We start from the raw sequence: 144,179 nt of genomic DNA on the forward strand, positions 1-144,179 counted from the left end.
ACTTACATGCTCTTCTGCCTTGTTGCATAGTCCACATTTACTATCTACTGGTTGTTATAAGATGTTCTACTGGTGATATCTACTATTGAGTGCTTGGTCCTGAATTGCTATGAATAAGCTTTCAGCCTCTCCCTTAAAACCACAACTGCAAAGCCATTTCATAGATGCCTGCTTATCAACAGATGGTCTTTTGAAGTCTCAAAAGAATGGTCCATGCAATGGTTTGCTCTTCAGTTGCTCTAATTTGTCTTTTGTGATGTTGTTTTTCTGTTTCATTTTGACTTTCCAAGCTTTGGTCTTTTTCCTCAGGTATTTCTCTTTTATCTTCTGTGTTTCTGTTTGTGGAGACCATTTAGTATTGCCGGCATCATTATCTCTGACTAATCATGTAAACTTATCCCTTCCTTGCATGTTTTAGTTTCTAAGGCCAACGATGGATGAATCAAGAGCAGCCTCAAATTCAATATATCCACATTCACCATCTTGTCTCTATAAAGTCTTTCAACGTCAGCTTTTGGGTGATAATTGACTTTAATGGTCAAGAGCTTTCTTGTTTTTCTATCCATCTTCTCAATATCTGTTCTCAACCAGTCTACAATTCCAAAACATATCATTATGACTGGGATAGCTAAGATGTTGATAGTTGTGACCTTCTTCTTACAGCTTAATTCTGTCTTCAGAATCTGACAATCTCGACAATAGTACTCTTTTGCAATCTTCTTTGTTAGGGCGTTATCAATCCCATCACTGTCTTCTGCACCCAAGTACTTATATGTCTCTGTCTTATCCATATTTCTAATAACTGTTTGGCTGTTCATCAGGATATTTTAACTTTTGACTAGCTTACCACATTTCAAGATGCATGTGTCACTTTTGTCTAAGTCAAAATCCATTTTAATCTTATAACTAACCCCTTTGACAATGGTGAGACTTTGTTTAAGCTAAGTCTCATCCTTCACAAACAGTTTCAAATCATCAATGAAAAACAAGTTATTGAGTTCAAATCCAGTCCCTTGTCTATTTAGCATATTTCTTAATCGTGTCAATGCTAAACAGAACAAGAAGGGGGACAATAATATTATTATCCATCCATCCATTATCCAACCCGCTATATCCTAACTAAAGGGTCTGCTGGAGCCAATCCCAGCCAACACAGGGCGCAAGGCAGGAAACAGACCCCGGACAGGGCACCAGCCTACCGCAGTGCGCACACACACACACACCAAGCACACACTAGGGACAATTTAGAATCGCCAATGCACCTAACCTGCATGTCTTTGGACTGTTGGAGGAAATCGGAGCACCTGGAGGAAACCCAAACAGACATGGAGAGAACATGTAGACTCCATGCAGGGAGGACTTGGGAAGCAAACCCCGGGTCTCCTAACTGCGAGGCAGCAGCGCTACCACTGTACCACCGCGCCGCCCGATATTATTATTATTATTATTATTATTATTATTATTATTATAGGGTTGTACAAAGAACAGATTTTAATAAAAAATTGAAGTACTTTGTGATTTTCAATAATTCTTTATATAAGGTGCTTGTCCAGAGTTGGTGCTTGCAGTGTGTACACTAGGTCTGGGACAGAATTTTGGAAACTTCTTACACTATAGCAGGCAAGAAACTCTACTTTCACACCAAAACCCAAATGAATATGGTATAATAGGAGGTGCTTTTTATGGTAGCCTTCCACTAATAGGAGAAAAATGAATACCTACAGCTTCACTGGGCCTAACTAAACAGATCTTAAACCCCAGTCTGTTGGGCAGGTTGGCTTTTTCACTTGCCCAATAAAGTATTATTTCAAAGGAGTCCCTTCCACACTGTCCACCTCCATCTTTCTTTCAAATCTCTTGCATCTCTTTCCCTCACCAGTTAATTGTTTTCCGTCTCACCTCCCAGCTATGCACATAATGAGCTTCTGGGATGGAATCATCTTTAATCCTCCTCTCAGGTCACGCCACCCAAGTTCTGGAATTATTTCCTGGATGAGGATAAGGCTTGGATTTTTACATGGATAGCCTGGAGTACTCCTTCTAATTTATCCCAGTTTCTTGCACTCCTGAGCCCTCATTTGCCATAAGTTGTGTCTTAGGAAGCTTCCCAGTGATTTACAATCTGAGGTGTAGCCCAGTCCTGTAGAATTTCACTTCTGGAACTACTTGATCTTAGTACCATTCTTAATAGAGGATCAGGCAGGCCTTGCAATTGCTAGTCCAGTTCAGGGTAATCAGGGTAATAATGTTAACTTGGCACTATTGAGCACAACGCTGAAACCATCTCTGAATTAACCACCAGCTTTTCTCAGATATTACTCCCCTTGTAAGACTTTCTTCATAATAATTCACCTTACAATGATTACATTTTATTAATTTGTAAGTGCTGTGTAGTACATTTTGGCTGACATTTTTATGCTGAAATTTTACCTTTCAACAATCTTTAGAGTGAAAAGGCAAAATTAACACATTAAAAGTATTGTTTGTTACATACTGTAATTGGCTGACCTGTGTAGTGATCATAATAGTACCGCTTGAGAAGAAACTGATGTGATCCAACATCCAGATCACAAAAAAATCCATTCTTTAGCCATAATAGCCTCACTGGTCATTAGGGAAATCCAAGACTCTAATTACACTTTTAATTGTTCTTAGTGTGTTTTTGCTGGGGACATAAGTGTTAATAAAGGAGCAATAATGTGAGCCATTGATTTCCTAGTGGCCTGCAGGTCATCCATTCAAAAAATAAATTAATATACACAAAGAATGATGGCTAAGAATTCCTTTGGTGAACTTTGAGAACAATTTGCCATTTAAATCTTGATGATTTGGCTCCAGTAAAATGAACACAGTACAGAATTTCCAACTGCTGTGCTGTAGCCTTTCATTTGTTATCTGGAATTACAATGTAAAACCAAAGTAAATTTAATTTCTGGGTTAAAGTTTGAGTTATTGTGAAGTCTGCATATTCTCTTTGCATTGGAAACTCTAAATTGGTCCTTTGTGAGTATATCCAGAGATTGACTTGCATCATTCCCAGGACTCGCTTCTGCCTTGTAATTAATAAATGATCTCCTTCTCTGTGACCCAGAATTCAGCAAGTGGTTATAGAAAATAAATATTGTTAGAACATTAGAAAGATTTTGATTAGAACAGGATATTCAGCCCAACAAAGCTCCCCAATGCTATCCACCTAATTCCTCCAAAATAACATAAAATTGAGTTTTGAATTTCCCTATAGTCCTAATCTCTACCACACTACTTGGAAGCTGATTCCATGTGTCTATAGTAAATAATATAATATAATATAATATAATATAATATAATATAATATAATATAATATAATATAAATATTTATGAAGAAACCCCCCTAATGTTTTGTGCAAAATTTACCCTTTCTTTTTGTTCTGTTCTTTTTCAACTTACTTTAAAAGTAATAGCCTGGATCCACTGTATTCCTTTTGTCATTTTAAACATTTTAGTCATGTCACCTCTTAATCTCAGTTTATTACAAAAGGTTCAGCGTCTTTAATCTTTTTTAACTCAAACCCTGTAGCCTAGTCGCTCTTCTCTCCACTTTTTCGATCACTGTCTTTTTTTCGTCTCGACACCAAAATTGTACATAATACTGCAGATGCAGCCTCACTAGTGTATTATAACATTTAAACATAACCTCCTTGGACTTGTACTCCACAGTACATAACCTAACATTCTGTAAGCATTCTTAATGGCTTCTGAAAACTCTCTGAACAGACAATAGTGACAAGTCCACTATGACTCCTAAATCCTTCTCGTAAAGTGTACTTTTGATTTTCAGACCTCCCATTGTTTATTCAAACCTAACATTTTTCCTTCCTACATGTAATACTTTACATTTACTTACATTACATTTCATCTGCCACAAATCTGCCCAAGCCTGTATGCTGTCCAAGCCCCTCTACAACGATCTTTGATTATCTACCAATCTACCTAGCTTGCATTTGCAAACTTCAAAATCTTGTTGTATATATTTCTTTTGAGATCATTTATGTACATTATAAACACTACTTTCAAACCTCATGCAATTCTGATAAGGTTCCTTAACCACACCATAGCCCTCAGTTTCCAGTGTTTAAGCCAATTCTGCACCCTTTTGTAATTTGAAGTTCAGCCTCTCATATAGTACCTTATCAAATGCTTTCTGAAGTCTTGTCTATTCAATAAAACTCCTGTTTTTGTGATATGCTGCTCAATCTTCTCTTTAATAGCTCCTTTCATTAATTTATGTGTTACACACACTAAGTTTACAGGCTTATAGTTTCCTGGATCTGTCCCTATCACCCCTTTAAATATGATGGGATATTATTTGTTATTTTCAAATAATCATTTAACACTAGAATCCCCAAACCCTATGAAAAAACCTGTAATCCCAGGCCATGTTAAATTCCTTCACACCTCTCCATTAGTGTCTTTTGTTTTGCAAATGTGTCAATAGGCACAAGCAGCAAGCAGCTTGCTGTCCCACCCCGTATAAAGCCATGTATTTTACAGGACAATTTTTACATGAAGGTTCAGTGGGTGGTGCTGTCACCTTTCAGGTCTTTGGTTTGAATCCCATACCTAGTCAATGTGGAGTTTCCACATTCTTCTCATATCTGTATTTTATTTTCCGGATTTTCTCCTACATCCTTAGATACATTTAAGTAACTCAAACTGCCTCTGTGTGAGTATATACATGAGTGAGCCCTATGATGAACTGGGGTCATATCCAGTGCTGTTTCCTGCCTTGTGCCTAGTGCTGCTCCTCACATCTTTAATTAGATTAATTAATTTGGAGAATATTATTATATGTCAAATTAAAATAAAATTAATTAACTAACATGCAAATTGAAAGACAGCTTGCAGCTATTTATAGATAATTTATTATTATTACATCTTAAATCACAGAATTACAAAATGCAGAGTGCAGTATACAATTACTTAATTATTTACTGTACCACATTCAATGGTGCCACATAATAACGAACCTTTTTCATTTCCTGTGTGCACACATTTCATTATAGGGCCCATAATTAAAAACGTTACTGCTCAAGTTGTGCATTTTTAGGAATTCACTAAATTCAGATGCAGATGTACAGACAAGTGGCATGACTTATTGAACTTGCTGGTTTATTTAAAAAAAAATTAGAAAATTTTCTAGCACTACCAAAGTGAATATATAGACATACTGTATGTGAAATTAAACTTGTAAACTAGTCCTGTTTTATGTTATTATAATGGAATTGTTAAATCTCCTGGATTTAGCGCAAAAAGATCTTTGATCTGCTTTAAACAGAACTGTGCTTTCTTCAATTATATTAAAAGCATATTGTGCAATTGTCCGTTTTGTATACAGCATCTTTTTTCCAGTGAATACCATCCCCAGGACTTTACAGGTTCAAGCACAGTGTACAATAGCTCAAGTTTTTTTTAATTTGTAGCAACAATGAGGATTGCAATGGCTGCCTTGGGGTTACAAAAATGTGCCCAGTGAAATTGCATGAACAACAACAAAAACATTTTTCATTTCTATAGCATCCTTTCATACAAAGGATGTAGCTCAAAGTGCATTACAAGAAAAAAAATTAAGAATACATAAGAAAAGGACTTAGCATATACCTAAAACTATGCTATATACCCAAACCTAAAATTGAATAAATCAACACACATTTACATGACACACATCTGCTGTATAAGTAACACATAAAGCTTAGTCCTTATTTACAGATATGTTTTAAGTCTTTAATGAGAAGTCTGATTCTATGTTCAGATGGCCAGAGAAACTCTAGGGATACAAAGCTGGAGAAAAAAAAACAAATCTGCAGAAATTCCAAGAGCAAAAGACCACCCAGCCCTCGGTTGGCATTCTACCTGATATAAATGTGTGTAACTTGTTCCTTATTGTTTTTTAAGCTTCATCTTAGAAGATTTGATGCAGTGGGTCTCAATGATAGTTGGGGTGTCCGCTTTCATTCGAGGATCACAAGCAGCAGCACTGTATTTAGATTAGGTATTGGTGGAACAGGAAACCGGGACAAGAAAACAAAGAAAATTAGAAATTAATAATAATGGACAATTCATGCAGCATATGATATGTCTATGAATATATATACTATTAAATGTAGAATTACAATAATGCTTTGTCAAAGCCAAGCAAAGGGTTTCTAAAATTTTTAATGGTATTAGCCTGGGGTACCTCTATTTGTAAAGTATTCCAGATTTTTGGTACCTAACAGCAAAAGGCAACCTCATCACATCTTTTATGCTTAGTTCCTGGAATAATAAGCAAACCATTGTTAGAAGACATGGGAATGTAAAGGGACAGGCCAGATTGTTTAGAACTTTACAGCATTGAAGCACTGCAGCATCCCAAACCCCAGACAGAACCTAACAGACACAAGTCCTGAATTTAAATAAAATGTGTTATTACTACTGATTACCTTTACAAAGGCTTCTTAATATGGTTTACACAAGCACAATACAACAAAAAAACTTCCCTCTTCTTTTCCTTTCCTCCACTCTTCCCAAACAAGCATCATCCACTTCCACCCGACTCCCTCTCACCTGGATGAGGCAGAGTGGCTTCTTTTATCTGAGACCCGGGAGTACTCTTGGTGCCAGGCCATGGCCCATAGGAAGCACTTCCAGCCCCACAAAGTAGGTATCATGGATTATGCCAGCACCCATGGAAACCAAGAGGACTGCCCCCATGGGACTACAGCTCCCAGCATACCTTCTGGGTGTCTGTACTGGTAGCCTTGCCCAGGGATACTGCCAACTAAAGTGGCAGGGGAGCATGTAGCTCTGGCCGGGTTGCCTCCTCATGTTCTTCCATCACACTGTCCTCCCTGCTGGGTATTGTTCCTCAGTCCAAATTCCACACAGGTGACACCCTGACACTCTTCCTGTCCACTTGTGCCTTTGGCCTTCCAGCCAGGTAAGGGAAGGGAGTCCAACCTGCATGCCACCCATTACAATGTATTTACGATTAATAGTATTTTAAAATCAATTCTAAAGGTAAATAATGTAACAGTAGGGAAATGGGTGAGATGTGTTTTCTTTTTCTGGTCAAGATTCTTGCAGCTGCATTCTGATTTAACTGCAACCGATCTGGGAAATCTGGGAAACAAAAGTATGAATTAATTTCTCAGCATCTTACAATTTTATATAAGGCTAACTTGTGCAATTTTCCTTAAATGTAGAAATGCATTCCTAGTAATATGTGTGAGGTCAGAGTCCATTACTACATGTACTGTAAATTCTTTACTTCCCCTTGATGTTTATTGCCAAGGGATCAAGGCCTTGGTTATTTCCATTATTGCCAAAAACTAAAATTTCTCTTTTTTTTTGCTAAGCTTGAGAAAGGTACTACTAATCCAATCAGAAATAAAAAGACATTGGTTGAGACAGCCCAGAGCATCAGGGTCATCAGGTGCTATAGAAAAGCATGAAGACACTTACCCTCTCATATTTTCTGCCAGGTATGCTTTTGTGTTTTCTCTCCATTCATGTATAATGTTTCTCCCTGCATTACATATTTTGTTTTCCACATTTTCTTTTTATTTCACTTGTGTTATTTTTCAAAATATAATATCTTTTCTACAATTGAAACAACATTGTCGAGGTTAAAATCACAATTAACGAGAGCCTTTTACAGTATATCATAATTGAAATTACTGTGTTTGTGTACTGCTTAGGAAAAAATTATCAATACATATTGTTTTAATATCTTTAATATAAAGCAACTGTAAGTTTGAAAATTTTTGATTTCATACATAAGAAGAAACTTTGGGTCAGAGTAAGTCATCACAGCTCATCAAGTTTCACTCAACCAAAGAAACGCTGTGAACCTCAAAAGGTTTCTGTTCACTACACAGCTAAGCAACAGGTCACATGGCTTTTTATTTGTCAATTATTTAAATTGGAGCCCAGGTTTACTGTACAGTGAAATTCTTACCTGCATGTCTTTTACAGACAAGTGTCAATAGTATTAAACAAACAACAGAAAACAACACAATACCAGAGTTAATATAAGAAACACACATCAGGAATGCTCCTGCACTTGTCAGTGTGTGTGGCAGTTGAGTAGCCTTATGACCCGAAGATAAAAACTGTCCCTGAATCCCTTAGTGTAACTGCTAATGGTACTCTACTCTTTGTCAGAAAAGAAGAATGAGAAAAGGGCCAGAGCAGGATTTCTTCAGTAATATTGTTTGCCTTTATCGGGCAGCATGGATGTCTTGAGCAGAAGGGAGCTGTGTCAGTAATATGATGAGCTAACTTCTCTTTCTTCTGTAGGGCTAGCTGTCCTGAACTGATCAAGTGCAGTTTGAGGCTCTGCTGCATCCATGCAGAAGCCAGTGAACTTAGATGGAGACTCTGTGCTTAATGAATATGTCTGAGGGAAAATGTGTTTTATCCACTTCTGGCCAATGGTGATGCCGACTCCAAGAATTTTTAAAATTGCTAAAACAAGTGTCAGAGTGAAAATAAATATTGGCAGTTGTTTTATGTTTAGGTGGGACAGTAGTTAGTATTGCTTCCAAACAGTTTCAAACTCTTGGTTTAACTCCCAGCTTGGTCATGATGTGAATTTTGCACAGTTTATTTTATACCAATGTGTGTTTTATCTTCTTTGGTTCCCTTTCTTCACATATTTAAAGATGCAATGTCAGTTGATGACACAAACTCAATGTGTGAGCATTCTCTGTGTTTGGTTACTATTATCCATTATTTGGAAGTAATGTTAATCCTATATCTATATATATAAAAGTCAATGTGTGTATGTATGTATGTTCCAGCATCACATCCGAATGGCTGTAGCAATTTTCATTAAACTTGGTACACATGTTTCTCATTGGTCGAATAAAAATGCTGTAAGGTGAAATCAGCCCTAACCCACCCCCTACTGGGCAGTGTGGGGGGTTGTCTTGCGGTCTTGTTTGCTTGTTAACATCCAGTTGACACTCGGAATGACAACCAGAGGGCAAACTGAAGGTGACTGCCAACAGTCTTTATGTTTAAGCAGCACCGCACCCCTGTTGCTTTTGAAATTAAATAGAGTTGGCTGGTTCTGAGCGTCAACTAGATGATAACATACATACAAGACCGCCAGACAAGCACATTAGTGAGTCTTCATTGTTTGTTAATTTATTTTTATTTTTAAAGTTGTTTTTTTATTTAATTATACTTTTCTCAAACAAAAAAAAACACTTTATTTTCCTCCCGGACATGCTAGTACAATTAAAAAAAATACGTTTAACATAAGTAATTAAATAGTACAAAAGCTAACATGCAATAAATAAGAAAGTTAAAGTACAGTAGCACATGTGTAGGGCTGATTCCCAACTGAGGCTACTGGGATGGGCTCTGGGCCTCCACATCAGCCCTTTCCCTCTATAAATTTTTGTAATCCCTTCTCTCAAAGCCTTCAGTAATTTTCCTTTCCTGATTGTCTTCATTATTTCATCCCCTGTGTCAGGCGTATCCCTTCCGTCTTTCTTCCAGTCAAAGATTCAGTCTATCAGCTCTAATTTTACTTTCTCTAATTCTATTATACTTCTTGCAGAACAGAGAGCTAATATTACTGCAGCATTATACGCAAATTACTGCAACTTAAGCAGAATATTTCCAAACCGGGATGCCATATAAAAAGATTTAAATGTTGGACTTTGAGTAGATGATCCATAAAGATTTAGATTTTTTTACAGTTAAATCCCAAAGGATCTTTTCATTTCTGTTGGACTACAGTAATAGATATATTAGGCTATTTCTAGAATATACAACCAACTTTCAAATTATTTGATAAAATATTGTGGTGGAACGGTTGTGAAACCTGAGTTCAAGGAAGACATTTTGGAACAACAACTGGGTTGTGCTGTTTAATTCTTTTACTCCAAAAATAAAATAACAAGCAATAGCAATACAAACTGAAAACACAGACAGTTGCCTCTTCTCTTTTAACAGAACGTTGCTCGTCAGAGCTTTTCTTTTTTGTCTGTGGAGCTTCATCTTTGCAGTTAGCTCAGGTTCAAGTCAGACACCTTCTTCTGGGGATGTGCAGCTTTATAGGAACTCACTCAGAATGGATGGGGGTCACTTACTCTCAGTGGCCATTTTTTTGGAACTGTTGAGTAGAAACAGGAATCACAAATAGTGACCAGTGCTCCCTTCTCACTTTAGGCTGTGTGGCAGACAATCAGGGACCTTGCCTCACTGGGATACCTGGAGCAGGGAAGGACCGGGAGAGGAGCAATATCTCCTCTGGGCGCAAGAGGGCAGCCCCCCTGGATTTCATCAGGGGCCACGGATACAGAGCTGGGGAGCTCAACCCTGTGAGGACCTGTGGCCACCACCAGGGGTGGCCACCAAGGACAGCATTTCCGCCACACTAGGGAGTGCTACTGGAAGACCATCACTGAGCATGTGGAGCACATCTGGGGCATAATAAAAGGGGCCATCTCACTCCATTCAGGGAGCCGGAGTTGGGAAGAGGAAGACGGAGCTTGCGAAAAAGGAGTGGAGGCAGCTGAAGAGTAGTGAAAAGGACTGGATTTGTGGATTGTGCTCAATATTGTGTGTGGTGTATATAATAAACGGTGCGTGTTTTTGTACATCAGGAATCCATGTCTGTCTGTGCCGAGGCTGATCTCTTACAGGTGATACTACATACCTCAGGAATTCCTGGAAGGCAACCCCCCAGACACACATGTGTGATGACATCAAATTTAATCTTAAAAAACTTGGAAACAAAATAATTTATAGATAGTGGCAGTAGCTTCAAACATTTAAGAAATGTGCTTATGGACAAAACAATCACTGATGAATTGAGTCCACCATCATTTCTTGACTTGACCATCATGACTTATGGAAAAAGAAAAGAGCAATAAGCAGGACCAACTATCTAAACAAAAACTTTAATTATTCTGAAAATGATTTAATTTACAAAAAGGAATGAGAGTAGTAGAGAATGGGGTGTAACTGTATAAAAATAAACAGAATATCATCAAGAGTTCAAGACCAATTGGGTACTCTATGTAATAAAGGTGATCAAATTAGTTGGAGAATGAATAAAGAAATAGGATGTCTATGGTCTTTGTAAGTGTCAGTCTCAAACATTTTCTCCATTATGGAGTTTGTTACACGATGCAAGCACTGTTCTAATGTAATTCAGACCAGGATACTGGATTAACCCTATAAGATGTAAGATATAATTTATTTTAAAAACAGCCAACATGTTCAAAAATCACTTCTTCTTCATTCAAAAAGAATTATGACTAAATATTAAATGCCATTCAAATACATAAATAGGAATTAAAGTCTAAATAAAGCTGTGAATATCATACCTATTATGTATGAAAAGCTCAGGTTAAATCTAGATATAAATGGAGGATAATGGCTTGTTTGTATGATTGGAATAATAAACAACCAAAAACAATTAAAAAAATATTACAATGAAGTGTAGGTTAGTTCTCTACTTGGTCTTTCTACATAGGCTAATATAATTGCAAATAATCTAGGACCATTAACTCCATATATTAGGTCTCATATTATGTGTGATTTTTGTTACTGAACTTAAATTTGATAAACAGATAAATGTTGTGGGAAAGACCTGTTTTTTTCAACTTAGGGTTATTACTAAATTCATGCTTTTTTCTCCTCACGCCTACACTACTACAGTTTTCTTTATGCTGGTGTCTGTTGATCACCTTCGCCCCACTAGTTGGTTCTAAATGTGCCAACAAATTTGTTAACTATCACCAAAAAATTAGATCATATCGCATCTGTGTTGGCTTCCCTGCCTTGGCTTCCAGTAGAGTATAAGGGAAATTTTAAGATTTTAAAATTCATGTTTAAGTGACTGTATGGGTGTACTCCTTCATATATTACTGAGCGTCTTACTCCATATTCACCATCCAGGGCTCTCAGGTCCTCAGATCAGTTATTATTATATGTTCTGCGGACACGACGGAAGCTTATATGGTGACTGTGCTCTTGCAGCTGTAGCCCCGCAGCTTTGGAATGTTCTGCCTTATGATATAAGAGCTGCTGCTTCAATTAATAGTTTTAAATCACAAATAAAACCATATTTGTATTCACTGGCATTTGACTCATAGTAAGGGGCTTTGTTAAAGTTTGTTGAGATTTTTATATATTAATATTGTGTATAGTTATTTATTTATTTGTTTGTTCGTTTGTTTGTATTTATATTTATTAGCTTTTAGCTTCTGGGAACTGTATTTTTAGTGGGTATTGGGTTTTTGCTGTAGAGCACTTGCTCAAATTGTAGCTATACAAATAAAGCTGACTTGACTTCACTTTACACCGCCAGGTTTATTGGCCAACTTTTAGACAGAACATTGGGAGACCGAATATGACAACTACCACTAGGGGTCTCCCCAAGAATGACTGCAGGAATAATTGCCACCTATTAGGGATCAAACTGCCTCCCTTCCAATCCTGGAGCAATGCTAGAGGAAATTTGTAATAATAACAATTAGTTGAAAAGTCTATACCGCCTGCGTCGGAGTTTCCGCATTGCTGGAGGCTACTAAAGCTACATTCAAACTATAGTTAAATGAGACTCAATTATGAATTTTGGCTCGTGTCTAATTTTTTTGTTTGTTAAAATTAATTTTGCAAGTGATTCAAATTTGATGTGACTGTTATCGATATCTATCCTGAAGCTGCAAAATCAAAAAAAATTCATTGGGCAGAAGCAACCTAATAGGCAACCAAGAATACCAGCAACATGCTGACAGCTGACGTTCTGACTTGTTTGCAGTACCGGACATCTGCAAATTGTTTATCTCAGAATGGCAACTGCTCAAAGATACTTTAAGTAGGATCATTATTGTCATCATTGTCACATTTGTATATAGAATTTTGACAACACAAGAGATTAGCCAGAAATGGTGGGAACAAGATATGGAGGGGTTTAATTCAAAGCAGCAGTTTGACAATTTCAGAATTATGTTGATTACGGCACTCTCTGACTGCAATACATGTTTGAAATTGCAGAAAACGTCTGGCAATTGGGCTGCATTGGAAGGCTTTCTTTTTTTCCTTTGATTTTATCTTTTATTTCTTTTGCACTTCACATTTCCTTGAAAAGATCAAACCTGTGTAACACGAATAAACAAAAAAAAACTGTCCTATAATATAATAGCCCCTTTTTAATCCCACCAGTCTAAATGGTAGTTTATAGTAATAGTGACAGCATAATTATAAACATATCATGCAACATCATAAATTGTATATATTGATATACTGTAAATTAGATTAGACTCTATGAAATAATCACAAAATTCAATGAAATCAAAGTATAATGATTATCCTTAAACATTTACCTGTGATTACTGTTTACTGATTCTCACCAACATATGCAAACAATTTAATGCGACAAATACGCGAGTTTAGCAGCACCAGCAAAAAATCGGGGGGCACACTGTGTTCAAGTTGGACCGTGATGTCAGAGTCTCTGTTTACTATCAACATTTGACAGCAGGCCCCTTGGAGATCCTACAGGATCGATGTGCATGCTTCGATGTTTGATGAATGGTTCAATGTGGTGAGGCAAATCATCAAACTTAAATGCTCGCATACAAAGGTATTGTGGCGCTTCTCTTTGTCTATTTCTCGCATCGGCCATACATTCCCCATTGTAATGATGCAATACATTTTAAAGGTCTGACATGCCACCTTATCTGCTGTCTTTTTTTTTTTTTTGTACCTTTGCAACAACATCAGAATGTTGCACACACAGTGAAGAAAATCTGTTTCATAACTAAAGTGTGTCACGCACGTGAAGGATCAAAAGAAGGTAATTCCATGCTAAGCCAAGGGGAAACGGGGTGCAGTAAACCTCTCTCTTTTTTTCTTACAGACCAAACATGGGGAATTCTGCCTGGACCAGATGATGTCACTTCCTGTTCCGGCCCCAATGATGCCACTTCCTGTTCTGGCCCCAGTGATGTCATTTCCAGTTCCGGGCCCGGTAACGTCACTTCCGCCAACCTGCCTTAAAATCCAGACGATTTCCAATCGTAAACTCAGTTCTGTTTTGGACTCAACCTGTACACACTGTACTACCAATTTTCACTTCTTTGCAGCCTTATTCAAGTATGCGGGTGGCTGCCCCTAATCTTTTCCTGTGTCAAGGCATTTCCTTTCAAAAGTGGTAATTTCAACTTTAAACTTGTAGTTTATTTTGTCATTAAACTAGAATGTCATAAACATCATCTTAAAACCGACAAAGTAGTTAATTGCTATAGCTTCAGGGGCTTCCTACTGCACAGAAAACAATGGCAGGCAACAATTGCCACAAAGAACACATTAAATTTATGATATTCCATCTCTCTGCACATTTTAAATCCTTAGATTTATACTTGATATCAGTTTCATGATGAAATGTGTTAAAGCATGTATGTTACATTTTACAGATAAATGGTTAACCTCAATGAAATAATTAATACTGTTAATAATTACACATGTGGGGGTGGCACGGTAGCAGAGAGGTAGCGCTGCTGCCTTGCAGGAAGTCATGTCCCTGGAGTTTGCATGTTTTTCTGGTGGGTTTCCACAGTGTGCTCTAGTTTCATTCCAAGGATATGCAAGTTTGGGGATTTGGTGATGCTAAAATGATGCTAGTGTATATGTGTGCTTGTATTCACTTTGCGATTAGCTGATGCCCTGTCCTGGGATTGTTTCAACCTCACATCTGATGCTTGCTGGAATGGACGCATCCCTGGATTGATGGATGTAATCATTAAATATCTGTCCTTTTCAGATATATTGTGGCAAGGTGTCCTGGGAATTTAGTGCAAGTTTTGGGCAATTCACAACACCGTTAAGCTAAACATTGTTTTCTCACCGCGATGATATCTCGCACTGCCACCCAGTGGAATCCTCCAGATTTACATAAAGTACGCACACAAGTATAAATACTGTGTGAAGTGTAAAAAGAAAGAAGAGAAAAGGTGGCACTAAGACAGCAATGTCTATTTAACTCATTTTAAACAGGTGTAAAGAAAGATGACAGACTCACAAAAACTCATGGATGCACTCTGACTGTTCAGAACAAGGTAGTTGCCGTATTAGACTGCACAGACCCAACAATAAGCTTAATTCAGTAGTTTATTCTTTATTGTCGTACAAAGCAAACCATGCTGCAGTACAAAGCAATCAATATCTTACAGTCCAGTAAACAATTGTTTTGTACAATAAGACATACGTTCTTCTTTAGATGAACTATCAACACACAATGCAATAGGCTCTGGCCCAAAGAAACCCTGAGCTCGATAAGCCAGTATGGAAAATGAATGAATGATTTAATGCTAGCAAAGTAGATCATTAGTGTTGTTTAGCATCAGCCCTCATCCATTTGTGAGTTTATGAGACTGCTCAGGTAATTTGTTTGCATGCTCTACTTCACCACATCTGCCTTCTAATTGACTCACATGATTGGTCTGGTAGTTTGTCTGTGTGTGTGTGTGCATCAGTTTTTTTTTCTTTCATTATGATTTCCCTGTACTCCATGTTTTAAGTGGTGCTGGGTTTAGCTTACTTCCTCACATGTTTAAAATGGCTCTTTAAATACATAAAGCACTTAGCTCAGCTTGTGCTCCCTATTCCCTCTATCTTTTTTACAAAGCTCTCTTTAATTATACCATATAGTGCTTGTTGTTGGAGTCTCTTTGTTTTAGGTTACCACTTGCTTCATTTGTCTCTTTTGTTATATGTGTATTATGTGGCCTGCCTGTGTGAAAAGACCAAAGGAGGAGCAAACAGTGAGTGATTAATCGAAAACCAAAGTGGCAGTTTGATGTCATGAATTGAAAAGTACATCCGGGAAAGCTGGCTTCAGAAGTGAAATGCATCTGAAAGTGAATTTTTTGCTTTTCTCCAAAACATTACATATACACACACGAAATGTTGGGACTGGAAAGGTGTACATTTGACATAGAACATTACAGTACAGTGTGCTGTGCCCTGTGTAGTGAATGTTTAATTTTCTTTTGTTTATCATGTATTTATTGTTTCAATGATGGTTAAAATTTCAGACCAACAACTGAAATTTATATATGAAACAAATTAGCTTGAAAAGTTTGGTAAGTGAAGAATCGAACTGAACTGAAGAAGGGAGCCAAGGAGGGATGACTGATAACGCCACTGCTTGGTTGCTGTGTCTGTGTATATTGAAGTTGGGGCTCCTGTTTCAATAAATACCCTATTTTGAAATGAAAAACAGCTGATTTTCCTGAAGCCCTTGGACTCAGCCTCATCTTTTGGGTAAAAGACAGTGACTCACACGTCACAAACGTCTTCAGAGTTCCCATAGGTCCTTTGATGGTCTCCCTCACTAGTGCATTTAGATTAGATTAGATAAACTTTATTAATCCCATGGGGAAATTCAGATGCATACAGCAGCAGAAATATATATATAAAAAAAAATAAAGACTCACAGGACAGATAATACAGCCAATTAATGATCAATAAATAAAAATACACTTAATGAGTACAGTCGTCCCTCGCCAATTCGCACTTCAACTTTCACGGCATTTACTCTATCGTGGTTTTTTCAAATATATTCATTAAAAAGTTGATCGAGACAGTGAAAATGATACAGCGCGTGGTCAGTTGTCTGAGTTAATTATACACCCCTGTATTACAATTAAAATTAAAATTACTGTACGTATGGACTGTAGGCTTATATATTGGAGCACCCCCACAAATCCTTCAACGCCAGGTGCAACAGCTCAACCACTCCTTGTGTGAGGAAAATAACTTTTTTTCAAAAAATCGGGTGTGGTGAAACCAAGCCAATCAGAGTGTACTGTTCACTGATTGGCTATCCTATCCTCTTCCTATCCTGGCCACTGATTGACTCAGCCTCATGCAAGTTTGTTTTTCTCATACACGCTTCTACATCGCTATGCATCGGAAGCATCTTTGCTCTTGTAAGTGTTTGCGATTTCTGAGAACTGTTATCTAAGCCCCACGATGGCTCCTAAACGTGTTGCTTCTTCTAACCCTTCTGACGATGAAACTAAGCACCGGAGGAAGATGCTTACCATCCAGGAGAAGGTGAAACTCTAGGTTAGTGGTTGTGTGTAAGAACTGTGTGGGTGTGTAATTAAATGTACAATAATAATAATTTGTAACATCTAATATGTTTTATTTTCTCTTATTTTGTCTAATATATTGGGTAATATGAGTGTAATGGTGACTAAAGGGTGTTATTTCATGTCTAGAGGGCTCTAATAATGTTAAAAAATGTATTTAGAAGGTCGTAAACAGGTTTTCTATGCTCTAACCGCAAAAATATTCGATTTATAAATAAAGAATCCTACTTCGAGGAAATTAATTTATCGCAGTCGAGTCTGGAACTGATTAACCGCAATAAACAAGGGCCGACTGTACATGAGGTGGAGATACTAAATTGCCTAATAGCAGTGGGCATAAAATACCCACAAATGTGCTTCTTAGCACATCAGGGTGGAATGAGCCTATAGCTAAAAGTGCTCCAAGATAGTTCCTCCTCGAGGTGCTTTTTCATGATGGCATCCCATTTTGCCACCATCCGATTTTTCACAAGAGTTTCCAGTATGTCCAGGGTTTGCTCTGCAATGAAGCAGACTTTCCAGAACAGTTTGTTCAGGCATTGTGCTTCTTTTGAGCTCAAGTTGGGCAATGCAGCATAGAACACCACAATGGCCATAATAGACTTGTAGAACATTTCCAACAACTTGCTGCACACATCAAAAGACCAGAAACTCCTTAGCTCTGGCACTTCTTGAACAGCACCACTGTGTTGTCAGACCAGTCCAAGTACTTGTAGCTCTGCACCACTTCCACAATCTCCAGACTCCATTGAACTAATTATGTGACATTATAAATCAATTGAATAAACCAGTGATGATTTAGGTGGGTCTTATTAAAGGAGCTGAATGCTTATGTTATCAGTTTTAATCCCTGTCCCTGATAACTGTCTTATCACATGACCTTTGGGGGTCAGAGCACAGGTTCAGCCATTGTACAGTGCCCCAGAGAAATTTTCAGGTTAAGGGCCTTGCTCAAGTAGCATCCCTTCTGGCATTAACAGGATTTGAACCAGTAACCTTCAAGATACAAGCACAGAGCCAAACATTTTATGTTTTATATTTGTGGTTAACTCAGACCACTTCTCACTGATCTATTTTTACTCTGACATTAAGGAGTCTTTTTCTGCTGATTATTATTGTCAAAAAAAGAAAATTAAATCCACAGTGATTCAATGTTGTATGACAGTAAAATGTGAAAACTTCCAAGGGGGTAAATAGCTCTTAAAGGCACTGTATAAGTCTACTTCAGAACAGGAGCAAGTCTGTTGGAATCATTTCTTTACTTTACTACTTTAAAAATATGTATAGAATGTTTAAGATGCTGTCCATATCCTGCAGTATGAGATATACTGACATGAGGGTTTGGCCTACACATGGCTTAAGGCAGCCCACTGTCTTGTATAATTTTAGGTCACCTATTCCGAGTGTCTTACCGTAGTCTTATATACAAGAACAGCTCAAGTGGAAAAGCTTTTACATTGCAGCCCAAGTCACTCAGTTCCTTTTATTGTCAGTTATATTATACTCCTGGCAAATTGCAAATATATTGCCTGGCTTTTGTCCCCAATCACGCTATTATTTTGCAACTAACTATTGCACCAGTGGCTTTGTTGGTTTTTAGAGGCACCAATTTTCCACTGAATGGGACATTGATTTTGAATGGCATTGATTTCTTTTGCAGGTTCATAGGAGTGATGTGAAATTAACAATGGTATCATTTACATGACACTGATGTGTTTCAGTGAATAGGATGTTATGAGCAGCATCTAGCTGCTATAATTCATAACTACATGCCATTTATCCTCTTCTTTTTGGTTATTGATTAGCCCAACCACCAGAAAAACCTCAATATATACTGTGAAGGAGTGAAAAAGGTATTTAGAAAATAAATAAATAAACCAAAAGACAGATAAATAATCAAATAAAGCTTACCAGAAGCAATGTCTTTTTAAGTAAAGTTGAGGCTTACAGTAAAAGACTAATTTTAATTTTCTGAGAGCGCTTCTATCTTTTAATCGTTGTCCAAAAGAAAATGACAGCTTTCACATCTTGTAATTAAGACCCCTTCCCACGCTCACCTAGAGAAGAGTGAGAAAATTTCTGAATCTGTATGAATTTAGCACACTTGATGACATCCTGTACTATAAATACAACTTGAGAAAGTAAAGACATTCAAGGTTATGATAGCCCTTAATCACCAAAGAAGGTTCTTAGTACGGATGCCACCTTGACATTCATAACGACATCAGCAGTGCTGCGCAGCATGAGACGTCCCCATGTACATAATCCTTCATAATCACTGTGAAATGCAACTCTACATGCAAAAAGGCAAGCTTACCATTTGTTACTTCTAACGTGACATAAGTGCACATTTGACCTGACAAAGGGTGACTCCTTCATCATCATTTTTTATTATAATACATCAGATGGAAGGTGCAGATGTGTCAAGCCTGTCATAACAAAAGCAAAGACAAAATACGTTATGCATGTTCCTGCGTGTAATGTCACTTTTTGCTGTAATTAAGAAGGATTATGTGGGAGTTTGAGCATTTTAGGTTTCATGAAGGTGACATGTGTGATGCACATTCAAATTGAGTGCCCCTTAGAATGCTGAAGCAGCCTCTTGCTACCTCTTGCTTTCCTGGATGACCTGAACTTTTTTATTCCGCTTGTTCAATAGACTGCCTGTGGTGAGAAAAAAGTAGTGTGGCTACTGAATTTGCATCTGCCATCTCCAGTGTTTTATTTTGAAAACTTAGGAAAGGTTATCACTGAGGGTGTTATGTGCACAAATGTCCTGCCCTCTTCACCAATCGACATGCCCACACAGTTCACCTTCTTAACAATACATTTATGCCCAATAGTTTCATAACTGTGGTCTTAATACTGATTTTAATTATCATAAAAATGAATCATGTAGGCTAGAAAAACATTTTGAGCTGACTACATTGACTAAAAGTATCTTTTATTTATATTTTAATATGACATTCCTGTGAATTGTTAAAAAAAATGTACATGTATGGATTGCTACACAATAAGCCAGAACATTATGTAAATGTTTTCTGAAAGAATGCAATTATATATGTTTCTGTTGCACCCCAACCCAACTGAAAGAAAAGCTAATTCATCTTTTTGTGTTTGTATCTTATATAAAAATGTCTACGTGTGGAACTATGTGTGTGTGTGTCAATCCAGCAGAAAGTGTAAAGCTGCAGCATGAAGCTCAAAGAAAGTGACTGTGTCTCCAAAGTGAAACCGCAGAGAAAAGAGAGAAACTTGCTTAGCCACTAATACACAAGCGTGACGACTACATCGGCAAAACGGTATCCCTTTTACTTTTCCTCCTGCTGCTAATATACAAGCGAGCCAAGCATGTCAGCAAAACGAAACCTCCGAAGAAAGAGATACTTGCTTAGCCGCTAATACACAAGTGATGCGAGCACGTTGGCAAAACAAAACCCTCCTTGGAAAGCGATGCCCAGAGTAGTTCCTTTCAATTACCTGACATCTCATTTCAGTTTTTTTTCTGATGATTTCAATAGTTTCTACAACCCTGGGCTTTTTACAGCACTGACTTACACAGCTAGTATATATATATATATAAAAACCAAAATTGGTACATTACTATCCTGAACCATTATTATTATTATGATTATTAATTAGGCCTTCATTTTTAAAGGAATCAAGTTCTGCTTACAGCCCCAATTTGGCTAGAGGTGGCACTGCACTTACCCCAGATGAGCAGTGTCAGACAGAAATGGTGGCAAGACTGTCTGGGCTAAGGATCGTAGCAGCATATGTACAGCAATCAAAGAGGGAGAGTCTTCAACCTGAGATCAGGGACCGGGGACACTGGTGGCAACATTAGTTCAGGAACGAAGACAGCTAAAAGACTGGTGCATCTGCAGCTCCACTCACGGAGGTGTACCAGCCCACCTGTAATGGAGAGATCACCTCACAGAAGTGCAGTGTTAAACACCTCAGCAGTGCCGGCTGACGGCAATGTTCAGAAACCCTGTTGATGTGCTCTTGTTACCAGCTGCATGGCTGCAGCGGAACAGAAGATCACCCCACCATTTCAAAGAGTTTGTAATGAAATGCTTTACCTGCTTATTCCAGTGAATGGGATGACCAAGATATGACAAAAAACCCTTCGCTTTAATGGCAGTTTGAACAATGAAGGCCGAGTTTGGCAGAATAATGGCATGGAGGGTGTGTGTTTTCAGGTCAATGAATAATGTTGAAATAACCTTAATCACTTACTGAATGTTTGCCAGGAATTTGTCAGAATTATGTGCATACTCTGAATCTGCACAGTAGGGGAATGAAGCAACAATGGAGGTATTTAGATAAAGGCTGTCAAATAAAAGGAAAATTGAATTGGCGTTTTGAAAAGCAGGCTTCCATTTGAGGTTCCAAGTTATGGTAAAGAAGAGCATAGGCAAAGACCATTTCATTTTGCTTCCACCACATAAAATAATGCATCTTTATACTAATTATGAATAGCACAACATGGGTTAAGCTTAACTAAGGCAATAATTTTAGAGACATTTCCCTTCAGCTTCAGGGGAAAAGATCCACTCAAAAGGTAACAAAACAGAGTCTAATAAGAACAAAAAACCACTCAAACTAATTGATTTTAAACCTCTGCAATGATGGGAAATGTTTAGCATACTAGCCTGTGATAATATCTCACAAAAATATTTCTCTCCATCTCTGTCTCTCATTTTGTCTCTTTGCTAGGTTCTCTAACCCACCTATTTTAACCTATCATGTGCCAAATAGGTGCCTCCTTCACCCTATCACCCCCCTTGCTAGCAAGGGAAACTCCTCCATGACCTCTTCTTTGTGATCATTAATCTGTGTCAAGATCTGACAACAATTTAATTATAATAATAATAATTCTTTGCATTTATATAGTGCTTTTCTCACTACTCAAAGAGCTCAGCAATTGCAGGTTAAGGCCTTGCTCAAGGGCCCAACAGAGCAGAGTCCCTTTTGGCATTTACGGGATTCAAACCTTCCGATTGCCAATGCAGATCCCTAGCTTCAGAGCCATACACAATTTATCGTGTAGGACAGTAGGGTTTTAGTTCCTGCTCTTAAGTGACTTCCATTTTAAAAAGAAAATTTTGATAAATATAACTTTGTCTCTGTTCTGCTTCACCTTCTACCCAGACTAATCCTGAAAACCCTTTTTATGGCTTCTTCAAAACAAGGTGCAGGGAAGCCAGTGTGTACCCTGATTAGGTGTGCTATACTTTGTTAGTGAATCAGAATTGTGGATGGCAAAGCTGTGGCTGGAAGTCTCCTAATTTGCAAGAATAGGGCTGATAAAGAGGCTATTAAGCACACCATGAGGTGCATACGTATAGTCTATCAGACCTATGGTGTTAGTTTGGGCACATCTGTAGGACTTCAAAAGTAAAATGTTGACCTTCCCATGGATGCATGGTGGTGCTGAACTTCTGAAATTGATCAATTCTACACCTGGGCACATGCTGTAAGCTAAGGTATGCTGGCTGTAATATGGATCTCTAGTTTTAAGAGTCTTAGTTTTTGGACTCAAAAATGAATTTGGACACATTATTTTTAATTTAAAGTATTTCTATTACTTTTGTTGTATTTAAATATTTTCGTGGTGACATCTTAACTGCACCACTTCATTTCCCATCTTCCTAGCTGTTTGTTTCGCTGTTGTTGTGTTTGATGCCACAGTTGTTAGAGGCATTTGAGACTATTTAAGGGGCCCCCACAGTAGCACTAGAGTCCAGGATTCTGGATAAAAACATTAAAAACAATGCCTGCTAATTATTTAGGGAAAGATTTTTAGAACGCTAAAGAACCTTCAGGAACATTTTTGTTTTTTTTACTTCAAGTTTTATTACTGCCGTTCAGCTCTCTGTCCTACTGGTATTAATGTCAGCCAGTTTTTGTAACTGCTCTTTTGTCTTACTCATTGGTGGTCCTCTTTCTCTGTTCCAAGTTCTTTGGGACTAACTCCGGTGCCTATAGTATCTGAAAGCTTCCTAGACTGGGTTTTCTCAATGAACATTACAGCAGCCCTTCTTCTTGGAATTGATTCTAAAGCATGGATGGAATTGAATTTGAAGACATCTCATGACCAAGCTGCTTTGAGTCTCCAACTAGGTGAAGTGGTCAAGGCTAGAAAAGCTGTATTGGTGAGCCAAGAGGGTCCGTGGGGGTTGTTGTTTTAGTTCTTTTTTATATATATACTTTTATTTTACTAAATATTCTTGGTGCAGAGCGCTCCCAAAAAGGGCCTCCTGCCAGCACAACACCCACTCTCACCAATAGCAAGTCACCTTAGTGGCTCATCTTGGGCTTAGGAGAAGAAATCAGAGAACCACACAAATATGAGGAAAATATTACTGATGTACTGAGGAGAGGTCTTTGGTGTTGTTGTGTGGGAGCAATTACCACTGTGTTCCTGTTCCTGTACTAGACATTCGTGGTGCAGAGAGCTCCCACAAAGAGCCTCCTACTGTTTCAACACCCACTCTCACCAACACCAAATCACCTATGGTGCACAGTAGAAAAAAAACACACACAAGTATGAGGAGAACAGTACAGATGCACTGAGTTGAAGTCTGTGGTGCCATTGTGTGGGAGCAATAACCACTGTGCTCCTGTGCCACTACATATTCCTCATTAATGATTTAATAACTGCAAAAACTGAACAAGATGTGTGATTAGCATATAAATCTACAGAAATTGAGCCAACCTTGAATATCTGGTTTGTGTGGCCTTCGTCTTTTATAAAGCTTTACTGTGTCTCTTTAAAAAGAGTAAATCCTTTCAGAAATACTCTGGGGAAACACATGGCATCATCATACCTATCATAAGATTTAATTCTCTTTTAGCTGTTAAAGAAACAATCACACACAGAGTATATTCTTGCTTTCTTCTTTATAAAATGTTCTATTTAGAGCAGTCAATTGGTAAATGAATATATGCTCAGTTATCCATTAACAGGAATAAAAACTGGCACAGGGAAATGTATGCAATCTCCTCTCCACTTGCGTCTTTTCAGACAGTTCCCTTTCAAGCAAGCCCTATTTGCAAAGAAGAGAAAGCATTGATTGCTAATGCCAACAAATGCATTAAAGTGGCATTTGATGTTTATGCTCCTTTCTTATAAAAGATTTAAATCAAAGTTAAATAACATTTTGAAAAATGCTGAGAACAATATAGTAGAGAAGTTAAAATATTTACTTTCTTCTGAAACATGACATGAAAAATTTTTAGTGCATGTCAATGCGTAGATTATGAAAATAGAAAAGAGAAATTCTTTTAGCACAAGGGAGGGATTCTGCTTGACAAATCATATTGAAAGTTTAAATAAGTGGGTAAGCCTCCCAATTTAATGGTTTCACATCTAAACAAAGAACAGTCTGCTTCTTCCTTATGGTGCCTCGCGCAAATTGAACAAACTGCCAATTCCCCTATGGCTTATTGAGTTTTATGTCTTACATGTTTTTGTAACACAGCTCAATGAATATTGTTGCACATTTATCCATTTATGACTAAAAATCAAATATTTATTGGGCTATTAACACTAGAATCCCTGAAGCCTAAAAAACTCGTAATCCTGGGCCACCATCAATTTCTTCACAGCTCTCTTATTAGCGTATTTTGTTTTGTAAATGTGTTGATCAGCACAAGCAGCAAGCAGCCTGCTATCCAACCCTCCACCACCACAGCTCAACTCAGATAAAAAAGTTCTCCCAGCTCAAGTCTGTTTGTCTTGGTGTGAGGTGCCTGGAGTTGTATAGGGTAAGAAATATATTGTTATTTGGAACTCATGCATTTTATGTGTGTTCTGTGTCTGCAACGATCTCGGTAAATGTAGGATGACAGGAAATATTAAACACATACCTAAAACAGAAACTTTTTTCATGTTATAGTACTAACGACAAAATTTTGATATAAAGTGTATAATATGTGAAGATATCAAATAAACACTTTCACAAAATTTACAAGTATAACAAAACAAATGCAATTTTATTCAAGAATATAACCGAAGAAAAAGCAATTGGGCTAGGGTACAACACTGACATGACCACTTGGGTGGTGCAGCAGTAAGAGGTTGTGGTTTTGATTCTGGGTACTTCCTTCATTTACTGTTTTGAGTAGTGAGCTGCTCTTATTGTTACTATTATACAATAAAAACATACATTTGACTTGAGTCTGTAACAGCCAATGTAAATTTATGGTACTAGTAAAGGTTAGCAGTTTTATTTATTCAGTTTTATTCTCTCGGTCACGTTCACGCTCCCCCCAATCTGACACTGCTGTTTTCAAACAAAGATGTGCTATAACACAGGTGAACTCAAATGAGGATGTGGGTTCTACATCGGAGAAAGAGAACACAAGCCCTCCCCACAGGAAATGTCCACTCACACATAGAACAACGCAGCTGTACCAGGAGTAAAGGCGAAAGATGGCACTGTTCTGATGCAGCAACAGGTTGGCCATCATCCTGCCTGTGAATCTTTCACACGTATGCCCTTCAATGTATGGCGTTATTTCAGTGCCACTATTCTGAGCACACGTAAAAATATTGAGCGCACGTAAAAAAAGATTGCAAGTGCAAGTGTTGCATTTTGAGAGAAATTTATTTTGAGCGTACAAAAGCTGAATTTGAGTGAACAAAATTCATTGCTGCGTGCAAAAAATGTATTTCAGTGTTTGCGCTTATCCATATACACACACACAATAGCACCCCTCTCGCTCAGTTTTTCATTTGCTTGCTACAATGTGTTGCTTGCGCTCACAACATTCTCTGCTGCGGCGCTCAACTCTCTGTACACCGTTATAAGTGTGCCACAAAACCAACCAATCACAGACTTGGTTTCAAAAATTCTGATTGGCTCTTACGGTCTCCAATCAGCTCGCTAGCTGCTGCATTCCGGAAACAGTCCGAAATGTAGCTAAATCCAGCTAAACTCAATTAAACCCCAATTTTAAAATAAAATAATTAAAGATATTATCCGCAAATTGGCAAAGTGTACAGAGAGTTGAGCGCTCGCAGCAGAGAATGTTGTGAGCGCAAGCAACACATTGCGAGCAAGCGCAAATGAAAAAACTGAGCGAGAGGGGGTGCTATTGTGTGTGTGTATATGGATAAGCGCAAACACTGAAATACATTTTTTGCACGCAGCAATGAATTTTGTTCACTCAAATTCAGCTTTTGTACGCTCAAAATAAATTTCTCCTCAAAATGCAACACTTGCACTTGCAATCTTTTTTTACGTGCGCTCAGAATAGTGGCACTGAAATAACGCCATATCAATGAAACAGAAGGGCTTACAGAGCTTGCCAAGGTATTGTGCAAAATCCCATCTGCAATTATGTTTCTTGATGGTGTCTCGACGCATGCTCAATAATTCAGGTAAGGAATTACATCTACAGGACAGTGGTCACTCTTTCAGTGATGAAGATGTGCACATCCTGGACAGGAAGGAACGCTGGTTTGAGCGAGGAGTCAAAGAGCCCATTTACATGAAAAAGGAACAACCATCTCTTAACCAAGGAGGGGGCCTAAGGGCTCATTTATACTTCATGTTCAGAACGTGTACGCGCCCGCATCATGGCTGTCATGCGTTCCCAGCGTTCATTTCACGCGTCCTCTGAGCAGGTCCTCAGAAATTAACGCGACGCGTGTGCGAGTTGCAGTACCAGCAAAAAGTCGGGGGGTGCAGTGTGCTAAAAGTCGGAACGTGACGCCAGAGTCTCTGTTTACTATCTACATGTGACAGCAAGCCTCTATGGAGATCCTTCGGGGATCGATGTGCGCACTTTGCTGTTTGATGAATGGCTCAAATACAGCGCTATACATTATGTTGCCGATGTGAAGTTGCAAAAAAAAAAAAAAAATAGACGGCACAAAAGATGGTATGTGAGACTTTTAAAATGTATCGTGTCATTTATATATGTCTTTTTTATTTTTTAATTTTGCAACTTAACAACAGCAACATAATGTATAGCGTTATATTTGAGCCACTGAGAAAAATAAAGGACACGGTGAAAACGTGTATTTTGATTAAAGTGGAAATTTCGCTTTAATCTCGAAATGTCCACTTTAACCTCGTAGTTTACTTTATCATTAAAGCAGACGGTCGCAAACGTCATCCCAGTTTTTAATCGCTACGAGCTTCTTGGACCTGACAGCAGGTAAAGTAAAACAATAAAAAATAGATGGCACAAAAGATGGTATGTGAGACTTTTAAAATGTATCGTGTCATTACGATCGGGAATATGCGACGCTTGAATATAAAAGCACCACGAATGCATCTGTATGTCGGCATTTTGCTTCAGCAGCGGAAAGCAGCAATAGATCGCCAAACAGAACAAATTAAATGTATGATATTCCAACTCTCTGCACATTTAGAATCTTTAGATTTATACTTGATATCACTTTCATGATGAAATGCATTAAAATGTGTATGTTACATTTTACATATAATTTCGTTTAAATAATGAATACTGTTAATAAATACACACATGGGGGAATAATTACACACATGGGGGTGTCACGGTGGCGGAGCGATAGCACTGCTGTCTCGCAGGGAGTTATGTTGCTGGTATTCCACACTGTGCTCCGGTTTCCTTCCAAAGATATGCAGATTTGGGGATTTGGTGCCGCTAAAATGACGCTAGTGTATGTGTGTGCTTGTATTCACCTTGCGATGTGCTGAGGCCTCGTCAAGGGACTGTTTCTCACTCGTGCCCAATGCTTCCTGGAATGGACACATACATCCCTGGATTTATGGATTTAATCAATAAACATCCTTTTCAGAGATATTGCGGTAAGGTGTTATCAGAATTTAATAGGTGTTCTAGGCAATTCACAACACAGAGAAGCCGAACATGTTCTCACCACGATAATATCTCGCACTGCCACCTGGTGGATTCCTCCAGATTTACGTAAATAACGCACGCAAGTATAAACACTACAACGCTTGCGTAGCAGGAGTGTCCGCTGCAGCATGCGTCGCGTCGTGTGAAGTATAAATGAGCCCTAAGGGTACATCTTTCACCATCTTACAATGCGGTGATTGCAGCCATTCCCCAACTCTCTGTGAATGGTACTCATGGCCATTGATCAATGGACAATTTGTATATCATTGATCACACGGCCCATTGTTAGTCAATGATGCTAGTTCGGTCATTAGGCCAATGTACTGTCTATAAGGTTGGAGAAACCTGCAGTCAACTGAGACTAAGGAAGTCACTTGGATGAGTGATGAAACGTATCGGAAAAAAAATATGTCTAGATGAACAGAATAAACTTTCTGGAGTTTCTTGATGGTCTTTATATGAAAAACGTTTATATCTTACTTATATAAAACCACATCAAATGTTGCTTACCTATATTTATTTACTTAGCTTCCTATAGTGTAAAGTCACAAGTTGACTGCAGAGCTTCCTGTGTTTGATTGACACAGGAATGCTGGCAAACTAAATGTGCAATGCCACTCCTTATTCAGGAAAAGATCAGTTACGAAAAGTGTCATGGCAGCTTCCACCTGCAGCTATAGACACTTCAATGTGCAAGTGACTCTCCATGCTAGTGTTTAGATCTGACGGTGTATGTGCCCAATAAAAGAAGTCTGACTGCATTCTTGGTACCATTGCTTGCGTACTGAAGTGTCAACATGGCATTGCCAGATCTAAACATTAGCGTGGGGTGTGAAATTAGGAGAGACATTCAAACCTGTAACCTTTAGTTTAAAACAAATTATTGCTGGCTTTTGATTATGTGTTATATTGTGGGCTTTTTATACATATAATTTAAGTTTTACTAAGTTTTTTATGTTGGGATTCTATTTTTATATGTATTTTGTTTTAACTGGAATTGAAAAAGTTCTACTTTTTAACGCCTTGTTTCATCATTCACAGAGTGTTCCTTGTAGTATTATATGACCAATTCAATCATGCTGGCGAAGTCAAAGTACAGTAAGTGACCATATAAAGATGGTGTTGCTTGCTTTTCTCTATCCCTTGGTGGATACATATATCAAATATCTAAACAACAACAACAATATTTATTTATATCAGCACAAATGATGTAGCTCAAAGTGCTTTACAGGATGAAGAAAGAAAAAATATAGAAATAAAATTAGCCAATACTAATTAACAAAGAATAAAGTAAGGTCCAATGACCAAGGACAGAAAAAAAAACAGACAATTGGAGAAAAAAAACAAAATATGCAAGGGTTCTGCGGCCATGAGACCGCCCAGGCCTTGCTAGGCATTCTACCTAACATCTCAATCAGTCCTCAGGTTTTCAGGTTTTCTGGCTTCATGCGGAAGAATTAGATGAAAATGGTCATGTGGACCTCTGACCTTCAATCCATCAATGTAGGGACAGCACAGTGCTTTGATCGGGTGGTGGTAGTGCAGATCGCCACCACAGAAAAACTGAAAAAGAACAGCAGAGAAAGTAGGGGTTAGTATGGATTTCATAGCCATGAAAAAAAATGGCAATTAAATACATATGCAGATGTGGCGGATGGCCAGGACGCCTCCACACTGGGAGCACCAGTGGAGCAAGTGTGGCTAGAGCATTACCTCCCCTGGAACATTAGATGGCAGCCCCCCTGGATTGCAGTGGTGCCTCGGACTCCTGCAGGGATTAATGGGAGTTGGAGTTTGGTAAAGACTTGTTGGGATCCACAGGCACCGCCAGCGGGTGCTACAATTACTGCTAAGCCCTGGAGAGCAGCTCTTCCGCCACACCCGGAAGTGCTGCCGGAAACATGTCATTAGACACCTGGAGGACTTCCAGGTGTCCTATATGAGGGGCCAGCAGAAGCTACGGCAAAAGCCAGAGTCGGGAGGAGGAGGAAGAAGAAGCTTGCTGAGGAGGAGTGGAGGAGAAAGAGAGAAAAGGACTAAGAGATAAAGGAAGAACAAGGGAAAAGAAACAGAAAGTAAAGAAAGTGTCTTTGTGCTTTTTGGGACTTCTGTGTGTCCTGGTATATGTCTGTAATCCAGACTGGAATCTTCACAGCAGAATATCTGGGTTACACTAAAATTAAGCTATGAGAAAGCCATGTTAAAATAATGGGTTTTTAGCAGTTTTTTAAAGTGCTGGTGAATTTCTATTGGTAAGCTATTCCAGATTTTAGGTGCATAACAGCAGAAGGCTGCCTCACCACTTCTCTTATTTTAGCCCTTGGAATCATAAGCAGATATTCATTTGAAGATCTAATGTTACGATTTGGATTGTAAGATGTCAGGCATTCCAAAATATAGGATGGAGCAAGATTATTTAAAGCTTTGTAAACCATAAGCAGTATTTTAAAGTCAATTGTGAATGACACAGGTAACCAATGTAGTGACATCAAAACTGAAGAGATGTGCTAAGATTCTGGCAGCTGCATTCTGCACTAGTTGCAGCGATTGATGTCTTTTTTGGTTAGTCCTGAAAGGAGTGCGTTACAGTAATCGAGTCAACTAAAAACAAAAGTGTGAACTAAATTTTCAGCATCTTGCAAAGTTATAAGGGATCTAACTTTTGCTATATTTCTAAAGTAAAAAATACTGTCCTAGTAATCTGATTAATATTTGATTTAAAATTTGGGACAGAGTCAATAATTACCCCCTAAATTCTTTACCACTGTCTTGACTTTTAAGCCTAATGGTTGAAGTTTATTTCTAATACCCTCATTATATCCATTTTTGTCAATCACTAAGATTTCTGTTTTCGCTTTATTTAGCTTGAGAAAATTACTACTCATCCATTCAGAAAGACATTGGGTCAGTGAACCAAGTGAGTGGGGGTTATCAGGCACTATTGATAAATACATTTGTTTGTTGTCAGCATAGCTTGGTAGCTCATGAGATAATATGACCTAATGCAAGCATGTAGATCAAAAAGAGCAGTAGACCCAGGTTAGAGCCTTGTGGAACACCATATAGAATATCATGTGTCTTTGAAATGTAATTACCACAACTGACAAAGAATTGTCTACCTGTCTAGTAAGACTCAAACCAATTTAAGACGCTGCCAGAGAGGCGCACCCACTGATTCAGGCTATTTATATGACCTCTAAAGAACTTCGTGATAATTTTCAAACCTTTTATCAGGTTTTGAACTCCTTTTTGTCCTCAACTGTGATTTTTGCTTTGCTCTCATGTTTTGTTATCCCAATTCTTTTGTTTTTATAGTTTCAACGCATGCCTGCCTTCTTGACCATGATTGTGATGCATTCTGCATCTCTTTGTCTATTCATACTTATAATAATATTGAGACTGGATTAATTTTGACTTTGTACTTTAGGTATTAAGAAATTTAACCTTTGTCGACCTGACTCTGAAAACAATTATTTCCCTGAAACTAAAAATATAAAATTAAGCTATTTGGGATTGCAAAAAAAAAAAAAAAAACAATACCTATATGTGGTACCTGGTCCAAATTGTTTACATCTTTCTAGTTATGCTGGGACAGTACAGGGCTGGTCAACATCAGTCCTGGAGGGCCACAGTGACTGCAGGGTTTTGTTCCAACACATTTACTTAATTACAAAAATGTCCTTGCCAATAACATATCTTATTTACTATCATGACTTGTTAGTGTTTTAAGTCTGTAATACCAGATCATTCTTAAATTGTGGATTTCTTTTCTTTATAATGATATTATCCAAAATGATATGAAGCCTAAAATGGATGAGTAGTTTTCAGTTCATGTTCCTTCAGAGTACTTTAGCAAACCAAACAGTTCATGATGAATGCATGCAGGTGTAGATGGAAACAAGCTAGATGGAGAACTGCTGGTTCCTTTGTCATCAGCATCTTATTGATAATAGGGAGCAATTAAAAACAGTGAATGCAGCTTTTTACGACTAAAATAAGCAATTAAGGTTTCAAACGTTTAAACTGAAATGAAGCAGAAAAATGTCACTAAAGCAATAAGCGCTTCATCAGCAATAAATGAATTTCTCATGATGCCGTTTGGGTAGAAACAAAAATCTGAAGCCATTGCAGGCTTCCAGGACCAATGTTGCTCACCCCTAATTAAAAGGGTCGGAGTTTTAAATAGCAAATCATGTCAATTAGCAGCAAAAGCTGGTCAATTATTAAGAAAATGGTTAGACTAAAAACCTGTAGCCACTGTGGCCGTTCAGGATCAGAGTTAGGCACTACTGCCTTAGTAGACGCTGTGGCTATGCGTTCTCTTACCACGACAGGTTGATGTATTTAAGCCCAGGCCAGCTCTGATAAGTTCATCCCCCCAATTTTCATGTGAAATTTGCTTGAAGCTGCTCCCCCAACCTAAGGATACACATATTACTGATGACTCTTAATTGACCCTGGATGATGGCGAATGTTATGTTTACATCATGTATCTCCACAAAAAAGGACTAGTGTGCCTTCTGTGGTTAATTCCAGCTGGATATGCTCCAGATCCTTGTAATGGAAAAATTAGTGAGTAGAATAGTTGAGGAGTATACTACATTTGCACCAGAGAGGCCTTTTGGTAAACATTTAAGCAGTAACATCTCAATGTGTATTCACAAGTATGTCAACTGGGAGGGTCATAAATGTAGGTAGGTTTCAAATTTGGAGGGTCCTTGGGATATTCAGAATAAATATTTCTTGTCTTATTTGAATAACCCACAGTTATCTAAGGCAACAATTCAGGGGAGCCGCTTGTGATAACCCCAATAGGCTGCATCCAAGAAAAAAATGCATTTCAATTTCCAGATTCAGCTTTCATTATGTCTTATATTACATCAATGATTTTTCCAACCAACACTGATTCTCTGTGGCATCTGTTTAAAAGTTTGCTTACAATCTTGCACCCCTTTGTTTATTTTGCAATGTACCAGTGCTGTTGGTGTGTGTGGTTCTTTCTTATGATCTCAAGTGTTCAGCTGACATGGCACCCTGGGGACAAATTATTGAAAGTATTTATAACTCAGTGGAGGGAAAAAAAAGCTTACTCGCTTTCTGTCCTAAATCTGTCATTTGTGAGCTTCTATTCATAAGCATTAACACGGCTTTCTATACACACAAAACATACCTCCCTGAATCAGTTTACTTCTTTCCTAATCTTTTTCATCACTGGAGACTTCATTTTTTACCCAATTACTATATTTCTAGAATTTGTAATATGTGAAAATCTCAAATTCATTCATATTCCCTCAGTGTACAGAACAATACCTTATTCACAATAATTATAAATAACAAAATAATCTTTCTGTCGACAGGGTCAGATACAAGATAATGAATAGTGAACATCTATAATTTGTGCTGATTTTTCACTCTCATTATGACACTTTTATCAGTTTTTTTTTTTATAATGGAAAATGGCTTTAAAAATCTTACTTGTTTGTTTTGCTAAAATATACTGAAGAACGTTATTCAATGTTTAAAAAAAAAACAACCTTTTCACTCTTGCTGGCATTTTCATCTGTGCTTGCTGTTTTTTAGCACTTGCCTCACAGAGTGTCCTTAAATTTGTGAACGTAAAGATTTAGAAAGCATTTCTGGGAATTGGGGGGCTGGGGAGGTTCAAGCTCCTTGGTGCCAACTCAGAGTGTTACTTGGGTTTGGAATTCTATTCAGTTATGGTAAAACAAGAGTCAGACTCAGGGTGACATTTAATGATCCGCTTTACTTTTTTCAGCCAGAATAACACTGGGAACAGCATTATGCTGCCTTCTAGTGGATAAGATAACATCATGCTGCAAAGAATCGTGAATACAGTAATCCATCCTTGATCGCAGGGGTTGCATTCCAGAACCCCCCACGATTGATGAAAATCCGCAAAGTAGAAACCATATGTTTGTCAGGTTATTTTGATATATTTTAAGCCCTTATAAACTCTCCCACACTGTTAACATTATTAGAGCCCTCTAGACATGAAATAACACGCTTTAGTCAAAAGTTTAAACTGTGCTCCATGACAAGACAGAGATGACAGTTCTTTCTCACAATTAAAAGAATGCAAACATATCCTTCTCTTCAAAGAATGCATGTCAGGAGCAGAGAATGTCAGAGAGAGAGCGCGAGAGAAAAACAAACAATCAAAAAATCAATACGTGCTTTTAAGTATGCCGAAGCACCGCGATAAAGCAGCATTTTTTAGAGGAGCATCCGTATCCTCTAGGCAAACAGCCTCTGTGCAAACAGCCCATCTACTCACACCCCCTCCGTCAGGCAGAGAGAATGAGAGAGACAGAAAAAAGCAAACAATCAAGCACCGCACGGGAAGCACATTGTATATCATTGAGGAGTTTTATTTAATATGTAATACATGCTCTGATTGGGTGGTTTCTCAGCCATCTGCCAATAGCGTCCCTTGTATGAAATCGACTGGGCAAACCAACTGAGGAAGCATGTAGCATAAATTAAAAGACCCATTGTCCGCAGAAATCCGCGAACCAGCGAAAAATCCGTGATATATATTTAGATATGCTTACATTTAAAATCCGCAATGGAGTGAAGCCATGAAAGTCGAAGTGCGATATAGCGAGAGATCACTGTATTTCCATATGGTTAACTCATGAATATTCATGACTCTCCAATGAAAAACACAATGCCAAACGAAAAGCCATAAAGGCTGTTTTACAACAAAGTGAAGCTAAACCATTGCTCAAATCGAGTGATAATGATGATGATTTGAATTGATCCTCAGATGCTGACTTCTTGTTTGTAAAATTTATTATGTTTCTTATAGCAGAAACTTTGACAACCTTTAAGAAGAATCTGGATGAGATATTGGAACAGCTTAGCTATTAGCTAAACAGATGAGCTTAATGAACTGAATGGTCTCCTCTCATTTGTCAAATTTCTTAGGTTTCTTACTGCAGAAACCTTGATACAGAAAGCGAAAGTGAGGTATGATACGGTACTGTATGGCCAAACACCCATGATGTGCTTGTTGAATTTGGTTGTGTGAAGCTTCAGGGTGTTGCAACAGTAGCTGAGTGACAAAAAGGCAAAATAACTTTGATCAAGTGCAAAGACAAGCAAGACGTTAGCCCCCTAAGCTGTGTTCACAATGTAGCAAGATTCTGTATTTGTTTGAAGGGAAATGTGGATGTCACTAAGCCTTGCACTATAGTAGCCTGCAATAACGCAAGTAGTGAGTTGATCGTGCAGGTCAGGCATTGGCATTCTATCCTCTCATGAGTGAGTAACAGAAAAAAATATATCAAAAAGTGTGCAAAGAAACAAGTTTCTGCTGTCTGTGATATAAGACTCTGAAAGCCAGTTCAGTTCTGAGGCCAGTTTTTAAATAATCCATTTGGCTGTGTCAGTCTCCAAGAGCATGATTGTCCAATGGCGGGAAGTTGATGTGGTAATTGGGGCGAGTCGCACCAGCTTGTGAGGGTGTGCTCATTCTCAATTGCTTAATCAGCTTCCAGCGGTGCATGACTTAGCCGCTGTGCACATTGAGCTTTATAAGTATGGGAGGGCACAGGAAAAATGGAAAAGAAAAACAAAGGAAATGCTTGAAGGGCAAGAGCAAGAGTGAGGCATTGGTGCAGTGAAAGAGAGTGGACAAGCCAACCACCTGAAAGAGAGGTCAGCGCATTCAGGGGTCCCGTGAGGAGTAGAGGATCGCGGCCACTAACAATGTGCAGGAGTGGGATCGATTGAAGTGGAGTCCTCCCTAGGGATCTGAGGGACAACTACGTCTGCGAGAAGAAAGATGGGAGGACAACCGACCCCGAGCGGTCTGGCAGAAGCCGGCAGAGGCAGCCAAGACGGGGGTCAGTAGCGAGAGGACCACAACTGCTGAAGTCTCTTCAGCTGAGCAAACCTTGAGTGAGCTGAAGAGACTGGGAAGGCGTTGTGTTTGGTTGGTTGGCCCCAATTGCTGCTGCAGGTTTTTATTCTCGTGTTTTAGGCTTGTTTTAAGCATTTGGATTTTTTACCTTGAGACAGGCCGCTGGGAGCTGTGCCCAGCCGGGACGCATAGAAGGATCAGGAGAGGGACTATGCCTCCCCCGGTCTGTGAGAGGGCAGACACCCTGGTTTGGATGGGGACCACGGGAACTGAGCATGGAAGCTCAACCCTATAGGAGCCCATGGTCTCCACCAGGGGGTGCCCGGATGACTGTGAACCTCTGGACATCAGCACTTCCGCCACACCCGGAGGTGCTGGCGGAAGGACTAGCAGGGACACCAGGAGTGCTTCCAGGTCCTCATGCGGCACTTCCGCCACACCAGGAAGTGCCACATGAAGCTCATCAGGTGGTAATAAAAGGGGCCGCCTCCCTCCAGTCAGGAGCTGGAGCATCATGACTGAGGCCACAAAGAGGAAGTTGACTCCGACAGACGGGATCCGGGAGGTAAGTCCCACACCCAATGGCAGTCGGCCCTGTGAGCCGGACGCTCTGTTTGTGTTCTAGGAAGGGACTACCTGGATCCACATCAGTGGCTGAGGTATGCCGATCTATGGGGCTACGACAGGGTGATGGCGGTGGAAGAAACTGAGAAGGAGGAACCGCTGCATCTCAGAAAGCCACAGCAGCAGAAGAGCTGCCAAGAGGCTCGCCACCGTACCGGGAACCGGAAGGAGGAGACGGCTGGCGAGGGATTGGATGGTATGTCTTGCATTCTCGCCAATGATTGGTCTTAGGTGGGACCAACAAATGTCAGTCCTTAGCCAAGGGAGGACCCAACTGAGCCGGGGAGAAGGCTTCACAGCACGCAGCTGGCATGCAGGACCGATCAAAGGGTAAGTCCTCCACCGACTGACGTTCTGTCTTGTATAACAGCTTCTTAAGGGTTTGCCAACATGGTATACCACCTTTGGACCTGTACATCTCAGTCCAGTTGAAAATAAATGGGGGAAACTTGCCATTTGGAAATTAAACATGGCTAAACATAATCCATGATGAGACAAAAGACGTACTCCTAGACAAACGCTGTAATCCTGCGAGCAATGAATTGTTTATAAAACTTACTTCAGTAGAAAAGGTGTAGCAGTGGTCCTGGATGAGATCACACTTATTTAAACTTTGTGTGCACTGATCAAGGTGCCCTTAAATCAGCCCCAATACATTCTTCCTACCTGATTGGTGAAGCTTGGTAGGCCAATGAAGGGCATGTCGTAAAAACACCCTGAACCCTCCCTGAACCCACATTTTGACATGAGGTTTTTATTTCAGGTAATGAAGACAGAAATTTTGAGGTAAGGTAATCGTAGCAACTAATCATAGCACCAGAGGGTGATTAAACTTTGCATACTAAAGTAAGAATTTCACTGAAGTTTGAAACTATGGAAATAATGACCCTACAGTATTAATCTACAAACCTTTTTAGGAAGTGTTTTTTTTTTGACTTCATCATCTCATATCATAAATTTAAACGTCCCTTTTCTGTTATTGAATGTGCTTCTTTGAAAATGTTCAAACTGTTAGCCCACTTTTTAAGAATAGAATTATGTTTAGATTTTTTTGCTTCATTAGTATCTGCTGTTTCTCTTAATCTGGCATTACGTGAACATTTCATAAGTTTACTCATTTATTCTGAGTCTACATTCCAAATGTAAAATCAGAAAGTATTACATTGAAATTCTCCAAGGTGAGAATGCTGCTTTCATCTGCATATCTTTCTACACTATCAAGTAACTTAAGCAGCTCTGTGTTTCTTCCTGAGCAAAGCAGAACAACATGGCCAGATGACCCTAACATAACAGAAATAGTGATTATAATTTCACACCACTCAATATTATGAATACTTATTGAGCATCAATATAAAGTAAGAATACATAGAGCTCAAAATGAATCCTAGCTGCTGTATTACAATGACTCTTACCAAACTCAAGACAGTTTATATATGAGAAGGTCTGGATGGGTCACTTATTCGTCAGACTCTTCCCACTTTGTATTCTTTGACTCATAACCATTGGTCATAGTAACCCATTACAGTAATCCCTTCTCGATCACGGGGGTTGTGTTCCAGAACCCCCGCGATAGGTGAAAAGGCGAAGTAGAAACCATATGTTTGTATGGTTATTTTTATATATTTTTAAGCCTTTAGAAACTCACACTGTTTATAAATATTCTCCGCACAGTTATACAGTAAACCCTTGTTTATCGCGGTTAATCCGCTCCAGACAGTGTGACAGGCGCCTGGCATCCATGGTCAGTCGGGACACCCCTGCACACTGTATTCAGGGGGAGCAGCCCTGGAAAGTGCAATACCTTCCCCTGGACAATAGATGGCCGCCCCCCTGTCCTGGTGAAGTGCCTATGTTTCCGACAGGGCTCCCTGGAAATTGGAGTTGGGGGCACGTACCGCCAGGGGGTGCTGTGTTTGGGACTCCTGAGACCGTATGGGGGGCAGCTTTATCACACCTGGAAGTGCCGCCAGATCTTGGTGATCAAACACCTGGAGCACTTCCAGGTGACCTATAAAAGGAAACAGTGACCACCAATCATCGGCCAGAGTCGGGTGGAGGAAGACAAGGTTGCGAGGGAGGAGTGGTGGTGGTGCCCTCCAGCTGAGGAAGAATAAAAAGCCTTTTATTTTACACGTGTCTCCCGTGTCCAATCTGTGTCGGGTCAGGCGCTATATAGTGCCGTTTACAACAGATAAATTAATTTCCACAAAGTAGGATTCTTTATTTATAAAACTAATATTTTAGAGCATTGAAAACCTGTTTACGATCTTCTAAATACGTTTTTTAACATTATTACAGCCCTCTTGACATGAAATAACACCCTTTAGACAAAAGTTTAAACTGTGCTTCATGACAAGTCAGAGATGACAGTTCTTTCTCACAGTTAAAAGAATGCAAACATATCTTCCTCTTCAAGGTGCGCTCCAGGAGCAGAGAATGTCAGAGAGAGAGAGTAAAGTAAACAAACAAAAATCAACAGGGCTGTTGCGCTTTTAAGTATGCAAGCACCGCAATAAAGCGGCCAGAATGAAAGGATCAATGTGAAGGTAGTCTTTCAGCATTTTTTACAGGAGTGTCTGTATCTTCTAAGCAAACAGCCCATCTGCTCATACCCCCTCGTCAGGAGCAGAGAATGTCAGAGAGAGTGAGAGAGACAGAGAAAGCAAACAATCAAAAATCAATACGTGCTGCTAGAGCTTTTAAGTGTGCGAAGCACCACACAAGAAGCATGTCGTATATCATTGAGGAGTTTTACTTAATACTGTACGTAATAGGTGCTCTGATTGGGTAGCTTCTCAGCCATCCACCAATAGCGTCCCTTGTATGAAATCAACTGCGCAAACAAACTGAGGAAGCATGTATCATAAATTAAAAGACCCATTGTCCGCAGAAATCGGCGAACCAGCGAAAAATCCGTGATATATATTTAGATATGCTTACATTTAAAATCCGCGATGGAGTGAAGCCGCGAAAGTCGAAGCGCGATATAGTGAGGAATCACTGTACTAGGGAGACTTCATCCAATTTCTCTTCCAAACTAATGATTCTTCTGTATACACTGACTCCCATAATGTTTGGGACAAAGATACATTTTTCCTTGATTTACCCCTCTGCTCCCGAGTTTGAAATTAAACATCAAGCAATTCCGACCTAATTAAAGTACACATTGCAGACTTTCATTTAGGGGTATCTGAACACATTTCATTCACACCATATAGAAATTTCAACTCTTTTTCTACATGGTACCCCCATTTCAGGACACCATAATGTTTGGGACAGGTATATTAAAGTCATCATATTTAGTACCTTGATGAATATTCCTTGAATGCAATGACTGCTTGTAGTTTGTGGTTCACAGACATCACCAGGTGCTGAGTATCTTCTCTTGTGATGCTCTATTGCTCTGTCTCTAATGTTGCCATTTTCAGCTCCTGCTTGTTTTGGGGGCTTATCCCCTTAAATTTTCTCTTATGCATATGGATTTAAATTGGATGATTGGCTTGCCCATTCAAAAATATTTTGAATCTCCTGTGTTGCTTTATCAGTACTTTTGGGATCATTATCTTATTGTAGGATGAAGCGCAGCCCAGTGTGTTTGGAGGCATTTACTGGAACTTGAGCAGATCAGATGTTTCTATACAACTCAGAATTCTTATAAGTAAGAATAATGCTTACTGCCTGACACCATGGAACTTGATTGGGATTTGCCAGAGAATACCAGAATTGACAGGTCCACAACTGGCGTCCTGTGCTTTTCACAGATGAGAGTAGGTTCACCCTGAGCACATGTGACAGACATGAAAGGGTATGGAGATGCCGTGGAGAACGTTGTGCTGCCTGAAACATTGCTCAGCATGGCCAGTTTGATGGTGGGTCAGTAAAGGTCTGGGGAGGCATATCCATGGAAGGATGCACAGACCTCTACAAGCAAGACATCAGCACATTGACTGCCATTAGGTATCAAGATAAAATCTGTGGACCTATTGTCAGACCCTATGCTGGTGCAGTGGGTCCTGGGTTCCTTCTTATGTACGACAATGCCCGGCCTCATGTGGCGAGAGTATGCCAGCAGTTCTTGGAGGATGAAGGAATTGATACCATTCACTTGCCACCATGCTCACCTGACCTAAATCCAAAAAAATACCTCTGGGACATTATGTTTCGGTCAGACTGTCCAGTATCTCAGTGATGCCCTGGTGCAGATCTGGGAGGAGATTTTCCCCAGGACACCATCTGTCATCTCATTAGGAGCATGCCCTGACATTGTCAGGCATACATACAAGCACATGGAGGCCATACAAACTACTGAGTACGATTTGGAGTTGCTGTAATGAAATTTTGGCAAAATGGACTAGCCTCCTGCATCATTTTTTCACTTTGAGTTTTGGGGTGTCTTTGAATTCAGGTCTCTGTAGTTTGATAATTTTCATTTCCATCAAACAATGTGGCATCCTTTTATTCCTAACACATTACTTGGGGTTTGGGAAAATCTAGTAAATTAAATAGTAAGATGAAGTTTAGTTTATGATGTTCTAATTCAATGACAAACTACGAGAATAAAGTCAATATGTCGAATTTAATCTCGACATAAATGGCGAGAATAAAGTGGAAATGTCGAGAGTAAAGTCGACATGTCAACTTTATTCTCGTCAAAAGCGCTGAAATTAAAGTAGAAATGTCGAGAATACAGTCGACATGTCAACTTTAATCTTGACATTTAGTTGTTTTTCTTCTTCAGTGTTCGTATTTGTTTTTCAACTTGGCCCTAATACACTTCCGTACATATCAGTATAGATATCCAGCAGAATTTTTTTCCCATTGAGATCTGATTTGTTTTCAAACTGTTCCTTTAAATTTTTTGAGCAGTTTATTTTTTAACAATCTATAATCTGGCTATCCTGTTTTTGTGGCAAACTAGTGGTTTGCATCTTGCGGTGTAGCCTCTGTATTTCTGTTCATTAACTCTTCTGCTGATATTCATCTCTGACACATCCATATCTGCCTCCTGAAGACTGTTTCTGATCTGGTGGGAGGCATTAGAGGCTTTTTTCTTTACCATAGTGATGATTCTTCTGCCATCAGCAGTGAAGGTCTTCCTTGGCCTACCAACCCCTTTGCGTTTGCTGAGCTCACTAGTACATTCCTTCTTTTTAATGAAATTCCAGACAGTTGATTTAGGTAATTCTAAAGTGTTACCAATGTCTTGAACGGTTTTATTTTTGTTTTTCATTGGCACATCCATTGTCCTCAGGTTGAACAATGGAAACTACAGACTCCAAAGGGTAGAAGCAACCCAAGGTATCTTATGCCTGCAGTAATGCTGTGTAATTACGAACTCTTGTGACACCAATTGTCTCAGATATTATGAACCATGTACAAAAAGTGTTATCATTTCTACATGTTGTGACCAAAATGTATGCAAATACCCTTAAATAAAAGTTTGCAATGTGCTTTTAATCACATATGAATTGTTTGATTTGTAATTTTAAATTGTGGAGTAGAGGGGTAAGTCAAGGAAAAACGTACCTTTCCCCTAAACATTATGGAAGACAGCATCACAGAAAGAATTAATATCCTGGGATTTTAAAACAATGTAGTAAATACAACTTAAAAAGAAATATGCTATTAACAAAAAGAATATAGTGAAGAACAATTGTGTGGGCACAAAATACTTTGCTAAGGAGCGAAGTCAATAAAGAACGGTTAGACTCATTCAAGTAAACAGAATGACCACAAATAAATAATTAACAGATATTTATAACATTGGTATGCAGAGGGTCCTCTCTGAATGCACAGTGTGTCTGAACTTTAAAGGAATGAGTTACAGCGGCAGTGGACCACACTGGGTTCTATTCCTGTCAACTAAGAACAGAAAGCTAAGACACCAAAATTGAATGTTGAAGATTAAAACAGTACGGCCTGCTTTGATGAATCTCAGTTTCTGCTGTTACATGCAGATAGTGGGGTCCAAATTTGAGTAAACAGCATGAATCAATAAACCCAATTTATTTTCTGCTAGTGATACACAGGGTGTTGGTAATAGTATAATCAGTTCCTGAAGAGGACACGGGGGGGTTGGATTCCCATAAAACCTCAAGTGTGGCAATACAATACCATGTACCCACTTCAAGCACTGGGTGTAATGGTGCGAAGAGTGTTTTATTTCTGGAAGACATTCACCTTTTTATTATCAACCAAACAATATTTAAGTTTTCTCTATGGCTTTTTGTTGGCATTAGTTGTTTTTGATCTTTTATGCTTCTGTTGGCAGATGTATTTCAATTCTGATAACTTGAACTTTTTTAAAACTGATTTCATATTTATGCTCCTTTTCTGAGGTTAATATCCATAATCAAACACTTTTTTCCTAGTTTTTTTGAGGTCAGAGAACACATTTTTTGTGTTAGGATTAAGTTTCTGTATCTTGCTTAGATTTTGTCATTTTATTTTGAACCATTTCGAATTTGGTTATAGTGGGTGTTGATATTTTGTTTTTTCTGTCACTCAGAACAGCTTGCAGTTGGAGGGTGGATTGACATAAGTAACTATTCTGTGCTTGGTTGAAAGGTTGCCTGATGCAGTTTTCTATTATCCTAATTAAGAGATAAACTATGGTGTGCCTTTGTGCTATAATGCCTATTCTTTGGTGTACTTTTAGATATGACTTTCTTCTTGAATATTTGGACTTTGATTTTTGTGTAACATCTTGGTTTTGTCACATGTACTAACAATCTCATGTTTTTTGACTTTTTGATGTGTCCTGTGTCTAGATCCGGGTCTGGAGGGATTGCCGGGATATTCAGCTCTCTTTCCCAGACAAAGGGGTGAGAGATGTAGAGGCAATGGTGAGTTTAGGGTATTTTAAGGTTCACCCTGCAGTTCTGGCCCGCTGGTCCTAGCACTTGGTGTTGAGACTTTAACAAGTTTCGTTAAGTGTTGCAGGCCATTCTCTTATAGACTTGTGTTTAACCTAACCTTCATAAGCCCTTTAATGAAACCCCTAAGGTGATACTCCCCACCTAAACCTATAAGACCAGATAGATACAACAGTCTAGACCAAATTAATATTAAAAGTTTTTAGCATATTTTTTAAAGCACAAGAATAAAATTCTAAATTAAAAGATTGAATGCAAAATGTAAATAATAGAAAAATGCTATTCTTACAATTCAGATTGATTCCTTTATGTTGGTCTTCGAGATGATTCTTGCTTTATTACAAATCTCATTCTGTTTATAAGAAATATTTTGTGCCTCAGTGCCCCGATCCTCCCTTTCACTGATAATATTTTTGGTCCCACTCTGGACTTTCCCCTCTGCGATGGTGTACCACTTCCCTTCAGGCTTTTACTTCAAAATATAACAGTTCAAAAATCATCTTCCTGTACTACATTTGTCAGAGGCCTAAAGATAAAGATGACAGTTCCAAAGTTCAGTTCCCTGTGCCTTCGTTCACAAGAAGGTGTGGTCTTTAACTGGCACTGAAACCTTCATGTTCAGAAAATAACTCAATTTTTAAATTTCCCAAACTGACAGTTATATTATCATAAGCCAGTCTTAGAATTTGTTTATCTCACTCTCTCCAGCCCATCTCTGGCCTGAGCCGGTTTTTAGGCCAAGCTTTTGCTAGATGGCCAGGGTGGTCTAGATTCATGACTCCTGACCACAGTTTTTTTCCTGATCAGCATCATTAATATCACTCTGCTCACTAGAAGTGGAATACTTTAATTGCCACTTGCTTATGCTATCTAGTACACGTTTGTTCACCTCAGAAATATTGTTCACCTCAATTATATTATTTTCTTAGTATGAAGGATATTGAAAAGTTTTTTATTCATTGCTATCATGCTAAATAGACTATTGCAGTGCCTTTGGCCAAACTGTTTGAATCATTTACTTACCACTTTACAGTGGCAGCGACGAAAATAACCAGAAATCACAGAGCTCCGATTCTTCCATCCATCCATCCTCTTCTGCTTATCTGGGGTCGGGTCATGGGGGTAGCAGCTTAAGCAGAGAGGCCCAGACTTCCCTCTCCCCAGCCACTTCTTTCAGCTCTTCCGGGAGAATCCCAAGGCATTCCCAGGCCGGCCGGGAGACATAGTCCCTCCAGCGTGTCCTGGGTCTTCCCCGGGGCCTCCTCCCAGTTGGACGTGCCCAGAACACCTCAGCCGGGAGGCGTCCAGGAGGCATCCTGATCAGATGCCCGAGCCACCTCATCTGGCTCTACTCTGAGCCCCTCCCGGATGACTGAGCTTCTCACCCTTTATCTTTAAGGGAAAGCCCAGACACCCTGTGGAGGAAACTCATTTCAGCCACTTGTATTCACGATCTCGTTCTTTCAGTCACTACCCATAGCTCACGACCATAGGTGAGGGTAGGAACGTAGATCGACTGGTAAATTGAGAGCTTTGACTTACGGCTTAGCTCTTTTTTCACCATGACAGACCGATGCAGAGCCTGCATCACTGCAGATGCCGCACCAATCCACCTGTCAATCTCACGGTCCATTCTTCCTTCACTCGTGAACAAGACCCCGAGATACTTGAACTCCTCCACTTTGGGCAGGATCTCACCCCCAACCCTGAGAGGGCATTCCAAACTTTTCCGGCTGAGGACCATGGTCTCAGATTTGGAGGTGCTGATTCTCATCCCAGCCGCTTCACACTCAGCTGCGAACCAGAAAGAGCTGACGATCACGGCCTGATGAACCTCCTTCCCCTTCACAGATTCTTAAATCGCTAAACTTGACTCCAGCATATGGAGAAGCTTCTTCAAAACCTTTTTTGTGGCTTATTTTTGCATTCCCATGGAGTGTACATTATGGCAGGCAGAGCCTTTACCCATTGAGCCACTCATCTGCAATGATCAACCTGTTTTTGTTAGAAAAGCCAGTTTGTCAGGATTGTATTAGTATCCCATTCCTGTTTTTATTTGTTTGCATTTGTTTATGTTCCCATTGTCATTGCTTATATTTTGTTTCATTGATTTTTGTCTTGTTTTGTTTTCTCTGTTAGCCTGATTTAAGTTTAGAATCTGTAGAGAAAGGATCTTCTCCAAATATGGTCACTGTAGTAATATGAGAGGCCTATAAAAGACACATGCCTGCCACTAACTACTTGCTATAGCATTAGTTAGCCTATCTGTTGTACTTTCGGCCCTTTCTTACCATTCATCTATTTAAGATCTTCAGGTTTAGGTTTAGAGCTTAAATTTTTGTTGTTACAGTTTATTAGGCCAATCTCTTTGAAACATTCTGTAAATTAATTTACTTTATTATGATTTATTTGTTAGTTTTAATATACAAGTATAAAAAATACATTACTTTTGAATTATCAATCAAATGTTGTATTCTTTTTTTTCCTTTTTATTAGTAGATGTTTTTGTTTTTAGTTATTCACTCATTTCCTTAAAAAAACATTTAAGGTTTCATTAGGTAATTAGTGATTTTTGTTTTGGGTCATTTTGGCCTTCCCATTTAGGAAAATCGAACACCATTGGTCATCTTGATGTTTAAATCAATGCTAATAAATTGCTTAGCATAGCATACTATTGTTAAAACTCCTGTTAAGTCTGTCTGTATTAATTAAAAAAAATGTATATCTTTAATTTTGATTAGCTACTATTAATGTCCCATTCTTTACATTTTGTCATTGGCCTGCATTGGCAGTTGGTGTCACTGTCATTTTAATCAAATTATCTCTGCTGATTTTTGATTTGGGTCATAGTGGAGGATTTGATATTGAAAATTGTTTGAATTTCAGATCCCTTCTGTGTTCTACTGGAATCACTGATGTTGTGTGAGCTGTGCAGAATTGTGGACCTAGATTTCAGACTACTGTTCTGCCATGATTGAAAAAAGGTAGAAAAAAGTAAAAAATTCAGCAGGAGATGAGAAATGGAAGAATCAAAGGCACAAATAAGATGCTGATATCATAAACGGAAGATCATATGTACAAAAATAATCAAACCAAATGTAATAACCAAAATCAAAAAATATGTTTGCCTATTGCTATAAAGAATTATTTTTTGTACTAGCTAATACAACTAAAGATTTGCCCACAATTATGGAATGCCATTTTAAGTACCCTCCAGAAAATAATGTCATGTATCGGTACAAACTTCTAGGAGTCACATAGTGACAACAGAGCCCCATTGCTACCAAAAAACAAAAATGGTGGCACCCTTTGTAAAATTGCAAAAGTATAGATACACACATATTAACATTTAATATATACAAAGAATAAGTCACAAAGATATAACAAATGAAAACCAGAATAAACTGTATGACTTAATTAATTTAAGAATCTAAATTTAGTATTAAAAAATGTATGTATGTATACATATATATATACATATTATGGGGTGCCAAACAGGCAAATACAATGATTTTCTGAATATACTGTATAACGTCAACGACATTATATAAAGTTCAAAGACATTATACAAAGTCAGAGTTGGAATATATAAAATCCCTCATGAATATATAAAGTCAGCATTGGAATATACTGTATAAAATCATTCCTGAATATATAAAGTCAATCCTGAAAATATAAAGTCAGTGTCAGAATATATAAAATCATTCCTGATTATATATAACGTCAAAGCCTGATTAAATAAAGTCAGCGTCGGAATATATAAAGTCTTTCCCGAATATATACACTTTATATATTCAGGTTTTGCCTTAATATATTCGGGAATGACTCTATACATTCCGAAACTCATTTCATATAATCAGGCTTTGACTTTATATATTCAGGAATGACTTTACATATTTCGATACTGATTTTATATAATCAGGCTTTGACGTTATATATTCAGAACACTGACTTTATATATTCAGAAAATCATTGTTGCCTGTTTGGCACCCCATAATATGTATGTATATATATTGTGTTAGACAGCCAGGAACCCTGAAGAAGCATGAGATCATGATGCACAATGCCACGCTTTGGCTGAAGTGGTATAAAACACACTGCCATTGGATTCTGGAGCAGTGGAAATGTGTTCTATGAAGTTATGAGTCACACTGCACTATCTGGCAGTCTAATGGGTGTATCTAGGTTTGACAGATGTTAGCAGAATGCTACCTTCTAGACTGCTTATTGCTTACTGTAATGTTTGACAGAGGAGCAATAATGTTGTCTAGGACTGTTTTTAAAAGTTTGTGCTAGGCCTGTGGTTCCAGTGAAGGTTACTGTTAAAGTTACAGCATAAAAAGATATTTTAGACTATCATGAGTTTTCAATTTTGTAGCAATAGTTTGGGGAATTCCCTTTTCCTTATGGGGTGAATTATAACGCCAGTTGTGAAGCAGGTCTTTTCATCCAACATCAGTACCTGACCTGAAAAATTCTCTTTTGGCCCAGATTCCCACAGACAACTCCAAAATCTTGTGGAAAGCCTTCCCAGGAGAATGGTTGCTGTTACAGAGGCAAATCATTATGGGCAGCAACTCTGTCACCCATGATTTTGGAATGGGATGCCCAATAAGCTCATACAGTATAGTAGTGATGGTTAGGTATCCACAGACATATACTATTGTAGGAATTAATTACAAAATTAAGAGTTGGTGAATTGTTCCTGTATAATGTTCGGCAATCTTCAGAAAAAAAATGCAAGTAAATAGTGATCAAAACCTTAAGCGTTGATGATACAAGACAGTTGAAGGTGAGTATTTATAGAAAATGGTGACCAGAAGGAAGTAATGGTGGAAATGACTGTGTGACTGGAAGTGACGTCATCATGAGCCAACCAGAAGTGATGTCATTGGAGGCAACCGGAAGAGATGTGGACGGCAGTGACATCATCTGGTAGGGCAGGAAGTAATGTCTTCAAGATGCACCCAGAAGTGACGTCACCCATGGCAGTCGGAAGTGGAAATAATAAAATGGAAGAGGAGCCATTTTGGAAATCCAGTACTGTCAGTGAGTGAATTTGATTACTGTTTTTCTTCATTCTGGTGAAAAAAGGAGAGAGGAGTTAGTACCCGATACTACCCCATTGTCTTGCAATCTTTCACTCACCTCTGGGCTTGTTGGCTGCCTCCTAAGCGAACATGTGTGACTCTATATATGTATGTGCTAGTATGTGTCTTCCTTTTGAAAATGTTAAAAAAAACATTAACTAAGTTCAGTTTAAGGTTTTTAAGCCATATACATTAAAGCCCACTATGCTCATATTCTATATCAGAGACAGGCTACTAATTGGATCCAGGAACATCTGCAAGGACAAGAAGGTCCAGCAATTAAAAAAAAAAAAATGTCTAAGATACTGAGATAGTGGGGTAATTTAAGCATTGGCTAACCTAAACAGTACTAAAGGAGTGATTGGTCTCATTTGTACAATTACGGATGTTCTTATGTTCCACTTTCTTTTTTGGCCATTAGACCCTTGTTTGGCTTTTGACTGGATATGTGACTTTGCCAGGATCAGTCTCAGCTTGCTCCGAAGTATCTTAATTATTTGTTTCACTTGGAATACAGTACATCTATAGTCAGATTAGCCAGTAGTCCTCTTACTTCTTCCTGCTTTACCAATTTAGGGCTGTGAGGAGACAGATATTCCAAGAATTTACCTATGAGTTTACCTTTACCATCACATCCACTATACATTGATACATCCCTTTTAAAATATTAGGTTGTTCTTCTGACATAAGTCAAATCCTACAGAGTCCTGGTAGGCAATATCACTTCAGTTTATGTCCATTGATGGGCCAGAAAGAATCCATTAAAGTACCCTTAATGGAAACTTTACTGCTGCACAATGTGTCCGCGAATTTGTCTCAAATGCAGCCTTTTAGGACATAGTGGTGCTGCTATTTGATCCAGCTGTGAATGTAATCAGAGGCTAATTATGTCTTCCAATCGAAATTCTGCCTTAATTAGGCGTCTAGTTTCTTTATTTCCAATCTCAGTAGGTAAGTTTAGGGGGGAGTAGACTCAGTTCTTTGAAGGGGACATCATCTGCCAGATTTCATTCTAGCCATAGTCTTTAATGAGAGGTTCTTTCATGCCTTTAATTAAAGCGTATATTTATTTTGGTCTCTTGTTTCTCTATTTCAACACGTCAGTAAGAACATAAAAACCTTCCTGCTTTGCAGATCTATTTAATTTAATAAAGATGTTTCCAGATATCATGAATACCACCATGTAACAATTAAGTGCACAGTGACTTTTTGATTAGAGATGGTTTCTTGAATTTAATTCTAAAAAACCAATCCAATTATTCAGATTATTTTTACATAAGGTAGCACACTTTCCACTGGAGGGCAGTACAGTGGTTAGCACAGTTGTTTCACAGCTCCAGACTCCTTGGTTTAAACTTTGTCTGAATCCGAAAGAAAATTTTCAAGTTCTTCCACTCGTTGTGTGAGAGTTATTTAAATTCTGCTGCACTTGTAGATGACCTTCTAAACTTTGTAACAGTTGATTTCCAATTCTTTGGAGAACTTTATAAATCCCTTCCCAAACTCATATGAATCTAAAACTTTCTTTCTAAAGACGTCAGAGTGCGCTTTCAACATTGATAACACACAATTCAAGAATAAAGAGTAAATCAAACTAACATCTTAGGTTTAAATGCTGTAAGGCAAGTTCCCCCAAGATCCTCCCTAATAATGTTTTAATAATTTGCACTTGATCTTTGCACTTTTATCTATAGATACTGTTTAAATGAAGATCAAACCCTGATATGTTCACATATTTTAAAAAAAGTATATATACACTGAAACCACTGGCAGATGAAATGAATAACATTGATTATCTCATTACAATGGCACCTGCCAAGGGGATATATTAGGCAGCAAATGAACAGTCAGTTCTTGAAGGTGGAAGGTGTTGGAAGCAGGAAAAGTGGGCAAATGAAAGGATCTGCGCCACACACAAGGCTCAAAATGTGATGACTAAACAAGTGATATTTGGACTTCAGGCTTCATACATTATACACTTCATATCTACATTTTGTCAATTATTACTAAAACATGAAAAATGTTTCTGTTTTTACGATGTGTTTACATAGATTGTTGTAGACACGGAACACACATGAAATGCATGTATTCCAAATAACAATATACTATTTACCCTGTACAACTCCAGACAACTCACACGCAGGAAAACAGACCTGAGCTGAGAGAACTTTCTGCCCTTTTCTGTGTTGGTGGGGGATGGAATAGCAGGCTGCTTGCTGCTTGTGCTTATTGACACATTTACAAAACAAAAAGATGCTGACGAAGAGGTTCAAAGGGATTTAAGGTGGGCCGGGATTATGAGTTTTTTCGTAGGCTTTGATAATTCTATTGTTAACAACAGGACACTGCATCAAGTCAGCAAAGTAATAAGACATCAGAAGAGATGGAAAAATAATTTATCTACTTTAAAACTAATTTAAAACGAAAAGCATACTTTGGATTTAAAGTCCTTGGGCTGGGCATCAAAACTCCAGGAACGATGTAAAACTTTTAATGTACAGTATAGTGCACATAATATACACATCTGTGTGTACAGTAAAACACAAATTAAGGGACAACAGTATTTAAACTGAAACAGTGCTATAGATCCGCTGCAGAATCTCTTCATTCCTGGAGAAAACAATTCCTCCTTATTTTTGGATTCTTTTCCTGTGATTTACAAAAGGGTTACAGGTCCCTTATGTAACCGGTGAATGTGTTGACTGTTATTACATTTGTATACTTTTGTCTTTTTATCATGATATTAAGGGTTTATTTCAGAGAACAGAAGAAGCAGCTGTCTTGATGTTGAACTCAAAATGAATAAATCTTTTTAAGAACCAAAATGATTACTTTTTCATTTGAAACACATTTAACATATTATAGAACTGACATTTGGCTATACAAATATTTCCACTGAAGTCCAAATGACACAAAGATAATACCTTCCTGCAACCCAAAATTTAATAAGCATGTCACACAGTTGATGAATGGATGAATACACGAGAAACCCTTACTTTGACATCTGCACAAAGAAAAAACCAAATATCATATATTGCCTTAAAATGCTCTTAACGAATGTAACCATGATTGACAGCCTGCTGCATGGAAGGCATTGCAGATGTGGAACATCAGATTAATGTGATTGGTGGGCAAAAATATTTGGCTTATGTTAACTCATTGCTCTAAATTGATTTGGTGTAAATGTGTGTTTGGAGTGTTTGCAATGCACTGGCAATCATCCAAGGTTGGTCACTGCTTTTTGTATGATGCTGCTAGTGAGGGTCCTGTTACATGTGACTCCATAATAGTATTTAGAAGTTAAGGTTAGGGTATCTCCTTTTTTATCCGTGAACTTGCGTTCCAGACTTAGTAAAATGTTTAATGCCAGTCTGGCCTACAGCTTGGAAAGGGGAGCGCAGCTAGACAGCACTTTGTCAGCACTTCTTCTCTGCTAAAATCTGTTGGTCTAGGTGCGTGACCATCCACAAGTCTTCAGAATTGTCCATACTTACGGAGTTGGGAAAGGTGAGCAAAGATAGTGCCACCTTTGATTGCAAATAGAAGGTGCAAGGTGGAACTTGTGTGAATGTGGGGGCAAGCAGTTTTTGGTCTTCCACAACACCATATTGATTCACTTGGGAGTTGCCTCCTTACATGAGTTTATTTACTGGTTACTATGCGGTTGCTAGTTGCTTTGTAATATCGGGGGTCACAGGTGTAACATGGCAGGGAAAGCAGACCAGAGCCAAAAATGGAAAGGGTGCCATTCGGGTAATCCATTTTAACCTAACCAAAAGAATAAACAGCTCAAAACATAAAATGTTAGGCTAATCATTCCAGGAGTGGAATGAATTTAAAGTGCTTGTACCAGACCGGGCAGAACTTTCTCTGTGCATCAGGTGAAGGGTTATGTGTCTTCTTTGAGTCTCTTTTCCTGGTTGCGGGAGAGGAAAGAGAAGATTTTTTAACGATGGCACCCGCTCTCATCCCTGTGTGGAATCGCTTACCTCACCAGAGCCAGACAGGTGGTCCTCAGATGAGCAAGCATGACACAGGATATAAAGTTTAATTCCTGAGGTCATTTAATTGTAAGAGTATGTTGATATTTCACAAAAAAGAAGTCTTAATCTTTGTTTGCGTCTTTCTGGTTCTCTGATCACTTTTCTGTTTGGACTTTTTGACCACAAGTTAGGATTATGTTTCAGGTTTCATCGTTTTGATTTCTTGTTTTCTGATTTACAACTTTTGCTTTGTTTTTGACTGTCATTTATTTCAAGGTATAGCCTTTTGCTATGGCATAAAAAATGAATTGTAGACGCAGTTTCAGAAAATTGTATACTAAATGAAACTCTGCAGTTTTCTTCCATGCTAGACATCTTGATCCACATTATACTAAGTTATAGGACATAGATGGTCAAAATGGAAATTGTCATTTGAAAATAATTACATTATAGGATGGCAATGCATGCAATAAGTTTCATACATGGTGCTGTGTGTATTATTTATTTAGGTATGAAATAAATACCGGCCTGCTTGACCAAAAGTCATCATGTTTCCACTCTCCGGGGCTATGATCAGAAAATACTTCTAATCAAACAGGAATTTGCAAACTCTGGATTATGCCTTTCTCGGACTGTTATTTTTATGGCAAAATCTCAGTGGAACACTCAACCGATCGACTCAGTTGTAGACATTGGAATATGTGCAGAACCACACACTGTATGCAAATATCACTTTCTTAAATTTCAATTAAATAACTCTCTGTATACTGAGCCATACATGATTTTGGGAATTGTTGCCAAGAACACTGTCATTGAAAAGGTGGAATATACTCTACAGAACAAATACTGCAATATTAAAAAAAAATTCTTGCAGAGAAAAGCTTTCTGTGATGTGACATTAAAATTGTATTGAAACTGTTAGTCTGGAAATTGAAACCACCTTTGTGAATTATGCTCAGCATTGCTGCATAGTGCTACTGATGTGAAATACTAACAGAAAATTAAGTAGACATATGAGGAAAAGATATTAAATAATTTATTCACTCAATTGCTGTATAGAAAGAGGTTTATACTAAGAAAAATACATATAATTAACAACTATGTAATGAAATAACTACCAAATCCCATGTAGACAAAGTGAGCCCTATGCCTCTATGTGAAAGCTTCATATCACCACTACGTGCCTCTGAAAATGTGCCACTGCAAAGCACTTCATATTTAATGCTTAGCATTCAGCATCTCCATTTTGGATTTAAAAGAGGTGATAAGCTGGCAAAATGTTATTCACTTCCCTTCTGTGTGGCGTTTGAATATTGGATAATATCTAACCATAGGGGCTTAAGGGCTTGCTAAGGTGCGCCTTTTACTCATTTATTTCTGTCACCCAAACACAGATTCTTTAAGGCCTTCTCACATAGCAGTAAGTGACTAATGGATGCACCATAGCCCTTATTTTAAAGTATAATTGGTGCTTTGTACTGCAAGACCTCTTATGAAGACCAACTATATATATATATCTGAAGAGTTGGGTTTCCTCCCAGAAATGCTGCTGGGATGATTGGTGATTACAATTTCATGAAATGGAAGAACAAAAGGGAGGAAAAATGTTGATCTTTTTTGAATTTGAAATATTTGTACGCCAGGTGGAACATTTTGTAAAGCTAATCCTTGTGGTTACAGTTCCTCCCGTTATGATTCTTGCATTTTCCTGCCTTTTTTCTTTTAAAAACACACACTGCATTAGGGAAAGGATCTTCAGTGTACAATAATCCGCCTCTATGTCAGACTGCCGGTATCCAACTCTGTGGCACAATTAATGCATCCCAGGGAGATTAGTGTCAGGCATATCTGTCAGGCAAGAAGCAAGGCGCACACTATTCTGAGAGTCATCTTTGTGTAGTCAGGAACACTTCATCAAGCAAATGAATTCTTTGCGAGAGATATTTGTTTTTTATTGCATTTGCATATATGCGTTAGGATTAAGAGTCAGATAGGAAAATGAAAGAGGCTCAAGGAATTTGGCATTGAAAGGCAATTATACTGAAAAAATATGGATTTCCTCATGTGACCGCATTTAGAAAGATGATTCTTTTTTTTTTCTTCTTTATTTCAGTATGACTAAGCATAGTATAATCTGGGAAAATAAATTGCACATTGTGTCTTAAGGTGGCATTTATAAAAATTGAGATGAACCATTAAAAGATCTGTATTCATCCTCATTTGAATGGCCTGGTAAAACAGAACAAAATGCTGCTGTGGCTATAATATAGCAGAAGCAGGACCTTCATCACGTTGGCTGAAAACACCTTCAGCTGTTAAGTTTGCACATGTAAGATTCATGTGCCTCCTTGTGTTTCTCTTCATATAAATTTTCAAAAAAAAAAAAAACAAATAAACTTAAAAGCAAAATCAGCAGTTAGCTAAAAAAATGTTTCTGTTATATTGTGTTTGGTAACAACAGGCAACACTTCCCCGAGGGTAGCCGCAATTTTGCTGGGAAATGCTTTTTAAAAATAGTTGTGCTAAGCTGTTAATTGATTCGCTGCAAGCAGTTGAAACAAGCCATGAACCTATTCCAACAAGCGGCACTTCATTATTAAGACAGACTTTATGTGACACTCGCATCCACACATTTACCCTCGGCTGGAGCACTAACACAGGAAAGGTCATTTTTATAATGAGTTCATTTGTGAGCACTGGCCACCACATGCATGTCAGAATTTGTTTTCTATGACATTTTACAGCCACATTTTGCTTTAATAATTACTCTGATGGATGTGCTCTCAAAATGATTTAGAAATAAGAGTGCTTATGTACAGTATATGTTATATTTGAAGATGCTGTGGTTTGTATGTTCAAAATTCAAAGGGCTGATATACCATTTCAGAAATAATTCGGAAGACCCCTCTCTAAAGGCATACCTCTGACCACCAACACTCTTCTTGTCCATACTTCTTAAGAATTTCTCAAAAATTATTTCTGAAGATCTACCTCTGGAAGCTCAAACTCCTGTGAATATTGATTAATGGAAACTTCATCTAAGAAAAATCATTCATCTTTCAAGATACTAGGAGACACAATTCTGAAGGGCTACTTATAAATGTTTGCCTTTTGAAAGCAATTTTGGAAGATTTGCCTTTAAAAAGCCTCCACTCTTCTGTTCTTTCACTTTTAAACCAAACCCTAAGCTAGTTTAGAAAACCATAATCCTATGGAGGTCTGCTCTTTAGCAAATCATGTAAGTATGCCTTTTATCCTGCTGGTAGTATTGCTTATAAATAAAACAAGATAGCATACAATGGAGCAGTACAAAATGTGAAAAAGGTTTTGATATCCACCCAGTAGACATCATTTAAAAGCAAGTTTAATTGTCTCAAGTTGTTTAAGGACATGGTGGAGATCCTCAATAGCACCAATTCATTCTTAATATTCTTTATCCAGTATGTTGTGAGGGTTTCTGGGAGTGATGTTTGCTTGCTGTGATCTGTCCTGGTCATATGACTCTGATCCTTTGTGGCGTGGCTGTTTATTCCACCTGTAAAAATGTAATGTCAATCTTCTTCTGGGCAGGGTTCTACCACTCTAAAAAGGGAGATAGAGACTGTGTAAATAACTGTTTCACTCCTCTTCTATTACCCCAGTGGGTCCATAAAGTGGTCTCTGTTCAAGATTCACCATGCATCGGTGTTGGATGCTAGTAGTAAGAAGTTCTTTACATAAATGCATGGACTTCACTCATTTTCATGAATCTGGCGATCCAATTAATCACCATCTAACACAGCTCCTCCCCTTATGATTTAATTATTTGTTGATCCTCCCATCCAACACTGATTGTACCAAAATGTTAGTAGCTCCATCCAATTAGAAGCTACTCCTGCTTGGTTCTCCTTTTCTGTGCATGTACTTTGACCTTTATGGTGACAATCTAAAAAATAAATACCATATATACTCGCGTATAAGTCAGGTCTTGAAACCCTAAAAATTGATCATAAAATCAGACCCCAACTTATACGCCCATTCAAAAATGCAACACTTAAATTTTTGCTTCCTCCAATCTCGCACCAATTTCTCAGACACATCACATTTTGGTGCAGCAGTGCAGTTTCCAATTTCTTTTGCCACTTTGACTTTTAATTTAAAAGCAGCAGAGAAGCAGCAGATTTTCTTCTGATTGAACGCTCCATCATATGCTGTTACGATATAAGGTGTATGATGAGGGTGTGAGATACAAAAAACACAAAACAGTGCAAACATCATTTCGGAATAGTTTGGGTATTACCGTGTGGTTACGTAGGCACAATACATGGAAAAAAAGGCAGTGTGTTCCGTGGTTACTCTCTCAGGTGGGCATTAGCATATCAAGATCTCTTGGACCAATAGCGTGAGTTTTCCGCATTCAACTTATATGACCGACATTATAAAATACAAGAAATTATATGGTAAAATCAAGCCCCAACTTATTACGCAGGAGAACTTAAACGTGAGTATATACGGTAAATAAAAAAAAGCTTGAGAGAAATTATTGGAATATAAAACGAGTCTGACAATGTCAGAACATCCAGCATTTCACATATACTGTATCACAATGATATTCTGAGGCTGTGTCTCCACCAGGGAGATTCCTCGGCTTTATCCAATTGTATTTCATCGGTAGCCTCATTTATTCTTTTTTCAGGTTCATATTTTTGTCTTTGGTCTTGATGAACCAAGCCCACTAAAATATTTTAGTTCCAACTTGTATTTACATTGCTTTACAAAAGCCTCCTGTAGTCAAAGCTGGCCATTTATTACTTCTGTGATAATTCTCTGAAGAGTGGATACCAACCATGTGGACCAATACAAATACTCATACACTCAGATCAGATCAAGAAGGCTGTTCAACATACATGGCATGTATGCACGCACATGTGGGTAATGTTTTCTGAGAAGCCACAAATCTCTTTTTTTGCCGTTCACTTTATTTGTTTATTTATTTATTCATATGGTTCCTTCATTTCTGTGCTGAATTATTCAGTAGCAGCAACAATTCAGACGTGGCCAGCTCAGAGGAGCACAGCTGGATATCTTCAGCTAGCCTTTTTAGCAACAGTGACTGCACCGGTAATTCTCTTCCTGAGCTGCCATTTTATTAGTGCTCAACATAAGGAGTTGAGTCATAAATAGATGTATCAGGAGAATTTTCCTTCCACTGTTATCTGCAAGCAGCAGGCTCCTGTTTTAAAGTAGGCAGGTGTTTAAGGCACCTTGCACCTTTGATGTCCCTTTGGATTCTGTGTGAACGTGTCCGAAAGTGAAATGACTCACTTGTGTTTTTTTGCAGGACTTTTCTTTGATACAAACAACCTAAAGGCTGGCATATTATTTATCTGGCCCAGATAAAAATTTGTTATGTGCCCTTTGATCAATTCGAAATAGAAAATAAAATAAACCAGCTGCCTGCTGCTCTAGTGATAACCGATGGCCTTTGAATGACCAAAATAAAGATGCAGCATTTCAAAAAAAATCAGACATGTTTAGTTTCTCCTTCACTTCTCATTCCAGTCTGACTTTAACACTTTGCAACTTTTTTTTACTCATGGTTTGTTCAAGTAGCATCCTCTTGAACCTTCTAATTGCAACATTAGAGCTTAAAAAAAACAAAGAGTTTTAAAACAAGCAGGAAGGTTAAGGGATCTTTTCTGTTACTTGGAATTGTTGTTGGTTGTTTGCCTCAATAACTTTTTGTAATTGTTACCTTTCTCTATCATGACAGTTTGAGCACAAACATGCTTGAGATTTCTTGTGTCATTAAAAATCATTTTCTTTTCCAGTAGTGCATCTCCATGACAACCTGACCCACTGGCGCAGTTAACCTAGGAGGGAGCAAAACAACATTTAATGCCACAGATTTGTCTGTTAGACTAGTGAGACAAACTGATTGAGAAGAAGATTATGAAATATAAATACACAGACTTATCCGGCATATAGGGACTTTCAAATCTGTCTATTACACACACATGTGCAGACAAAGAGTGCATCACATACACATGCATTCACACTGTTAAAAAAAACAGTTATGCCCAAAGTTAGGGTGTAAGAAATGATTCCTAACCCAGAATAAAAGTATTTGTCTATAGTGTTGCTCTTTGGGAGGGTCACAAAATGATGGATTATGATTTAAAACACTGTGCAGAGTGGCATTTACTTATTCAGACACTGAAAACTAAACCCAGACAAATTTCTTTTTTATGTAGTGCACAACCTGTTTTTAAGTTCAAAGGTTTGAACATCTTTACAAATATGAAATAGTTAATATATAAAAGTACAAACCCATCATGCAAAATTCAAATTAGTTCATTTTAGTAAAGCAAATTTCCACTTATAACCCCAGCATGCTCTACAATAATTATACTGTAAATATAGCTGTGTAAAAAAATAAATCATTTAATGATTTGGAAAAAAGTTAACACTCTAAAATTGTGGCTACCTAGATTCCACCATTTAAAAAGATCTAGTGCTCGGTTTGGCCTTAATAACACAAAGTATCAAAGAGAACACTTGAAAATACTTCAAAATACTTTAGTGTATTTACTTTAGTCACTTGCAGAATAATGAAGAAACTATAGTGTATCTGATAGTCAATTACAGATGTGAAACAGTGCAGTAATAAAGGCCTAGTTTTTGTTTTATACCAATAAGCAACTAACAGATAGACTATACAAAGCCCTTATCATTCCAGTTCTAAAGTGTTACAGATAGCAAATAAATACAAAAAGAAATGCATTCAAAAGAAATCACAAGGAGGCAACCACTAGTTGCAGCACCCCAAACCCCAGTCACAAGTCCCAGGTTCAAATTAAAGGTTTATTATAATTAATTACTTTAACAAAGGCTTCTCTTTAGTATAATAACCTTCAGAGAAGCACAATCACAATTCTTTTATTTCTTCTTCATTCTCTATGTCTTTTCCTTTGCACTTCTAAGACGAGCTTTGTCCTTCTTCCACCCTGCTCCATCTTACCTGGGTGATGCAGTGGGACTCCTTTCATCCAAGACCCGGAAGTACTTCTGGTACTAGGGCATATCCTTTTGGTAGCACTACTGCATCAAGCAGGACCCTCTGAAAGCAGGGAGCTTAAATTCCCACTGCACCCCATGGCAGCATTCATGGAATCAAACAGGGCTGCTCCACTGCATTAAAATTCCCAGCATGACTTGAAGGTGTCTATTTGGTTACTAAGGCCTAGGGATGCTGCCATCTAGAGTATGAAGTACGCCCATTTTACTACAAGATGTTGTTCTCATGGCAAAAACAGGAAATCTCCTACCTTTTCATAATGGACCAGTGCCAACCATGATTATATATATATATATATATATATATATATATATATACTAATAAAAGGCAAAGCCCTCACTGACTGACCGACTGACTCACTCACTGACTCATCACTAATTCTCCAAGTTGGCAGGCTCATTCCTTACAGCTTACTTACAAAAGTTGGGCAGGTTTCATTTAGAAATTCTACGTGTAATGGTCATAACTGGAAGCTATTTATCTCCATTTACTATAATGGAGTTGAGCTCAAAAGCCGTGGGGGGGCGGAGTTTCGTGTGACATCATCACGTCTCCCATGTAATCACGTGAACTGACTGTCAACGCAGTGCGTAGAAAACCAGGAAGAGCTCCAAAAAGCGCTGAAGAAAACATGCATTATATAATTGAGAAGGCAGCGAAACAATAAGAAGCGAGCGAGTGACATATACAACCATATTCATGAGTGCTGCTACTTCGGAAACAAAGCACAGTGTAAACCTAAAGTTTAAATTAAGTTCATAGACAGGCTGCCGCTGGCGTTTGTCATGCCCACGGTAATGCGGGATACAAGTTTAATGAGAGGACGCAGGATATAAACGAGAGTTTTGATCACTTTGTAACTAAGTTAAAATTGCATGTGAAGGGGTGTGCTTATGCAAATTCCGAGAGACTGTGTTTGTGGGGGATTGACAGTTAAGGCGGGTGGGGGAGTGACATCATCATCTCCCCTCCTATTCACCTCATTTCGCTCTGAGCTGAGCTCCGCAGCTAACACAAACGCAGTGTTACGGAAGCGACTTTGTGACGCTGCCACCAAATACTCACAGAAAAATCCACAAGTTAATACACACGCTGTCTCTACAGTTTCTCCACACTGAATCCTCCAGGCACTACTTACAAAAGGTTACATTGACAATCGTGTTACGTTATTTTTAAAATGTTTCTTTTTCTTAGCACAAGCACAGCTGAGAAGCTTCGATGCATGTGCTCCATAACGCGTTAAAAAATCACGCATTTAATCACACTTACAATACAAGCAAAGGAGAACTTCTGTCAATGCATGATTTCCTGGTACACCGTTTACATTGATCAGCGCTTCCTGATTCATTTTATCCTTGCACCTCCTTGGTTTGAGAAGAAGTATGAAAAAATACGAGGTTAACACAGAAAAACAGATCACCAATTGAAGCTTTATGAATAATCGATTCACCATCAATAATTGTTTTGGTAAAGCCATACTAGCCATGATTAAATGAACGTAAAAAAGTAAGAGCGAAGCGAGGGTGACTTATTTAGGCAGGCAGGCGACAGCTCAATAGCTCGAATTTGGATATAAGTAGGTTCTATTTAGTCGCCAGAAATATATTTGTTAGGAATGGAAGTTGAATTTAGTCTTTAAATTTCTATGGTAAAGAAAAAGTTATGCAATGATGACTAAATTTAAGTATATAAAGTCAAAACTTTTATATATACAGTCAACCCTCGTTTATCGCGGTTAATCCGTTCCAGACTCTGCCGCGATAAATGAATTTCCGCGAAGTAGAAACCATATGTTTGTATGGTTATTTTTATATATTTTAAGCCCTTATAAACTCTCCCACACTGTTAACATTATTAGAGCCCTCTAGACATGAAATAACACCCTTTAGTCAAACGTTTAAACTGTGCTTTATTACAAGACAGAGATGGCAGTTCTTTCTCACAATTAAAAGGATGCAAACATATCTTATCTTCAAAGGAGCACCGTGAAGAGCAGATAATGTCAGAGAGAGCGCTCGCTAAGAAAAGCAAACAATCAAAAAATCAATACATACTTTTAAGTATACAGAAGCACCGGGATAAAGCAGCATTTTGTAGAGGAGCGTCCTATCTTCTAGGCAAACAGCCACTGTGTAAACAGCCCCCTCTGCTCACACCCCCTCCGTCAGGCAGAGAGAGACAGAGAGAAGCAAACAAAACAAGCGCCACGCGGGAAGCATATCTTTTAGCATTGAGGAGTTTTAGTTAATATGTAATACATGCTCTGATTGGGTAGCTTCTAAGCCATCCGCCAATAGCGTCCCTTGTATGAAATCAACTGGGCAATCAAACTGAGGAAGCATGTAACCTAAATTAAAAGACCCATTGTCCGCAGAAAGCGGCGAACCAGCGAAAAATCCATGATATATATTTAGATGTGCTTACATTTAAAATCCGCGATAGAGTGAAGCCGCGAAAGTCGAAGCGCGATATAGCGAGGGATTACTGTAAAGTCATTCCCGAATATATAAAGTCAAACCTTGATTATATAAAGTCACTGTCGGAATAAATAAAGTCAAAACTTGAATATATAAAGTCAGCGCTGGAATATATAAAGTCAAAACTTGAGTATATAAAGACAGCGTTGGAATATTTCTGAATATATAAAGTAAGTGTTGGAATATATAAAATCAAAACTTCAATATATAAAGTCCGTGTCGGAATATACAAAGTCAGCACTGGAATATCCATCCATTTCCCAACCCGTTGAATCCGACCACAGGGTCACGTGGGTCTGCTGGAGCCAATCCCAGCCAACACTGGGCGCAAGGCAGGAACCAATCCTGGGCAGGGCACATGCATCATTTTCAAAACATTAAAAGAACAGTATTTTTTAAATTTATTTTTCTGAATAAGTTTTTGTTAACTTAGTTCAGTTCAGAGTCGTTTCAATCAATAGATTTTGACTTTCACTTTGTATATTCAGGAGTGAGTTTATATACTCCGATGTTGACTTTATATAATCATGAATGACTTTATATATGCCGATGCTGACTTTATATATTCAAGTTTTGACTTTATATATTTGGGAATGACTTTATATATTCAAGTTTTGACATTATATATTCCAGCGCTAACTTTATATATTGAAGTTTTGACTTTATATATTCAGAAAAAAGTTTTGACTTTATATATTCACAAAATCAATGTATTTGCCTGTTTGGCACCCCATAGATTATGTGTGTGTGTATATATGTACATATATACATGTATATATATAGATATGAGAACAACACTCATATCAATGACAAAACAATTACATTAACAATCATGTTAACGTTATTGAAATTTTTCATTTTCTTTTTGATAACTTCTTTAACACACTACTTCTCCGCGGCGAAGCGTGGGTATTCTGCTAGTATATATACTCAGCAAAAAAGAAACATCCCTTTTTCAGGACTGTGTATTTCAGCAATAATGTTTTAAAAATCCAAATAAGTTTACAGATCTTCATTGTAAAGGGTTTAAACAATGTTTTCCATGCATGTTCAATTAACCATAATCAATTAATTAACATGCACCTGTGGAATGGTTGTTAAGACCTTAACAGCTTACAGAAAGTAGGCATTTAAGGTCACAGTTCTAAAAACGCAGGACACTAAAGAGACTTGTCTACCGACTGTGAAAAACACTCAAAGAAAGATGCCCAGGGTCCCTGCTCATCTGCGTGAACGTGCATTAGGCATGCCGCAGGGAGGCATGAGGACTGCTGATGTGGCTAGGGCAATAAATTGCCATGTCCGCACTGTGAGACGCCTAAGACAGCACTACAGGGAGACAGGAAGGACAGCTGATCATCCTCGCAGTGGAAGACCATGTGTAACAACACCTGCACAGGATCGGTACATCCGAATATCACACCTGCGTGACAGGTACAGGATGGCCACAACAACTGCCCAAATCACACCAGGAACACACAATCCCTCCATCAGTACTCAGACTGTCCGCAATAGGTTGAGAGAGGCTGGACTGAGGGCTTGTAGGCCTGTTGTAAGGCAGGTCCTTACCAGATATCACCAGCAACAACGCCGCCTATGGGCACAAACCAACCTTCGCTGGACCACACAGGAGTGGCAAAAAGTGCTCTTCACTGATGAGTCACAGTTTTGTCTCACCAGGGGTGATGGACGGATTCGTGTTTATTGTCAAAGGAATGAGCGTTACACCAAGGCCTGTACTCTGGAGCGGGATCGATTTGGATCGATGGCTCGGGCCATTCCCCCCAGAAATGTCCAGAAACTTGCAGGTGCCTTGGTGGAAGAGTGGGGTAACATCTCACAGCAAGAACTGACAAATCTGGTCCAGTCCATGAGGAGGAGATGCACTGCAGTACTTCAAGCAGCTGGTGGCCACACCACATACTGACTGGTACTTTTGATTTTGAGCCTCCCTTCATTCAGGGACACATTGTGAAACATTTTTCGTTTATGTCTTATGGTGTTGACTCTTTTAGTGTTCATACAAATATTTACACATTAAGTTTACTGAAAGTAAAAACAGTTGAAAGTCAGAGGACGTTTCTTTTTTTGCTAAGTATATATATATAGATACTGTATATCCTCTTTAATAAAACCCCTGTATGTGTCCAGGTGTCTGTGTGTGTCTTCTGGTGAAGTGCGCATGCACGGGACCGCACGTGTTCAGTATCTTCTTGTGCTTTCCCTGTGCAGAGAGAGAGAGAGAGACACAGGCGCATGCACGAGAGAGACACACACACACAAAGAGGCACACGAGACACACACACACACACGCAGGTGCGTGAGAGAGAGACACACAGAGAAACACAGGCGCGCGAGAGAGAGACACACACACACACAAAGGTGCGTAAGAGAGAGACACACACACAGGCACGTGAGCGACACACACACACAGCCACACGAGAGACACACACACAGGTGCATGAGACACACACACAGGCGTGTGAGAGACATACACATACACACAGGCGTGCGAGAGACACACACACACACAGGTGCACGAGAGAGACACACACACAGGTGCGCACGTGCATTGTTGCAATGTTACTTTTCTTGGCTGTTTATTAAATTATGGATTTTTCAAATGTTCATTTTTTTCATGTGCTTAAAACTCATTAAAAAAAGTGTTTTTAACGAGCAGTTCGTAGCACGATAGGGTGAACTCTTGCAGTGTTAGTTTTCTCTGTTGTTCAAGGTTTTCTCAATGTTATTCAATGTTTTTACATTTAGTTTACTATTACGCTGTGCATTCTATGGTTTAATTAACTATATTTGTGCTTAAAAACTTAAAAAAATATATATTTACATACAGTTCATATGGTCTGGAGCAGAATAATTGTATTAACATACAATCCAATGGGGGAAATTACTTCGGTTCATGACCAAATTGGGTTTCAACCAGAGTTTTGGAACGAATTGTGGTCGTGAACCAAGGTTCAACTGTTTTACTGTCAGAGAAAACTACAGGCATTTTACGAAAATACAAGCCAGTATTACTGCGAGAGAAAATTAAAGGCACACAATACAGTGGCGCATATTACAGCCACATACAAGGTGCCTTGTCATTTAATATAGACTGTTCCTACTAATGTTTATGCACTACTGTTCTAGCACCTGTTGTAACGGGCTTAATGTCTAGTATATATATAAATGTCTACACGTGGAAGTGTGTGTGTATGTCTAGCCTGGAAGTGAGAGGTGGAGTTGGGGTAAGGGCTTCACCTCTGAGGAAACAGAAAGCTCACTTAGTTGCTAATACACAAGCGAGGCCAGCACGTCAGCAAAACAAAAACCTCAGAGGAAAGACAAAGTCCCTTTTACTTTTCTTTCCACTGTTTGATACACAAATCCTGCTAAGAGAGAGACGCCCAGAGTAGTTCCTTTCAATTACCTGAGATCTCTACATTTCAATTTTTTTCTGATGATTTTAATACTTTCTAAGACCCCAGACTTTTACAGCTAAGGCTTACACAGCAAGTATTTATATATTGACGTTATGCTCCCCCCCCCCAGGCCCATGACCTCTGTCTCAGATTAGCAGTCCTGCAAGTGAACTATGATACTTAGCACAATGAAAGAAGTCGCAAAATCAATCAATATTCAAGCAAACTATATATCTAAATCCGTTAAGTAGTACTCTTCTGAAAAGCAGACAGACATACAGACAGTAGTTGGATTATATATATATATATATATATATATATATATATATATATATAGTAATAAATAAAGAGTCTTCTCATAATAGAAAAAGATTTGGGGATTGTCCCCATATATTGTCGTCTAGACAAAATGAAAATAAGGATGATTCAAAAGGACTTTTCAGTACAAAGGAATGCAACACTGTAACAAAATGGCGTTTATATAACAGATGGGATGATGGGAGAGGAAATGGTTGGCAGGAAATGACGATTGGAGGCGGGACCACGGAACCAACGTCATCATGAGTAGACTGGAGTAGTGTGTTGAGTAGTTGAGTGTGGAGCCGGAAGTGACGTCATCAGATTGAAACCGGAAGTGACGTCATCACGGCCATTTTGGAACTGAATATGGATGTGTTTATTTTTCTTCCAGTTTTCTGTAGGTAGAAAGAGATTCAGGTAAGTACCACGTGATAAACCCTTGTCTCGCGAGATTTCACTCACCTTTAGGCTCTTTGACTGCCTCCAACTCGCACTTGTGTGACAATATATATATATATATTATCTATACTAATAAAAGGCAAAGCCCTCACTGACTCACTCACTCACTGACTGACTCAGTGACTCATCACTAATTCTCCAACTTCTCGTGTAGGTAGAAGGCTGAAATTTGGCAGGCTCATTCCTTACAGCTTACTTACAAAAGTTGGGCAGGTTTCATTCTACGTGTAATAGTCATAACTGGAACCTATTTTTTCGTCCATATACTATAATAGACTTCTACTTGATGCCCGTGGGAGGCGGAGTTACGCCTCCCACGTAATTTAGTGCCTGCCCATATAAGGTTGTCCGTCAGCGGCAATCCAATAGAAACACTGCCGCTAAATATTCACGTGTGAAGGACTGTGCTTATGCAGAGGAAGATGAGATGGTCAGGGTGGTGTTTGGCACAAACTCAGCGAAACTGCGAGAGAAACTTTTAAGTGCCAGGTCTTAGCTAACATTAAATACAGCCGTGGACATCGCACGAGATGGCACCTGCACAGCTGGGAAACTTCGATGCATGTACACCGAGCGGCACAGACAAAAAGCAACAGTTCCAAAGAGTGCTGAACAAAAACCGAATTACAGAATTGAGAAGGCATCAAAAAAATATGAAGTGTCTGATATACACCAGCATATTCATAAGTGCAGCTACTGCGGAAACAAAGCACACGGTGGAAAAAGTCAATGTCTCACTAAAGGAAGACAGTGTAAAAAAAACCCGTGCATGCAGTGTGTCACGTCTCAGGTAAAGAGAAGGACGAGCTGTTTATTGATGCTGTAAGAAACGAATCGATAAATGAAACCTGTCATCTTTACAACGATTGACAAACACGGAATGTAACTTGAACACAACACATCCTACAAATACGAACCTGATTGAAAGAAATAATGATAATCAAATCCTTGATGACAGCAACACTCATAACACTCACAAAACAATAACTGTATATTGACAATCATGTTACGTTATTTTTAAAATGTTCCCTTTTCTTTTTCATAACTTCTTTAACACACTACTTCTCCGCTGCGAAACGCAGGTATATATATATATATATGTATACAGTAATCCCTCACTATATCGCGCTTCGACTTTCGCGGCTTCACTCTATCGCGGATTTTATATTAAAGCATAATTAAATATATAACATGAGATTTTTAAGCTGCTTAGGGGTTCTGCGGACAATGTGTCTTTTTACTTCCTGTATTTGCTTCCTCAGTTGGTTTGCCCAGTTGATTTCATACAAGGAACGCTATTGGCGGATGACTGAGAAGCTAACCAATCAGAGCATGCAGTTAAGTTCTCCTGACTGAGAAGCTAACCAATCAGAGCACGCAGTTAAGTTCCTGCGTGCAGAATGCAGTGTTAACTAGGAAGTCTCGTCTCGCTCATTCAGCATCAACGTGTTTCGCTGTGTAAAGAGTTGTGCTCTTTTGTGTTTATCTTTGTGCATAGTCAAGCCCTTCATTATGGCTCTAAAACGATCTGCTACTGCTTCAGGGGCTGTGCCCAAGCACAAACGGAAGATGTTAGCGATTGCGAAAGGTAAGCGTTTTGGATTTGTTGAAGGCTACGATTCTTTTTATTTAAAAAGTAGGAAAGGAATATAAGATCTACGGCTGCAGTGTCCTTTTAACCAGGGTGCAAAACGAGTTGTAAGTGGATGTAATAAGGCAGTAGTCTGGATGGAATCTGCTTTAGGGATCTGGATTGAAGACTGTCAGAAGAAGAACAATGGCAGTGCTTCACATTTGCCTGAAGAGGCTCCTTTGGAAGAGCTGTAACGCTCTCCTTTGTTGTGCAGTAAAATTAAACACATTGTTATCGGACAAGTCATTGTGTCATTGTTGGTGAGTAACCATAATTAATTTTCTACTTACAGTACTTAGTACATGTATGTACGTTTAGTGTCACTGTACACTCATTTACTGTATACTATTTTTCTTGCATTGTACGTATTTATTGCTGGTGGCCTGTCTATCGTAATGGCTGTAACATATGTGCTATCGGAGACACTCAGTATCTTTAAAATAATATTTAGATTTTACTGTATATAAACAGTGTGTTTTTATACATAATTTCAATGAATTTTACCTAATATCTAAGAGATTATGCTGTATAACTGTTCGGGGAATATTTATAAACAGTGTGGGAGAGTTTATAAGGGCTTAAAATATATAAAAATAACCATACAAACATATGGTTTCTACTTGCTGATTTTCACCTATCGGGGGTCTGGAACGCATAACCCCGCGATCGAGGAGGGATTACTGTATATATACCCCGATCTACATACTCTCAAATAGATAAGCCACATGCTGTGGCACAATGGTAGAGGCTTTGCCTCTAGCACTGACATCTGAGGTTCGATTCCCGAGAGGGGATGTACTGAGTATGCACACACGCTTGCTGATTCATTTTACCTTCGCATCCCCTTGGTTTGAGACGTATGAAAAAATATGCGGTTAACGCAGAATCATGTTACGTTATTTATAAAATGTTTCCTTTTCTTAGCACAAGCACAGCTGAGAAGCTTCGATGCATGTACTCCATAAGCGTTAAAAAATAACGCATTAAATCACACTTTCAATTCCAAGCAAAGGGGAACTTTTGTCAATGCATGATTTCCAGGTACATCGATTACATTGATGCACACATTAGAGCTACAAAAATGTTAGAGTCGGAATAAAGCATGTTCCTATGACTGATCGGAGGAAAATTTCATTGCAAAAGACTACCCGACGGAAGCCTTGATAAAAAGCATGGTTTTGTGCACACTGAAAAGCAAGAAAATTAGATGCATTACAGAAAGTGGACTTTGTGGCTCTTACTGGGGATCATTGGACTTCCGTGACCGTTAGTAATTCTAATTACATCTAATTGCAAAATGTTCAATGATCTCACTGTTTTAGCCTAATGTACAAAATAATTTTGTCTAAGGTTACTCAGAGTTTAAAGATGAAGCTGGTCAAATTACCTTTTATGTTTCTGACTTATTTTTTTAAGAAGAAAAACTGCACTTTATGTTGAAATGTTGGTTATTATTATTTAAAGACAATACCATTCTGAAAATGTACTTAAAGTACTTAAACTACCACTTTATTTTTAAGTCTGCCCAATTTTAGCCAGGGGTTATATTTTTGTTTCTGTTTTGAATTGAAATGCAGTTTAAAAGCATTTTTTTTTTCAGAAATTAAAAGAGCTTGAGTTTACAATATTCATGTCCATGTCTATTATTTGATTCTGTCGCCCACTAAAACCCTTTTAAATTAAAAAAAAACATTTGCGATTTGGGGCAAATTTTCATGTGTGATTACATATGATTAATCAAGATTAATTATTACACAGCCTCTAATTAATTAGATACATTTTTTTAATCGAGTCCCACCCCTAATATACAAACCGGATTCCAAAAATGTTGGGACACTATACAAATCGTGAATAAAAACTGAATGCAATGATGTGGAGGTGCCAACTTCTAATATTTTATTCAGAATAGAAGATAAATCACGGAACAAAAGTTTAAACTGAGAAAATGTATCATTTTAAGGGAAAAATATGTTGATTCAGAATTTCATGGTGTCAAGAAATCCCAAAAAAGTTGGGACAAGGCCATTTTCACCACTGTGTGGCATCTCCCCTTCTTCTTACAACACTCAACAGACGTCTGAGGACCGAGGAGACCAGTTTCTCAAGTTTAGAAATAGGAATGTTCTCCCATTCTTGTCTAATACAGGCCTCTAACTGTTCAATCGTCTTGGGCCTTTTTTGTCGCACCTTCCTCTTTATGATGCGCCAAATGTTCTCTAAAGGTGAAAGATCTGGACTGCAGACTGGCCATTTCAGTACCCGGATCCTTCTCCTACGCAGCCATGATGTTGTGATTGATGCAGAATGTGGTCTGGCATTATCTTGTTGAAAAATGCAGGGTCTTCCCTGAAAGAGATGACATCTGGATGGGAGCATATGTTGTTCTAGAACCTGAATATATTTTTCTGCATTGATGGTGCCTTTCCAGACATGCAAGCTGCCCATGCCACACGCACTCATGCAACCCCATACCATCAGAGATGCAGGCTTCTGAACTGAGCGTTGATAACAACTTGGGTTGTCCTTGTCCTCTTTGGTCCGGATGACATGGCGTCCCAGATTTCTAAAAAAGAACTTCGAATCGTGACTCGTCTGACCACAAAACAGTCTTCCATTTTGCCACACTCCATTTTAAATGATCCCTGGCCCAGTGACAACGCCTGAGCTTGTGGATCTTGCTTAGAAATGGCTTCTTCTTTGCACTGTAGAGTTTCAGCTGGCAACGGCGGATGGCACGGTGGATTGTGTTCACTGACAATGGTTTCTGGAAGTATTCCTGAGCCCATTCTGTGATTTCCTTTACAGTAGCATTCCTGTTTGTGGTGCAGTGTCGTTTAAGGGCCCGGAGATCACGGGCATCCAGTACGGTTTTACGGCCTTGACCCTTACGCAGAGATTGTTCCAGATTCTTTGAATCTTCGGATGATGTTATGCACAGTTGATGATGATAGATGCAAAGTCTTTGCAATTTTTCACTGGGTAACACCTTTCTGATATTGCTCCACTATCTTTCTGCACAACATTGTGGGAACTGGTGATCCTCTACCCATCTTGGCTTCTGAGAGACACTGCCACTCTGAGAAGCTCTTTTTATACCCAATCATGTTGCCAATTGACCTAATTAGTGTTTATTGGTCTTCCAGCTATTCGTTATGCTCAAATTTACTTTTTCCAGCCTCTTATTGCTACTTGTCTCAACTTTTTTGGGATTTGTTGACACCGTGAAATTTTGAATCAACATATTTTTCCTTTAAAATGATACATTTACTCGGATTAAACGTTTGATCTGTCATCTACGTTCTATTACAAATAAAATATTGACATTTGCCATCTCCACATCATTGCATCCAGATTTTATTCACAATTTGTTTAGTGTCCCAACTTTTTTGGAATCCGGTTTGTATATATGTAGATATGTATATGTAGATTTGAATATATATATGTGTATACAGTATACAGTATGTAGATATGTATATGTATATATATGTATATATATATGTGTGTGTGTGTATATATACAGTATATGTGTATATATATGTATATATATATGTATATGTATCTGTATATATATATTGTGGCACCAGCCCGGTCGGGATGCCCAGGAGGACCAGAGGAGGGCTTGTACCTCCTCCAGACCGCAAGGGGGTGTCCGTCCTGGTTACGTTGGTGGCCTCGGGTAGAGGTTATGGAAGCCTAGCCCTGTAGGGGCCCGTGGCCACCACCAGGCGGCGCCCCGCTGCCTGAACAGCCCTGGAGCCCAGCTCTTCCGCCACACCAGGAAGTGCTGGGGGGAAGACGACAGGGGACATCCGGACGATTTCGGGTGCGCAGCGGCACTTCCGCCACACAAGGCGTGTCTGCGGAGGAGTGCGGGAAGCAGCTGGAGCCCATCCGGGTTCCCATAAAAGGGCCGCCTCCCAGCAGTCGTAGCGGAAGTCAGGTGGAAGAGGACGGAGCTGGAGTGAGGACTGGAGGCGGCCAGGAGAAAGAGGCACAGGACTGTGTGGCCTGGACATTGGGGGAATCGGTGCTGGAGGCACTGGGGTTTGTGAGTGCACGGTAACCTTGTAAATAAAGTATTGTGTACAATAAACGTGTGTTGGGTGGAACTATGTTGTCCGTCTGTGTGTGTCCGGGCCAGCGTTCAAAATATGTATGTGTGTGTGTATATATATATATATATATATGTATATATGTATGTATATGTATAATGTATAAATATATATATATGATGTGTATATATATGTTTATATATGTGTGTATATATATATATATATATATATGCCAGCAACACTCATGACAATGACAACACAATTACATTGTCAATGTAACGTTATTAACAATGTTATGTTATTATTAAAATGTTTCCTTTTCTTTTTCATTACTTCTTTAACACACTACTTCTCCACTGCGAAGCGCGGGTATTTTGCTAGTATGTATATATATGTTGTGAACTGGGACCCGGACACAGGCAGACGGACAACATAGTTTCACCACACACCCTTTATTATATACAATATTTACAGTTTTCATGCACTACCAAACCCAGTGCCTCCTGCACCAATCCCCCAAAGTCCAGGCCACATAGTCCTTTTGTCTTTCTCTCCTGGCCGCCTCCAGTCCTCACTCCAGCTCCGTCTTGCTTCCTCCCAACTCTCGCCACGACTGCTTTCTTTTATGGGAACCCGGATGGGCTCCAGCTGCTTCCCGGCACTCCTCCGCAGACACGCCCTTGTGTGGCGGAAGTGCCGCTCGCGCCCGGAAGCCGTCCGGGTGTCCCCTGTCGTCTTCCCCCCAGCACTTCCTGGTGTGGCGGAAGTGCTGGGCTCCAGGCAGCGGGGCGCCACATGGCGGTGGCCACGGGACCCTACAGGGCTGGGCTTCCATGCCCCTTACCCGAGGCCACCAACATAACCAGGGCAGACACCCCCTCATGGTCTGGTGGAAATACAGGCCCTCCTCCGGTCCTCCTGGGCGTCCCGGCCGGGCTCCTGCCTCGGCCGGATGTGGTAGATGGTCTGGAAGTGGGGCGCCGCCTGCCGGTGACCACGGGCCCTTACAGGGCTGGGCTTCCATGCCCTCTACCCGAGACCACCAGCGTAACCAGGACGGACACCGCCTCGCAGTCTGGAGGAGGTACAAGCCCTCCTCTGGTCCTCCTGGGCGTCCCGGCCGGGGCATTGTATATACAGTATGTGTATAAATATGTATATATGTGTGTGTGTATGTATATGTATGTTTGAATATATGTAGATATGTATATATATATACAAAGTATATGTATATATATGTGGATGTATGTATGTGTGTGTATGTGTGTGTGTATATATATATATGTACGTGTATATATATATGTGTATATGTATATATGTACATATGTATGTATATACAGTATGTATATGTATATATATGTTTATATATGTGTGTGTGTGTGTGTGTGTGTATATATATATATAATATATATATGACAGCAACACTCATAACAGTGACAAAACAATTACATTCATTACATTGACAGTCATGTTATGTTATTTTCAAAATGTTTCCTTTTCTTTTTCATTACTTCTTTAACACACTACTTTTCCTGCGAGCTTGATTATTTTACTAGTATATATATATATATATATATATATATATATATATATATATATATACTGTACATATACAAAGCATATTTTGATCTACATTAATAGATAGCAATAATAAAAATCCTAGGGTACTTTTTAGAGCAGTGGCTAAATTAACAAATGGGAATTCAGATCAACAGTGCAAAATACCAACAGATATTAGCAGTACAGACTTTATGAACTTCTTCAATGAGAAAATTAAAAATATAAGATCACAGATCTCAGCATCACAGTACAAACCAAATACTAGCTTAGCAGACCCTGCCTCACATTGCATTCAGCACTTTAATAATTTTAATCCTGTAACTGAGCAGGAAGTCTTAACTTTAATTTCGAAAATGAAGCCCACTACTTGTTCCCTAGATCCAGTGCCAACAAAACTAGTAAAAAGTGCAATGGATGTTCTTGTAGCACCAATTCTAAACATTATCAATAGTTCATTATTGCATGGCACAGTACCTGATGCACTAAAAGTGTCAGTCATTAAACCTTTACTTAAAAAGTCAGACCTAGACCCACACATACTAAATAACTATAGGCCTATTTCAAATTTACCATTTCTCTCTAAAATACTAGAGAAAGTAGTCGCCAGTCAGCTTCAGTCACACCTTATGCATTACAATTTATTTGAGAAATTCCAGTCTGGCTTTCGCACTGGTCATAGTACAGAAACGGCACTAACACGGGTTGTAAATGACATTCTGATATCCTCTGATGAAGGAAATTCCACTGTAATTATGTTGTTGGACTTAAGTGCAGCGTTTGACACCATTGACCATTCTATTTTACTGCACAGGCTAGAAAACGATGTTGGACTTACAGGCCCGTGCTCGCTTGGTTCAGTTCTTATTTATCAAATCGATTCCAGTATGTACAGAAATGTGCTGACAGTACTCCATCATTATACACAGAAGTTGAATATGGTGTCCCAGGGCTCAGTACTGGGACCTTTACTGTTTTCACTTTACATGCTTCCACTGGGATCTCTCATTAGGAAACATAATGTTAATTTTCACTCGTATGCAGATGACACCCAGTTATACCTTTCATTTAAATCAAATGAAGTTTCTCCGATGTTGTCTTTAATTAGTTGTGTTAGTGAATTAAAGGAATGGATGAATGAGAACTACTTGTCTTTAAATACAGATAAAACAGAGATGTTAATTGTTGGAGGGAATGACGCTGATCACAGCAATATTTTGTCGTCATTTAACTCAGTTGGAATCCCAATTAATTTTACTGAATCAGCCCGCAATCTAGGAGTTATCTTTGACTCTAGCATGTCATTTAAAGCGCATATTACAAAGTCGTCCAAAACCTGTTTTTTCCATCTTAAAAATATTAGGAAATTAAGGCGCTTTCTAAATAAACAGGATTGTGAGAAATTAATTCATGCATTTATCTCTAGTAGGATTGACTACTGCAATGCGGTGTTCACTGGCTGTTCAAACTGTTCTCTATACAGCCTCCAGTTAATCCAAAATGCGCTGCAAGAATTATTACAAGAACAAGAAAATATGAACACATAACCCCAGTTCTTAAATCTTTACACTGGCTCCCAGTTAAATTTAGGGCAGATTTCAAAATCCTCCTTTTAACATATAAAGCATTAAATGGCCAAGGTCCGCTTACTTGTCTGAACTTATCATGACTTACAAACCTGAGCACATTAAGATCTCAAGATGCCGGTCTGCTTAGGATTCCAAGGATTAATAAAATAACAGTGGGAGGTCGAGCTTTTAGTTACAGGGCCCCTAAACTGTGGAATGGTCTTCCTGCTTCCATAAGAGATGCCCCTCGGTCTCAGCCTTTAAATCCCGGCTGAAGACTCACTACTTCAGTTTAGCATATCCTGACTAGAGCTGCTGATTAACTGTACATACTGCATCTCTGTTGTTAGTCATTAGCACTATAACATAAGTAACATGATAATTATATTTGAATACTAACCCTCACCTATTCTGTTTCTTTTCTCGGTACCCAAATGTGGCCATTGGTGCCACGCCCACCTGCCAAGTTGTTTGCCTGCCTATGGTAAAGTCATCCCTGATGGAGGATCACAGGAATCATGGGAAAGAGAGGTCCTTTCATGGAGCAATGTTTCAGCCGTGGCATGGCCAAATGGAGATGCAGCTAGATGGATGAGGTCTCCAGGACTCTAAAAATATCGAAACCTAATTATGTCATATCATCTACTGTTAAACCGTAATTCTAAAATTTTTATTATGCTGTCTTAAGGAATTGTTCTGTTGTGTATATTGTATTGTATTGACCCCCTACTTTTGACACCTACTGCACACCCAACCTACCTGGAAAGGGGTCTCTCTTTGAACTGCCTTTCCCGAGGTTTCTTCCATTTTTCCCTACAAGGTTTTTATTGGGAGTTTTTCCTTGTCTTCTCAGAGAGTCAAGGCTGGGGGGCTGTCAAAAGGCAGGGCCTGTTAAAGCCCATTGCGGCACTTCCTGTGTGATTTTGGGCTATACAAAAATAAACTGTATTGTATTGTATTGTATCTGCAGGTGACACAGCAGAGCCCCAAACACCAGACCCAACTGAAGCACAAGGTCCAGTTTAAATAAAGTAAATTTTATTTTCATGAACTACCTTTTCCCAAGCTCTTCAAAATTCATAATCCACAATTCTATTTTTTTTCTCTTCTTTCCTTTCCTTTTCTTTTATTTTCTCCTCTTCCTCCTCCCAGGTGAGCTTTGCCCTGCTCCAAATTTGACACACCTTGGGGAAGCAGAACAGCTAATTTTTTGCTTCCCGGGCGACTATATTACCACCAAGAAGCACCTGCAGGTCAGAATGAACCTCTCATGGACAGAGAAGTGTACTGTTGACAGTTCTTCCTGGTGTATCCAAGTACCGCAACAGGACTGCCGATTAGGGCTACAATTTTATACTGCCCTGTGAGTGCACAAATGGGAGCTCCAGTAGAGGGATGCTGCCATCCAGCATACAGTAGGAATTCCTATTTCTGGGAGGATGTCTCTCAATGTCATTTTGTTAGTAGTAAGAATAGGCCTTAGTTGCCTCAAAAGCTTGCAAATTGTAATCTGTTTAGTTAGCCAATAAAAGGTGTCATTTTGTTTCTCAACTCATTGTCCTTTTGTTATAAAGAGCTCTCAGCCAGGAAAAGTAAAGTCCAACAACCCAGCTGTGATGCTCGTCCATCCATGTTCTTCCATTACAAAGGCTTCCCTGGTAAGGAACCATTCATGCTGGCTGGAATGCGATCCAATCTATGCTGTCTGTGACAATTTATACTAAAAATATACATATTCAAACACACAGACAATTTGTCATTGTTAAATAAACTTACCTTTTATTGTGCTTATCTGCTATTCAGTGAGTATCTCAGTCTTTCCATCGGTATTTGTTACAACATATTTAACGTGAGAACACTTATAGATATTAGCTAGTTAATGCATACGGTGTATTGTAAGTGGTTTTAAAGAGATTTTTTTTTATAGGGTGGTCCAGATCTAATTATGCAATTGTCATTACGCTATAACTTATTAAGTTTATTACATAGAAAATCACCCGAAAAATCCCGGACCATTGAGAAGTGTGCAAACTGACGACGTTAAAAATCGTCTTTGCGCCGAACTGGAATCGTCCCCGCATAAATCAAAGTCATCCAGATGTGTGGATCTGCATGATTAGATCTGGACCACTCTGTATGCTGCAAATACAGAAACAGTAAATTATCAATTTTTCTGTTTGTTCAATATTTTTAAAACTTTTCTAGATTTCATAGTTCTAGGTGAGTTACACTTTACATGGGATCGTAGTACTGTGGGATTTCTCTGTTTCAAGTTGTAGCCTAGATGCCAGATTTATAAAGGGATATACAGTAATGTGAGACAGGCATGCTAATCGCTGCACCATCCTGCTGTTGTCACCCAGATACCTCCCAAGTCAAAACCTACTATAGTTCATCTAAATTTTTCTGAGCTGCATATATGAAAAAGTCAGAACAGACATGCAAAAATGTAACAACTACCATAAAAATGTCAATAGGAACAAAACAAAATAAACTTCCGTCCATTATCCAACCCCCTGTATCCTAACTACAGGATCACGGGGGTCTGCTGGAGCCAATCCCAGCCAACACAGGACGCAAGGCAGGAAACAAACCCTGGGCAGGGCGCATACACACACACACACCAAGCACAATTTAGGATCACCAATGCACCTAACCTGCATGTCTTTGGACTGTGGGAGGAAACGGAGTACCTATGGGAAACCCACACAGACACAGGAAGAACATGCAAATTCCACGCATGGAGGACCCGGGAAGCGAACCCAGGTCTCCTTACTGCGAGGCAGCAGCGCTGCCACTGTGCAACCCTCAAAATAAACTTGAATTGTATTATTTATATTTATTTGCTTGGAATACACTTTTATCCAAAATGACTTACAAAAGACCTAATTGGCTAAATATCTGTCTGGGGACAGTTGTGGTTTGTAATGCATGGAGCTGTAGCACCACCCCACCTCCAAATATGTTAGAAACTCTGCTTAAATTCATTAGGTAATGCAAAATAATGAATAAATAAATTTGTTTATTTGTACAACGTGCCTGGTGTTGGTGCATGTCCATTTTCCATTAAAAATTGTTTCAGACTTATATTTGTTTAATTCCTTTGTGAATCGCTATTTTTTCTGAGTGAAGGACGCCAGCCAAATGAGAGTGTATGTAAGTCCTTGATCTTTTGGCAAGCAGGTCAATCAATCAATCAACATTTATTTATATAGCACATTTTCATACAAAAAATGTAGCTCAAAGTGCTTTACAAAATGAATAGAAAAATAGAAGACACAATAAAAAATAAACATAAGCCAACATTAATTAACATAGAATAAGTAAGGTCCGATGGCCAGGGTGGACAGAAAAACAAAAAACTCCAAATGCTGGAGAAAAAAAAATAAAATCTGTAGGGGTTCCAGACCAAGAGACCTCCCAGTCCCCTCTGGGCAATCTACCTAACATAAATCAAACAGTCCTCTTTGTATTTAGGGTTTTCATGGAAGGACCTGATGATGATGGTCACGTAGACTTCTGGCTTTCAGTCCATCAATGTTGGTGCATCATGATGCTTTGAGTAGGTGGTGGTGGCACAGGCCGCCACCACAAAGAAACCGGAAAAAGAAACAGAAGAGAGAGTAGGGGTCAGTACGGATTTTGGAGCCACTGTGAATAGTTATTATGATGAATTGAACATACAGAGTATCAGGATTAAGTTAAAGTGAAGTTATAAAAGGCCATGTTAAAGTAATGTGTTTTCAGCAGTGTTTTAAAGTGCTCTACTGTATTTGCCTGGCGAATTCCTATTGGCAGGCTATTCCAGATTTTAGGTGCATAACAGCAGAAGGCCGCCTCACCACTTCTTTTAAGTTTAGCTTTTGGAATTATAAGGAGACACTCATTTGAAGATCTAAGGTTACGATTTGGAATATAGGGTGTCAGACATTCCGATATATAAGATGGAGCGAGATTATTTAAGGCTTTATAAACCATAAGCAGTATTTTAAAGTCAATCCTGAATGACACAGGCAACCAGTGTAGTGACATCAAAACTGGAGAAATGTGTTGGATTTTCTTTTCCTAGTTAGGATTCTAGCAGCTGCATTCTGCACTCGTTGCAAATGATTTATGTCTTTTTTGGGTAGTCCTGAGAGGAGTGCGTTACAGTAATCTAGTCTACTGAAAACAAAAGCGTGAATTAATTTCTCAGCATCTTTCAATGATATAAGAGGTCTAACTTTTGCTATGTTTCTTAAGTGAAAAAATGCTGTCCTAGTGGTCTGATGAATATGCGATTTAAAATTCAGATTACAGTCAACAGTTACCCCTAAGTTTTTTACTTCCGTCTTAACTTTTAATCCTAGTGCATCAAGTTTATTTCTGATAACCTCATTGAATCCATTATTGCCAATTACTAAAATTTCAGTTTTCTCTTTATTTAGTTTGAGAAAATTACTATTCATCCATTCAGAAATACCAGTAAGACATTGTGTTAGTGAATCGAGAGAGTCGGAGTCATCAGGTGCTATTGATAAGTACAGCTGTGTGTCATCAGCATAGCTGTGGTAGCTCACGTTGTAACCTGAGATAATCTGACCTAACGGAAGCATATAGATTGAGAAGAGCAGGGACCCAGGATAGAGCCTTGTGGAACACCATATCGGATATCATGTGTCTTTGAGATTTGATTACCACAACTCACAAAGAATTTTCTCCTGCCAGGTAGGATTCAAACCAATTTAAGACACTGCCAGAGAGGCCCACCCATTGACTAAGGCGATTTCTAAGAATATTGTGATCAATGGTGTCAAATGCAGCACTCAGATCTAAGAGGATGAGAACAGATAAATGGCCTCTGTCTGCATTTACCCGCAAGTCATTTACTACTTTAACGAGTGCAGTTTCTGTGCTGTGATTTGTTCTGAAACCTGACTGAAATTTATCAAGAATAGCATGTTTATTGAGGTGGTCATTTAACTGCATAATGACTGCCTTCTCTAGAATTTTACTTAAGAAGGGCAGGTTAGAGATGGGTCTAAAATTTTCAAAGGCAGAGGGTCAAGATTATTTTTCTTGAGCAGGGGTTTAACTACAGCAGTCTTAAGACAGTCTGGAAAGACCCCCGTATCTAATGACGAATTAACTATGTTCAGAATATTGTCAATTAGCACGCCTGATATTTCTTTGAAAAACCTTGTTGGTATTGGGTCAAGGACGCAGGTGGAGGGTTTCAGTTGAGAGATTATACTATGTAATTCAGGTAAATCTATCCTGGTGAAAGCATTTAATTTGTTTATAATGGAGTACCGGGGCTTTGGAGGTTCTGCAGTGTTGGGGAGATATACTATGTTATCTCTAATATCATTAATTTTTTGATTGAAAAATACAGCAATGTTCTCACAGGTTTCACTGGAAGTATTCTGGGGGCATTCCTTTGTGTTACCTGGGTTTAACAGACGATCAATTGTAGAAAATAAGACTCTGGGATTACTAGCATTGTTATTTATAATATTAGAGAAATAGCAGCCTCTCAAGACGGACTGTGTTATTGTATTCTGTTATTTTAACCTTCAATATCTCATAATGGATAGTTAGTTTAGTTTTCCTCCATTTACGCTCAGCTCTACGACATGTTCTTTTTAAATCAGACACTCTTTGGGTCTTCCATGGAATAACAATGCTAGAAGATTTTTAACTGTCTTTTCAGGTGCAACTATGTCAACAGCAGTTCTTACTTTAGAATTAAAGTTTTCCACTTTACTATTTACATTATCCTCGCTATTATAGTTGGCATTATAAACGGACTGATTGCTTAGAATGTTTGTAAGTTTTAAAGCTGCTGATGAGTCAAAGAAGCGTTTTTTAACAAAATGCTTCTCATGATGTTTTCTATCTTTATTTCTATATTAAATAGTAGAAGGAAATGGTCTGATAGACCAATATCAATGACCTGCTTTAAATCAACTTTAAGTCCTTTAGCAATCACTAAGTCTAACATATGACCTGCTTTATGTGTAGGCTGATTAACGAGCTGTCTCAAATCAAAAGAGTCCAGGAGGTTCATGAATTCTTTTTTTGGTCACACTGATTGTCGATATGAAAGTTAAAGTCGCCGACTATTAAGAGTGCGTCATAGTTTGTAATTAAAATTGACATTAAGTCAGAGAATTCCTCAAGGAAAACATGTTATATTTAGGAGGTCTATACACGGATAATACTAGAACGTGAGAATCTCCATGAATAACAACGGCGAGATACTCAAAGGACTTAAATTTACCAAAACTAACATCTTTACATTTTAATTGGCTCGAGTAAATGTTTGCCAAGCCCCCCCCTTTTTCCCCTGGCGGTCTGCACATGTAAAACTGTAATCCGGAAGCGCAGATTCAATTAAAACAGCCGCACCATATGAGTTAAGCCATGTTTTACTTAGTGCAATAAAATCAATCTTTCTATACTAATAAGATTGTTTATAAAAAATGTCTTGTTAGTTAAAGCTCTAACATTTAATAGTGCCATATTTAATGTTTCTGAAGGGCAGAGCTGAATTTTATGCGTGGTATTGGTAATTGGAACAAAAATTAAGTTATTTTTGTTAACGCCGCTCTGTGTGTATTTTTTATGTAATCTACAATCCGTTTTTATAGGTGACCTGAGGATGCCCTTTAATTGGTTGCTTTCAGATTTTTCCAGGTAAAAACACATTTATTGGCAGCGAATTAGTATTGTTTTAGTCTTTTTTAATCTAATGTGATTGGACAATCGTTGATGCATTATTTCATGTTCATGTCAATGATTCAAACTTCACACCTGCCATTAACATCACTACAGATGAGCAAACACTACTTTAGGGGCATGGTAACTACAAGTGGAATTTCAGATAATCAAAGAAAATTCGGCTATTTCTTTAATGAAACTCCCCTTTATAAATTGTTGACTTGAAGAAAAAAAGAAGACAAAGGAGTTTGGACCGGACAAACCTAACGTAAAAATACAGTGGAGGACAAGTAATTGAGGGTGAGCTTACACATGGACTTTTTCCAGCTCTTGTTATGACAAATGGAGGTGACAAACCGGATGTGGTATAAGAAATTCCTTTTTTTGCTTTCCCTGTTTGCTGTTTCAAAGTTTCAGTACTGAAGAGTTGTGGACAACGATGGCGAGGTATGTGAAATACGAGACATCAGACAAACAAGCTTCTCTTATGTTTGTGACGTTCAAAAATGCCTTCATTCCTTATTCCTTGTTGCTGCATTCTATAAATTTTACTTCAGGATGAGAATTCATTAGTTGTCAGCTCACACACACATAGCCCACTCCATTTTATTGGAGCGAGTCGTGGGCTATTTGGACTGAGTCGTTGGGTAAGTCAAGTTAGGTAAACACCTTCAAGGGGATACGCTGACGACTACCTTCACAGGACAATGCTGTCAACTGCCTCCAACTCGCTAAGATTATGTAAAATCGCTAGAAATGTTGTGTAATATGACATAGGCTAACAGGACATGATTACAAAACTGGTTATCTCAAGTGAGAACCTCAAAACAAAATGCAAGCTAGTTACACATGCTTAGTTACAAGAACGTATCAAAATCATTATCAATTAGATAGAAATTCAACATTAGACAGAAATTAGACATTAAGTCAACATTGAAAAAAAATGTCTGGACCAGACCTATTCACCTGTGGCCCAGGAGCAACCTCTGAGTGGCCCAGCCCGTGGTCCCACCAGGGCTCCAGACTTCAACTAAAATGATCACAAATGCGACCAAAAATAGGTATGATGTGGTGTTATGGGTCCACAGCTCGTTGAGCAAAGGCCATTCATTTTTAAATAAATAATCGACGCGATCGCGGCTTAGCGAGGAGTCGTTGGGCCATAGTGAGCCGTGGGGCGATCCGTAGGGTGTGGGCGTTTCTCACGAGTGCACAGGTGAGGAACTGCCCACATTCGTGATTGTCCCATGGCTAATGCTGCAGCTGCTGTGGCCCGCGTCATTTTTAAAAAGCGCGAGGCGGCTGAAATTGGGGGAAGGAATGAGAGAGAGTAGAGAGAAGGAAATGGAGGTTGGAAGCAGGAAGGAGAGAAAGAGCGCGAGCAAATCGGTGCAGTAGGAAGGAGGCGAGCAAACGCTCGCAGGTAGCTGAAGGAAGCCTTGGTGTTTGGCCAACACCTGGGAGAAGTGGTTGTGGTCACGCCCGCAGAACTTTGTGGCAGGGCGGGAGTGACCGGGAAGGTGCAGGACTCTCCGCAGTCGGGACTTGGGATGCAGTGTCCCGAATGTGAGCGCCTTGGCCATTATGGGATTCCCAAGTCACTGTCAGGTGGGAGCCGACCGGAGCCAAGGATCGGGAAGGCGACTGGCAGTAGCAGTAGTAGGAAGAAGGTCAGCTGCAGAATGAGCGTCTCCCTTGTTGCGTGGCCCTGATGGGTGAAGCAAGTGGGACGCTAGTTTTAAACAAAGGCACCGGGTTTGTTATTTGTTTTTAAAGACAGCTTCCTGATCGTTTTAAACCTCGTTGTTTTTAAGAAGACTTTTTCTAATGGTTTTGAATCTCCACGTTTTCATCTTAAAGTATTTATTTATTGAAGAACTGCACTTTATGAACACTGTTATGTTTGGATGGACAGTTTTAAATAAAAGCACTATTCACTTTTGCACCACCCCTTGCTCAATTGTTTATTTGCCTCCATTGACTAGCTCTCTCGGTTTCATTATCGATGGTGTTGAGTTCAAGGGTTCCCAAAATCAGATGGGAGCGTGGAGCCAGAACCCACATTGTCACATATGACTAATATCATTTCTACTTAGTTTGCCAGTGGTGAATTGTCATTGAAACTTTAAAGTAGTATATTGTAACAAATGCAAAAAGCTTCCACCACATCCCAAAAATGCTCTATTGGGTTGAGATCTGGTGACTGTAGGGGGCATTTTAGTACAGTGAACTCATTGTCATGTCCAAGAAACCAATTTGAAATGATTCGAGCTTTGTGACATGGTGCATTATCCTGCTGGAAGTAGCCATCGGAGGATAGGTACATGGTGGTCATGAAGAGATGGACATGGTCAGAAACAATGCTCAGGTAGCCCGTGGCATTTAAATGATGCCCAATTGGCACTAAGGGGCCTAAAGTGTGCCAAGAAAACATCCCCCATTTCATTATTTCAGTCAAAGTTGCTCTTCTATCAGCTTGAATCAGTCGGCCCATTCTCCTCTGACCTCTAGCATCAACAAGGCATTTTCGCCCACAGGACTGCCGCATACTGGATGTTTTTCCCTTTTCACACCATTCTTTGTAAACCCTAGAAATGGTTGTGTGTGAAAATCCCAGTAACTGAGCAAATTGTGAAATACTCAGACTGGCCCGTCTGGCACCAACAACCATGCCACGCTCAAAATTGCTTAAATCACCTTTCTATCCCATTCTGGCATTCAGTTTGGAGTTCAGGAGATTGTCTTGACCAGGACCACACCCCTAAATGCATTGAAGCAACTGCCATGTGATTGGTTGATTAGATAGTTGCATTAATGAGAAATTGAACAGGTGTTCCTAATAATCCTTTAGGTGAGTGTATATTGTTTAGCGTATGTGCCGTTAACATATGTATCCGTACGGGCTCCCCTAGCATATCCCTGAGCTGCATGACGGTTGTTTTATATCCCACACTGGGTGTGAGGGAGTCAAGGTGAAAATTACATCAGAGTTGGAGATTCGTGTGGGAAAATATTTCTAAGTACATGGCGCTGCTGAGGGGACAACTGAATTGCAACGAGAGGCTGGATATGATGCAACCGGTCATCAAAACAAAAGGTAAGCATGTAAAACATTTGAAATTCCTCTGCTCATCATATAGGTCCTCTGTTACGAAGATATCTTTGCCCCATGGAATTCAGTTGTCCCTTCTGACTTCATGCAGGCACACTAAGTGTGATTGTCACCAATCTCCTTGTGTTTGTGCATCTTTGCGTGCTGTTTGTCTTTTGATTTAACGCATACTTCATGCAAAATACCGGCCTGTCCGTCAGTAAACATGTGCGAGTAGTCGCCTGCCCACTGTTTTATCATAAACAGCGATGTGATGAAGTCTGCGTTTTAAGGTTGAAAGTGTATTATTGTCATTTTATCAAGGTGCTCAGTGATCGACAGCAGACAATAAACGGTTAAAATGGTATCGAAAAATTGCACTTTGTTAGTTATTACTTCAGTCGTTTTGGCACAATATGTTCTGTTACTAATAAATTCTTCAACGGGAACTCGTCAACAAAGAAACCTGGAAAATGATTTAGTAAAAACAATAGTAATAATTAGAATTAAGTATTAATTACTTGACATCCAACAACTCTGTACAAAGACATTTTAAAATAAATGTACTAATCCACTTTCACTCCATACATGCAGCCTCTGGGGGAAAAAAAATTCAACAGGAAAGGCGTTTAACTTCTGTCATATCAGTGATTAGAAACGTGTGAATTAAAATTGTTAAGTTCCATGAAAAAAAAAAATCCCTTGCCTGTTATGACCACCCCTTTAAATTGTGGGAGGGTCTCATATTTCAAAAGGGAAACAAATGTAATTGCTAATACTGTGCATTTTTTATTTTTATTTTATGCACTTTGAGATGTGAGCAAAATGTTTGTTTTTTTATTTCAAAAGTGAGGAAAAAGTATTGCTACTACTTCAGATTCTGTTGAGTTATAGCTTTTTGTTGTTTTTTTTAATACATTTGTGATGTGCCTGTGTCAGATTTTTAAAAGGGAAGCAATGAATAAACATTACTTGTTTTAAAATACATTCATTTCTGTAAAAATTAAAAATTTGTCATTACCTGCTGGCTTACCGCCTGCTGAAAAAGTCTGGTCCAACTAAATTTCTTGGTGTGAAAATCTGGCACAATTGCAATTGTATTTGAATAGCCCTGGTCTAGAATCTGAAATAAGCATAGTACTGTCTGTCAGAACTGAAAGTGAAAGGTGTTAGTCTCCAGAGTTATGTCTCTATTAGCGAATTAGGGCACAGTAATTTCCAACAGCATGTGCTCAAGTGACAGTGATAACATATACAGTTTATAGTAGCACTTGATGTTATTATGGAGGAACCTAAGTTTCAGGGCAACGTTTGGGAGCAGAAAAATGCAGTAGTATACATTTTTGCCACTATATTTTTGGCTCTGCGTTCTTCAGTTTCCAGGTCTGGGCCTTGTTTTTGTCTGAAATGTACTATTTTGGGAAGAGCATTGCAAGACTGAGCAAGGAGTCTGAGTGTCTGAGCTTGCAAGTATCCTGGATAAAAATCAAGATCCAGTCCTTTAATGACCTCTTAGGCACAGTCATCAGTAGTGTGTCTGTCTGCGGAGGGAATGGAGACCTTGTCAAGAGGTTTTCTTATCTCGGTAGTGAAATTCATATCTCTGGTGACTCTTCCTATGAAGTCAGTAGACAGATTGGGAGAGTATGGGGGGTCATGAGATTGCTAGAAAGGTGTGCGTGGCACTCTCAATATCTATGCAACAGGATGAGGGGTCATGAGATTGCCAGAAAGGTGTGCGTGGCACTCTCAATATCTATGCAAAAGGACGATGGTCTAAGTATTTAGAGTCCTGGTGCTTCCTGTCTTGCTATATGGTTGTGAGACATGGATGCTATCCAATGACCTAAGACAAAGACTAGACTCCTTCGGTACTGTGTCTCTTTGGAGAATCCTTGGGTATGTCTGGTTTGACTTTGTGTTGAACAAGCAGTTGCTCACGGAGTCCTAAATGAGGCACATTACCTGCATTGTGAGGAAGCATCAGTTATGGCACTCTGGCCATGTGGCACGATTCCCTGAGGGTGATCCGGCTCATAAGATCCTCATCGGTGAGGACCTGAGCAGCTAGAACAATTCAAGGGGATACCCACATAACACCTAGCTGTGGCAGATAGATGGTCATTTCTGGAGGGCAGGACTAGACTGTGTGTCTGCCTGGGGGATTGCCAACTAGGATGCCAAGCTGTTTCATCATGTGGTGGATGTGGCAACATGCTGTACCAAAGCATGCTAACCAACCTGACCTGACTGACCTGAATATTTGAAAAAAAAATATATAGTTTTACAAGCCCTACACTTGTGAAATAAGCATATTCTCTTTCATTAAAAATAAAGCATATGAATGAGCAAACTGTTCATTTCACGAGGACAGGTAGCCCATGGATTTCCTGGATTTTAGAATATTAACCAGGAGAACCCAACCTTCTGTAAAGAACATCTGGAAGTTTTTTGTTGTCTATAAGCAAACAAGATGAATCTATTCCTCAGATGTTAAAGAAACCCAAAAGTCTCGGAATTACAACAAACAGCAACTTGCAAATGCCAAAAAAAGGAAAAGTACAAACAGCAACCTTTAAGTTAACCACAGTGGCTTTCTAGCATGAAGTCCCAAAGTAAACGTCTTAACCTGAATGACATATGAATGGCTCCAGTTAGATTTATTAGATTTTTGTTCAATCCTTTCCATTAAAAAAGTTAACATTTTCAAATGATGGTCTTGGACTATATAATGTAAGTCCTTGTATGGTAGACCAACTGGACCCACTGCAGTTTGATAATCAGAAAAAGACTGAGAGGGGAGGATGCAATTATATATCTGCTCCACAAAAGCTTATTCTCACCTGGATAAAGCTGATAGCACTGTGAGGATTATGTTTTTTGACTTCTCCATCCCTGTTATAGGGTAAACTCTGAGATATGCAGGTGGATGAGCCTTTGGTGTCCTGAATAATGGACTCTCTGTCAGGCAAACCGCAATTTGTGAGACTCAAAGACTGTGTTTCTGAAACACACGTGAGCAATACTGGTGCACAACAAGGAACAGTCCTGTCTCCTTTTCTCTTCACTCTGCACATCTCAGACAATAAATGGTCATGTCACTTACAGAAATTGTTAGATGATTCTGCACTTATGGGGTGTATTGATAAAGGGGGATGAGACAACGTATTGGAGTCAGGTGGAGAACCTTGTCTCTTGGTGCAAAGAGAATTATCTGCACCTTAACATTAGCAAAACCAAGAAACTGGTTATTGACTTCTGCAGTGCCAAAGAGCCACTATGTCCAGTCACTATTCAAAATAGTGGATGTAGAGGTGGTCCACTCCTATAAGTACTTGGGGTCTACATTAATGACAGTCTACATTAATGACAGGTTGGACACAGAGGATCTATATAAGAAAGGGCAGAGAAGGATCTTTTTCCTTAAGAAACTGCATTTCTTAATGTGGGAAGTTGAGATCCTTCACATTCTCTACAACTCTACGATGGCCAGTGCAATTTTTGATGCTTTGGTGTGCAGGAAAAGTAAAGGATCCAGTCATAGCACCAGAAGGAGAAGATCCAGTTAAATATGAGGAAGGTGTGCTGAACTGATAACATTAATTCAAGAGAAACCCACCAAATCAAAAAGCTAATTCAAAGGAAATGCTGAGTTATAGGACACACTTTGGAAACCCTGGAGGTTGTAGCAAAGGAGAGAATTAAAACAAAAAAGAGTGCCATTATGAACAATGCTGCATATCCTCTTTCTGACACACTGACACAGAGGACTTTCAGGCAACGAATTATTCAGCAGAATTGTGTCAAGAGATGTTACGTCTGCATAATTCCTCATTGTGACTGTGACAGTCAGTGTTCTTTTTAATTTTCTTGCTTTATAGTCATTGTGGTATTTGTGTCTATCTATCTATCTATCTATCTATCTATCTATCTATCTATCTATCTATCTATCTATCTATCTATCTATCTATCTATCTATCTATCTATCTATCTATCTATCTATCTTTTTAAACCTGATTGCTAAAGAGATGCACAGAGTGTCATTCATGTAAATGTTATAAAAAATATATATATTGTCAGTTGTATTGGGTAATGTTCATGCAAAGCACTTTGGGTAAAGGTATCTGTCAAATGTGCAATAATAAATTATAGTCTTCTTTTACGCCATTGAATAAAAGCACAAGAGCTGAGCATGCTTGACTTCCTGAGAAACATATGGACACACACACACACAAAGAAACATCTTATTATTGACCAGCTGGATCCACACATTTCTGTCAAAGCTTCATTGTTTATATTAATCTTTGTTTTTTTCTTAATGTGCGGGGCTGTTTTAAAACATACCTCGTGCTGCTTTGAGTCTACAACAGTAACAATTTGACTATTTTTCTATTGAAGCAGTTGACTCCCTGCCTAGTAGACTAGTATGTGTTGCATTTAAATTGAAAACACAGCAAGCGTTCTTCCCTCTCATAAAGACAAGCAATTCAGCGCATCATACATTCCATTACAGTGATGGATCTGGAAATCACTGCTTAGAACAAAACCTGCAATCACCGTATAATCTATCATGTGTACGTAGCCCACTGGCCCCTACCTGATCAGGCATAGCCAGCAAGCATTCATAGAATATTGTCTCTGGATAGCTGCCAGAATTACTCTTCATTTAAAGGTAAACATTATGTGACCTGTGCACTGTAAACATTTCTTTATTAGGTCGGTCTACCTTGAGCAGGAGAAGTCTGGTTGCTAATGATAGAAGAGCAGAAGAAATGGTTTATAAAGCTTTTAGGACCTACTGTATGTCACAATATGATCCTGCAGAACTCCTTTCAGTTTCCAAAAATGGTGGGACAAAACAGGAGGCTCATATTGATATCAATCGCAATTAGAGAAGGAAATCGATATGCATTCTTGTACTCATTAACTCTACAATGAGCAGCTGCTTTGGAGATGGCAAGTCTGCTTACTGAATGAAAGCTTTTATAAACTGAATAAAATCTACAGAAAAAGTCAAAGTATTCAATGTGAAGAACTAAACTAGAGTAATACACTGAAAGGAAATAAAAAGACCTGTGTGGCATTGTACACATGTACTCTGTGAAGGGCATTGGACAATAACTTTTACAAATCACATCTTTATAGATGAAAATTCTTGATTAAGTGAGTCTTAGCTCTTTAGAAAATGAATGATAAGCATGATACAAATGACAAGAAAAAAACTTTAAACACCACTAAATGCCAACCTTTCTTTTGTGGTGACATCCACCATTTAAATTCTTGAATTTATATCCAGTTTCTTTAGTAAAGCCAAGACTGGTGTTTTATTATTTGGAGAATGCATTGTTCTATGTATTAACCTATTTTTTTCATTACAGGGCCATCAGGCCAAAAGCCCTGGGCAAAATAGTAACAAGAAATCCCCAAAGGAGCAGTTAGAAAAAGATCTAAGGATCCACAGGTCTGCTTTTCCATCTCTTTCTAATGACAATGTTAAAAATTGAACTGACAACAGAACAGCAATGCCAATAATAATAGGAATATTCATCTTAAGTGTGTTACAGAGCACCAGGGTAACTCTCAGGAGTTATATTTTAAAATAATATTGAGTAAAATGGAGAAAATCTTTGACTACCATGTGCACTGAGACTGTCTAGAGAATAACTACTGCTACATTCCGTTGTTTGAACTTCATTTCATTAGTCAAGTGTGCTGATGGCAGTGCTAGGATTTGGGGATGCATTACGACTGGGATAACCTGCCATAACTAAAGAAGATGTCCTCAGGATCCTGTCACCTAGTCTTGCTTTGCTTATGTTTATGCAGAAGCAGCATCTATGCTCTTTGATCTACCTGGGAGTGTCTACGCTTCACCCAGTGAGACCCAAATTTTCAAAAATATTAAAGATCCTACTCTGGGAATTGAGAAAGAGGGACAAACACCTCTATATAAAATCAGTGAAAAATTATGTTTTTTATTTTCCCAGATGGTGATGGAAATGTCATCTGTGTGAATCAATTAACATTTGTACTGGGCATCTACTTGTTTTTGTTGTTTAGGAGAATTATGCAACAGTTCCCCACTGCTTCACACTCAATTGTAGTATATGCTTGGTCGTGTCATCCTTCATTGCCCTATAAGTCATGCCACCTGATAACTGGCATAAAAGTGGTACAATCCCCATGAATAATGAGGACAACACTCACTGATAAAAACAGCTTGCTGTTCTGAACTCACTGAAGTACAGACTTAAAAGAGGCAGTGGTGATTTTGATAAAGAATAGAGAGCTTAGGCATAATCAGTGATACATGCAAAGTTTTGTAACCAGGTAGTCAAACCAATCTTTTGTCAAGGCCCAAAATACTAACCTGAAGTCTTAATCTAAATCTAAAGAGTAGATGTTAAAAGAATTGTTCTCTAACACAGAGATTACTCCAATCTTGCATAATGTGAAATCACATGTGTCGATGTTTATATGGTTGCACCAATGATGTTGTCATAAACAAGGAATCCTAAAGCACTTACAGTAGATCTCAATAGCACTTCCAAAAATGTCCACTAGAGGGGGAAATCCTGTCAAAATCCTTACTGGACACAAAAAGGGCCTTGTAGAATGTTATATTAACAAAAGATTTATTCTTCACAAAAAAATGTTCTTGTCCTTGGCTCACAAAGGTAATAGGATTTGCCCAAAACAGTAAAACAATCCAATACAATTAATAGACCCAATACAAAATCCAAAGAAGATTCGAAACAGAGTGAAGTAACCGCAACCACATAGCACACTAAACTCCTAAGTTTATTTGAAATGAACCACCAGGAGCTGTGGAAGACCCTCCAGATTAATAGGGCAGTTTGTTGCAGTGTTTGGCAGGTGGCCCCACCACTTGGGGGACCAACCACAAAGCATATGGATTATAATAAAGCAAGCTTATATGCATAGACAAAATCAAAAATAAAGAATGATGCACATAAACAACATAAATAAAAGAATCAAGACTGAACAAAAGAGACATAAAACATGAATTTGAACCCCAGCCAGGGGAGAAACCCTCACTGAGATATAACAGATGTCACATGGCAGGTGTCCTGGAGGGTTCTGTGTATTACCAAGCCAGCTGACAAAGCAAACTTTAGAAAATGAGTAAACAAAGCATGCCATTTCAGTAAAATGCAAAAATAGTTACTTATTAGGAATACCTTCTAGATAAACTAACATTAAATTTGAATTTCTTGGGTTAAAAATAAACATAAAAACAAAACGAATAGATGCATACTTGTAAAAATGACTAAGGATTTGCAACAAACATTAAGAAAAACTACATTCACAACATCTGATTAGATGAGCTCCAATAACTGATATCGTGAATTGCCTACAAATATTGGTACGCAGCTGTCTTTTTAAGTTTTGTATGTGTTGCTGCCTTTTTTATTGCTGTTTATTAGTTTCATTTATTTTTTTATAATTGTGCTTAGAGGCATTGATGCCTCAGGTAGCCACAGCCTTGGCCTTTTCCATCTCCTGGGACATCCATAGACATGAGCCAAGATAGGCTAGTACATACACAAAAAGGTATGGTGTAGAAAATGTAAAATGCATTTATTAAAACAATCTAAGTTGTCCAAAATGTTAAAAACAGTGTCACTGTGAGGAAGTTAAAATCAATAAATGTGCCCAATAAATTGATCCAAATTTAAAACCAACAATAAAACCAAAGACAGAATCAACCCTTTCTTCTTAATTCCGCTGCTTCTTTCTCACTATCTTGTCTCACCCTACTCACCACTCAGGCTTGCTCCATAGGGCTGAGAAATCGGAGAATGTGGTCCTTAATTGTCTCTCGTCCCAGCAACCTCCGTCAGTACCGCTGGGATGCTCGGAGTCCCACTCCTGCCACTATGGCTCAACATCTGTAGGACAACGTTTGGAGGACATAATTGCTCCTGTTCTTCAGCTCAGCAGGAGCATTCTGCTCCTGAAGTGCCATTCCCCTTACTCCAATGCAGGGCATGTCAACCATGTCAACTCTTTTGACTCACACAGGCATATTCTGACTCATTCTTACCCTTTTTTACCTTGATTTTCCTCCTCATTTTCCTCATACCTTTTCTTTCTCTCATTTTTTCTGATGAGCTATATGAATCATCTTGTTTTAGACCACCTATAGTTTGCCTATTGGACAAGACTGGAGTGGAGGATGCAATTATCTATCTTGCCCACAAGGCTTATTCTCCCCTGGACAAAGCATGGCAGCACTGTGAGGATTATGTTTTTTGATTTCTCCAGCACCTTCGATACCATCCAACCATTCCTGCTAAGGGGTAAATTCAGAGATATGCAGGTGGATGAGCCTGTGGTGTCCTGGATAACAGACTATCTGCCAGGCAGAGCGCAGTTTGTGAGACTGTTGTTTCTGATATGGAAACACTGGAGCACCACAAGGAACAGTCCTTCACTCTGTACACCTCAAGCTATAAATATAACATCAGGTCATGTTTTCAGATTCTCTGCACTAATGAGGTGTATCGATGAAGCAGATGAGTCAGAGTATAGGAGTCAGGTGAAGGTTTGTTTATTGGTACAAAGAGAATTGTCTGCATGTTAACATCAACAAAACCAAGGAGCTGGTTATTGACTTTCGTAACACCAAAGAGCATGTATATCTGGTCATTATTCAAGGAGTGAATATAGAGGTGGTCCACTCCTACAAGTACTTGGGTGTCCATATTAATGACCAGTTGGACTGGTCTTGAAGCACAGAGGAACTATATAAGAAAGGGCAGAACACATTGTTTTCCTTAGGCGACTGTGTTCCTTTAGTTTGGGAAGTAACATCCTTTATATCTTCTACAACTCTGTAATGTCCAGTGTGATTTTCTATACTGTGGTCTGCTGGGATTGTAACATCACTTAAAGAGAGATTTATAGAATCAAAAAGCTAATTAAAAGGGCAAACACAGTTATAGGATACACTGTTCACCCCGTGGAGGTCCTAGTAAAGGAGAGGTTTAAAACAAAACTGAGTGCCATTATATGAACAATGCTGCATGTCCTCTCTCTGACACAATAACACCAAGGACTTTCAGCCAACAAATTATTCAGCAGAAGTGTGTCAAGAAATGCGACTGGGGCTTCTTTATACCAACAGCAATACGTCTGCATAACGCCTCAAAGTGACTGTGACAGGTAAGTCAGAACTTTTCTTAGTTCTTAGTGATTCTAGTGTGTTCAGACCAAAGTGTAAGTGTTTATTTATGTATTTATCTATTTATTTTATTTATTTGTTTACCTATGTATGTATTTATTTTTTTAAGCAGCTTCCATAAAAAGGCAAATATCCCCCTGGTGACAAATAAACTTTTAAATGTTTCCCACTTTCTGTCCCACTCTTGTGCAGTACACAATCTCCAGAGCTTACTATGTGAGGGATGGCTGACCTAATTGGACTTCTGCACGTGAATGCCTAAATCCATACCTCCATTAAATGCTCCTGCAAACACCCACACTTCTGAGTTGCACTATTTTTGAAACTTTCAGCACTTGCCCTGATCCACCACAGATCCCAGACATGCTTTACCACAGTGGCACCACCAAGAACACCATTTTTTTCTTCCAGAAAGTGCAGTTTTGTGTTTGTTTATCATGACCACAACCATATTGTTTAATGTATTATCCACAATGATTGTGCATTTAGGTGACAGCTTAGGGGCTCTAGTGAGGGTCATTATCCTTTGAACCAGCTGTTGGCACTGTGGTGTAATTCCTTCTGTCTTCCTGAATGGAGGACTGACAACCACTTTACCTCTAATGTCATCTTCTTCTGAGATCTTTTCTGAACTTGTGTCTGTAAAGATGTCTTTGCAAATTATTGCCTGCTGCATTATTTGGCATCACTTCAAATTATTAAGGGGTCATCAAGTTACTGCCCCCACTCTTTTACTTTGTTGTGTCTCTTTTTCTTACATATAACATTGATTTACATCACTAAAGAAATCCAAACTGCTGATGCCTTTTATCTATCCAACATTGTTCATTGTTAGTTCACATGTCTAACTGGCGCATGCACAGTTATTAGCTGGAACTATAAAATTATTACTCAAGTTAACAAGCATGTAATAATAATAATATTATTAGAATCATACTGTAGATTTTACATGGATGAAAAAAGATTTAAAGTTAAGATTATACAGGTAAAATAGTCTAAGTAAAGAGATATTTTAAAGGAATAATTTAATAGTCAAGTACAACTACTTTAAGTTAAGGTCAGATGGAAACAGAGAATACAAAAGAAAACTTCTCAGAGAAAATAAACTTGTGAGGTTCATGGTCAGTAGAAAATTGCAAGCCAATATCTGACCTCTAGTAGACTAGCTGGGCACTCAGTTAACACAAGGGCTTTCTACAATGTTTTCAAATCAAAGTTAAAGCCTATGACTTTGGCAGAATGTGAAAGAAATCTGATACTTGCTCTGTCACTGGTGACACAAAAGTTTCACATTCAATCTGAGGTTCTCATCCAAGGTTAGCAGGTATAAATTGGTCTAAATAGTAGAGATAGTAGTAACTATCTATTCATCCAGCCATTATACAACCCACTATATCCTAACTACAGAGTCACGGGGGTCTGCTGGAGCCAATCCCAGTCAGCACAGGGCGCAAGGCAGGAAACAAACCCAGGGCAGGGTGCCAGCCCACCGCAGGGCGCACACACACACACACACACTCACACACTAGGGACAATTTAGAATCGCCAATGCACCTAACCTGCATGTCTTTGGACTGTGGGAGGAAACTGGAGTACCCGGAGGAAACCCATGCAGACACGGGGAGAACATGCAAACTCCACAGGGAGGATCCAGGAAGCAAATCCGGGTCTCCTAACTGCGAGGCAGCAGCGCTACCCACTGCACCATCAAGCCGCCCTTCCAGTAACTACTGAAGGATATTGTCTAGAGAGGGAAAACTGGAATTATTTTCCATGAATGTTAAAACAATATGAGTAACCTCACCAGTAGCTCCAGTCTGATAAATTAGGTCTTCAGCCTTGATTTAAACACTGAGGTCAATGGGGCACCTCAAAATTATTCATGAGCTTGTGTGGCTCTACAATTATTATCTTGTCCTCCTAAAGTAATTATGGTGGGAATTTTAAGATCACTGCCTGCATAATGTGATTGTGGCATATGCCATTGTGTAAAGTCATTACCAATTTCAATAAGTTAAAGAGGGGGCTAAGCCAGGTATGACTTTATAGGTGAAAAGACCGATCAGCTCCTAAATCAGTTCTAATAAGAACCAAATTAAATTAAATTAGAACCAGGGTTACACTGTTTTACAAGTCGTGGCTTTATTGTCTCACCACCCATACACCATATTGTAGCATACAGTGGTACGAAATAACATTTTCCGGGACTGTGGTGCAACATATACATAAACACAGGGCAAGTGCAAGTCAGGTAAAGAACTATACAATACTTTACTGTACTACACTATTAATGCATGAATAAATAATAAATAAAAGATAAGTGAATAGACTGACTATTCCTTTCCAATTTGAATTCTGATTCTTGCTTCAGTATTCTGATGAGTAGCCACACTAAACATTTCACTAGTCAGTTCTACTTGATTTAAACCAAGGAATTGGCTTTTTATATTGTGCATACTAAGTCACTGTGATTATATTTCCAAGATGGCAGAAAAAGGTGGTGGCTGTAGGCTTAATGTGTTAAATGTAATATCTAAATTGTCAGTGTATTTAAAATTTCTATATATTCTTTCACAAAATGTAAAATTTCTTATGATTGTTTCTGTACAAAATATGTTAATTTATTAATGTCAGAAAAGGAAAAGAATCATTCAGTTGTATTCATCAGTACAGCTGAGTGTGATCAGCATGCAAATAAAAACTGAAATTATGTTTAAGAATGGCATATCCTAAAGACAACATAGAGAGAAATTATATACATACACTAGGACAAGAAACAACATTAGTATATCTTTAAATGAAAAATCTTAAATGTAAAAAATTAATAGATTCATTAAGGCTAGGGTTAATTTAACAAGAGACAGAAGAACAATGTATGGTCAAGATCTTTGGATAAGATAACTGTCCAACAAAGTCCTTTGAAGTTTGTGATGAGTTTTTTAAAACAATACAGGTTATCTGTGTCAGTCTGAGAGATGCAAACAGTCCTCATACCTGGCCATGAAACTCTTGTCTCTATTCAAGCCATGTTGTAATGTATTAAATTTTATAATGAGTTTAACTTCCCATTCTTTTCTCTCTTGCTCTGTTGTGAAGTTGCCCATAAGCACTGTGACTTTAAAGTCCCTCTCACAGTGTCCATGGCTGTTGAAATGGGCCGCTACAGGAACATCTATGTTGCCATGTTTAATGTGGAACCTGTGTAAATTCATTCTCTGGCAGAGTGTTTGTCCAGTTTCTCCCACATAGAGTGCAGTGTCAGGAAATTTCATGCAGAGAATTAGGTAGACCATATTAGATGATTTGCAGGAAAATGATCCCTTTATGTGATGTTCAAGTCGGCAGTGTGGTATAACTATACGGTCTGTACTATAAATGTACGCACACATTTCACATCTTTTCTGTAGGCAGGGAGATGTGCCATTTTCTGTCGGTTCATTTAGGGACCTTCAGACAATTAGTTGCTGAGGGTTTGTTGGTTGTCTGTATGCCAGGAGGGGAGGTTCAGGAAATACATTTTTCAGTGTTTGGTCGTTGTTTAGCATTGGCTGAAGTTCTTTTATAATTTTTTGAAGTGTTTCAAGATGTGGGTTGTAGGTGACAACAAGGGGGATGCGGTTCTTTTCGTCTTTGTTTATAATACTGCTCAAAAGAATTAAAGGAACACTTTTTAATCAGAGTATAGCATAAAGTCAATGAAACTTATGGGTTATTAATCTGGTCAGTTAAGTAGCAGAGGGGGTTGTTAATCAGTTTCAGCTGCTGTGGTGTTAATGAAATTAACAACAGATGCACTAGAGGGGCAACAATGAGATGACCCCCAAAACAGGAATGGTTTAACAGGTGGAGGCCACTGACATTTTTCCCTCCTCATCTTTTCTGACTGTTTCTTCACTAGTTTTGCATTTGGCTACAGTCAGTGTCACTACTGGTAGCATGAGGCGATATCTGGACCCTACAGAGGTTGCACAGGTAGTCCAACTTCTCCAGGATGGCACATCAATACGTGTCATTGCCAGAAGGTTTGCTGTGTCTCCCTGCACAGTCTCAAGGGCATGGAGGATATTCTAGGAGACAAGCAGTTACTCTAGGAGAGCTGGAGAGGGCCATAGAAGGTCCATAACCCATCAGCAGGACCAGTATCTGCTCCTTTGGGCAAGGAGGAACAGGATGAGCACTGCCAGAGCCCTACAAAATGACCTCCAGCAGGCCACTGGTGTGAATGTCTCTGACCAAACAACCAGAAAGACTTCATGAGGGTGACCCAAGGGTCCCATGTCCTCTAATGGGCCCTGAGCTCACTGCCCAGCAGCAAGCAGCTCGATTGGCATTCGCCATAGAATACTAGAATTGGCAGATGCACCACTGGTGCCCTGTGCTTTTTAAAGATGAGAGCAGGTTCACCCTGAGCATGTGACAGAAGTGAAAGGGTCTGGAGAAGCCATGGAGAACATTATGCTGCCTGTAACATCATTCAGCATGAGCAGTTTGGTGGTGGGTTAATGATTGTCTGGGGAGGCATATACATGGAGGGTCACACAGACCGCTACAGGCTTGACAAAGGCACCTTGGCTGCCATTAGGTATCAGGATGAAATCCTTGGACCCACAGTGGCTCCTGGTGCACGACAATTCCTGGCCTCATGTGGTGAGAGTATGCAGGCAGTTCCTGGAGGATGAAGGAATTGATACCATTGACTGGCCACCACACTTTCCTGACCTAAATCCAATAGAACACCTCTGGGACATTATGTTTTGGTCCATCCAATGCCACCAGGTTGCACCTCAGACTGTCCAGGAGCTCAGTGATGCCCTGGTCCAGATCTGGGAGGAGATCCCCACAACACCATCTGTCATCTCATTAGAAGCATGCACCGATGTTGTCAGGCATGTATACAAGAACACAGGGGCCATACAAAGTGCTGCGTACGATTTTAAGTTGCTGCAATTAAATTTTGCCAAAATGGACTAGCCTGCCACATAATTTTTTCACTCTGATTTTTGTGGCGTCTTTGAACTCAGGGCTCTGTAGGTTGATCATTTTCATTTCCATCAAAGGATGTGGCATCCTTTCGTTCCTAACACATTACCCGGTCTATATCAGTATAGATATCCAGGAGGATTTCTTTTTCCCATTGAGATCTGATGTGTTTTTAAAGTGTTCCTTTAATTTTTTTGAGCAGTTTATATTCCAGAAGGTTGTCTCTGGGTATGGCATAAATATAAAACACAAAATAATTGATTGCATAAGCTTTCACCCCTTCAAGTCAGTATTAAGTAGTTGCTCCTTTGGCAGCCATGACAGCCTTGAGTCTGTGTGCACAGGTCTCTATCAGTTTTGCACATCTGAACATTTCAGTTTTTCCCAATTCTTCTTTCCAAAACTGCTGAAGCTCTGTCAGGTTGCATATGAATTGTGGGTCAACAGCCTTTGTCACATCCAACCACAAATTCTCAGTTACATTAAGATCTGGACTCTGGCTCAGCCACTCCAGGACATTGACATTGTTGCTTTAAACCAAATAAAAAAAAAAAACTTCTCCAAGGTGCAGTCATAAAAGTTCTTGGATTTTTCTGTCTTCATTTTCCACTCTACCTTCACAGAAGTTCCAGGGCCTGCTTTACAGAAGCATCTTCATTGAGTGATTCTTCCACCACTATGCTTCATTAGTGTTTTTGAAAATGTGTAGTGTTTGAATTATGACAAACATGACATTAAGTCTGATGGCCAAGAAACTCTATTTTGGCCTCATCAGACTATAGTACCTACTTCAACGTAATTTCAAAGACTTCCATGTATCTTCTCGCAAAAGACCTTATTCAGAAAGGGTTTGTCATCAGCAGAAAGGCACACAAGTTGCAGCTGTCAAACATGCCGTGGCAGTCCAGCTCCCCTCTCCAGGTCAAAAGATTACAAAGTCCTACTATTTAAGGGGGTTGAACAGCTCGGAAGCAGCAACTGGAGCAGACACAGTCTGAGGGAGAGAGGACAAGAGAGTGAGTGAGCTGTTAGGTCGGCCGGGGCTCAGTCTTTTAAATGTTCTAAACATCGTGCGAGAAGCATGCTGTGCAGTAAGCCTGCAAACCTGCAGCTGATCCCACAAAGGGGACAGGTAAAAGTATATTTGTTTCTCATTTAAAATACTGTTTAAGAGGGAGTTTCTGAAGGACAGCTGTGTTTATTTTCCATAGGTTTACTGTTTAACAAAGAGACAGCTCACAGTTAAGATCGTAAGAGCGTACAGCTGGCAGCACTATGCCGGAGGAGAAACGAAGCAGGGGAACTACTGAAGTGTACATGAGTGACGATCACCGCTGTTATGGGCAGCTAACCAGTGGTGACACCAGTCACAATACATACATATATATCTATATATGTGATCTGTGGTGGGTTGGCACCCTGCCCGGGATTGATTCCTGCCTTGTGCCCTGTGTTGGCTGGGATTGGCTCCAGCAGACCCCCGTGACCCTGTGTTCGGATTCAACGGGTTGGAAAATGGATGGATGGATATATTGTGACAAGTACAAGACTTCAGACATTATAAAGTTTTGGGGCAGCCACCTGTATATTGCTGCAAAAAGTTTGCAAAAGTTTGAACAGAAATATTCACACGACTGAGTCCAAAACAGAACTGAATACTTGGAGGTAAGATGGCAGTTTTCAGGGCTGGGGAAAGAAATGATGTCACCTATGTCGGAACTGGAAGTGACGTCATCAGAGGTGCTGGAGCTGGAAATGACATCATCAGAGGTGCCGGGACCTGGCGAGATTTCCCGGGAATGGTCTGCAAGAAACTGAGAGAGACAGTCAGCACACTCTTCCACCCCCTGGTCTGGTGTAGTATTACATTTATTCAGGCCATTTAGCTGTCTCCTACTCGCACATCTGTGACTATATATATATATATATATATATATATATATATATATATATATATATATTGTGACATGTGAGTCCCTTTCTTGCACCTCAAACACTAGGCTGAATCTCAGTACTTTAGCAAAGCCAGCTTTGTTCAGCTTGAAACAGGAACAGCATGGTTATTTATTGTAACATGATCTACCCCTCTCCTATACACAGACAGCAATCAGGAAGGGTCGTGGCCAGGTTAATGGCCAAGTAATACTGTTCCCTGCATTTAAAATATTCCTTGCATCACCCATCGACGGCAGGCGCTCAAAGTGCAACCAACATCTTTTAGGATTTGGGATTTTAGGAACACTTACTTTCGCAGTAAGCTGCTACAGCGCTGGGATCCTGTGGTTGTCCCTGCGACCGAGATGCTGTCTTCCACAGATGTGGAGATTGTGCTCTGGGATGCTCTTTGGAGTGTTGTCCCATTGGAGGAGCTCCAAAAGTTTAGAAACCTTACTATATATATATATATATATATATATATATATATATATATATATATATATATATATATATATATATATATATATATATATATATTTTTATATATATCATATATATTGACACACACACGCTTGGGAGACAACTTCAGGGCTTGTCAGATGGTAATTCTACCCTGGGTCGAAAGTTGGTGCCTACAATTCCGATGGGTGAAAGAACATCGGCATCTGACATCACCTTTGAATTCCAGGTAACGCTATTTTGCTTCAGTCTTGTCTTGGACACCCACCTGAAAAGACAGTGTCTCCTTTTTGTTTTTGCCAGCAGTTATATGGGGATTACCTGACAGTGCCCCAACCCTTTATACTCTTGTCTTTGTTTCATTTACTAAATGTAATTTCATGTATGCCTCTCAGAGGCTCCTCCAAGGTAAGCAATACTCTGGGACATGAGGCGGTGCTGTCACAAATGGTATCGTTTCTCCATGTACAGCTTAGAGAAGCCATCCAATAAAGGTAATTGACTCAATACCTTCCTTCTAGGGGGCTGTATAACACATACGCTTCCAGAAGATGGTGTCTCATTTTGGAATTGGGCCAGCTGCAGGATGGAGATCTACCCCAATGAGAGACCACTCAATACAGTCTACTTAAATTCCTTTGAGAGCCCCTGCAGCTTACAACGTTCTGTTCTTGTTAGGCACCATTGAACACCTGTTTATTTTGTTTACTGCACTATTATTTAAAAGGGGTAACCCACTTGGCACCCTAATATTTATTATCTCGACTTAGCTCATCCCTTGCTTAACCACCATATACAATATATGCCAAGCATTTCAAGCATTAATACATGTAAAAGGTGCTGTGTAAAACAAAAAAAATGTAACTACTATAGCAGCACCTCCACTGAAGGATGTTAAAATATGATTTAGGAGGGTGGAATGGTATTATGATTAAATTGTTAAAAAAAAGAAAAGAAACAAGAAAATCCGACAACAATACACTTTGAAAAAACTGTTGATCCTTAATGAAAAGTACGTTTTAAAATGGTGAAAGCTTAATTGGAGCCAATTTAGTCATAAGCAGCCTCCGATTGTGCTTTATTTTTTGTTTATGAAATCACTTTATTGTGAGGCTAAATATAACTCACATTCATTTGCTTTTATACCTTTAGGATTAAGGAGATTGCTGATTTTATGTTAGCAAGATTCTTTAATTCTGTGGCCATAAGAGAGCAGATGGTAGCTCACAACTAAGCAGAGAGACAAAGACGGAGAACTCTGATATTGACTACTGGGCAGTGGTGTAATGGGAATATGCAAGCACAGGTTATTGTAGGACTGTATTTAAAGATTTAAAAAATTCATGTAAGATAGAAAACTGAAGAATATCTTCTAAAAACACAAACCTGGCAGTGTAGAAAGATAAAACTTTGAATTTTCTGGAAAGAATAATAAGAAAACATAGAATTAACAATCTCCTTAATCCTAAAGGTATGGACTGGAGTTCTATTTAACCTCACAATAATGTATTTTTAAAAAAAACTGAGGCACAATTGGATGCTGCTTATGGCTAAATGTCTTTAAAATGCTAGGAAATATCTCTTCAGATAGAGATCTGTTTTAAGTCCAGTACTTTGAGGTCCTTCAAATCCCAACTTGATATTTTGTAGTAGTTACATGAATGGTGATTGATCAACTACATTTAGTTAAAAATTCAAATAAGCAAATGTATTATTCTCATAAAAACTTTTCTTATGTTCTGAAGTTTGCCATTCGCAACTCCACTTTGCTTCAAAGGCCTTTCCATTTCTCATTTACTGTACAGTACCTTTTCATTCCTCAAACAGTGTCTCTTGATCCATCTTGTAAATTGATCACCTTTCAGTTCTATGCTTTTTCTATTCAACTCCCTCCATAAACCTCTTTCTGTTCTACTGGCCTCCACCTCTATGTTAGCATACCATTTTTAAGAATATCCAATTATGTTTCAACAACCCAACATGTACAACCCCAATATGTTCATTGATTATTTTCCACAGTAATTATACTATAATGGAGTGTGAGGATTGAAGGTAATCCATTTCACTTTTCATTATATCATCTCCTTCAAGGGTTACTTATATTGCCCTTTTCATGAATAAAAAATTGATCACAAAAGAAAACAAGAACTCCTTTATTGCTTAATGAGCTGATGTTTAATAGACAGCATTTTAAGATGCTTTGATGTGGTAGAGTTAGCTAAAGCTCTTAAATGTAATAAATTATTTACACTGGCAACTCTGGTTGAAGGATTAATCTGAGGTCTAATTATGGTCTGTATATGCTGACCATAGTTTTTATAAGCAGTTAATTTTTTGTAACAAGATATATATTCTCAGATGCTTCTTCACTAATATTATGTGTCAGTAACATGAAAAACTGTATCTGTGATAATAAACAGTTCACAGTTAAAGATATCTCAGTTGTGGCTTGGATGTTCTAAGTCCATGGCAAAGCAGTGTTTTGTCATATTTTGTGATAAAATAGGTCCCCAAGCTGTATTCAAGAATTGAAGAGTATGATTTTAGCTGAAGTCAGGGCAGCTAACAATTTCCTGCAACAATGCAGCTGTCAGGAGTGGACTGGAGCTCTGCTGCTTAGCCCTTCTTGTCACAGGCATTCTGCCTCAGACCCTCATATTAGGCAATGTGTATTATGCAGCAGTCACATGCCGGTGGGACTGGAGATATAAAACTGGGAGTACAGGCTCTTGGGGTGCCTAAGCATTTGTACTTTGACATGTCACCTTTATAGAGCAATCTTTTTTCCAGTGTGTTTTGTATTGACTAGAATACATGAGTGAAAGTTGGGATCAAATTTAAAATGTCTTAAACAGTAACAACATGCTTAATTAAGAACTGTGCAAGATTCAATGTACCGTGAGGGTTGCTTTTCAAGACAGAATCCTCAGGCAGGTATCTCAAGAAACAGATCTTCTACCTTTCTTTGAATGCTATGGCTGCACTTTTTTTCATTTAAGTGGATTTTTGCCAAGGTTCCCACCTTTAGTGGGTTCTCTAAAACTAACCTTGATTTGCATTTTGACACCTCGAAGCTTTCAGACACATTTGACACTGAAGACAGTACAGAGTTGCCCAGGAGCAATAGTGATCTATACACATGAAAATAAACAAATTGAGACACCCTGATAGCAGAATTAAACAAAATGCTACTTTGCTAAGACTAAACGTTAGCAGTCAGCATTACAAGCATTCATAATGTAACTTAAAAGTTTTTCTGTCCATTATGTTTTAAATGATAAGCAAAAGTTATTTTCACCCCAGTGCTCATCTTATTACAAAAGCATTGCCAAAATTTGAAGGTCAATTGAGGACCCCTATTTGAAATAATAGCTTAAGAAGTCTGTGTAAACAAAAAAAAATCCTTTTAAAAAGCCAATTTCTTGGCAGAGGGACGTTTCTTTAATAGAACAAAATGGGCTTACTTAGAAAAGCAAACAACAATAAATGAAATTACTGTATTCCAGTATAGAAATAGGAAGATTAGTTACAGTGGCCTCCACTATTATTGGTACCCCTTGTAAAAATTAGTAGGTAAAATTAGAAAAGATAGAAAAAAAAATCACTGTTTGCTGAAAAACCGTCATCATGCAGTGAAAATATGTGAAACATCTGACTTTTAATTGAAACAAGGTCATTCAAATAAAAACAAAGCGATCATCAAAAATAAATATTTTTAACAAAAACCTGCGTTTAATACTTTTTATTGTACAACCTCCCTTTTCCAATTGTCTCACACGTACACTTGGGAGGCAGCTAAAAGGTCTAAATGTGAGTAATTCCACGCCAGACCAGGGAGTGGCGGAGTGTGTTGACCTTTTCTCCCACTTTCCTGCAGACTGTTAACGTGAAATTCCGCCTGGCCCTGATGACGTCACTTCTGGTTCCAGACAGAATGACGTCACTTCTGGTTCTGAACCCTTGGATGACATCACTTCCTGTGTAGAACCCATGGATAAAGAGACTTCAGGTTCCGGCCCTTTTGATAATGTCACGTCTGGGTCCGAGCCTATGGAAGAGGACCCTTCCACTTCCGCCCTTGATGACTTAATTTCCTTTTCTGGTCTTTAAAGCCGCCATATTTTACTAACCTCATCAGTTCTGATTTGGACTCCGATCTGTGCACATCAGTGCTGTCAAATTTACCTTTTTGCAGTCAGGAAACATTTTACGAGTGGGTGCCCCAAACCTTTTTATGACTCCTATCTCTGTTTTTTGTGACACAATATAACAGCACAGTCTTCTCTTGTAACCTTTTATAAGGCTGAAGAATACAGAGCATGGCATCTGAGACCATTCTTCTGTACATAATCTCTCCAGATCAACCAGGGTCCTAGGCCCTCTCCTGTGTCATTGGACTGAGATGGCCATGGCAGAACTTTGATTTTGTGGTCAGTTAACCATTGCAGGGCTGTTTTTGTCATGTGTTTCTGATCATTATCCTGCTGGATGATCCAATGACAACCTAGTTTTAGTTTCCTGGCGGAGGCAGCCTGGTTTTGATTTAAAATCTCCTGAAATTTCATGGAATCCATGATGCCATGTACCCTAGCAAGGTTACAAGGGCCCAACAACATCACAGAACCTCCCCTATATTTCACAGCTTGGACAAGGTTATTATTTTTAATATAACAATCCTTCTTTTTACACAAAAACCCACTTTGCGTGTTTATTATCAAAAAGTTTTTGTTTTATTAGACCATAGAACACGGTTCCAGTCAAAGTTTTAATGATAATGTTCTAAAATCTCCAGGGGCCTCATGTATAAACGGTGCGTACGTACAGAAATGTTGCGTAAGAACTTTTCCACGTTCAAATTGCGATGTATAAAACCTACACTTGGCGTAAAACCACGCACTTTTCCACGGTACCTCATACCTTGTCGTACACAAGTTCTCCGCTCGGTTTTGCAGACTGGCGGCACCCAGCGTCAAAGCAGTGCTACTGTTCATGTGTGGTTACACCTTATTTTCCTGACGCGGCTTTATAAATACACTGAAACTAACCGCTGTGGACACAGACAGGCGGACATGTTGTTTTTCACCACCACACGTTTATTATTTACAATATTTACAATAGTTCACATGCACTACAAACCCCAACACAGTCCTGGCCAACCAATGCCTTCTCTTCGGGCCGCCTCCACACTCTCTGTTCCTGCCTCGTCCTGCTTCTACCCGACTCCCGCCTTGAATGAAGGGAGATGGCCCCTTTTATATGCTCCCGGATGAGCTCCAGGTGGTTCCCCGCATTCCCCTCTGGACACGCCCCAGTCTGGCGGAAATGCCGGCTGTTCTCCCGGAAGCTCTCCTGGTGTCCCTCTTCTTCCCCCCAGCACTTCCTGGTGTGGCGGAAGTGCTGAGGTCCAGGGTCCCCAAGGCATTGGGGCGCCACCTGGCGGTGACCACGTGTCCCTACAGAGTTGGGCTTCCAAGCCCTTTACCCGTGGCCCCCAAAGCAACCAGGATGGCGGCCCCCACATGATCCCAGATGGGCGCACGCCCACTTCCGGTCCTTCAAGGAGTCCCAGCCGGGTCATCGCCCCTGGCATCCCTGACACCGCATATTGTTTATTAGTGTAACACATCTGATTGTAATTAACTTGTAACAATATAATGGTCCAGGGAATAGCCATAGTATTCCAAATACCATAACTGCTTTAGCGTTGTTACTCTCACTGCACCTTCTTCTTCTTCTTCTTCTTGTTCTTCTTCATTCAGCTGCTCCCGTTAGGAGTTGCCACAGCGGATCATCTTTTTCCATATTACTCTCACTGCACCACTCGGAGTATTTATATCACTGTATATGAATGTGAATCACAGCAGCAGCTGATCGGAAAGAGAATTATCGGTATACAGCTTCAAGGACACGCTGCCTCAGCCACTGCAAAACGTTTCAAAGCCTTTCCTGACCTCGTGGTTCAGAAACAGTTTCATCCCAAGAACTATAAACACACTCAATCAATTGCACCTTGTAGAACTGTTTGTACTTATAATTACAATCACCTCACTGTAAACTTACACTACAGTTATAATATCGCACAACCTGAGCCACTTTATAAAGCGCGTATTTACATATGATGACGATATAATTTTTAAGGTGAAATGCAGCAAAATATGTTTATTATACTGTATTATACAGATAAAACTTTAACTTCATTTAAATAATCTATATTCTTCACTGGGAGTGTAATGAAGGATAGAATAATTAAACATGTACTACGAAGATATATTAATGTTCCTTAAATGTTTTGAAGAATCGGCGCTAAGCTTACAGATGGCTTAACTTCTACAGAGCTTTTTGTGTGGTGATTGGGTATTTGGGGAAAGAAAAGCAAGGACTGCAGTGGCGGCCACGCCAATATATATTGAATATAAAACAGAAAGAGAAAATAACAGCACAGCTAAAAACGCAGCGACAAATTTAGGCAAAAGTTAAATGCTTGTGTCATGAGCATGAGGCGGCTATGCAGTGTCTGCAACGGACGTGGCCATCCACCGTGCATAAGCTACCTTACTGACATTGGCGGGCGAAGGAGCCACCGATTCTTCCTCTGCCCAGTGCCACCACAAGCCTAGAGCTGCCCCTGAGTACTGCTGCAATAAATTATTTAATCGAAGGTCGCACACAATCACTGCGCCGTGAAACTCAAGTTTAATAACGTACTTTAACTCCTATCATCATAAAAATTATATCACATATACATCTCAGTATTTTAGTTATTTAGAGAGCTGTAATATCATGAATGTAATGGATTCTGTGTCCAGTTGGAGGAAGAGAGCCGGTTTAAGAAGCAACGTAATGATTCACACACATAGAGCACATAGAAGATCAAATACAAAACAAAGCATTTAACGTGCTACTTTAATTACGATGTTATTTGAGAAACTGGTTAATTAAACGATTTTAAGATGAAGTTTATGATGTTCTATTTTAATGACAAAATGAACTACGTGATTAAAGTGGAAATGACGAGACTGAAGTTGACATTTCGTGCTTTTTCCCCACTGTGTGTCTTTTTTTCTCTGTACCATAATAAGCTTTCATATGACACTCAGACAGTGGGCTACAACTCGCCTTTTCACGGCGACTTTGATATGTGATTTCTTTTTTATTTCCGGCACTGTGCGATTTTGTGAACGTGAGCTTTCAAGATTCTCCAACACGCTATGTCACTCGATCAACTTCCTTTTGTTGATTATACCACGGTTTATTTGAATAAATAGTATGTTTTTCCTTTGCCTCCACTTGGTATTCTCTGAAATTCTTATATTTTCCCCCGTGCTTTTCCCATTGTCTTTTCACAGAAGGCTGAGCTTAAGGGCAATTTATATTCATTTGCATATTCAAAGAGGCGTAATTCTGGGAGGACTTGGGGCGTTACATAAAACGCATGCACGACCGTTACTTTTCACGCTGATCGGGATTTATGTAGCGGAAGAATGTGGAAGTTGGAGTATGCACAGATTCCTGCATCTGGATATTTCTGTGCGTAAGCACATTTCGGCTTTTGTGCTTACGCAATGTTATAGTGCGAGTTCTACACACGGCGTTACACATGAGGCCCCAGGTGCTTACATTCGTGGATAACTGACTGAAAAGGCTTCTTTCTGGCATACCTTGTAGGCGGAGTGGTGGCTCTGAGGCTAGGGATCTGCGCTGGCAATTGGAAGGTTGCCGGTTCGAATCCCGTAAATGCTAAAAGGGACTCTGCTCTGTTGGGTCCTTAAGCAAGGCCTTTAACCAGCAATTGCTGAGCACTTTGAGTAGTGAGGAAAGTGTTACATAAATTCAAAAGAATTTAAAGAAAAAGAATATCTTCCAAATAATCTGCAGACATGGAGATGCTGTCTGATGGTGGTTCTGGAGACCTGATAACCCCAGGATTTCACTTTTTCTTGCAATTCCCTAACAGTGATCCTTGGAGGTATTGTTACCTTTTTTACCATCCTTCTCACTGTGGGGGTAAAATAAACTTGGGTCTCTTTCTCTTCCAAGCAAGTTTGTCGCAGTTCCAGTTGATGACCACTTTTTATTATTGTGCACCATTTAACAAAGTCTTTGATTAGCTTCCTGTACTCCTCCTCCTGCCCACTCCTGATGCAGCCCACTATAGCAGTGTCATCAGCGAACTTTTGCACGTGACAGGACTCCGAGTCATATTGGAAGTCTGATGTATATAGATTGAACAGGACCGGAGAAAGTACAGTCCCCTGCGGCGCCCCTGTATTACTGAACACAATGTCAGACCTGCAGTTCCCAAGATGCACATATTGAGGTCTGTCTGTAAGATAGTCCATGATCCATGCCACCAGGTGTGAGTCTACTCCCATCTCAGTCAGCTTGTCTCTAAGGAGCAGAGGTTGGATTTCATTTCATTTCATTGATTTCATTTGGAATGTTCCTATAAATTCAAATCAATTAAATTTAATTTAATTGTCCAATTTAAATGGGAAACATGCTTCAGTTACATTTTTTTACATTAATTTCCAAGGGTACCAACAATTGTGGCACGTGTGTTTTTGTTAAAAACATTTATTTCTTGATGAGAGCTTTTTTTTTCTTTAAATGTACTTGTTTCAGTTAAAAGTCAAATGTTTCTCATTTTTTCACTGAAAGATGACGGTTCTTCAGCAAATTATTTTTTTTTCTAACCCTTCTTACAAATTTTTACACAGGGTGCCAATAATAGTGGAATGCACTGTATACTGTAAGGTCTAGGGTCTAGTTAGGGTATTGGGTGAATCAAACCAACAAGTCTTTTAGAACTGGTGTCAGCATAATTCCAGACCCCACACACAAGAACATATGCTTTAATGACTTCTTTCACTAGTGGTCTCTGAAAAATAACATTTTTATATGCCCTTGGGATGTCTTGCCTAGGAGGGAGTCATGACCCCAAAATGGAATCTGAAATGAATTCCAACTCCTACACACATTCTCGGGTTGTGGGTGATCAACTAGTGTTGCCTTCAACAGATGAAATATATCTAATGCCTCCTTACTAGAGGTAGCTACTAAAAATTGGTCTTCCGGAATTATTCATATTCAGGTATTCTGGTTCAATGAATTGTTCATGTTGCTCTATAAGTGTCTCATAAAGAAATCTGCCTATGCTATATATGAGATCAAAAAGTTACAACATCTAAACTAAAATACCCACCTATTTTCTATACCATTTAGCCTTGTAGCAGCCTTCATTGATTTTAATGAACTAACACTAACAGGTGTTCAGCATCCCCAGGAAGTGTTGTAATTTTTGTACTTCAGGCTAAATGTTCCCTGTTATTGTGATAGTCCTGGTCAACTGCAGCATCCTTGTCACTCTTGAATCCGGGACCACCAATAGTCATGCATAGAGATAAGCCAGGCAATAAGGACACTTAACAAGCAAGGGTATTGTAGCTGCGTTTTCCCAAAATTACCAAAGTTCTGCAGCTTCAACTCAAAAAAATGGGATTCAACAAAAGCCTGACGCGTAGAAATGATTCCACAGACAAACTATCTTGGTTTTTGAGAGTTTAGTTAAGTTTTGAAGTAAAACAATTCACACAAAAAGAAAAAATTAAAATAATAAAAAGAAAAAGTTAAAGTTAAGAAAAGTTCAATTCTAAGCTTAATCTTGTTACATCACAAATCGTTACTTCTCACTTATCATTTCTGAACCATTTCAAAACGGTCAGAAAACTGTATGCTTATCCCATTCCTAAGCTTTAAAATGGATCTTTCAAGTCACTCTTTAATGAGACCTGTTCTAAACAAACTGAGCTTATTATCACACTGTTATTCAGTTATAGTAAGAAGGTTCTATCTCTTGTTAACTATAGGGGGAAAAGACTATACCATAAGCTATGACTATGAAAGACATTAATATTCTATTTAAATTAAGCAAACATCAATATGAGTTTAACTCAAAACTTTAACTTTCTAAGATTGACTCTTACAGGTATGTGCAAGTGCAAATAGTGATCTTATTTCATAATCCAGGGTTCAAAGTCCCAAGGTGCAAGTAGTGCAGAGCTTCATAAATAAATAAATAATCCAAATACATTTCAGTATTCAAGGTGAAGGTTAAAATCCATAAATACTCCAATAAAGTGTTTAAAAATCCAAGGTTAAAATTGAAGTTAGGATGCAGTCATGAAACCTGCAAGCCTCAGTGCTTCTTTTCCAATCCATATTCATGTCTCTGCTGCTCACCCTACAGTTTTCTTAGTCTGCCACCATTCTGCCTTACCTCCAAATTTTAACTTAGTCCATTCTTTCTGCAACTGTCCAGCACATCTTTATTTGTTATCTCCCCTGCTTACCATTCTCAGGTCTTGCAGCTGGGCTTAGATTCTAATATCTGCAGATCCTCTCTCAGGCTCCTGTCCTAGTCACCTAGGGCAGTACCCACTGGGGCGCTATTAGCCAGATCTTCATTACCCTGCCATCTGACTTAAGTCCAGCAAAACCACTCTCTGTCTTCCGGAGAAATGGGAGTAACAAAACCCTAGAGCACAGTAACTCCTGTATGGGGCCACTGAGCTCTTTACCTTCCTCCCTCCATGCAGACTCATACTCCCACCACTTTGTCTCGGATCTATCACTGCACTGTCCTGCTCAGACTCCTCTTTATCAACATGTGGATGTGGCACCCTAATTAATATTGTGAGGCAGCTGACTTAATTAAAAAATCAGCTTGTCTGCACAACAAACATCCCGTGACTGTCCATCTCCTGAGCCACCCACACACCCAGAGAGACTGGGTTGCACCGTTTTTTAAAAAACTGTTTCATCACAGTTACACACATGGAAATTTCACTCTACTTGTGGCAACTTTTTACACAAGGGCACATTGTGCCCGTATCTGTAAAACAGTGTGAAAAAAATTAACTTCTCAGCTAGCCTATAATTGACATGAGAACTTCCAGCTCGAAGCACTAAGTGAACTATGGATGCCTTTAGATGTCTCAAAATGAAAACACTAGTGAATAATTCTTTAAGCTGCTAAAAATTTTAAAGTGCCTAAGACATCCACATAAAGGACTGGAATGTCTTTAGTTGGATATGCAAAAATGGGATATGATGAAGCTAAAAGTCTTTATAAACAGGGGAGCACATAACTTTTTCAGTGAGTTACTCAAGTGAGTACCATCAGATGGAGTTTGGTACGCAATTCAATTCAAAGAGCTTTATTGGCATGACCATAAAAAGTTTTGCCAAAGAAATTGAAAAAATTGAAATAAAACAATTTCTATAACAGATATAACAGTAAGGTAAAGAATTAGGGTAAAAAATAAATACAACAATGATAATAGTAAAATACAAATATAGCGGCAGCTTAAAAACAGGTAAGAATCAGAAATACCTGATCACTCTATACAGAGTAAGGTTTTAATAAGTGCAACCTTTCTCACTATCCTCCTCCCTGTCTACCTCACAGTCCTCTACTTCAGCTTCCTGCATGGTAGATGATGATGCTGCAGATGCATCTCCCTCTCCTTGGTTAAGCCTCCGCTTAGCTGTCTCCATCCACAGGTCAACCACTGGTTTTGAGTCAAATGTCTCTGTGGTCTTCTTTGACTGGTGAATGTGTATTAGGTCCATGAGGCGAGCATGTGACAGATGAGATCTGTGCTTGTTTTTTATTATGTTAAGATTTGAGAATCCCCTCTCACAGGCTGCACTGCTCAAAGGCAGTGTAAGAGACAGTTTAACCAATTTGACAATGTTGGAGTAAAGATCTGGATTGCTTGTATTTATTATCTGGAGCAAGTCATACACAGAGGGGGCTGCCAAGTGTTTCCCTGTTTGCTTTAAGCACATCCATTCTGTGACAGTTGTGTCTTTGTCAAGACTCAGTGTGGCTTCATAATTCTGAAGAATGGTACAAACTGTTGTGTTGCCAATTTAATGTAAATCTTGTATTCCCTGAGGCCAAGTTGAAGGATCAAATACTAAGAAATGATCACATGACTTCAGTGAGTCATATCTGATTCCAAACTCCTCAATTAACCTCCTAAGTAAGTTTATCTTGTCCCTGTCAGCATCAGCATTAGAAACAGTATATGCTCTGTAGTGGCCTTCAGCATCAAGCAAAATTATAAACTGTCCTATGGCCACCATCAGTTCATCCTTACATTCTCCAATGCTCAGATTTACTTTCCGAAACACAATGGATGTGGTCTTCAAAATCTTGCCAGTGTCAAGCACGTTGGCCAGAAAACATTGAAACTGGTCTGTACAGATATGCTGCAAGTCACTGTTATCACTCATGGGCAGTTGCATTTTAACGGCTGGCAATAATCTTGATATTTTTAGCAGTGTGTCATGCCTTCATGCATCCATCCATCCTCTTCTGCTTATCTGAGATCGGGTCCCGGGGGCAGCTGCTTGAGCAGAGGTGCCCAGACTTCCCTCTCCCCGGCCACTTCTTCTAGTTCTTCATAGTCCCTCCAGCGTGTCCTGGGTCTTCCCCGGGGCCTCCTCCCGGTTAGATGTGCCCGGAACACCTCACCAGGGAGGCGTCCATGAGGCAATCTGATCAAATGCCCGAGCCACCTCATCTGACTCCTCTTGATGCGGAGGAGCAGCGGCTCTACTCTGAGCCCCTCCCGGATGACTGAGCATCTCACCCTATCTTTAAGGGAAAGCCCAGACACCCTGCAGAGGAAACTCATTTCAGCTGCTTGTATTTGCAATCTCGTTCTTTCGGTCATCACCACACTTAGCTCATGACCATAGGTGAGGGTAGGAACGTAGATCGACTGGCAAATTGAGAGCTTTGCCTTACGGCTCAGCTCATTTCCACAACAGACCGATGCAGAACCTGTCGATCTCATGCTCCATTTTTCCCTCACTCGTAAACAAGACCCCAAGATACTTGAACTCCTCCACTTGGGGCAGATTCTCACCCCCAACCCTGAGAGGGCACTCCACCCTTTTCCGGCTGAGGACCATTGTCTTGGATTTGGAGGTGCTGATTCCCATCCCAGCCGCTTCACACTCAGCTGTGAACCGATCCAGAGAGAGCTGAAGATCACGGTCTGATGAAGTAGGGGGGTCCGGTTTGGTGGACCCAGGATTGGGTCATTGCTTTTTGCAGATGATGCCTCCATGCAGACCATCTGATATTATGAAATTTACTCAATTTCACAAAGGAGATCCCGATCTCTTCACATAACTTCTTAAGCAAAGTCGTATTTTTTGCTCCAACTTTTTCTAAATAAAACTGCAGCAGCTTGACCACAGAGTGATTAAAGGTCTCACAGTACGGAACATTGCGATCAGCTGATTTTCAGCAGTTTTCTAGTGTGTGTGCCGTGCACAGAATGTGTACAAGGGAGTCTCCTACTGCAGCAAGTTCCCATAGTTTCGGAACAATGCCGTTGTAAATACTGACATTAACAGCAGCCCCATCTGTGCACACAGCGACCAACTTTCTCATCCAGTTGTCCAATCCTGCTTCCTGGAAAAGTTTAACGAGTCAGTCTGTTACAGCCTGCGCAGATCGGTCAGCACCCAGTTCGATTAGGCCAAGGAACTCTGTGGTAAACTGCCCGATGTTGGACACAGACACAATGAAAACAATCTCCTGCTCAGTTTTAATGATTTCTTCCGATCCATCAAAAATCAGTCCCCAAAATTCAGCAGACTCCAACTTTGCTTTCAACTCCACGCTGATAGTGTGCGGGATGGTCTGCATTATCCGTGTGACCGCCTCATGTGAATAAAACGCACTTCTGACATTTACTCCTAGCTGCTCCAGTACAGCATAGGAAGATAGGGGATGAGTGTGTTTAACTTTATGAAAGGCAAGGAGAAAAATATTACACAGAGCTTGCCGTTGTCTTCATTTACCTTTGTTCACCATCTAGCTAGAGAATGAGTTGAAATTTCTTCCTGAATAGCTTGTTTATTAGAAATAGCTTGTACTAGACTCATGTGCTCCTTGCTCTTTTCATATTTGTCAAATAACGGATGACTGAAATTCTTTGAGCCTGTGTAAAAGGCACTTGTTTTGTCTGCGATATGTGGATGTGAATGGCACAACTTACACCACATTTCAGTGCGTTTATCATTAGCTTCAAGCCACGGCACATCTTGGAGCCACTTTTCAGAAAAAAAGAGTTTTTTCTGCTCTGGCTCGGCTTGTTTGTTTCTTTGCAGGTGGTGAAACGCCAAAGTAGCTGCTTAATGTCCGTTGTTTTTTAGACATATTGGCAACACAAGATAATCAAAACCAAAAAGAAAACAACGTATATTAGCAACATGAGGTGTCAATGCCCTCTTTGACCGCCAGGTACGAACCGGCGCCGTGGGGACACAGATGACATTCTGCTTTTACAATTTTTGCCAGCCAATTGTTTTTACCAGCGTACCAGTTATGTGCATAATTGGAATGTCTGCAGTGCTGGATATGTTTAAATGAAGACAGGAAGTTCCATTTTTGAATGAGACTTTCTTTAGCACTTTTGTAGCCCAAAATCAAGGCTATTGATTTATTAAACTCATCCTTTTCTAATTTTGCATATAAATTATTTTTATATAAATGAGATAGAAATTCATGGACATGATTGCTGAGTTTCTATATTTAGAGAAAAAAATCAGCATGTCCTTGAGGCACCAATACATAAACACCTACAGTAGAATATTCCTAATAATGTCATTTAAAAAGGATAGAAATACTACGAGTATGACAGCCAAACCAGAGGGCATAGCTAAGCAACTGTACTGCCCAATGGAGGCTTTTAAACACAGTTGTGCATTTGTCACCCTCCTGTATCATTATTGCAATATACCCAGTCTTATCAGTACAGTAGAAACACCAATGGGAGCAGGTAATTGTTTTTCACCATAATTTTGTTCAGTTTCTAGTAATCAATACTGTTATCTGGAATCATCCTGTAGCATCTGCAAGGGTGCTAAGATTCATACTGTCCAAAGGTGGTTTGTTTAATTTACTATAGGGAACCCACAAACACACTCAGCCTTGACCCTGCAGGCATACACTCACAATTAAGAGATTCAATGAATCAATACTTAGGATAATAGTAAAGAAAATAAAATAAATATTAAACAAATAAAGAAGGCAATTATTAAACAATTATTAAACAAACAACACATGCGCCAAAGCCCTCCCCGACAGAGATAATTATTTACAAACACTACATACTGTACATGAAGCCAAGTAAAACAGCAGGCACTACTCAGTAAATAATTAACACGATAAAATCCAAACACAGTCCAGTACAGCAGGTTCAGATGAATGTGGTGTGTGGAATGAAACCCCTCTGAATGAAATGTGAAGTTTTGTCCTACCAGGTTCCAATTGTAGCGTGAAAACTTGGTGTGATTGGGAGTGCTCCTTAGACAAGAACATATCCAACCAAGACAAAATCACACAGACAAGCAGGTACAGGACAGCACAAGCATGCAGATAGAAACTGTAATCCAATGCGGGTGTAGTTGTAGTCACATAATAGTGTGTGAATAGTGCGTAGACAACAAATACACACAGATGATCATGATATTCTCGCAGTCTTTCTGGCTCCTTTTTAAAGAGACTGCTTAATTTTCCTTTTTCCCAGCAAACCCTGAACCTTCTGAATCTGCCCAATGGTGTAATACTGTTAAGACTGATTGGAGTTGTAGGCAATTTAAGTTGTGCTGCTACAATCCTTTATCTTGAAAGAAAAAGCCAGCTTTAATCAGACTTATGGATGGTCTAATAAGCCCATTTACCTGACTTTCTTTGGTGTTACTGTCCATTTTTTGTACTCAAGATGGAATAAAGTGTATATTATTCATTCTGACAGTGGTATTTCAGAACACAAATCAGCAGTACAGTCACACGGGTAGTGGGCAGGTAACTCTAAACAAAACTTAACCAAGTATTCCAATCATTTTCAAAACACAAGAACTCTGATTTTATTTGCACAATAACAAGCTTCATTAAAAATTAAAATAAACTTGCACAGTAATCTACAGACACAAAACAAACTAGAAAGGCCTTTAATACTGAATATGAGGATAACACCTACTATGTAACTGACTCTAAATAAAACCCAACTGGAATGGGATCTGGGCAGGGAGCCGGAGTATCATTAAAGGATTCAGTGGCTTGTGCCTAATTAACAAATTATAATAACTGGCAAAGCGCACACTGAATTTCAAAGCATAGTAGGTGGGGTCAAGACTAAAAAGAATGAGCTATGGATGGTGCCCAACATACTGTAGATCATGACAGAAGCCAGTTGTTACTGCTATTAAAACATGTCATTTAAAAATAGCAAAGTCCTCCTCCTCTCTTTCTATCATATGAGAAACTTCATACTTGGTAAATAAAAAAGTTAACTTCCCCTCAAACTCATTTTTTCAGAATTTTATTCAAATATCTAAACTGTTATGATATGTTTGATGCTAGCCTATACTAACTTGCCATGATAGAAATAGTGGTTTAATGAAGTTCTGTTCTGCATCTAATACTCACCTATTTCTACTTAATACAAACATAGGCTTTTTTAAGTTCTTATTATCTATCCATAAGTGACTAATAGATGCACAATAGATAGCTAGTGTGCTGAACAGTTGCAATTTCTGCTTTGCAAATTGTATGATGACTTAACAAAGCAAATGTTAAGATCTTGTTACACAGCGGTAACTGCCTAATAGATGCACCTAGGTAGCCACATTTCTAAAGTGTTATTCTTGCTATCTGCAGTTTGTTAAGTGGCAACTGGTTGAAAAGGAAACATTTAGTAATTTTGAAACATAATCAGCAAGTGAATTAACATTTAGGAAAAACTTTAATGCAATTTAATCCAAATATTAAATTAAAAAGCAGGTACTCCTGAAAGTGTCTTTCTAACGTTTACCCAGAAGGACAGTGGGCACTACCCAGTTTTTACCTTCCAAACACAGCAGATGCAAGGTGTGTTCATTCATTTCCTGAACTTGCTTAGTTCCATGCAGCATTGCAGAATGCTAAAACAGAAGCAGGCCAACTACTTAAAGAAGAAGCCCCATTAACAGATAAAATACATGGGCTCAAATCCTGATACTGATGACCTTGATCAAGTTACTTTAGCTGCCTGTGCTACAATTGGAAAAACAAAAGAAATATAGCCAATTGTACCTATCAAATGCTATAAGTCACCTTGAATAAAGGCATCAGACAAATAAATAAATGTATGTAAAAATATAATACTTTAGTTGCAAGAGGAATAAGTGAAGTACCATAAAATGAAAAAGAGAAAAGAAAAGAAGTAGCAACTGAATTGGTGAATTTAAATGTGGAATGAATCAATAGATAAACTGGTCCCTTTGCAGACCCACTGAGCCACCACGTCTCACATTTAGGTAAGCAAACAAATTAATAGAACCTCATGCTGCAATTTAAGATAAAGGCAGCAAATTGTATATTTGGCTGCATTATTATTCACTTTGTGTATTTACAGTGCATCCAGAAAGTATTCACAGCGCATCACTTTTTCCACTTTTTGTTATGTTATAGCCTTATTCCAAAATGGATTAAATTCATTTTTTCCCTCAGAATTCCACACACAACACCCCATAATGACCACGTGAAAAAGGTTTACTTGAGGTTTTAGCAAATTTTTTAAAAATAAAAAAACTGAGAAATCACATGTACTGTACATAAGTATTCACAGCCTTTGCCATGAAGCTCCAAATTGAGCTCAGGTGCATCCTGTTACCCCTGACCATCCTTGAGTTGTTTCTGTAGCCTATTTGGTGTCCACCTGCGGTAAATTCAGTTGATTGGACATGATTTGGAAAGGCACACACCTGTCTATATAAGGTCCCACAGTTGACAATTCATGTCAGAGCACAAACCAAGCATGAAGTCAAAGGAATTGTCTGTAGACCTCCGAGACAGGATTGTCTTGAGGCACAAATCTGGGGAAGGTTACAGAAAAATGTCTGCTGCTTTGAAGGTCCCAATGAGCACAGTGGCCTCCATCATCTGTAAGTGGAAGAAGTTCGAAACCACCAGAGCTAGACGGCTATCTAAACTGAGTGATCAGGGGAGAATGGCCTTAGTCAGGGAGGTGACCAAGAACCCGATGGTCACTCTGTCTGAGCTCCAGAGGTCCTCTGTGGAGAGAGGAGAACCTTCCAGAAGGACAACCATCTCTGCAGCAATCCACCAATCAGGCCTATATAGTAGAGTGGCCAGACGGAAGGCACTCCTTAGTAAAAGGCACATGGCAGCCCGCCTGGAATTTGCCAAAAGGCACCTGAAGGACTCTTAGACCATGAGAAACAAAATTCTCTGGTCTGAAGAGACAAAGATTGAACTCTTTGGTGTGAATGCCAGGAGTCACATTTGGAGGAAACCAGGCACCGCTCATCACAAGGCCAATACTATCCCTACAGTGAAGCATGGTGGTGGCAGCATCATGCTGTAGGCATGTTTTTCAGCAGCAGGAACTGGGAGACTTAGTCAGGATAAAGGGAAAGATGACTGCAGCAATGTACAGAGGCATTGAAATCTATATATATATATATATATGTTGCATAGTTTACTGTCAAATAATGCAAAGAGTACATGACACGTGTTTTGCCCTAATTCTGGGATCATCAGGCGTACACACTCACTGCACTCCCTCTCGGGGATCGAACCTTGGACGTCAGAGGTGAAGCTTCTTTACGTTGTGCCACAGCATGTGGTTCGTTTATTTGACAGCATGCAGATCAGGGTAATTACATTCACGGCATTCGTAGTCACCGTGGCGGATGTTTGCCGACTTGCAAACTAACCACATGCGTTACCTGGAAGGTAACAACCCATACAATCAGATTGTGATTCAGACTACAAAGAGATTCAGACAAGAGCTGTGTGCTGCCTGTGGTTCACTACTATCTGGGAGTGCTGCTCCCTTCAATGTTGGAAAAAAGAAGCAGGGAAGTGTAGGAAGTTGGAGTGTGTGATTTAAGGAAATTACACTTGAATCAGCAATAAACTACTGTTTACTCATGGAAAGGAATCACGGTTTTCATCTGACCCGGCACAGATTGGACACTGGAGGCACGTATAAAATAAAAGACTTTTTATTTTTCCTCAGCTGGAGGGTACGTCTTCCCCGTAATCCATCCAGTCACAACACAGTCCCAAGCACAAACTACACAACAGAACACTCCTCTCTCTTTAACCACCACTCCTCCACAGCTTTGTCATCCTTCCACCTGACTCTGGCCGTTGAGTGGCAGTTGCTGGCTCCTTTTATGACCCACCCGGAAGTGCTCCAGGTACTTGATCAACCTGTTTCTGGTTGCACTACGGAATGGGGCTTAAGATTAGTCCAGCTGGGTTCAGGGACCCATGCCGCGACCCCTGGTTGCCAACCCAGACAACAACAGGGTTGTGGAGAACTCCATTTCCCATGAAGCCGTGCGAGAGACTGAGGCACCACTCCAACCCAGTGGGGCAGCCATCCAACGTCCTTATGGGAGGTACTGCACTGTTCATGGCTGCTCCCCCTGAATACACATCGAAGGGGCGTCCCGGCCAGGCATGGGACCCGGCCGTCTGCAAAAAAATATATATATTTTTATATATATTTTTTTTTTGTTAAATTTACTCTATTCCATTGTTATTGTTTTTCTATTTTCCATACAAACAGTGCCACCCTTGGCTATTCTCAGGCCCTAAGCAGAATCTTCTTCTTGAGCCCCCAAACACGCCCCCCCAACTGCCTCTCCCTGAATCCATTAGATTAGTATTACTTATAACAGCTTTGATTTGAACAATAAATATATAAATAAATAATAAATAAACAAAGAAGCATACATCACAATTTTAATTATAAGTTTTAGATATATTCCTTCATAAATAAAAGGCCTAATTAGAAATAATAATAATAATGTTACTGTAATAATAATAACAATGGTCCAGCATATCAATGCACTATAGTATGAAAATGTGCTATGTAAATAAATGCAGCTGTTGTTGTTTTTGTTACTCTTTGATACTTGTAACAACTACCACTGCTACTAATAATAAAAAATATTTCCACTTCTACTACTACTATTAATAATAATAGTAATAACAATAAAAATATTACTACAACTAATAATAATAATAAATTAAAAACTACTAATCCTGGAACTAAATGTGCATTTTGCTCTTCCAATGACAGAAGATAGGTACAACTAAATCAATAATGTTAGCTACCAATAAAATTAACCAAAAGTTGAAGTTCATCTGCTCTTTATTGGTGTCAAAATTACTTTCTTTGTGCTTTTCCACAATTCAGCTAATAATTAATTGGCAAGCCAGACAGCCACCTATGTGTTGATGAAATTTACAAATGTGCCCTCAATGTAACAACACTCAGAACACTTAATATATTGAATAACTAGAACACACTTTAACAATGTCATGACGTCTGTATGGCAGGAATAAATAATCCTCAGCCATGTGTCAGCTAAGTACTGTGACATCAGATAATATCTGTTAAATACCTGATATCAAAACTATTACACATAATACTATTATTACTCCATTGTTATTCCAGTAAACCGCGCGGTAGGTTTAGAGTAGTGACAAATGATGTAATGTTAGCTACCTTATTGAAAAGTTAGACAAAGTTAGATTTTTAAACACACCTGGAAGTGCAGCATAAGTTGGTCGTTTTGCTTTTTTAATTTTCTGTGTTCCACTTGAAGCCATCTCTCTACTCATTAGCAGAAAATGATCACATCATGGAACTGTCAATGATCTCAATTTGATGATTCATGAAACCGTAGTAACAGCATTAGGTGAGCCCCGCCCCCCATCAGTCTTTTGTTTACGGGCCCCACGTGTAGTGTGTGATGTGAGTATTGGAAGGGCCAGCTCTACCTACAAATGTTGTATTTACTGTCGTGTTTGATTTATATAATCTGTTTTTCACGTAATTAAATTTAAAAAAAATCCCATTAAATGTTCCCTATTGATCTTATTAATTTAGACTTTGCATTAAAGTAGCGGTAACTCATTTTGGGATTGGTGGGCACCATGGATTTTTTTTTTACGTGGGGTCCCAGAGTCCCTAGAACTGCTTCTACTGAGCAGCAATGGATCACAAAAACAAATTAAGTCCATAACCAAAAACGGTATTATGGATGGGAATCTGAAAAATACGAAGAGACAAACAGGAAGCATATGAAGACGTGTGCCCCTGCATTCCCAAAACGTTACACAAAGCTCCCTTTCCATCAGACAAGAGCTGTGTGCTGCCTGTGGTGTCTCTACTATTTGGGAGTGCTGCTCCATTCAATGTTGGAAAAAAGAAGCAGGGAAGTGTAGGAAGTTGGAGTGTGTGATTTAAGGAAATTACACTTGAATCAGCAATAAACTACTGTTTACTCATGGAAAGGAATCGGGGTTTTCATCTGATAAGAACACAGCTGCTGCACTGTCATCCTGTTTTCAATCACCAAACATTACTGGAATTCATTTAAGAATTTCTGTGAACGTGGGAAATATTTTCACTGGCATGTGCAGACTTAAATTGATGTTAATGTTACGGTGGCTCTTTTGGGGTCATTTCAGAAGGCTATATTTCTATTATAGTAATATCCAAAACGCTTTCTATAAATGTGGATTTTAATGAAGCAGACAGAAGTGTGCTTTGTCAAAGTTAAGGCTGAATTTTATTACAGATTGTACCCTTTCTTTTTGCATTTGGGGACATCAAGCTGAGATGGTGTTACCTCTTTTAAACTTTAATGGATCATAATGTGTCCAATCCAATGAGCTTTCTGCTCTGATGTAAAGTATTTTGTCTCAGATTCTCATGGTGTGTATAAAGACCAAGTTTAAATATACAAAGGGATGATAACCACAGGACAGCACGGTAGAGCAGTGGGTAGCGCTGCTGCCTTGCAGTTAGGAGACCTGGGTTCACTTCCCGGGTTGTCCCTGTGTGGAGTTTGCATGTTCTCCCCATGTCTGCATGGGTTTCCTCCCACAGTCCAAAGACATGCAGGTTAGGTGCATTGGTGATCCTAGTGTGTGCTTGGTGTTTGTGTGTGTGCCCTGCGGTGGGCTAGCGCCCTGCCCGGGGTTTGTTTCCTTGCGCGCTGGGATTGGCTCCAGTGGACCCCTGTGGTTAGGATATAGCAGGTTGGATAATGGATGGATGATAACCACATCTGGTGGTTAACAGATTCACCAGTTTAAACATTAAGTGAATGAAGCATAGCTCCCTTAATTTCAGTGTCCAAATTTTGACACACTTTAATAGGACAACCTCACAAAACAAACCAACAAACTTCCAAAAAACTGCCAAACTAGTCATAGACTTTTATATATTTTAACCAAAGTCTTATGATTCATTCTCATGTGTACTAATATCAGCACATCTTACAAGAAAATGTCAACCACCAAAGACCTGCTTAACCTATTTCTGCTTTCTCAAATGAGTTTGGTATTCACTGAGAAGCATAGTATTATGTTATTTCTGAAAGCCAAAATTATTTTTCAATTCTTAGAGAAATAAATTGTCCTTGATTGGCTATTCAGAACTTCATAGACTGACAGCAGAAGCAAGCCACCTAATTAAACTTTAAGTTCTTGTAATTAGAAGGAAGTAGCCTTAACTCAGTAACCATCTTTGTAACTTCACTGGCATAACTTGTGCGTGTTAAGGAATTTTGAATTACACCTTAAGCATTAATTTTACTTTTTTCATTTTTGCCATTAGATTGATTTTAATTTACAAATGATTAGCATCTCTGGAGTGCAAAATGAAATTAATTCTTTGTTGATGTTTGCATGAACTCAAGGTCTTCTGTTGCAAATAAATCAAAAGAAAATGAAAAGAAAGGTAATTTGTCATTATTAGCAATGCCAGTGGTTTCTCCTACATGATCCTACGCTGTTGAAGTGTTTGACTGGCTGTGACTTCAGTTTAAGAAGCTTTGTTGTCTGAATTTTAAAAGGAAAAATAATAAAATGTTTAGGTTATGCAGAATTCAGAAATCCCACTGCCATATACACATGGGCCAATATTTTTCTGCAACCATATGCCAAGAAATATATAACTTTGATTGTTAAAAGAAAATCTGTAGATAAAAACAAACTGTAGGTATCTCGTTGTTGATACTACAAACACTATATCCTCTTTGGTACTTTCCTCTTCTTTACAAGGAAAATGTAAAATGGCCAGGAGATTTTCAGATGTTTCGAAATTACTTTGTATTGCATAAAGGCAGACTTATGTTTTCTGAGATTTCACATGTTTAATAGATCCAAAATTCATGATGGATTTCTAAATCACAAGTATTTTGTATAATGAGCAGAACATAAGATTCCTAAATGCATTTAATGGCTGAGTGGTGGATTTTGCCTTCTTCTTGTGACACAGAAAATATTTATGTAAATTTTAAGTATAAGCAGTGTGGCATCGGCCGGGACGCCCAGGAGGACCAGAGGAGGGCTTGTACTTCCTCCAGACCGTGAGGGGGCGACTGCCCTGGTTATGTTGGGGGCCACGGGTAAAGGGCTTGGAAGCCCAGCCCTCTAGGGACCCGTGGCCACCGCCGGGCAGTGCCCCAGTGCCTGAACAACCCTGGAGCCCAGCACTTCCGCCACACCAGGAAGTGCTGGGGGGAAGAAGACAGGGGACACCTGGAGGGCTTCCGGGTGCGCAGCCGGCACTTCGGCCACACTGGGGTGTGTCTGCGGAGGAGTGCCGGGAAGCAGCTGGAGCCCACCCGGGTTCCTATTTAAGGGGCCGCCTCCCTTCAGTTGAGAGCGGAAGTCGGGTGGAAGAGAGACGGAGCTGGAGAGAGGACTGGAGGTGGCCAGGAGAGAGGCAAAAGGACTGTGAGGCCTGGACATTGGGGAATCGGTGCTGGAGGCACTGGGGGTGCACGTAACGTACATTTGTAAATATTGTAAATAAAGGGTGTTTGTGGGTGACATGAACGTGTCTGCCTGTCTGTGTCCGGGTCAACTTCCACACCAGTTATAGCATATAGTTATAGGTGATCCTAGCTATCTTAATGTGTTATAAATTTACATTTAATGTTTCTTGAAATTGATATTACACTTCCACTAAACGTTCAGATTCTAATAAATTCTGATAATGCTAAAAGAGTAGAAATTCATGTGACATAAATGAAATGATGGGCATCATGCTGGCTTCTGCTTGACAAACAACAACACTTTTATCTCCAAATCTGCACCTTAGACAGGCTAGCCAGAAATGCCCAACATTGTGGTCCGCAACTGTACTGCTCTTTAAAATAATTTCATTTTTACAAATATTACATATATGTAATGCCATCTGATATCCTGTTCTATAATCAAGAAGATAAAAGTAAAGCCAAAAGCAGCCAGCTAGGCAGCGGACTATTTTATTCTGTAGTTTAACATATCCACTTTGTGACCAGTTAATAGAAAAGAAGAAGTAGAAAAAAAACACACAAAGCAAGTTGCTATCTTCTTTCATACAGAGCTAACACCTGGTTGATCACCAACTTTTCATTATAAACAGATTTGACATCTTAGAAACGTAGAGTCCGCCTGTCTGTCAACTCTGAGTACATATCTTGTTATTGAGCTGCACACAAATGTCTCCAATATTGTGCCGATAGTGTTTGTGATAGGAAGTAGACAGCTCTATCAGTGTCCAGCTGCTGTATTTTATTTTACAGGATAAAATGTAATTTATAAGGAAAATATTATTTCTGACCCAGTACACAGATCTGACAACATTGTGTTAGAAATACCCATAAAGCGAAAGGCAGACGGCAGAAGTCTCAGTTGAAACGTGAGCAGACATGGCATAGAAAAACATTTCTGTGAGCAAACTGTATCAAAATAATAACTTAGAAGAAAATTTTCCTGAGTAAAAAACTATGAGTAACCCTGGTACCATGCGCGCCAACCATCCTACATGACTACAATTATCATTTTCCTTCAGAAGTCATACTAAAATGAGCTCACAGTTTTTTCCAATGTTCTCTTTTTATTTGTTGTCAATATCCACATTGACAAATCCAAAACTGGCAATTTTAAGAGAAAGACGTAAGTCTGATCTGAATTGATGGATGGAGCACACAATCAAACACAGCTTCAAATAGCCTCTTTCAGGAAATTCAAATACATCAGTCATTCACAATTTAACCATCTTTAACCAAGGAGAGAACACCATTAACATAAAGATATCCCACTGTGGTCAAATGAGGAACTGCAAGTCCAAATGAGAAATGTTGGGGGTGCTACCCCAGTTGTCTCAGTTTACTCATAAGGAAAACAATAAACAAAATATGCACTTTTGAACGAAAATGCTTCCAAACTCAAAAGCTGCCGTAAAGTCTTGGAATGGTTTTCATGTTCAGTGACCAGGTAGGAGCTCCATCCTATACTGTGGTCTTTTCACAAAGCAACACCTCCTTCTAGTGGCCACGGGATTTATGGCAGGGGAACCTGAAGGGGTAAAGACAAATGTACCTCACTGGGTGTCGTCTTGGTACTGTGGAGGAACAGGACATAATTAATAGGAAAATCATATTGGAACAACAGGCATCCCAACCTATGCTGCTCAGAAAGTATGATACTGTAAAGCTAAATGCAGAGCACTTGAAACGAAACAGATAAATCATGGCTACACATTATGCCACGGTTAGAATTTTTAATGCATTCTTTGGCTTGACAATGACATTTTTATTGTCTATTTTTTATTATACCTTAATTGTCTTATTTAAAACCTTACTTTAAACAATGAATTGTCTGTCAAAACCTATTACAAGTAGAGGGCAGAATTTGAATTGTAAAGACTGTATTATAATGAGAAGTATGACTTTTTGTATCTTTGAACTGGCACTTTAATTCTGACTAGCCGTAACAGCAGGTCCTGCCATTCATAGAAAGAAGGCTGTAATGTTGGATGGATGCACAGCACTATAAACACAAAAGAAGGATTATAAAATGGATAAATACAGTACTTTGTATGCTTACACATATCTATGGATGCATGTAACTCTTTAAAACCATGTTGACTTCTCCTGTAGAGGACGTAAGCTCTTGGGTGCTGGTAACTGGATTTAATTTCTCATTCTCAAGGATGCATCACACTTCCCTGTGTCCTCTAGGCTGCTAATCTTCACCAGCTCATTCGAGCTCAGCCCATAGCGAGCTTCTTTACGTCTCCTGAATGCGAGGTCAGTGACTAATATAACATTTATTTTGCATGATTTTATTACTTCATAGATGCTGGACTTCTTTTTTTTTTCACTGAGACCTGGATTGTTAGTGGCAACCCATCATGTTTTGAACTCTCCCAGGTAGTGCCATCTTAACAGCATTATAGGCCCCCGGGCAAAGCAGTGCACTGGGGCCCCTACCTACACAACCACTCATCAAGTCACAACATACATAGATTAGCATGGGGCCCCCGGGCAACTGACCAGCATGCCCATGAGTTAAGATGGCCCTGCTCCTAGGCTGTCTCGTCCTTGCTTAGGGGCTAGCCATTTGTTTTTAAAAGTTTGTTCTTGTGTTGGAACCTTACCAAGGGTCCTTAGCAGTTTTGAACTGCAATATTTTGAAGTGTGTAACTCTTCTCCTTTTTGTTGGGTTGTTGTGGTTTAGATGCCTCCTGTGATTAATGATATGTTTATTTTTGAATTCAATGATGTTTTTGCTGATATTACACTTTGCTATAATAAAACACTTATTGCTGGTGATTTTAATATTCAAATTTGTTGTAAATCTAAAGCATTGGTTCAAGATTTTTTTATTATTATAGGACTCATTTGATTTTATTCAGCTTATTAATTCTCAAAACCATTCTCTTGGTTACACCCTTGATCTTATTCTTACATGAGGTGTTACAACAACAACAACAATATTCATTTATATAGCACATTTTCATACAAATGATGTTGCTCAAAGTTCTTTACAGGATGAAGAAAAAGAAAAAAAGACAAAATATAAAAGTTAAATTAGGCAATACTAATTGACATAGAGTAAAAGTAAGGTCCAATGGCCAGGAAGGACAGAAAAAAAAAACTCCAGACGGCTGGAGAAAAAAACTAAATCTGCAGGGGTTCAGAGGCCACGAGACCGCCTTGTCCCCTCATTCTACCTGACATAAATGATCTCAATCAGTCCTCATGGTTTTCATGCTTCACATGGAAAAACTTGATCATGATGGTCATGTGGACCTCTGGCCTTTAATTCATCAATGCAGGGAGAGCACAGTGCTTTGATCAGGTGGTGGTGGAGCAGATCGCCACCACAAAGAAACAGAAAAAGAACAGCAGAGAAAGTAGGGGTTAGTACGGATTTCAGAGACACCATGAATGATAATGATAATTAAATGCATATACAGAGTATCAGGATTAAGCTAAAATGAAGCTAAGAGAAAGCCATGTTAAAATAATGAGTTTTTAGCAGTTTTTTTTTAAATACTCCACTGTATTAGCCTGGTGAATTTCTATTGGTAAGCTGTTCCAGTAGAAGACTGCCTCACCACTTTTTTAAAGTTTAGCTCTTGGAATTATAAGATGACACTCATTTGAAGATCTAAGGTTACGATTTGGAGTGTAAGGTGAAAGGCATTCCGAAATATAGGAAGGAGTTATGGTTAATAACATTGAGATATAGGATACTCATATAACTGATCACTTTTCTCAGATGATGGATATTGACGACTCTGTCTTAGTCATTAATTCATCTTGTAAAATAGTACTACATATAATCCCACCCCTATCCACCCTTAAAAACCGCTTCATAAAAGGAAATCCAGCTCTGTGGTTTAATGACACGACATAGGATTGCTGAATGACGGTGGAAGAAAGACAGGTTGTCTGTATCTGCTAATATTTTTTAGGATTTCTCTGTCTAACTCTCAGGATGGAGTTAAGCAATGTAAATATGACTACTTCTCTGATTTGGTATCCTGTCATTCTAAGAAACCTAGGGTCTTATTTAAGGCAATTAATGCAGCTATTCACTACTGCTCAGAGATTCGTTTAAATAACTTTGCATATTCATGTGAGCAGTTTCATTTTTTGTCAGTAAAATTGATGCTATCTGCTCTAGCATTGTACCAACTGGCAATGGACTTCCTGTGTTTTGGTATTATTGACAAATGTATTCATACTTTTCGACCAGTTGATGTTGTTCCACTGTGACTTCTATTGGAGGCATCTGACATCCCGGGCCCACCATTGTTGGCAATTATAAATCGTTCTATTAGTCAGGGTGCTGTGCCCTCATTTTTTAAACATATGGTTGGGCGACCTTGTCTTAAAAAGGCTAAGCTAATTCCTGGAGTGTTGGCCAATTTCTCAATTGTCATTTTTTGGCTAAAATATTAGAAAGAATTATTTATGAACAATTGGTCAATCACCTTAATTCTAATTATTTATATGAGATCTACCAAAGTGACTTTAGGCATTTTCATGGGGCTGAGACCTCCCTCCTGAAAGCATTTAATGACACTGCTGTTATTACTGACTCAGGTGGGGCAACAGTCTTTATCCTTCTAGATCTTTCAGCAGCATTTGATACTATTGACCATGAAATCCTGCTGTTGCGGCTTGAGCATCAGGTGGGGCTTAAACGGGCTGCTTTCCACTGATTCAGGTCATATCTTACTGGTAGACTCTCGATTCCTCTTTTTCATCTACTGCTCCTGTTAAATGTAGTGTTCCTCAGGGATCCATTTTGGGACCTATTTCATTTTCAATATAACCTCATCAAATAGGAGCTATTTTTTATTATGGTGATGACACACAGATTTATATTCCTGAACAATCCTGCAATGAATTGGTTGCATAATTGTTTTGAAGAACCAAGATCCTGGATGGCTGAAAATTTTTTTTGGCCTCAATCATAATAAAATGTAAGTGCTGTTAGTTGGTCCTACATTCAAGTTGTATTTGAATTTCTTGGTACTTCTGAAGATCCCTATAAATCCCAGGTACAGAATATTGGTTTTATTTTGACATAAACTTCTCTTTTGAGAAACAGTTTAATTCTGCAGTCAACAGTTCTTTTGTCCAGCTTTGTCTTTTAACAGAGGTTAAGACTTTTCTATCTCCTAAGGATCTTGAGCGTGTTACTCATGCTTTTATTTTTTCTCAGCTTGATTAGTGCAAATCCTTGTAATCTGGAATAAGCAAATCCTTGATACATACGTTGCAGTTGGTTCAGAATGCTACTGCTCATTTTTTGGTTGGGGCAAGAAAGTTTGCCTCTGTATCTCCAATTTTGATCTCCTTACACTGTTCGCCAGTTAGTTTCAGAATTGATTTTAAAACTTTGCTGCTAGTTTTTAAATCTTTACCTGGGCATGCTCCCACCTATTTTGTGTTTTACATCAGCCATCCAGAGAGCTTAGGTCTGCTGTTTAGTTGTCTCTTGTGGTCCCTTGTACTAAGTGTAAAACTAAGGGTGACGGGGTTTTTGCAGCCGCCGCACCATGTTTGTGGAATTCTATACTAATTTAAGGACCTTCAATGACCTTCGATTTCTTTCAAACTAGACAGAAGACTCATTTCTGTTCATTAGCTTTTCATAATCTTCAGTGATACTGGTAATTCTACATTCTTACTCAGTGGTTTTCCCTTTTTTTTTGGTTGTATTATGTTTTTATGGTTGTACTCATGTATTTTATGTTTTAGGTGAAGCACTTTGGCTACAGCATTACTGATGTATTAAATGTGTTTTACAAATAAATTGACATTATATACTTGCATACCTACATAACTCCTTATTGAATTAAATAAGATATTTAAGCAGAAAATTCTTCCTTATACACAATATTTTTGTCTTCATTAGCAGTTACTTCTCTTTGCTTTTCTATATCAAAAACCTTTACTTGAACTTTTGCTCTTGAGGATGCTCTACACCAAATCACATATTGAGGGTCATTTGTTAAACCTAGCGACGATTAAAAAAATACTAAAAATATCTAAAGTTTGTTCAGCCACAGAGATGGAGGAAATGGTGCTTACATACCAAAATGTAGTCTGAAAATAAGTATTAATAGTTATAATCACACACATTTGCATTAGGCTTAAAAGCTGTATTCTGTTCATGGGTTGTCCAAATTGGAATCTCTGGTCTGTGTTTTTTACTTAACCTACACATTCACTTCTGTACGCTTCAGAGCTTTATACTATACGATACTTGAGAAAATACATGTGATATTCAGATTTGTGAAATCTAAAGTAGTGTCTGTGAATACATAAAGATACATTTTTTTTCTTCCTGAGATTCAGAAGAAACAGGAACCTTGTGCAGGCAAGAAATGCTCTCTGAAAAGAATGTTATTTCATCAAACAGTCTGTCTGGAAATTTTCTAAATGTGGAAAGGACTAGAATCAGCCATAAAAAATTGACATATCTGTGTGTTGTTTTTAGAAAAACGTAAATAGAAAATGCAAAAGACAGTATGTAGAGAGACAATGTTTGAGATTGAGATGATAAGTGAGAAGGCACATTTCCTGAGCAACACTCTTGCAGATTATCATTGATAGCCATTTGCAGGACACAGATATTTACCTGTCTCACAAAAGAGACACTTGTTTTAAAGGTCAAACTGCTTTGATTTGTATCTCATCAACAAACACTACCATGATAAAGGAACTACCTACTTCCTTAGGAAAAGTACATATTAACTTGACTTGAAAATGTACGTGTTCTGGAGATGCTGGTCTCTTACCAAGTGTGGTCGAGCAAGGTATGGTAACTGATCCCAAAAAATATTGAGGTGCCAGCCAAGTCACCTCTTTTTAATAGTATCTGAAAGACTCAAAACGAAAACGGTGCACGATGATGCTTCAACAAAATGTAATCTAGAAATAGCTGAGTGCTTAAAGTGATCAGGTCTGGTTCGGCGCTTCGTCTCTCTAGATCGTCAGTCCAGAATGAGACATCACTGTCTGTTAGCACCTCACCTTTAGAATCCTCTGACTGGAAGAGGTGGAGTCAGTTGCATCTTCTCCTGGTTGTGGGAACAGATAGATACGACACCATTAGCAACAGTGCCTCCTTAGGTTGCTTACCCAAGATAAGTCAACATTACACAACATATATACAGCATATGTACTTCTTGATAGTTAGCAACAATACAATTCTTTAACCAATTAAAATGTATGGTCAGAGATTCCTAACTGCTTCCTGGTTCTTTTATGCTTTAAGCACCTTACTTTTGCAGCTACACACTGTAGCAGCAGTGGCTTGTGCCTGGCCCAGGTTCCTCTAAAAAATGCCTAATCAGGATGATGGAAAAGTAAATTCACTTTCATTCAAAATACACATTTCAGAAATGAAGTCATATCAGCATGGAATCAAATAGAAGAACATTTATGAGACAGGAACTCTACCCTGAGTGTCACCTATCTACCCAAAGTTGTTCGCTTTAGACCAAATTAGTTTTTCCAGAACAAAGCATCTTCACTCCAGCTCTTCTAGGTTCTGTTTAAAAAATATGGAAGCAATATTGACTCATTGTGAGCTACTTTGAAGAAATGCCCTCATATTCTGTTTGCCTGATTTGTCCCCATTGTTTAAGGCTGGAAGTGGGTGAGTACGAAGTGCAGTGAAGTGAGGTCATAATAGTAATGTGTACATAACAGACACACAGCTGATGAAAACTGGGATCCTTCATCCTTCAAAGCTATGTTTTTATACTTGATGGAGGACATAAAGTTAAGTAAATTATTTATCAGTTATTACACTTATCATTACTTAAGGAAGAATAATGTTACATATGGAATGTTATATTTAGTCATATAGCCATCCATTTACTTTCCACTCTTCTTCTAATGCTACAGGGTGTTCCATACCCTAGAATGATCAGAAACAAACATTGAATGGGGTGCCAGCCAATCATGGGGCACTCAAACACACACCGACACTCACTCAAATTGGTGAACTAGAGTGGCAGGAGAAAACCTGTGTAAACACTTACAGGTCATAGAAACTCCACATAGACAGTGGTCTTACTTGAATCTGGACCCATAACTTTGGACATTAAAGTCTTCAGGCTTTTTATGTTTCATGTCTTTTTTCAGATTTCTCAATATTTCAACTTAGTCTAGTATTGGGTAAAAATATTCAGTCAATGTAGTCACATTCTTCAGTGTGGACTTCCCGAGATGCCCCAAAGTGATACTTGGTTTAAGTTGCAAGTGGGACTAATGTATAGTGCTGTCTTTCAAAACTGCAAAGGGCATACCGGAGAGCATTATGTGTTTCTCAGTTTGTCTGTGTGCCCTGCCCTATGGATATATGATGTTCTGCACATCTCCAAGGGAGAAGGGGGGCGAGTTTGGCATGTGGTGCTACACGGAGTGAGAGAGACAGGTAGAGAGAGAGAGTCAAGCATAGCATAAAGTAAAGAAGCATTTTGAAGCTACTTCTATTTCTGTGTCTTACTTCAAAGCCCAAAGGCAAATCTGTTCTTGCTGCTCGTAATAGAATAAAAACTAAAAGCATTTGACAGCCATGCTAAGAATTACTGGACCACCAGCAAAAAAAAAAAAAATCACTCTGTCAGACCTTCTATTTTCCACTTACAGGCAATCCCAGCATGACTCGCACATAGAAGAGCAAGGAGAGAAAGTTGCAAGTGTATCCTGTAATCTTCAATGTAAAGTAAGCATCTTTATGCTCCCTGTGATAAAATAAACAGTTACAGCAGGAAGCAATGAACAAATTTACATGTAAACTACTGTGCAGAAAAGGTGACATGTTAGGTAGAAATTATTCCAAAACCAGGCAAAGGAATGATTTATTGGTCTGAAAAATATAGAGGTCATCTGTGTAGGGTAAAATCCCAACAGTTGTTAATGCAAGTGCTAATATGTAATGACATAAATCATATACGTGCCAGACGCATTTCTGATGCACATCTAAACGCTCTGTTGTGGAGGTAATAGTATACCTAGAGCACAGTAAGAACTGTAGGTGGTCTCTCACACATAGTCTGTCTTGAATGTGTTGGCTGGCCAGGAAAAGGGCAGATGTTACTTAAAACAGACACCAGGTAGGCATGCCACAATAGGCCATTTATATAGTGATCTGATGCATGAACAGGTCATCCAAACCAGCCAAATAAGAGGAAAGATGACCATAAACAGCAAGTGTTGGTCTTTTCCTTATTGTAGTGTTCATTGGTGTGTTGAAATATGATGGCCATCAACCACTAGAGAAATACAGAGGTGGACAAAATAACAAAAACACCTCTTGAAAATAGAATTAAATGTTGAAGTTAGTAATTCATAATTAGAAATGTGAATGCATTGGTGCAACAGATTAGCTTGATTGTCAATTAGCTGTATGTGTGAGTAGTAAACTTGACTGGACAATTGGGACAATTTGAGATTTAATGTTGACATAACTAACATGAGATCCAAATTGGCCATACAGTCAGACCCTAAAATATGGCGCCTCAGTCAAAAATACTGCAAAATTACTTCATGGAGCGGTTTTAAATATAACAACGACAAAGAGAAACTCTGCACAAGTTGAAGATCACCAACAGTACATAGCTAGATAGACACTTGAGAGGATAGAGCTGGAAAATGCCACTAAAGTAAGTACAGCTTCAAAGCTGATCATTGAATTGCATCTCTGTGACCTAGTTTTAGCAAAAAATGTACCATTCATGACTAGTGACAAGCAAAAAGATTCACACATATTTCAGTTTGCAGCAAGATGTGGTGTTTCATGTCCAGATAAATTCATACCATTGACACAAGAAGAAAAATGTTAGTCCTGTCTGGAAGCATTTACATGTATCAACTGTACATGTAACTGTCTGTCATTTAGCATTTGAATAAAGAATTCTACTGAATGAAATATTACCTGAATCATTTATTGTGATATGTAGACATATTTTTTGAGACACCAGGTACAGTATGGAAGTAAGATTCCCACTTAGCCATTTATGATGATAATCTTGGCAATTGTAATCCTAAAGCTGTATTGGAGACAGAGCTCCACTGTACCTGGAGAACTCACATCCTCAGTTTCCACAGTAGGAGTCAAGAAACACAAAAGGATGGTTGCTTGGCAGTGGTGGAGGTGGGGCAGAGAGGTGTGGCCTCCTTTGTAGTGAGATTTTTTTGTGGAGAAAACATAGTATTGAGCACAATGGTGCTTTCTGTGTTTTCATTTGGAAAATATGCAGCATGTCATTTTTTTATTTTATTTCAAGAAATGATCACAGTATAGAATAATGCTGATAAATTTTACCATAATTTATACAAAAAATTAATAATTCTTTTATATAGCACACTTCTCACTACTCAAAGCACTGTCCATGCAGGGAGGACCTAGGACAAAAATCCATTATCTCCTTATCGCAAGGCAGCAGTGCTCTCACTATGCCAAATTACCTCAAAATGAATCTAGAAAAACACCAGAGTAATAAAAGAACACAGAAAAAACAAAACAAGAATTCAACCCTCACCTGAGAGAGAGAGAAAGGTTGGAGCCAAAAGTAGTAAATGCCATTTTGTTCCTCCTAAATTCTTAATATATACTTTTAAAATAAGTATTGCAATATTTTGGTTCAGATCCTCTAAGCGTAAATTAGATTTTTTCCAATTTCAAATAATACAGAATGTCAGTTACCCACTGACTTGGGTGGGTTGGGATTCTCCAAGTTAAGTGAAATAAGTCTACATGCTAGTAGAGTGGTATCCACTATTACAATCAATTTGTCCTTATTAACTTCAAGCCCATCTGGGAGTATACAGTGATACCCCGCTATATCGCGGTTCAGCTATCGCACCCCTGCTATATCGCGGATTTATTAATACTATTATTATTACTAGGGGGCTCTGCCCCCTGCTTGCTTCGCTCACCCACCCCCGGATTTGATTTACCAGATAAACAATTTAAAGAGATTGTTATTTTCATGGGAATTGTTACATATGCATTATTTTAATTTTTACTTTAAAACTTTTGTAAAAACAATATTTGTCCTTTATTTCCTGCCCCGGGCATGGCTAAATCTCTCTCTCATGGCACTTATAACGCTTCTTGCGTTGTGAACGGGGTGGTCTGAACGCACGCTAAAGAAATGCGATTGGTTCAGCTGGTGTCTTGCTGCTGCTGCTGGCCAGCTGTGTGTTGTGCTTGTCATGCTTTGCATCAATCACTTAAAACCTGTACAGCAGGTGTCCTTTAGCCACTTCGCATCTCTGCCGCTCGCTTTGTGAAGGGGGGTAGATGAACGCATGCTAAGCAGAAGTGGACGGATCAGCTACTGGCTTTGTGCTGCTTCTGCCAAGATGCCTGTTATGCTTGTTGCTCTGCGCATTCAGAAGGAAGAGGAGGAGGAGTGTGTGTGTGTTGAGGGCTGAACGCATGCCAAGGAGAAGTGCTCGGATCATCTGCTGGCAAGCTGAGTGTTCTGCTTGTAGTTGTTTCAAGAGCTGGGAGAACCTGAAGTTTGTCCGCCAAAAGCATTTCAACAACTGCTAGGTTAGATGTCAGTGAACTTGTTTTAAATTGTTTGTAAGCAGGGCATGACATGCAAAAGTCAACGTCTCATGGGCTTTGCTTCCTAAGGTTGTAATGTCTAGTCTTGTGTGTCATCAAAGTGTCTGTCCGAGATGATCTGGTCTCGATCGCTTCGGTCAAACCCCCCCCAGGTGCGCTACTCTCCTGCCACTTCGCATTGTGAAAAGGGGGCTGAATGCATACTAAGGAGAAGTGGACTTGGTGCTGCTTCTGCCAAGATGCTTGTTCTGCTTGTCGCTTTGCACGTCAATCATTTAAAAGCCTGTACGGCAGCTGTTCTTCTAACTGCTTAGTCTTGCATGACGTTAAAATGTTTTATAATAGAGAGATGTTACTCATATTCTTAGCCCGATATCCACATAATCATATGTGTTTACAAAGTGTGTTTTAATAAGTTTCCTTGTGTTTAAAGCATGTGGGATGGACATTTTAAGGCTTAAACTATAAAAAAATGTTTATTTTGTTTATTAATATGGTCTTTCTGTATCGCAGATTTTCACCTATCGCTGATGGGTCTGGAACATAACAGTCGGGATTACTGTACCAAATATAACTGCTAGCTGGTTAGAAGTGATTGTGACCCCAAGCCTGTCTGATAAATATTTAAAGATTTTTGTCCAAAATTCTGTTAATTTGGTGCATTCCCAAAACATATGGCCTAGAGATGCTGGAGCTAGATAGCAACATTTGCAAATTGGGTCTTGCCCTGTGTACATTTTGGGCAATTTTAAACAAGATGAGTGTAATCAATGTAAGATTTTGAGTTGAATTGTTGAATACTTTGCACTGTGGCCAGGTACAGGAATGACAGATCCCAAACTGGATGAAATTTTAGGGCACTAACCAAGTTGTTCTTTTAATTGTCCGAGGACAAAGCAAAAGAAGAAAAAAAAAGAAAAGACACTCTTTGGCGTAAGTCCCTTATGCAGATAAACTCAAGCAAATAAGCTGCTGAATGGCTTTAGTTGCTGAAAGAAGAGCTCCGTCCGGTGGGTTGCTTGAGCCAGTAATGACAACTCCTTCTGGGATGCCCGGAGTTTTATGACAGTTGGACTGGAAGGGGCGGTGTCAAATGCCCTCACTGGGTGGCTTTTTGGCACTGTGGGGAGAGAAGGAGATGACAATGTTAGTGGCAGCGCCTCCTCCCATCTCTGAGGGTTATTGCACACCTTAGCTGAGCCTGCAAGGAGATCCTCCAACACACAAGCATGACAACACATCTAGAGATAGAGTGTAGTCTATATGTGGCTGACTTCCTCTCATGAGATGTTAATTAAAAGTTCCTATTCCCAGCATTCCCTTGGATCAAAGAAGGGAAGATTCTTTAAAATGTTTTATATATTATGAGTCTTTAAGACTGACAAATATTAATTCTGGAATAGAAATGAGAGGGAGGTGTGGAAAATTGGGTAGTTTTTTTTTTTTAGCAAAATTACTTATATGAAAGTAGTGGAAAATTGTGTTACAGGAAATTAAATTGAAAGTGCAGTTGTTCATAAGACACAAACATGTTTTCTACGTACATTGCTGAAAAACTATGTACAAGCTGAAAAAAAGTGATTACCATGTAGAGGAGCAACAGATAAAAGCTTCTCTGCCTTGAAGTGCATCCTGCATTGGCTGCATATTCTGAGTGATTTGGTGGATGAGTGGATTATGTATATTGACGAAAGTTAGTATTTACTGGAGACCAAAGCAAGGCATACTGTATTAAGAAGATATAGAGCAAGATTTGATTTCTATTGCTGGTATAAATTCTTTATTTGTATTATTTATGCTTGGTCTTTGTAGTATGTTTACTTGCACTGCACTACTTTTCAGTAATGTGAACAAGAGACATACAAAGAATTGAATTTCCTGCTGTGCAACAGGATTACATGTATTACACAAATGCAGAAAAGAACACAAGTAAATGGTGTAAACGAGGCTTTAGGGAACAGTATTTCTTATTTTCCACCCCAAAAACTCATTTTGTTGAGCTTCATGTTTCACAATTATGAAATTGCTTGCTATACAAAAAAGTATGAATTATGATAAGATGCCCTAATTCAGGGTGTTCATAAGAAATGTAATAATTTGATTGATGAGGTAGAAATACATAATAAACAAGAATAAACATTCGTAATATGAGAAATATTACAAAGTGTGCTTCAATTTAAATATTGAAAAGCTAAATATTCTCAATCATAACAGAAATTTGTTATTTTTCACCCTCTATTAGAGGTCCATGAAGGGCTATATATTCATTATCAGCAACCTTGATTTAGCATAAAACAACACTTCACATGTCTATATTACTGATTTCCATTTTTAAAAGTTTTGGAAAAAGGAGTAGTAACTTTGACTCCTTGTATCCCATTACAATACAATACAATACAATACAATCTCTTATATAGATTTCTCTTCTGGTTTGTCCTGCTTTCTCTTCAAACCCAGTCCTTCCCACACACAGCCCACATGGCATTTCTCGATTCCTATTTGATCTCTTCAGTGTTAAGAAAGTCTGGGAAGACCCCCATATCTGCCCCATGCTGCCTGCGGCCTCCCATACACCCCCACACCACTTTTCTCGAGTCCTATTCCTCCTTCGGACTACCGCATTCCCCGCTCCTCTCTCATGACCCCATTGGTGTCACGTCACCACCCGATATCTAGCCTGACCGCATGACCTTTCACTTCAGCCATGTGAGCATCTGGGAGTCTTTTCCATAGCCTGCTGCAGGAAGGTACTCTCTCGACCATTGGCATTGGTTTCATTCTTTGCTATTTTCGTTATACTGTGAAGGTTGTTTCCTAAGCCTTTGTTATAAAATGAATGACAGTATCTTCTCCGTCGACGGGTTTTTGTACAACATCATCTGTATTCTGGGATCCGGCAACTGCCTGTTCCTATCAGTGGGTTATTTCTTGACACAAATGGTTGACAAAGGCAATGCACTCTCCCTACGACACAGGGCAGTAGATTTTGTTGCATCACATTGGGACAGATTTGGAGATGTTCTTACTGTTGTTCTTTCCAATGCAAGTCCAGTTATCACAATCTAGTTATCACAGTACTATCAATACATGGCAACATCTGGAGTTTATGTCTCCTGCCAACTGTTAAGCATAATGGGAGACCTCAAATAGTTTGGAAAGCCATCTCATTCAGAAGACCAGGTGCAATGGCGGAAACACTGTTACCTTATGATATTCCTCTATTCCCTAATATGTAGTACTAAACTAATTCAAGTATAGTTTAATGAAGCCAACATTGAGGTCAAACAACTGCTACGGCATAAGATCTAAATATAACAGAATCCTTATGGGATGTTTCAACAACTTTGTATACCTCCTGTATGATGTAGGTCCCTATGATTGATTCAATCCCTATTTGTAAGTTGCAAGTGCAATAATGCTGAGTGGAAGAAACTAAACAGAAATTCCAAAAAAGTATTTTGGAAAAGCAGCTAACTACACCAAAGGGTTGAGTTTTTTGCAAACTGAAGGACATTTTCTATGATATCATTGTTGTATTTGTAGCAGAAGTTCATTATACTGTATGTCACAGACATAATAACTGCAGTCACGTGTTCCATTACTTGCATCACATAATTAACAAATTGGATAAAATAAGATAAATTTATATATAAGTTCAAAACAATATCTTCAAAAACTACATGTACTACACTGGTTATTAGTAAAGTAAATTAATAGTTGGGAACTGAGAATATGTTAGAAGAGTGTCCCCATGTTAACACCCGGTAAGATGGTAAGAAGTTACCAGGATCAATTTTGAGAATTATTAGGCTTTGTTTCAACGTATAAATAAAATGTATTATTATTGTTATTATTATTATTTTACAAAATTATCCCAAACTTGAAATCTGAATAAGTATTTTCAGAAGGACCTCTGTTATAATAAGCCTGATGTTTTCAGTATAGGAAGCCTTTCTAAACTTTGAACTTTATGTTTAATTTTATTTTGCTATTAAAATATCTAAGGGATCCTTGTTATCATAACTTACAGTTTTGTAGAAAGTTTTTTTCTTTTCTGCAAAATCCAACTTGCTATATGATTTTCTATGATTGGCATATCCAAATTTGTTCCATACTTTCTAGTAAGAATTGCAGTCTGCCAAATCTTTTTTTAATTTTCTTTTTTAGGTATTCCTCTTTATTGTAAGCAAGCAGGTGTTGCTATTCGCACAATTTGCTATTGTAATTAAGACACAGTTCTGCCTTGTGGGGGGTCTCCTAATTTTTAATTTGAAAACAATAGGATCTGTTTTTTCTTTCTTGCTATTGCCAAGGCAGTCTGTTTTCTGCTTCTGGGAGTTTTCTTCAATTTTATGTTTTTTCTGTAATAAATGAGCTTTATCTTTCATATCTATCTGTCAATCAGACTTTATTTCAGAGAGCATGCTGTGCAAAGACAATTCACAAAACTCTCAACAAAACAATTCAAAACTACTTCTTAATGGTGTATTGGCCTCCATTTGATTTTCTGAATTACTGCATGTGTTAAGATTGTAAAGTTTGTCAGTTCTTTTGGTAGAACATACAAGTATGGTGTATAGAGGTAAGTCTCAGATAGGCCAGTCATTGTTTTTAATCTTAATTCATGTGTTCTTTGAAATTCTCTAGTGAAAAAGTGACTGTGAAAATGACTGTATGGGGAGCTGGGTGATAATATATTGATTAAAAACCAAACAATTCAGAATTAAGCAGTAAAAAGACAACTATTTTTGGTGTGGATTTATTCAGTTTAGTGAGCAAGGTTTTCCAAAAATGCAATCTTCAGGTGTGAATAAGTTGCCATAGCCCCCCCAGTATATTATACTTAATCCAGTTAAGGTGATAATTAGAGTCAACTGTTTTAACATATTATTTAACAATTAGCTCTGATTGGGAATCCAACTGACTTTAACTCTTTTTATCTATGTTATCATCATCCAAATAAACTGATGACAATCCACAGAAAACAAATCCATGAATGAAAATAGTTTAGTGTTCATTAATCTGTAAATAAATGTTAATAAAGAGGTATCTACCAAGCCACAATTCAAATCATACTGTCCAAATGTAGAAATTAGGAATATGTCAGACACATCAATCCTCCCAGCAATTGCAGTCTTATATGAACCTCTCCAAAAGTCAGACATAAAATTTTTCCATGAAGTCACACATGACCATCTATAGGCCCCCTCAGGTCATGCAAGGCCAGTATTCCCACCTCCACCATCTGAAAGACCCTGGTAAAAAATGGGCCGCATGCCAGAGCAGAGAGCTAGAAACCACCACTCAATACTAAGCACACACCTGGGGCCTCATGCATAACGCCGTGCGTAGAATTCGCACTATAACATGGCATAAGCACAAAAGCAGGAATCTGTGCGTACTCCAAATTCTGCGTTCTTCTGCTCCATAAATCCCGGTCAGCGTGAAAAGTAATGCTTGCGCACACGTGTGCTGTCCCGCCCAAACTCCTCCCAGAATTATGCCTCTTTGAACATACAAATCAATATAAATAGCCCTTAAGCTCAGCATTCTGTGAAAAAACAATGGGAAAAGCACGGGAGAAAATATAACAATTTCAGTAATTACCAAGTGAAGGCAAAGAAAGAACATACCATTTGTTGATTTAAACAGTGGAATAAACAACAAAAGGAAGCTGATTGAGTGACACAGTGTGTCAGAGAAACTTGAAAGCTCAAGTTCACAATGTCACACAGTGCCAAAATAAAAAGAAGTCACATATCAAAGTCGCCATGAAAAGGCGAGTAGTAGCCCACCGTCTGAGTTTATTAGGGTACAGACAATAAAAAAAAAATTGGCACACAGTGGGAAAAAAGCATGAAATGTCAACTTTAATCTTGAAATTTCCACTTTAATCACATAGTTTATTTTGTCATAAACTTCATCTTAAATTCATTTAATTTACTAGTTTCTCAACGCCCATCGTAACTAAAGTAGCACGTTAAATGCTTTGTTTTATATTTGATCTTCAATGTGCTCTATGTGTGTGAATCACTACATGCTTCCGTTCTTTCTCTTTCTCCGACAGGACACAGAATCAATTACGTTTGTAATATTACAGCTCTCTAATTAATTAAAATACTGAGATGCATACGTGATATCGTTTTCATGATGATTGGAATGAAAGCATGTTATTAAACATGGGAACACGGTGGCAGTACTGTCTTTTTCAAACGTACTAACCTACAATTCCTGTTGTTACTTTTCTTTCCTCAAATACGCAATCGCCACACAATCAGCTCTGTAATAGACGTTATGCCATCTGTAAGCTTACAACGACGATTCCTCAAAACTTTTAAGGAACATTGAAATATCTTCATAGTACGTGTTTAATTATTCTATCCATCTATCCTTCCAGTGTCGCACCAGCCTCAGCAAATATACAGCGCGTAAGGCAGGAGCAATACGTGAACTTGCTAGCACTGAGGCACTGTGTCCTCACATGTTTAATTAGTAACAATACAGATTATTTAAATGAAGTTAGAGTTTTATCTGTATAATAAAATCAAAATATTTTGCTGCATTTTATCTTAAAAATGATATTGTCATCATATGTAAATACGCGCTTTATAAAGTGGTTGTGTAATATTTAACTGTAGTGCAAGTTTACAGTGGGGTAATTGTACTTATAAGTACAAACAGTTCTACAAGGTGCAATTGATTGAGTGCATTTACAGTTCTTGAGATGAAACTGTTTCTGAACCGCGAGGTCTGTACTGGAAAGACTTTGAAATGTTTTGCCGTGTCTTTGGCAGCATGTGCTTGATGCTGTATACCGATAATTCTCTTTCCGATCAGCTGCTGCTGTGATTCCCCACTCAGATACAGTGATAAAAATACTCCGAGTGGTGCAGTGAGAGTAATATGGAAAAAGATGATCCGCTGTCGTAACCCTTAAAGGGTGCAGCTGAAAGAAGAAAAAGAAGAATGTGCAGTGAGAGTAACAACGCTAAAGCAGTTATGGTATTTGGAATACTATGGCTATTCCCTGGACCATTATATTGTTACAGGTAATCTACACTCAGATGCATTACACTAATAAACAATATGCAGTTAGTTTCAGTGTATTTATAAAGCCACGTCAGAAACGTGGTTCTAAGAAATAAAGGGTAACCACACAGGAACAGTAGCACTGCTTTGATGCTGGGTGCCACCAGTCTACAAAACCAAGTGGTGAACTGGCGCATGACAGGGTATGAGAAACCTTTGAAAAGTGGTGTGGCTTTATTGCCAAGTTTAGGTTTTATACATCGCGATTTGAACGTG

The sequence above is a fragment of the Polypterus senegalus genome, chromosome 13 (genome assembly GCF_016835505.1).
Source record: "Polypterus senegalus isolate Bchr_013 chromosome 13, ASM1683550v1, whole genome shotgun sequence".
In the NCBI taxonomy this organism is placed as follows: domain Eukaryota; kingdom Metazoa; phylum Chordata; class Cladistia; order Polypteriformes; family Polypteridae; genus Polypterus; species Polypterus senegalus.